Source organism: Emys orbicularis, chromosome 5 (genome assembly GCF_028017835.1).
Source record: "Emys orbicularis isolate rEmyOrb1 chromosome 5, rEmyOrb1.hap1, whole genome shotgun sequence".
In the NCBI taxonomy this organism is placed as follows: Eukaryota; Metazoa; Chordata; order Testudines; family Emydidae; genus Emys; species Emys orbicularis.
In genome coordinates this window covers 11,524,636-11,668,814 of record NC_088687.1, presented here as the reverse complement: position 1 = coordinate 11,668,814, position 144,179 = coordinate 11,524,636, and the positions used below count along the sequence as shown (strand labels likewise).

Here is a 144,179-nt window from a genome sequence, read left to right as displayed (position 1 = left end):
TTGCATAAAGTTACAACAACGTCTATCGTCCTCTTTTTGGAGGGCTCAAAGCACAATCCCGCTTCTAAAGAGCTCATTATGGGATGCAAGCATATCCAGCCGCGGCACCAATTTATTCTGTTTTCATCACGGGAAGAGCTGATGTGACCAAGATTTACTGCTGGTGGAAACAGTATTTCCGGGAAAAAGCGACAAAAAGAGTCCTGTGGCAGCTTATAGACTAACAGACGTATTGGAGCATAAGCTTTCGTGGGTGAATACCCACTTCATCAGACGCATGTATTTCCAGTGACAGTCGTGGCTTGGGCAGTGATGGAACCACGGTGAAATCTTGTTGGAAAGGGACAGCGACCCTCACAGCTAGATGCATGCTTGGTGCTTGTCACCTCAAGTCTACATCCCAGGTCAGCTGGCCACATGGTGTTGAGTTCCATGACCCTGAATTAAGCATTTACACTTGCTTAGCCCTGAGAATGCAGTACACAACCCAATAAAAGCCCTTAACTTCTAGGAAGCACTTGACGGCCACCCATGCTCTTTTTGACTGGCACCTATCAAACGGATTCATCCCTCAGTAACCCACCGGACTGTGTGTGAGAAGTGGGATGCATTCCCTGGCAGGAATGAACTTTGATCAGGGAGCAGTGGGCTGCCTATCAACACTGCACAGAGATTTCTTCCACCCTCACCCACTGAACCTTTCAACCCCTGCATCTTGCTGCTACACTTGCGTTTAGATACACGTGGTATTCACAAGATGACACTGTGCCCCAGTTGGTGATAGTGATTTGGGGAGGCCCTGGCTAGCTGCTTCTTGGAGAGGAGCTGCACATCCCTAGGGTTTGGAGTGCTGCTATGGTCCTTGCTAAGAAGGAAAGAGGAAGCAAAGGTCAGAGCGGCACAAACAAATATTTATTTTATTAAACCTTACTTTTGAGTCAACAAAATCAGATCATAAAGCCAACAAACTATTTTCATAGCCTGGCCTCTGAATCCTCTCTCCCCTCCTGCTGCTTATTCTCACTTTCAATCACATACCCCTCAGTTACCACAATTGTTCAATGAGCAGAGAAGTATGATGTCAGAAACTGAGTATTGCATAATCTCAGGTGGAGAATGAATACAGAAACATTAATTCATCAAAACCAGAGATCCTATTCTCATGCAGATAAATAACAGGGCAGAAAAAACATGCCATATGCCCACAGAATTGGTTCTAAAGGGAATGTTTTCCAAAGTTAACCATGCAATAACAGAGGCTCTGTAATGGGAGATCCTACACAACCCACAAGACAAACAGACACGGGCCAGAGAAGCTCCAAGTCTCTATTTGGATCCAAGCCCACAGCTCAAACTGGTCCCCCTAATACGGTGAAGTCTCTGCAGTGGGAAGTTTTGATTTAGGATTTGCTGGCAATATTACTGGGCCTTGCTTTTCACATACACCTTTCATCCAGAAAGGCATCAAGCCACCCACATGACATCTAAAAACCCATGCCTGCAAAACTACACAAGTGTGTATAAGAATTCACCAACCCAGCCTCATGAAGAAAAACTTTTCAGTGAATAGAGATAGTTGGAAAATGAAAATGTTGCCCAAAAAATGGTTAGTTCCCTTTCCAACCCTGAAAAACAGAATTTTTTTCCCCAAAAATTTCAAGTTTCTTTCCCCCCCTTCCCTTCATGCTATTGAGTGTAATAAGATAACGATCAGGATGTGGGCGGGGGTGGTTTTGTTTGAGGTAAAAAAAAGTGTATTTCTTATCCAACTTTGAAAAGTTACAGAAGCAAAACGTTTGTTTCATTTTTCCTTCTGCCATTGATCTTTTCAAATTTTGAAGAGTTCAAATGGAAATAAGAGAAAAGGAAACAGTGAAAAAAATACTATACCTTCATTGTCACATTCAGAGACAAAGGAAAAAGAAGGAGGGAAATTCTGATAATTTGTTTTCAAAAACCAATGTGGAGAAAAAACATTATTTTGGAACATGAAAGACTTGTTTTGCATTTATCTGCAGAACATTTGGTTTTGATGAGAAAGTTTGGGTCAAAAAATGTTGACCAGGTCTAAGTACCATAGTATGAGAGGAGGTAGCATTATATTGGCACCTAGAGTGCACACTGGAAGAGATGATGTCTTTCAGGATCTTCGAAACCAAGAGCAAAAACCCAATCAGCAACTGTACTGGAGGGAGTGAATAGCCCAGACAAGCCACTTTTTTACAATCATTCTTTTCTGAACGCATCTAATGACCAGACAAACTGAATTATAAGCATCCAATTTCCTAAGCACTCTGACTAGAAACCTGATTTATAGGACAGATTCAGAGGTCTGGTTGTTCTGACAGAGTGGCTTGCATGTAAAAAGGGATGAGTGTCTTGTTCCTATACAGTGCGTCATTTCACGTACATCACAGCACTTAATCTCGCTCCAACAACAATGAAAATATCAAGACACCTCCTCCCACCAATTAACTGGGTTACACTTAACATCAAAGGCTCCAGCCAACTAACACTTTCCTCTAGACAGGAAGTAAAGCTCTGCACACCTCTCTCAAAACTCTATTCTCAACTTCATAGATTTTTATCAAATGAAACACAGATGTGCATCATTCTGGGAATTGGAGCAGTCCAGTGACTGGGGCATGGATTCGATTCCCAGCTCTGCTACTTACCTGGTGTGCGACCTTGGCCATGTTCCTTCACCTTTGTGTGCCCATTTTACCTCCCATTCTCGGTCCTGTCTTTTCTATCATATAAGAATTCTCGCGTTGCACTCATGGCCATAGAATCTGAACATCTTTATTAGTGCAACAAATAAATGGGACCAGCATCTGTCATGTGTCACGGGATCTCGTCATCTCTCCAGGAAGAGAACTGCGTGTGCAATATAGTGTTTTGGTTTGTTTTTCCATAGGTAAATGCTGCTCTCCGCTCACACTAGAGGAGGCCAGGTTTAAGCACACGTACTTCGCCCTTGTAGGGAGTAGGTGGTGAGGAGGTGCGTGGTGATCCTTAGCTCCTGTCTGCAGCAATGCCCAGGGCTGGCCCCTGAGAAAACTGCCCCCCCCCCCCGCCCCCGGACAAGCTTCACCCTTATGTTAAAAAGTTCCAATGTGCCCGAGGAGCAGAGTTGTCTGCTACGTTTTTCATCCAGAGCTTCAGGCGGGTTTAGATATTCTGGGCTCAAGTCACTGAGTGTCGGGAAAATAAAGAGATACCTTTACACAGGCTTCCCATAGAACACCAAATTAAGTTCGGAAGCAAACAGGTTTGAGGCGTTCATATGGCCTGGGTTGCGGAGGAGTGTTCTGTTCTGGTAGGAGTTTTCTAAAGGCAGAAGACTTCATGCCCAGGTATATTCCACGGCTGTTATCCAGACAGGAGGTGATACACCTGTGTAACTGAAGCCAGGTCATCATCCACCAGGCTAGGACAGTTTCCTAACCAAACATATGGTGGAAAGTGTTACTCAAACTCATGGATACTGTTATGTGAGAGTTTAATATCACAAGGAATCCAGGAGTCTCCTAAACTACAGACTGCATTGACCAACTGTGGGTGTGTACCTTCCAACAAAAGAGGTTGCACTGTGGCTGGAAACTCTTCACACGCTTTCCTCTGCCCACCAGCATCACTTCTGTAATATTTGGGTTCTTCATCCACGAGCTGATCTCACCCAAGCACTGAACCTTCTAATGGAATGGCTGTATGTGCCGAAAGATGAGTAGAGCTGGGTCATCTGCATATTACTAGACTTGCATCCATGTGGCCTGACCAGTTCACTAGTGGCTGCATGTTGATACTGACTAGGATGGGAGAGAGAATTGATCCTTGTGGGACTTCCCTAGTGAGGGGTCTAGTGGTGAAGGTGCAGTTTTCTCCATCCACTGATATCAAGAGATATCTCCAAGGTCAGAAGAGACCACTGTGATCATATATGTCTGACCTCCTGTTTAGCACAGGCCATAAAACGTCTACAAAATAATTCCGAGAGCAGTTTTTAGAAAAACATCTACATAAAAACGGCCATATGGGGTCAGACCAATGGTCCAGCTAGCCCAATATCCTGTCTTCCAACAGTGGCCAATGACAGATGCCCCAGAGGGAATGAACAGAACAGGTGATCAACAAGTGATCCGTCCCCTGTCGCCCATTCCCAGCTTCTTGCAAAGAGAGGCTAGGGACACCATCCCTGCCCATCCTGGCTAATAGCCATTGATGGACCTGCTCTCCATGAATTTATCTAGTTATTTTTTGAACCCTGTTACAGTCTTGGCCTTCACAACATCATCCGGCAAAGAGTTCCATCTAATCTGGATTGAAGACTGTTTAGTGATGGAGAATCCACCAAAAGCCTTGATAAATTGTTCCAATGGTCAATTACCCTCACTGATAAAAATGTACACAATAAGTGCAATTTCCATTGAACCTCTTATAACTGTGGTGCCTAAACCACCCCACCTTCCAGCCCCAAAGAACAAAATCCATCTAGGGCACTGACTCAACCTTCACAGCAACAAAGAACAAAATCCATCTAGGGCACTGACTCAACCTTCGCAGCGGGAAGTTGCTGGGAGCCTAATGGTCACGCCTAAATGGCGCACACATCCATGAAATATTTTCACCAGAAAGAAATGCACACCTGGATTGAAAAGCTAAAACAAATAGGACTTGACAGCGGCAGCAAAGGTGCATCAGACTGAATATAGGAGCTTCTGGGAAACCTGCACTTCTTGATGTTCACCTGGACCCAAGGCCTCCATGTGAAGTAGGAAAGGCAGGTTTCAGACTGCAGCAGCTGGCATGTGTATTTGTTCAGATTCACAACAGAAAAGGTCTCTTCAATTTAAGCCATTTCAAGCAGCTGGCACAAATACATCATTGATGGGGACACAGGACACTAACTCAGTGAGTTGCAAGATCAACCTTAACATTTGTCCTCTGAAATGCCACATGTTGATCAAGTCGGAATTGATGCTTCTTGCTCCGTTCAGCATAGAAAGAATTCATCCCCGGTTCTTCTTAGCAAGCAGGAGAGGCCACCTAAGCAGTCAGTGGAAAAACCTCGCATCTGGGAGAAGAGGCCTTTACTCCCTTCTGCCCCCTAGCTGCCGCAAACAAGTATTTGGGAGAGTCAAGAAATGGATTCAGAACTAGCCGCTGGATAAACCTTCCACAAGCTCCTCTGGCTTGCTACAGCTGAAGCACCAGGACCGTCCTCTCCTTGAACGTGGGGCAGCCCGAGGGGCACAAGTTATACACCTCGAGTCTAATCGGCCTCCCTTCTCCACTTAGCATACCTGTTCTAAGCACATGAGATTTTTCCACACACTACCACGGGAAACTTAATTTTAATATTCTAATTGTTAACCTTGGGCTTCAGAGTCCACCCCTATTGTCACTCAACTATTGTTTCAGGCTGCTACAGACCCAGGAAGACTGCGTGTTCCAAGGGCTTTCTGCACAATCGTAAAAATTAATTATCTGCATTACAATAGCACCTTGAGACCTCACCCAAGATGGTGTCCCCATTGTTCTACGCCCTGTACAGACAGAGAACAAGCCCTCCCCCCAGAGCGTTTGGGATCGAAATAGACAAGACAAACAACAGGAGGGGAACCCGCACAGAAATGTGAAGTGACTTGCCCAGTGTCACACAGCAGATCAGTGGCAGAGCTGGGAACAGAGCCAGGTCTCTCGACTCCAAGTCCGGAGCCCTAGGGACTAGATGAGATAAGGAAAGCTGAACATCTGCTGAAACTGAAGGCTGATGAGTAAGGCCCTGTGCAAATCACCATTGCACAGAAATGAAATTACCCCTATTACTGTGACTTCTCAGCCGTGGGGAGGTGGAAGCTGGCAGCCCCTCTTCTGCCTTTCCACTGCTGGAAAAATCACAGTATTGGCTGTTTGTGGGGCAGTAGTCAGGGAGGGGGGGGGTCAGCAAGCTGGTGGGGAGGAAGGGGATGTCTCACTGCCCATCCTTCAGCCCAGCCCCTGCAGAGGGTTGAGGGCAGGGAAGATGGGAGAGAGGCTCCCTACACACATCTCCTCATGCTCCAACTGACAGATCCCGGTTCCAGCTCCTCGCCACTTGGTGCTGCAGTGTCCCCCCACGGTGGGGCAGGCTGGGCCGGGACACCTAACTGCCGGGCTTTGTCAGCACCCCCACCCCCCACTCCCTGCCAGCCCGCAAGCAACAGCCATGGCCTGGGCCAGAACTGAGCACAGAGCAAGCCAGGGGCCTGCTGCCCCTGCCCCCAAGCCCCAGAATTGAACCAGCCAACAAGCAGCCACGGCCTCAACAGGGAGGCAGAAGCACCAATGCCTGCTTCTGCCTCCCCTCCGTGGGAAAAGTCACCGCTGTTCGGGGAGAAGGGGTCTCGGCGACTGTATATGAAATTCGAACACCCATGACGCTGCTGTGAATTTAAGAAACCCTCGATGTTGGCAGGGCCTTAGCTCCGAGGGACACTTCTGTAAGCTCAGGGAATTCGGATAGCACTTCCTTATGAGCTGTCACACGCACATCCCCTTCATGCACGGTACTGAACCACACTGGGCGTGTTAAAGGAGATTTAATTGATCTGATCTTCTGTTGTCAGTTGTATGGGACACCAACAGCTGAAAGTGAAACCTGCGTGATAGATACCAGCTGTAAAGCAAAGTCTACTGTCCCAGACGTTACTGGAATCTCTGTTCAAAGCAGTCAGTGCTGATCGCTTTATGGAAACATTTAAAATAGCACTAAGCGTTAACCCCTTTAACACCACTTTAAAACCCCTGGTGTCTTCTGCACCGTGGGGAATGTCAAAGGAAGAAACATATGGCCAGTCTGGTGGTGCTGTTAAAGCCACACGCCGCTGGAAGAGTTAAGTATCATTAACAGGATTAGAACTGGAAGACACCTATCACGAGGTCACCCTTTGAGAGCCACTGCAGGATTGGTCCCTAGAGTCTTTTTAGATGTGAGACACTAAATAGGACCAAGTGAAGAAGAAGGATCTGAGAAAAAGGAAGCAAAGACCTGTGGCTCCGAATGACTAACTTGGACAGGTACAATCAATCTGAGCCAGGAAACTGTGGGAGTGTGTTGTAATAAATCGGCAGGACCAAAGTTCAACTGGTGTGAACTGGCGCACCAGTCCTACTGCTCCTCAGACCCTGCTCGTTGATTCGTTTCCTTTGAGACACTCTAGGGAAGGGGTCGGCAACCTTTCAGAAGTGGTGTGCCGAGTCTTCATTTATTCACTCTAATTTAAGGTTGCGAGTGCCAGTAATACATTTTAATGTTTTTAGAAGGTCTCTTTCTATAAGTCTATAATATATAACTAAACTATTATTGTATGTAAAGTAAATAAGGGATTTAAAATGTTTAAGAAGCTTCATTTAAAAATTAAATTAAAATGCAGAGCCCCCCGGACCGGTGGCCAGGACCCAGGCAGTGTGAGTGCCACTGAAAATCAGCTCGCATGCCGCCTTTGGCACCCGTGCCATAGGTTGCCTACCCCTGCTCTAGGGTAACTTACAGGGAACAGGAACACAAAGTAAGGCCCAATTTATCTAAGACTGAGGCCAAGGGGCCACTCCTATCTTTGCACATGCATTTCCACACTTACTTGTGAATTTGACATATATTGGTGACCTAAAGAAAAGCTCTGTGTAGCTCGAAAACTCGTCTCTCTTTCACCAATAGAGGTTGGTCCAATGAAATATATTACCTCACCCACCTTCTCTCTCCAATACGTTAGTATGTAAGTCAGGAGTTTTGTATTCATGATTTGCTAATTTGTGCAATTTTATTACAAGTCTTGCAATACCTGGGTTTTTTAAAAAGCCTCAGCTTCTGGAGTCCTGTGATTACATGAGAATCTCAGTTTTCATTTAAAATGAAAAAAAAAGTTACTAGTCACTATGCTTGCAGAGAAAAGCTTGAAAAAAAATGTTACTTGAGAGACCTAAAGACTCCAAAACCAGAAGACAGACAGACAGACAAACAAAACCCAAAATGTAATTTAAGCCAACCATGATTTTGAGCCCTTGGTGTAGCAACACTGGACACCTGTCCTGGCTTCAGAAATGCCATGTGCCATAGCAAGCACACACACAGCTTCTACTTACTAAAAACAACCAGCCTCATGCATTTTCCAGCCTGGTCAGTGCTGCTTTTATCGAATCAGCTGCCCCTCCTGAGCTGTGTAATACCAAAGAAAACCTCACTCCTGACACGCAGCTCTGCAGGTCTAATTGAACCAGCGCAGCCAATTAAGCAGCAGGGACCCTATGGGAAAGCTCACAGCTGCCCCTGGAAATATTTACATCTCCAGTGGGGAAAAAAATGTCATGGTGGACAGGTGGGAGCCCATTGGTGCACTGAGTAATTAGAAGAATTTGCCCAGCACACAGGCTGCCTCTCACGAACGCCTGGTGGAGTAGGAACTCCAGGAGGGTGGTCAGTGAAAGGGAGGGGAGCAGAGAACACAGAGAGTGTGGGCACATTCCTCCCTGATTATTGTGAGGACACGCATGGGGGCATTTCATTCCAATTGCAGACTGCGCTCGTCAAACCTGCATACCTACCACAGTCACTTCTCCATGCACGAGTATGGGAAACGGAAGATTCTGGTTCAGACAAGCACCTCGACCTGGGTAGGCTTATCTGCACTATGCTAACCTCCAGGCGATGCAAAGCTGGGTTAGAAATATCGCAAAAGCAAGCAGTGCTGGTCAGTAGCGGCACCAAGAAGCGCCAGCTAAGCCAAGACGGCAGCTTCTCCAACGTGCTTCAACCCTTCTCTGTCAGCCTTAGGGGAGTCCCGAGTGCACGACAGTGAAAAGGGTTAATTAAACTTTTCCAAAGACAACTCAGCCCAGATCCCACTGGAATCTGAGGCGAAACACGCTGGGTCTGATTTTCTCACCATCCTTCCAGAATGGGATTTAAACAGTTGTGCTGCAGGCTAGATTGAGAACAACTGTAGCTTGTGGATTAACATGGGAACCCAAAACGGCTTGTGTGGTGTGGGCAGGCAAACCAGATGTTGAGATGGGAAAAAGCCTGGCTCCCCTATTCCCAGAAACATTATACCCTATATTTTTCCTCAAAAGTTGCAGGACCCTTCAGAGCAGAGACCAATCTGCTTCATTCTGTCTTAATCCATCATGTAGGGGATATTTTATTACAACGTACCAGAGCTGCATCCATCCAGATGTGACATAACTCTCAGCAAGTCAATACCCATGAGACCTATAGTACCATGCAGGGGAATTGCTCTGCTATGCAATGCTGCTCGGCAGTACAGTTGCTATGTGGGGCTCGTTTAGTTAGCACACTAACCACCACAGGCGCCAACTTTCCCCGGTACCAGTGGGTGCTCGCGCTCCCCCCCCCCCACCCTGGCCCCACCTCGACTCTACCCTTTCCCTGCCCCTGCCCTTCCCCCATTCCAACCCCTTCCCCAAAGTCCCCACCGCAACTCCGCCCCCTCCGTGCCCCTATTGGACCCCTTCTCCAAATCCCCGCCCCGGCCCCGCCTCTTCCCCAAGCGCGCTGCGTTCTCCCTGGCTCCCAGCACTTGCCACGCGAATCAGCTGTTTTGCGGTGCAAGCGCTGGGAGACAGGGGGGGGGAAAAAGAGGGCACACGGTGCGCCCAGGGGAGGAGATGGAGATGAGCTGGGGGGGGGGGCGGGGAGCTGCCAAGCACCCACTAACTTTTCCCCGTGGGTGCTCCAGCCCTGTAGCACTATGCTAACCACATATAATGCAAGATGATGTACAACAGGCAAATGCACCAGGAACACAACCCTGGCTATCTGGGAATATACCTAGTGAATATTGAAGTTGCTCTTCATACATTTTTTCAGGTCCTGATGGGTACCCAGTGTTTTGAAACAAATTATACCTTCATTGGAGTACCCAATTTGTTATCACTATAGCCAGCCACAAAATAGTAGCAGAGCACAAATTATCCCCCTCCGAACTCTTCACCACTAACACAGGTTAGCACGTTGCTAATTAGACAACACTGTCTGCCATTACGAATGTTTCCGGGTTTCACACTCAGAACCACTAATATCATTCTATGCCTTAGTATTTGAATCAAAAGTGATCTTAGGGCTTGTCTACACTTGAAAATTAATTCTGATTCAGGTAGAGTGTGAATTTAAAGTGCAATAGCTATTCTGGAATAACTCCATATGTGGACACTCTTATTAGGCTAGGTCTACACTACCCGCCTGAATCGGCGGGTAGAAATCGATCTCTCGGGGATCGAATTATCGCGTCTCGTCGGGACGCGACAATCGATCTCCGAATCGACGCTCTTACTCCACCAGCAGAGGTGGGAGTAAGCGCCGTCGACGGGGAGCCGCGGAGGTCGATTTTGCCGCCATCCTCACAGCGGGGTAAGTCGGCTCCGATACGTCGAATTCAGCTACGCTATTCGCGTAGCTGAATTTGCGTATCTTAAAACCACTCCCCCCCCCCCTCTAGTGAAGACCTGCCCTTATTCTGGATTGGATTCAAAGTAGATTAAGCTAAACAAGAACAAGGATCTCTTGTTCTTCAATAATACTGTCCACACATGGAGTTACTCTGGCATCGTTACTCCTGAATAATTATTCTGGAATAACTCCAAGTGTACAGGTCTACACTGGGGGGGGGGGAAATCGATCTAAGATACGCAACTTCAGCTACGAGAATAGCGTAGCTGAAGTTGACATATCTAGATCGACTTAGAATCACTTACTTCACATCCTTGTGGTGCGGGATCGACGGCCGCCGCTCCCCCGTCGACTCCGCTTCTGCCTCTCGCCGTGGTGGAGTTCCGGAGTCGACGGCAGAGCGATCGGGGATCGATCACTACCCGCCGATCCAGCGGGTAGTGTAGACGTACCCACGTGTCAGGATCTCAACAAGGGCAGTCAGGGCCAAGGGTCAGAGCTGGAGTGACCCTGAGGAGTTCATAGTCAGGTTCCAGGCTGGGTCGATACCAAAGTTCAGAGTATGAGTCAGGAGGCAAAGTCCAAATCAAGCTGAGGGCAAAGCCAGGAATTCAGGAGCAGAAATGACCATGGCAGCCACAAGAGATCTACACTGTTGCCTGAACACTTCCTGGAATGCCCTTTGGATTTATATCAGGGGTGGCAAGCCAATCAGGAGCCACGAGGCTACAGCCTGTCAAACCCTTGAGGCGGAACTTCCCATGGTCAGTGTCCACAGCAAGTCGTGGGAAGTGGAGCACAAGCTGGTTACAGCTGCTGCTAGGCGGCAGCCTGGAGGTGTCAGCTACCTGTAGGCCTGGGTTCTGAAATTGTGGAGCCATACGAAAAGCCCTGGTGGGGGGGAATCCAACCCCATTGCTATAATTCAGACAGTTTTTCTCCCAATAGATTTATGTTTCAGATCACTCAAGGTTAAGAAGAGCACCGATATTGAGCAACACTCGGTACTTGCTAAGCGTATAAAGAGACTTAAAAAGGAGAATGACTGTTAGGACCTGTGGTAGGTGACTACTGCAAGTGTATTCATTAGTTTTCAGCATTAAGGCAGGTATTTTTAAATCATAAAAATGATTATTTTTAAAAAGTCTCAAACACTCAAGCTTTTGTGCCAGAAGCGTTCATGTCACCAGCTTAGTCTTTGGAAACACAAGTAGGATAACAAGCAGTATCACACCAAGAGTAACCAGGTCGGGGGACAGTATTTACATCTTCCAGCTGAGCACCTCATAATCATTAAAGAAAGTTCTCCTCCACATCTGAAGTACAGATTGGGAAATTGAGGTGTGGCAATTATATGACTTGCCCAAGGCCACACAGAAGACTAAAAGAGCCAGGAGTTGAACCCAGGATGAGATATGGTCACAAATTGCAAATAATGAAAAAGTTGACAAACAGATCTTATGCCTTTGTGCTGAAGCTGGAGAATGAAAGAGGGATACGCTTGTGGAATAAGTTATTTGTTACAAATAGATAGCCCAGTTCTAAATCAGGGCCATCATTTAATTTTAAAGTGCATCTTGGAAACTACTGAGCTATCCCTCCCCCCCCCCAGGCCAATGCTCCCCAGGGTTTGAGCATTGGCCTGCTAAACCCAGTCTTGGAAACTAGTAGAAGGATAAGATCCAAGGCATGATGCAAGTTAGAGGAACCAGGGAAAAACTATTCCAGTCAAGCTATTCTTTCTTGTTGCAATATGGTCTTTTCAAAAACTCAGAGCAGTTTTACAGTAGAATGAATCGTAGGGAGCCAGATCTCCTTTGGTTTTGGGTGTCTGAGGCAGGATGAAAAAGGAGAGACAAAAAACAGGTGCATGATCCAAGACATCCATTGCATGGACACTGGCACGGTTTAGGGCAACTGTACCTATATTCCCCCTCTGCGGTCCAGCCAGGGCACCGCTAGGTTTCAGGCTTCCCCGGCCATCACCTCTCGAGTGGAGACCCACATCTCACTTCCCCCCTGACTATACTGTAATACCCCAGCAAGAGACCCTGCCTAAGCAGGCCTGCTTACTTTGTCCTCAGAGTAACACTGCAATTACCCACTCTTATAAGGTAGTTTAGTCTTAAGGTAAAAGCACTACAAAGAAAACATTAAATACCATAAAAAAAACTATACACATGCTAATCATCTCACCAGGGGTCACCCCAGCCCTAACATGGGCTCTATCAGGAGCAGTCCTTCAACCCGCCCCACCAAGGGGTTTCAAGTTCATCACAGCTTCAGCTCAGAACAAGCACACAGTCTTATGAGGCCTCAGTAGGCCCAGTTCTTCCAACCTTTCCCCAGGGATTGGGACCCTCTGGGGACCAGGGGTCCTGTCCATTCGCTGGATCAGGAAGAAGACCTTGAACTTGTTTAAAACCAAGCTCATTACTCAAAAATCCTCTGTTGGTCCCTGGAGAATCCAGTTTGAACTAGTATATGAGAAACAGTCCAGGGGTGGCTTCACTGGGCTGGTAACCAGATGAATTACCTTAGCTTCCCCCTCCTCCTGGAGGAGTTACATACAATTGCACAGTAACATACACAACTGCATTTTTAACACAATGGACCCCAAAGGTATCAACCCTAATTCAATAAGGTTTGACTTAATTCAGTTAAGTTTACCTTCAACTCCATATATTTTGTCCAGAATATTGTCAGTCTGTCACAGACACAGTTCACCACCCAAAAGGTGGAAGTCAAGAAAGAGATTTGCCTCTGAAAATCGCTTACCCCAAGATACAACTGTGGAAGGCTACAGAGTAACAAAATCATTGGCTTTTCCAGTCATTTTGGAGAACCTGTTTCCTTCAGAACAACCTGTTTCCTTCAGGGACAGACCTCGAATGAAAATACTGGTTTACTCTAAACAGAACGAGAGCTGGAGTGGCAAAGACTGGTGACAATAGCTATTCAGGGGTGGGAAGGGTGACTCTCCCCCTCCTCGCCCCTCTCCACGAGAAACCTTCCTGATGAACTTTTTGTCAAAATGGATACATTGCTGCAAAATATTTCACTTTTGACAAAACTACATTTAACGGGGGAAAGTTTCTTTTTTTTATTATTATTATTATTATTTTTTTTTACAACCAGCTCTACTGACAATGCTCAATGTGATTTAATTGCAGTTTGCTGATAGAGACAAACTGGGCCCAGAATTTAACGGTGACGAGCTGAAAATTCTGAACACAGCTTTTCCTTGTCCGCAGTCAGTCAGCACTGTCATAGAACCCAATCCTGTTTCCACACAATGAAATGTCAAGCCCATAAAGGGAAATAAGCTGAAGCCACTGAGTTTCTACATAGTTTTGCCATCTGACTAGTTAAACAGTGAATTCTGTACGATTTTAACAACAAAGCATAAATCAGCCTAGGCTCACCAGGGTATCCGAACGCCTTCTAGGAGTGGGAAAATAAAAGAAAAAAATGTTCCAGCTCCGTTTGCTGTTTGTGTCTAAATCAGCCTCTGTAAGAAGACATGGAGCTAGCCGAATTTAGAGTGGTTTCTGATCTCAGTGTAAGCATTCCACAGGGTTCTAAAAATAAACTATTAAGTGCATAGGCCAGAAAAAGAATTAAGCCTTCAGAGACATTACTAGTTCAGGAGCTTCTTTTAAAAAGATTTTGAATATTTTACCATTTCTAGACTGAAGAGTCTTGTTTTTATCAGGAACACAGCTGCAGAAGATGAAAAAAATGCATGAATTGATTCATCATAATTCAACATTGAGTATATTGCACATTTTAGATTTCTGGCATGATCAAGATGGCCTATTTATTCTCAAGTGATGCCATTTATTTATAGTACTGTCCCATAGCAGCAGGTTCTCCCCTCCCCTAACCACCACCAGCAGACACAAAGGCTGCTAATACAAAATAAAATGGATACTTCCCCATGTTCCGAAAAAATCTCAGTTAAAAAAAAAATCAAATTATAGAAATACTTCATCTCATTTGTAAGCCCTCAGATACAATAGCAATTACCTGCATTGAGATGGTCTGCCATGAAGGGTTGTCAAGAATTCAGGCAGTATCCTCTTCACCTCATTACATTTTCCAACAGCACAAAACATTCCACGAACAAATTTGTGTTTAGATCCACCATTTTATAATTATGCAAAATAACCTAACAGGGTTTATTAATGATGCATGGCCATGCTGGAAGTTATTTATATCACAGTAGCATCTAGGGTATGTCTACACTACCCGCCGGATCGGTGGGCAGTGATCGATCCAGCGGGGATTGATTTATCGCATCTAGTCTAGACGCGATAAATCGACCCCCAAGCGCTCTCCCGTCGACTCCTGTCCTCCAGCGCCGCGAGAGGTGCAGGCAGAGTCAATGGGGGAGCGGCAGCAGTCGACTCACCATGGTGAAGATACCTCGGTAAATCGATCTAAGTACGTCAACTTCAGCTACGTTATTCACATAGCTGAAGTTGCGTAACTTAGATCGATCCCCCCCCCCCACAGTGTAGACCAAGACTTAGATGCTCCAGCTGAGATTGGGCCCCATCATGCTAGGTTCTATACATACATGCAGTAAGACTGTCTACACATGAAATTGTCTTGCTTTTTAACTATATGGGTGTAGTTAAAGTAGTACATGTCCCTTAATGTTGAGGCAGTTATATTATATAGCTATAGAAGTGCTGATGCTGGCATAGGAAGTCCCACATGGGAAGGGGAATACGCTCTATGGGTATAAGGTACCTTTAGAATAGCAAAACTGTGTCCAAACTAGGGTTCTATCAGTACGACTATATTGGTAAAAATCACAACCCTAACTAAACGAATTACAGTGTGTAGACCAGGCTTTAGAGACCATCCCTGCCCCAAAGGGCTCAAAATCTAAACAGACAAGACAAATGACGTATTAGCCCCATCTTGCAGATAAGGGATAAGGCACAAAATGTGATTTCACCCCCAAGCTCACACAGGAATTCAGTAGAGCTGGAAATTGAATCCAGATCCCAATCCAGCACCTTACGCTCAAAGTCATCCTTAATCGAGGATTGCGCTATTCCAATATGGGGCCTGATGTTACTCCCGTTGAAGTAAATAGCAAAACGCCCCTTAACTAAAACTTTTGCAGATGTGGGCTTTTGGTTTACAAACCTTTCCTGATGCCCCTGACTTCACAACATACTGTGACATTAACGTGGCAATTGGGGCTGGGAGAGATTTTGGTTTTGTGAATGCCATGTTGCATTTAAACCTCCGTTTTGAATGTAGCCTTGAGTATGGCTTTGAGTGATCATTCTGTAGCAGGAGCTTGACATCTAGTGGAGAGACTGTCCAGAAAGCTGCCACTCAGCAACGAAGGTCCCTCAGCAATGAATGGCTAGCGGCACAAATAAGTTTGCAACCAGTAGGGCCATTGCCTGCATGACTGTTTACCTAGAAGCTGAAGGGAGGGGACAACCGTGGAAATTCCCAAGCAGAAATGCAGGGGTAAGACACCAGCCCAAGGGGGAAGAAGCGCTGCCTGGCCTAGTGACTCAGGCCAACCCCAGGACCTCTCAGGGGTGGTGAGGACACTGAGGGGGATTGCATTGTGGAGTTCGTCATTTACCATGCATCTGTGATTCTCTGGTGCGTGGAGGTTAAGAAATTCCTGGGCTAAGTCTGTGTTCATTGCTTTACAGCCATGTTGTCCCTGAAAGCTGTAACTATAAGAACCTGAGGGACTAGAATGTGGGACCATGGTGGTTCGGGCCCACTGACCCATCCACATTGCCTTTGGAAGCTCATGTTGGGTTTCCGCTGGAGGACTCTGTGAAGATAAACACTGCAGGAAGTACCGTCCAACAGGGCCTGAGTGGCAGCCCCCCACAGCTCACTGATTGGCTCTGCTAGTATATAAACCAGGAAAGCTCCAAGGGGGGTTGTCTGAGAAATGATGCAGATGGCCTGTTTGCCGCCTTTCCAGACCTTGCCACTTGGTGTACCCTAGACTCCAGTTTCTGACCTGGTTTGTCCCCAACTCTGCTACTCACCTGCTGTCCGTAGCCTGCTGTCTGACCCTGACTGCCTGTCCCAGCTCAGTCCCAACCCTGCTACTCAACTCCTGACTGAAACTTAGTAACTGAGCTGTGTGCACACAAGCCCCCCACAGCCTGGTCTTGACAGTACCTAGGAAAACAACACTCCCCCCAGCCAGGTGGGCTCTCAGATCTCTAAGCAACTGGGGGCTCAGGAGGGCTGGGTCACTGGTTCTGGGGTCAAAGCTGGCTGGAGTGTAGGGTCCCTCTGCACTAGGACATGGACATTGGGACTGCACTGGGAGTGTGCCTGAGAGACCCAGAGCTAGGAACTAGTCACTGTGCAGGGGGCTTAGAAGCACTTGGGATTCAGAGCTGGATCCACTCCTAACAGAACAGTGTCCATCCAGACAGCAGGTGTGGGCCAGGTTGTGACGACCACCAGTACTAGAAGAGTCAGTGATAAAGGGGAGCTGAGGTCAAAGACATCCCATAATGAGACCTCTTTAAGAAAAGCCAAAAGTGCAGCTGACTTTTTTGAAGGATAAAAAAGAATTTAAAAGCAAGTTCAGAGTCATTGGTGTGCTGAACACAAGCTGGTTAATAAAGGCATTTGGCATTAACTGATTCCGTTTACCTTCACAGTTCCCCTTTAACTGTGCATCTGTTAGGAAGTCACCGGTGAAATGCTTCACTTTGTGTTAACCCTTAGAAAGCCGGCTTGTTCCCAAGCCTATGGCCCCTGGAGACTGGTTGTGCTGGAGGGAAGCACAAGTCAGGACTCCTGCCTTGCGTAAAAATCTTAACTCCCCCCACACCCCACCCCCAACTGCTGGAATCAGTGAGTTGAGGCTCAGTTGTGAAGTGCTCCCACAGAGACCTGCTTCTCTACTCCTGACTCACGCTGATCCTCAATCCATGGATGAGCAAAGAGAAAGTCAGCCAAAAACATGCATCTGGACATTTTGGGGACCCTACTGGGGAGCAGGAGGCAGTCCAAGGAGAAAATTGGGTTCAGGTTAGAGTGGAGGAGGGCTGAGGAAGTGGCTGGAGCCTTGATCTATTAGGGAAGGCCGAAGGAGATGGAGGGACATTAAGAACCTCTTGAGAGGCGTATACTCATCTCACATAGTTAAGCTAAACAACAGGCATTTATTTCCATTATTGTAAAGAATATCACCCTTTTGTTAACGTCTAGGCTTTATTCTGGTGCTTGTCTCCATAGCATCCGAGCACCTCCCAGTGAAGGATTTCTCCTCATCACAATTCTGATGTAGGGAAGTTTAAAAAAAAAAGAAAGCAGCTCCCTAAGCAGAGGAATTAAGCTGCTTCCATGATATACAGGAAGTCTGGCAAGAAAACCCAGATCTCTAGCACCTGGCCAGTGCCTTAATCACAAAGCCATCCTTCCCATAGTCATTAGAGCTGCAGCAGCAGCACGCTAGTTGTTTGCACTGCAAGAGCAGCTAGGGGTACCAGACGAGGATCAGGGTCCTAATCGTGCTAGGTGCTGTACAGACAAGCGGTGACTGAATACACGTACATTTTCACTCCAGATACCACAATAGGCCTTTTGCAGAATTAACTATGAATACTGAAGCCATTTTAATTTCAGAGATACCAAGATGAATTTTATTAGATTACATGATCTTGCATGTACCATATAGTGCGTTCCATCAACAGAGACCCAAAAGTGCCTTACTGTCTATATACATACTGCATGTAGAAACCATTTATCCACTGTTAAAGTGCAAACAGCGAGACAGATACTCTTTAAGAGTGCAAAGCAAGTTTGGGATTGGAATACCACACAAGCATTATCAAATTGACTAGCGTTGCAATGGAGCAGGTCCCATGCATCCACTGTATATGGAATTTTGCCAAGGACAATGGGAACTAATTAGGATGTGTACTGTCTCTACATCTGCAGTAGGAAGTCAAGCAGGACAAGGTTCAAAGCAAAAGCTTACCATTGGAGCAGGAGGAGGGTATCTGCAAGGCTAATACTGACCTCTTTATTCTAAGGGCTAGGTCTACACTACCCGCCCGGAACGGCGGGTAGAAATCGATCTCTCGGGGATCGATTTATCGCGTCTCATCTAGACGGATAAATCGATCCCCGAATCGACGCGCGTACTCCCACCTCGTCAGAAGGAGTAAGCGCCGTCGACGGGGGAGCCGCGGCGGTCGATTTGCCGCCATCCTCACAGTGCGGGAAGTCAAAAAGGATATGCTATTCGCGTAGCTGAGTTTGTGTATCTTAAATCGATCCCCCCGCCCCGTGTAGACCTAGCCTAACAGAGTTCTTTGTTCAGTGTTAAACAACTGATGCTTGACTGTTGTCACATGACAAGGCTCACACTAAAGCAACCTGCAAGGAACTTGGAGGGAAGCGCACAGGTGGCAAGAGGGAAGTGTTTGGAGGAGGCACCTGGAAGACAGTCTGTGTGCACATGGCTGGAATGCTACCTGCTGTTGCAGAATCTCTGTAAATAGTTCTCTTAATAAAAAGAGCCAGGTTAGTTTTACGAGCATGGAGCCTTCTTGTGTTATTACCCAATATGAGGAACATGAAATAGACAGCCCTCCGTTCATGAAAAGTGCCATGGGAATTTTAATTCCCATTGGGGCCAGGATCTCCTTTTCACAGCCTCATCTGAAAGACAGCACCTTCCAGGAGAACGACGCTCCCTTACTGGTCCAGTACCAAGTCAGAGGGAAGAGGAACATCTACTGAAACACCAGTCCCTGCTGTGCCTGGATTGTCACATCAAATTACAGACCTCACCTGCCCTGCTAGACTAGTGTTCTCTTTGGAGATGGCATGACAGCACCTTCCCAACCAGCACAGGAGCGAGTACAAGGCTATAAGTCACTCCAAAGCCAACAAAAGTCACAAACCACAAGAATACAGCCAAGTCCCAGGGGCTGAATGCCTGTTGGTAATTAGGCAAGGGCCATCTACTTTCATTACCAATCAGTTCATCAAAGAATAGAGAGCACGGTGGGGGTTTGGATGAAGTTCATTCTCACTGGACTTTAAAACAAGGACAAATTTCCATCCTCCGGCCATGTTGAAATATTAACACAAATTAGTTTTCACTGGGCCACATTCTGAGCTTTCCATGGGCCATATTCTGAGGTTATGTGGATGATGATTCTACTGAGGGTCAGTGCTAGCCAAATGCCTGCACCCAAGCACAGTATTTGGTCCATTGCTGGCTACTTCTTTTTGTTAGGGTTAGTGACAGCATTTTCCAATGGCGAAGCGCTCGCTTAACTCTGCATTGAACCTAATGGGAGTTTTACCATTGAATTCAATGTAATCAAAGTAAGCCAGTGCTGAGGGCTTTGCAAAATCCCTCCATCTCTTTCTCTGCTGCTGTTCAGAGAAATACAATAAATACCTATGAATAAATATAATAAAATAAGTTATATAAGCTAACATTAACATTTAAGTAGCGAGATATGCCTTTAAACTTGGTAATACACAGCAGCTTCTTGGAGGAAAGCTTTTGATTTCTCATAAGTTTTCCCATTAAGCCCAAGTGAATATCATGGAAAAATTTACATACTTTGCACTCCCTTCACAAGAGCAACAGAGTTATAAGTTATCTGCCTGCACAGCCATTGCTTTGTAACAACGTTAAATTTGTGGCCTTTCAAAAGCATGAATAACTAGATTTTATTCCCTCTAATCACATGTAAAGCCTAGTGCTTACCCCGAGACTCTGCCAAAGGCTCTGCTGGCTCCAATTAACTTTGATTTTGTGTATATTTTACAGGCATTTACAAAGGACTATAAAAAGGAATGAGTCAACGCTGACCGGTTTCATTGGATTTTGCAATGAAGTACACAACAGGCAATTACTGGCTTCATATTATTTCATTGCCTCTTGTTTTATTGAGGCAGTTTTGTACCTGTGGTTAATGCGAATATGGTTCTGCTGGCTCGGATTAATAGCACCTGCTATGCCCTAGTCACAAGCCAACCTTTGTCTGAGCCGGGTGGGGAGCACTTGTATAGGCTGGCTGCCATGACGCACGTCCAGTGCTTCATATCCAACTAGTGAACAGAACCCAAGGGCTCTCCCTCTCCAATCTACACTGTGTTATTGGTACTACAGGACCACTTCGGGTATGTCTACACAGCCCCCGGCAGCAAGCCTTGCAGCCCAGGTTGAAAGACTTGGGCTGGCAGGGCTTGAACTAGCTCTCTAGAAACAGCTGTGTAGACAGCACGTGGAAGCTGTGGCTCAGACTGGCGCTCACTCCCTTCCCTTGGCTTCCCAGCTGGGGCTCCAGCCCAAGCCGCAGCTTCACAGCACTGTGCACCCAGCTGTGTGCACTAGTGCAAGTCTGTCAGTGTGGGCCGGGAGGCTCACTGCTGCGGGCTGTGTAGACGCCCCTCTAGAGGCTCAAACCAGTACCAAAGCACCAGCGTACTAGGCGCTGCACAAAGCCAGAGGCAGTGCCTGCGCTGAGGAGCTTACAATCGAAACAGACCAAAAGGTGGGTGCGATGGGGTATACACACCCTGCACTGGACAGCCAGGGGTTAAGGAACAGCTCTGGGCCTGGGCACACCTGCAAAGCCTGCACAAAACGGGGAGCCGAGCAGTTCCGAGGCAGGCAGTGGAAGGGAGCCGATGCCTGCTCTGAGGGGGAAGTACTGCCCAGGCGCTCATTGCACGAGACCGGACAACACAGACCATGCAAACCCACCAAGGAGAAGCAGGGGGCGGAGTGTGGGGGTCAGAGACTTGATTAGAGTGATTTACTCTGGGAAGCTGAAGGAGGCCGGGGTAGGAAGTGACCTGAGGGGCAGCAGCTTAGCATCCCAAGGTGTTGTGTGTAGCTGCCCTCTATTGGGCCCTGGACCGGAGCCCATTGGAGGAGGTGGGCCCGGGCTCCCCTACCCACTCAGAGGACAATACAACGAAAGCCATCAGGAAAAGACTGACTGTGTAAGGGCCCAGCCCTCAAAGCCCCTTGGGCAGGGGTGTCGAAGAACAGGACTGTACTTCAGTGCAGAGATGTCTGGCCAACCCCTGCCTGACCACTAAGCAGCACTGTCATGGTTGTACACCTTCTACAGTGGGTTACTGAGGCTGAGAGAGGGGTAGGAGCTGAGCCAGGAATGGAATCCAGATTTCCTGATTCCCATTCTAGTGCCCTAGCCACACTACATTCTGGACCCGTTCCACACAAGGGCTTTAATGGGGTTCATCGGTAACCACACTGCAGACTAGGAGACGTATACATTAGGTATCATACACCATACTCTCTCTTGCATCCCTGCTGCCAGTTCTGCTCTCCACTATGTCATCTGACTGCACGGATGGATCAGAGATGAACTTGGCCCAGGATTTCAAAGAGGCTGGATAACTTTAGAAAAAGAACTTTGATCAGGGTGAACAGAACACAGTAGGAACAGCAGCAGCCAACTGCTTAAATTCTATTTCACTCTCTCCGACCCCCTTCCTTCTACTAAATTAGAAGCTGTAGGCCACAATTTAAGGCTACTAAGCCCCTAACTTGCCCTTTAAAGGCCCAATCTAGCCTTGAGCTTTCAGAAGTGCAGGTGCCTGGTCAAGATGCTTTCAGGTTTTTGGCTTTAAAATACACACATCATTTCTGTGATGCTTATAGCAGCTTTCATGAGCAGCAACTCTGCAAAGTGCTGGGACCCTCAATTCTCACTGACATCAAAGGGAGTGGAAAGTGCCCAACGTTTGACACAATTACTCCCTTAATATCCCAGGTGTCAATGGACTGCTTTACCATACGTGATGTTCGATCACCTAGTGGCTCTTAGCGCATCCATACTGGGACATTCTGAAGTTTAAACTTTAATTCTTGAACGCAGTAAGTTTGAAAATGTGTCTATTATAGAATTTTGGGGTTAACAGTAACCCTCCCTCGGCCAAGCGATTTACCACCAGTAAAACAATTTATTCTGGGACTACCGGGGGAAAAAGTGGGAGAAATTAGATTAACTACACCTCTATTAGCAGGCATGTTGTAAGCAAGACACGAGAAGTAATTCTTCCGCTCTACTCAATGCTGATAAGGCTTCAACTGAAGTATTGTGTCCAGTTCTGGACACGACGTTTTAGGAAAAATGTGGACAAATTGGAGAAAGTCCAGAGAAGAGCAACGAAAATGATTAAAGGTCTAGAAAACATGACCTATGAGGGAAGATTGAAAAAACTGGGTTTGTTTAGTCTGGAGAACAGAAGACTGAGGGGGGACATGATAACAGTTTTCAACTACATAAAAGGTTGTTATAAAGAGAAGGAAGAAAAATTGTTCTCCTTAACCTCTGAGGACGGGACAAGAAGCAATGGGTTTAAATTGCAGCAAGGGAGGTTTAGGTTGGAGATTAGGAATAACTTCCTGTCAGGGTAGTTAAGCACTGGAATAAATTGCCTAGGGAGGTTGTCGATTCTCCATCATTGGAGGTTTTTAAGAACAGATTAGACAAACACCGGTCAGGGATGGTCTAGATAATACTTAATCCTGCCTTGAGGAGACTAGACTAAATGACCTCTTGAGGTCCCCTCCAGTCCTATACTTCTATGATTCTATCTAGCAGACAGGTCTCGTCACTCCTTTGCCTTCATTATTCTGTGAATATGGAGGACAAGTAGTACTGGATTTAATCGTCAGCAAGAGGGATTTAGGTTAGATCTTCAGGGGGGGGAAAAAAACTAACTATAAAAAAAAGACAGGTGTTGACAGCCTGTCACAGCTCTCAGGTTACTGATGGGCACCTCCTGGTGTCTGGGTGCTGCACAACCGTAGGGTGCCCCCATCTGTATAAACAGGAGTCCCCATGATACACAATTGAGCCAAACAGTCTGACTGTGCTTGAAGGGGATGGGGGATCCTGGCTTGCACCCCCCAAGTTATTTCAGTAGAGTCCCAGATTCCCTAACCCAGAAAGGGGTAGAGGATAACAGTACTGACTGCTTAACGGCTAGCCTTGGGGCCTGCTGAACCTATTCTGCCTGGCAGGTATACTGAGTCTGCTGCCTCAATGTAGGCATTGGGGGGGGGGGGGGGGCGGGAATTGGTGAGTGACCTTCTTGAGGGCAGTTTCCCTGAAGCTTTCCAGGAAGTTCCTCTAGGGAGCTGTGATGATGAAGCCACTCACCTCACCTGAGTGCCTCCTATTGGGTGTGCACGTGCCTACTCTCTCTCTCTGCTTTTGCAGTACTCTCTGCTGACCGTCTCTCTTTTTCAGGTGGGTTTTCAGTGACTCAGCCCTCCCAGTCCATGTGTGAAACAAAATAGACCCTTGTCGGGGTAAACAGTCCAACGGAACCCTTGTTGGTCTTCGGCAACCCTCCCTGAGCTAGTTCTCAAATAGCCCCTGCTCTGGAATGGAGCAGTGTCCCCAGAGCTTCCTCCCTGGAGACTCTTTGCTCTATAGAGAGCCTCGACTGACCCCAGTTCTCCAGCTCAGCTGCTGTTTCAGTTCAGTTCATCCCCTTTCCAGGGTACTGAAGTTCAATACACACTGACCTATTTGGGGTCTTCAGCCCCTTCCTTCCCTGGGCTACTCCCTTGCTCGGGGAGTAAAGCACTTCCCCAGTGGCTGGTGGGGGAACCAGGCTCCAGCCAGCAACTGAATCTGCTCAGGCCCAACAGCAGATTTTATATGAGCCTGCTGGACTCTGATTGGCTGCTTCCCATTGTCTCTGCTTCCACACCATGCAGCCTCTCTAAGCAGCTTGGAGGACTCACCTCTTCTGCTCTTTTCCGGAGGCAGGGTGTGGTGGGACTATGAGGCCTCCAACAAGGGGCCTTCGGACCTAGTATACCTTGTCACAGAAGCAGTCTCCTTTCTCCCAGAGCTGTCCAGAAACTGTCTGGACTTTCTGGCTTTTAAACCCTTACTCCACCCAACATGATTGACAAGTTGGCGGGTAGGGTTGCCAACCCTCCAGGATTGTCCTGGAGTCTCCAGGAATCAAAGATTAATCTTTTATTAAAGATTATGGCATGTGATGAAACCTCCAGGAATACATCCAACCAAAATTAGCAACCGTACTGGAGGGTTTTTTGGCTCACAAGAAGTTCTAGGCGCATTAGCTGGTTCCGTTAGTTAGCTCAGCATAAGGTTGGTTAAAGTTAAAGGCACCACGCTAGACATTTCAAAGCCACTGCTACACAAGACAGTGAATTCGAGACTCAAGAGCACAAGCTTGGTTTCTCTGTGAAGAAGAAAGACCTGCAGAGCCAGACAGATAATGGTAAGAAACTCAAATGCTAGATCAAAAGAGGAAAAGATTGAGTTCTGAGGACCTTTGGGAGCCCATACTTATAGCTTCAAATGCTTACTTGTTTGCCTGGTCCAAGATACATTACGCTCGCTTTGTATAATAAGCTATTCAATGCCATTCAGGGTCCTAGTGAACAGATTAGATCAGTGGTCCTTGCCTTTAAAATTGATTAGCTTGACCTTCTGCACAGCAGACCCTAGAATTTCACCCAGTGACTCCTGCTTTCAGCCTATTAACTTGTAGCTGAACTAAAGCGAGATAAAACAAAATACATTGCAGGGGGGGGCGGGAAGGAATCACTTCCTGACCTCTGCAGGCGGCTCAGCGCTGTTGAGTATCTCTCTGGCCTTTGGGCCACAGCGCCACACTTGGAGCTCACACTCCCTTGGTTTCCTACAGTGGCTCTCAAGCCCTTTCAGCAGGGCCGGCTCCAGGCACCAGGTGCTTGGGGCGGCCAACGGAAAGGGGCGGCACGTCCGGGTCTTTGGCAGCAAGTCCCTCGGTCCCTCTCGGGGCGAAGGACCCGCCGCCAAATTGCCGCCGAAGAATGAAGCGGCGCGGTACAGCTGCCGCCGATCGCGGCTTTATCTTTCCCCGCCCCCACTTCGCCGCTTGGGGCAGCAAAAAAGCTGGAGCCGGCCCTGCTTTTCAGAGTCAGCTGCCTTCTAAAATCTAGTTGTTTCCCCTTCTACCAGCACCTAAAACCTGGTGAACAGCAATCCTTTCCCGTTCAATGTTGGCTGCAGAAATGAAAAGCACACATGCCAACTCACCCCCACCCTGTACAAATGCCATTCTGTCAGACGGACATCCCTTCTGCAGGAGGAGATTAGGTCTGCCACAGACCTCTAATCTGACCACACCTCGTCAGAGCAGGAAGCCCTGGGATATCACAGCAGTGGCCAACAGTTGCTCTTATGGTGGCTATGAAAGTGGCTAGTTTATCTGCTGATGTAACTCCATTGATTTAAGTGGAGCAGTGAATCAGACCCAGGATCTGAACCCACTTCCATAAGCTATTACACACCAGAAGAGTAACTCGGCTTCACAATAGAATCGTTTAGTCATAAATTTGCTTGTTATTCCCCCCCATCATGTTGGAAGAGGTTTCTGAGATTATTTCAGCTGCCTCCTGCCCCCAGATATACAGCACTGTATGCCTTCCCCAGACTATAGCTGTAGAAAGCAGGTGACACAAAATGGCAAGCAGGGCACGCAGCTGTGTCCAACTGTCTGAGCCAATGTGACATCCTCCTTCTGACATTTCCTTGTTATGTTCCATATACACCTCTGCAAAAACACTAAGCGGCTGATCTAGCATGCAGTGCTTATGTAAGAAAAACCTCTAATGAAGTACAGGAGTTATGCTTGCTTGACCTCATTATTTCTTAGAAAACAATCAGTTCCTCCCCTGCAGACACCAAGAGAACCACATCCAGCGATGCTGCGATCACAGGGCTCTGGTATTTTTTCTAACCCTCCTCCGCCACTGACATTTGCAAAGTTTTATCTTCTCTTGGGTAGTGGAGGAGGGAGATTTTTTTCCCCCAGAAACAGTTTCCTCTGTCAACTGAGATGAAAACAGCACATCTCGGGAAGTAGAGACCTCTTGTCAGACATACATATTGCTCAAAGCTCAGTGTTTCAGTTCTCCGGCAGTGGCTAACAAAGCCTGGAACAGAAAGACAAAATACCTCAAAACTACCTACATCTTTTTAAAGATGTGACCTCTGAATCTAGATCTCATCTATCCAACCGTATAAAACAAGTTTTGAAGTTTGGTTATAGAGACTTCAGCCTGCTTAGTAGCATGGCAAATATACCATTAAAAATCCTTTTAGCCTTTTATTAGAGATACCGAAAAGAAGGAAAAACAGTTAACGCATTTGAAATGTAAAGTATTAGGCTTTCATTTTAACATCCCTGGTTCCCTTTAGCTAGAGAGAGTTGTTAGAAGAAGGAAAAACTCCTTGTTTGACAAGTCTTTGATGGTATCAAAGATAATTGTCCTTTTTGGGGAAAAGAGAAGTCAGTGCAGATGGGCTGGAGCCGTTGTTCCTGCTGCTGTGGTTAAAGTCCAATCCCGTTCCCTAGAAGATGAACACACACAAAAGGGGAAAAGAAAGACCAGCAAAGAGGCAGCTTCTGCCTTTGATGGAGACTTTCACTTGCAACCTCACGGCTGAAAAACACAGGCACAGCACAAGAGTTATCAGCCACCCTGGAGCCAGGCAAACCTGGAGCAGCATCGGGCTATAGAAGGCGTTGCATTTAGCTCACAGTCATGTTGCAGAATACACCGCTACCCCAATATAATGCGACCCGATAGAACATGAATTTGGATACAACACGGTAAAGCAGTGCTCCGGGGGGGGGGGGGCTGTGCACTCCAGCATATCAAAGCAAGTTCAATATAATGCGGTTTCACCTATAATGCAGTAAGATTTTTTGGCTCCCGAGGACAGCGTTATATCGAGGTAGAGGTGTACAGTCCTTGACAGCTAAGCCAGACTCTTATTATCCCTAGAGGGGAAGGGATGGCTCAGTGGTTGGAGCATTGGCCTGCTAAACCCAGGGTTGTGAGTTCAATCCTTGAGGGGGCCACTTAGGGATCTGGGGCAAAAATCAGTACTTGGTCCTGCTAGTGAAGACAGGGGGCTGGACTTGATGACCTTTCAAGGTCCCTTCCAGTTCTAGGAGATAGGATATCTCCATTAATTTAAAATTTAATTTGAACAGAAGGCAAAATGAGAGAAATAGGAAAAAGAAATCAAATAGGGAAGGGAAAGGACTGTTCTATTAATTTAGATAAAATATATGGGCCAAAAGGGGTTAACATAACCCAGTTACTCTCTAACATTAAACAGTATAAAGCAAGTTTCAGGGTTTGATATACAGAGACCGGCGTAGTACCATGGTGTAATTCAAAATCCTTTAAAACTTTTATGAAAGGCATAGAAAAGTAGTAAAAACAGTCCCAGCATTTGAAATGAAAAGTATTAAGTACAACTTTCATTTTAACCACATTTTTGGTTCCCTTTCACTTTATCTAGAGAGAGTTTTCGAAGGAAAAGCCCCCTTGTTTGACTGTCTCTTAGAGGGTAACTGTCCTTTTAGGGAAAAGAGAAGAAGTTAGTTGAGATGAGCTGGAGCTGCCCTTATTGCTGCTGCTCTTTAAGTCCAATCTGTTTTCCTCCCAGGTGGTGTTTGGGATTCAGCTGGAGCTGGGAGGGGTGGTGATGTCATCTGGGTCCCTTTCTCTTGGCCTGGTCAGGATATCGCTCGGGATGAGGATGATGAAGGCCCCAGGAAAGAGTGGGGGTAGCAACCATGATGGTGAAGCTCACTCCATCAGCCTGTGTCTGTTCTTCTCAAAGTCTCTTTCTTTAAGGACCCACAAAAGTAGTGATGGATGGAATAGTCCATCCCCTCGTTGTTTTGTCCACCAATTAGGCCTAATATCCACCACACCAATTTTAGTTCATTAATTTTTAGTTTTACATTTTTTGTTATCAACTATAGTTTGAAACATAATTCTTAAGTTATATTAACTGAGCTGCGGTGTTTCACTAACTGGGCTGCTGTGTTTCGTTCCCTTGTACCGGTTTATAAAACATTTATTATTAAAAACAACTAGATTGACATTTTATTAGAGACACAAGGTGGGTGGACCAACTTCTGTTGGCGAGAGAGAGAGACGAGCTTTCATGCTACACAGAGCTCTTCAGGTCAAGCTTATCTCAATCCAATGAAAGACATTGCCTCCCCCACCTTGTCTCTTTCATATCCTGGGACCGACAACTGCAACTACACTGCATCCTTACGTTTTATTAACAGTTATAAGTTATTGTGACATTTTGTAAACCTTCGTAGACATTTTACAATTAAGCTCACAACTAGAGTAAATTTGTCGGTCCAATTATCACAATAGGACACAAAGGACCGGGGAGGTGACAAAGTCTCACAGCCCAGGCAGGGCCCATCAGAGTGGGGGCCAGGAGGGCTATTTGGCCTGGGCCTCAAACTCAAAGGGGGCCTCAAATGTTGACACTTGTTATTCTGAAGCAATATCTTCCTGTTTCACTGCATGGGATGTCCAAAACTAGATGGTCTGCACGGATTGATGGTGTTCAACCAGTTGCGCAGCATTTGAATTCAGTGAGAAAGGCTTTAAATGGGCTTGAATCTCTCAATCTCACTGCACAGGCTCGAACTGAACTTCAGTCTCTTCAGAAGCAATGTCCAAATTTGAATGCATTCTGATGTCATCTTTGTGGATGAAGCTACTTACAATGATCTACCAAACTCATCTGGTAATTGAAGCCCGCAATGCTACACTGGATGTTGAGAGGGATATCACTGAAAGTCTTATCAATGACATTCAACAGATTCGTGAACAATGGGATGCGATCCTGACTAAGTCCAAATTAGTAGCACAGAATACTGGCATTTCATCAGAGTTCTCCACCAATCGCAACTTACCTACTGAATCCGAGGCCGAGCAGCATTACAGGGTCAATGTCTTCCTTGTCATCATTGATTCTATTCAATCAGGTCTTACACATTGATTTGAGTCACTGCGACTAATCTGTACCCTTTTTGGGATTCTTTGGCAGCTCAACAGACTGAGTAATGAAGATCTATTTTCTATAGCTGAACAATTTCAGCAACGGTACAACAAAGAAATCTCAAAAGATCAGTGACAAGATCATCTTCCTCAAACGAATATATTCCACAAATTTAAATTGGATTACAAGCCAAAGGAATTGCTTCAAGAAATACTTGAACTTGGACCCTCTGCGGTGTTTCCTAATATCACAATTGCATTGCGTATTTTTGTCAGTTTGCCTGCATCAGTGGCTTCTGGTGAACGCACCTTCAATGTGTTGAAGCAGGTAAAGAATTATCACCATTCAACTATGGGACAAGAGCATTTGAATGGGGTCACCATGCTTAATATCAACTGTAACATTGCACGAAAGCTGGATTTTTCCTCAATAATTAGTGCATTTGCACAGAAAAAGTCTAGAAAAGCATTCGTTAAATAAAAAAAATATTCAAATTATGTCTCACTCTTTTTTTGGTGCCTTATTTTGTTTTCACGTGTCATCATTTTTTATTTTTATTATGGCTAAGGGCCTCAAAAGCTGGAAGTGGCCTGGGCCTCTCTGGACCTCTGAGGGGGCCTGAGCCCAGGTGACGTTTTGGATTTAGCCTGAGCCGGTGGCAATGTTGTCAGGTTCCCTCTCTCTGGCCTGAACATGTCTCCGGATCAGGATGGCAAAGTGTCCCAGGAGATGGTGGGGGTGGCAGCCATGATGATGAAGCTCACTTCAGTAGCCAATTTTTGTCCCAAAGTCTTTCTTTAAAGAACCCCAAAAGGGAGTGATGGGAGGAATAGCCCATTCCTCTCATTATTTTGTCCACCAGTTCGGTCTAATCTGTAACACACCAATTTTGGTCCACTGGTTTCCAGTTCCTCACTTTTCCTGTTTACCAAGCATGAACTTAACACACTCCTTGAGTTGTGTCAGTTGGCCTTTTTGTTGTCTGTATTGCTTTCGCACCTTTCTAGAACAACAAATGTTGATGGGGGTTATTGTGATATACAGGGCCGGCTTTAGGCTGATTCAGCCGATTTGGCTGCATCGGGCCCCGCGCCACAGCTCTCCACCCCGCCCCCAGCTCACTTCCCCCTCCTCCCCTCTCCTGAACGCTCTGCCCCCTGCTCCTCCCCCTCCCCTGCTTCCCACGAATCAGAGGTTCGCGGGAAGTCTGAAAAGAAGCAGGGGAGGGCAGGCAGCACCAAGTAAGCTGGGGTGGCGGGGGGCACGAGAAGGGCTCTGGGGAGGCGTGGCCCAGTCCGGCCCCGGTTCCGGCCGAGCGCGCCGGCCCCAGCGGCTCCGGCCCGGCCCCCACGGCACGGCGCGGCTCCGGCCCCCCCGGCCCGGCCCCCACAGCGCGGCTCCAGCCACCGAGCAGCTCCGGGCCGGACCCAAGCCCGGCGACCCTGGCCGGAGCGCGGCTCGATTCCTGGGGGCGGGGCTTGCGGCAAGCCCCGCCCCCAGGAATCAGGCCCCGCTCTTGCTAAAGCCGGCCCTGGTGATATATTATGGACCTTTACTCACTTTTTATCATTATGCGCACAGTTAGGGTAAATGTATAGGCCTATATATTAGAACAGGTCCTGATCCATGAGTGAGGCTCCTAGGTGCTACTACTGCTGGATTGAGGCCTAAATACCTAGGTATAGCTTTAAAATTCTCCTTTATGTCTCATTTCAGAAGATCCTCAGGATTTTATCCAGGTCAAGCTGATCCCAAATTTAAACGATGGGACCTGGGCCACTTACAACACAGCTGTAATAAGGAAGAAACAAAACATAACACACATTAGACCGGGGAGTGACCACCACAAATATCCTCAATTCAAGCCCCAGGAGCAATTCAGGTTGGGGGGAGGGGGGAAAATGATTACCTGCCATGGAGTTTATCCAGGGACATTATTGTTGCAAAACGTGCCAGAGAGCTGAGCAAACTTCAGTTTTCCAGTTCACAAAAAGGAGCTTAGATTTTATGACTGGATGGCTTTGTAAGCGATAGCCCAATAACTTGTGGCTGAACTAAAGCATAAATACAGAAATTATTGGGTGAGGTTCCATTGCCCATGCTCTGCAAGAGGTCAGACTAGAGAACCATAATGATTCCTTCTGGCTTTACTGGGAAGATTTATTCGTCTGTGGTTCTTTACAATTTTTTTGCCGATGGAAATTCCATCCGACGGGCTGCTTTGGGAACGTCTTGTGTAACTTGAGTTTCGTTTTTCATCACTTGTTTCCAATTGCCATGGAACGTCCAATGTGATCAATTGTATTTTGCTACCATTTCTAAACAGGTCTTGAGTTGTTTGAAAATTTCAACCAAATCGAATAACCAAGAACTCTAGGGGACTCAGACACAACTTCCATTAATCTTACAAAGCAAAATATAATGCAACATCGGCACAGGAGGATTCAAGGTTGTCGACGCCTTCAAGAAATTCCCTCCCCCAGCCCATAATTCTATTCCTTACACTAAAAGGCATATCAAATAATCCGTCACTTGATAAAGATTCATAGGAAGAAAAATGTTTATAGGCAATATACCATAGTTAATTATTTCACAATCACAGCCCCACCTCCCTCCCCCCGCCCCGCAGATGAAAATTAATAGCATTAGTATTACAGTAGTGCATAGAAGCTGCAACTGAAATTGGGACCCCATTGTGGTAGGCACTGTACATACACAGTTGAGTCCCTGCTCTGAAAAGCTTACAGCCTAAATAGACAGGACTGGCAAGCGGTAGAGGCACACAGAGATGAAGTGACTTGCCCAAGGCCACCCAGCAGGCCAGTGGGAGAACCAGGAATAGAACCCAGGCCTCTCGAGTTCCAGTCTAGTGTCTTATGCACTAAACCATTGTCTGAGGTGAAGAGGAGAATGGGGAACGTTGGTTCATCTCTGTTTGATTCCAGCTCCCTCTTTAGCTGGAAAAAAGGGATACTTTGGTTGAGTCAGAAAGGTTACAAGTACAGTAGAGCTGTGTGGGGGAAAGGTAACTGTTTCGTGGAGGATTTTGATATTTGGTTTCGTTCTGATGAGGGATGAAAACCGCAATTTTCAACATTCTTTGCCAAAGGTAACGGAGCGGCAGCTCTGGGCAGCCTGCACGGCAAATTCCAGCAGTTTCCTTAGAACACGTCCCACCAGCTCTAGTTACAAACACGCGTCTACAAAGCTTCAGCACAAGACCAAGTTCAGTTCCCCAGAACAAGTGATCACAAGCAGCGCTCGGCTGTAGGTTAATAGCTCAGTGGCTGACTGATGTCTGGCAGGAGGCTGCCTCTCGATTTTAACGAATGCCTTTCTGAGAAATAGACATTAACGTCCTGATGGTAACAGCTCTTCCACCGGTCTCCCACCTGTAATAAGAGTTAGTAATAACTCCCCACGGAACAACTTCTGAGGCAGGCAGGAAGCTGCTCAGACAGCCTGGTTCTGCTGGTGGGAAAAATGCTGCAGAAATTTTACACTGAAGAATCAGCCTCTCTTTGCCGACGAGATCAGTTAGACAGACAGCAAGAAGGTCGGAAGTAGCGGGCTAAAGTGATTACACATGCGAGTACTCTCAGGGCTAAAGGATTTCTGTTTCATTGCCTGCTCCTATTCATACCCATAGCATGTCCAGGCGTGGAATGAATGTGTACTACATCGATCCATGCTGCAGGTCAGGGGCATGAAGGCCATCCTTGAGATTTTTATTGTAGGTTTTAAAGATTTTTCGCACCACACCCTCGAGACACAAGCAGCTCTAAATACTCTGTTAAACACCGCTGGAGAAAGCATTTTAAGTGTAATTACGAATATTTTACACTTACCAAAAACTGTCTTTTATACCAAAGCCCTTCACAAACTGTATACATACACCAATGGAAATGCAGACCTCTCTGACAACCAACCAGCATACAATACATTCAACAGTCAGAGGGGTTAATATTAATTACAAATATTCCCACGGAAAAGGAAGACTTGGCTCGGTTGAGGGCACATACCAATGGTCTGAGTGCATGTTCCGTTTCAAGAATTAGATGGTTTAGACCATAATTATCTGTTGCTTTAAAAGGGTTGGAAGCTGGACAAATCAGACCAGTTAAATCCATCCTCCCTACCCACCATTAGTAACCCCTTGGTCCTCCATCAGCTGAGCCATTGTCCTGGGTGGTGTTTGGCTTTCGACTAAACTCTTCAGGGCAGGGCAAGTGCTAAGTTCTGCTAAGGGGATGTAAGTTTATCAAGCTGTTTGTCATTGTTCCTACTCTTGCAGTCTTCAGTGATCCGTCTGCTTTATCAGTAGTTACACTGCCCCTGTTCATTTCTGTACCCCTAGTGTCTCCTGGGATGTAAAGCAGTTTCCCACCATGTAGCAACACACCCATCTGTTCCTAATTTCACAATACGCTCAAGACCACAGAAGGGGGGGAAAAACGTGTTTTATGATTTCCTGTAATATACAGGATCGCAATTCAGGCTTTGTTTCCTTTTGCGGACGCAGTATTTGGGGTGGTTCTGATGCACGTGAAAGCAGTCTCTCCAGTTTTTCATCACCCTCCCACTGATCCGAGACACAGACGTGACGTGCTATTCAGAAGCTGTCAAAATCCAATCAGCTCACGAACAGATACAGCCTGGTGCTCAGGAAGATGCCATTCATCCTAATGGTTTTAGAGAAGGTTGGCAACTATTTTCTCTGCAAACTACTCATGCAGAGATCCAATGTGAAAGCCAGAGCCTCTCTCCCAACTTGCAGCAGGTCACATTAGGCCAAGCACTGTTGCGTTAAGGTGCGCTGCATCTTATTCCGGTTTATCACGTCCAAATACAGCAACAGCGCACATCTAATCTGAAGTGATTCCTGACAAACTTGCAGGACTCATGTAATACTAGCCTGTGCAGAAAACCAGCTCCCAGAGACTAAAGAACACAAAACGTTACTTGTGTTAAGCGCTCTGTTGGATCAGCCTGAATTAGAGCTAAAAGCTATCGCATCAAAATGGTTCGACAGAGCTATTACCAGCACTCTGCTATCATTTAGGAGCCATAACAAGTCCCTGACAGACAAATTCGCCGTGGTTGGTCTCTGACAAAAGGAGGAGAATCTGAGCTTCGCACAAAAGGATTCTGCCGTCTGAGCGAGGAGAGGGCGGGATTAGATTTTTCTTATTATGAAACAGTTAGTGGCCTAGTGTAATGCATGTGCACCTGGGGTAGGGTTAGGGTCAGATATTCACCTTTAATGATCACCTTTCCTGACTTCATGAGCTTTATCATGCAGCTTTATTGTTGCATTAACATACCTTTTTGCATGAATTAAACACATACGCTGCCTTCACGCAGCATTTACAGCTGCTGACGCTGTGCTTTGTGCCGCACACACCTTAGGATCAGTGGTAGAGCCAGGTTTTGCAACCAGGGGTGACAATAGGTCATTGGTGGCGCCACCTTCACTGATACCTATTGTGACAGCATCAGGGGTGAAAGTAAGGCCGTACGGGCCGGTACGGCGTATCGGTAAAAAGTAGCCGCCTGTACCGGCCCCTACCACGGACTTTAAAGCGCTGCCACAGCAGCCCCTTTTGCACCCCCCGATTGGCAGCCCTGCCGGGTCCCTACCAGCAGGCCGCCAATAGGGGGGGGCGCAAAATGGGCAGCGATGTTAAAGTGGTGCCGGGGGGGGGGGGGAGGGGGAGAGAAGAAGTAGCTGCCCCGGGGCCGCGATTTAAAAGGGCCTGGGGCTCGGGCCGCTGCTGACCCTACCACGGCAGTGCTGGCCAGAGCTCCAGGCCCTTTAATCACCGCTGGAGCCCTGGGCAGCGTGGGCCAGGGAGCTCAGATGGACTGGCTGGGGGACTCTGACCTCCAGCCCCGCCCTTTCCGCCCGAGGCCCCGCCCCCTCCGGGGGGGCCAGAGCGGTTCCGTACCGGAAAGAGCTCCACTTTACTTTCACCCCTGGACAGCATCAGGGTAACTGCACCTGCATTGCCCCTCTGGGTCCACTTTAGGCTTCCATCCATCCAGTCGCAGAGACCCACGTCTTACTCCCCCCTGACCTGGGATTTGAAGGCTGCACTGCTCCCTGACTTACTGCACTATCCCCAGCAAACCACACTGCCTCAGCAAGCCAGCGCCTGCGCTTTGCTCTCCCCCCCGGCCCCAAGGGCTAGGATGACCAGAGTATTGCCCGCAGTTGTAAGGTACCACACAGCTCCTTCTAAGCAAACGCTTCTGTTCTTAAGGTAAAAGCATTACCGAGAAAACCCATTAAAACAATAAAAGAACCTACACGCATGCTAGAAAGCTTACCCGAGGTCACCCCCAATCCAACCGAGGGCTCTGGTAGGTTTTAGTCCTTCAAAACCCACAACTGGGTTTTCCCCGATTGCAGCTTCATCTGTCTTAGATCCAGAACCACCCACTGGGCAGCTCAGCGTTTTTTTTTATTCAGGCCTTAGACCTTGGCCTCCTGTAACAGCTAATCAGCAAACAATGATTCTCTCCTCAGATCATAGCTTCAGAAAGCTGGAGTCAGGGCCGTCCCAAGGGGGGTGTGGGGCCTGGGACAAATCAGCCCCCGCAATAGGCGCAGGAACTAGGGGGACGGGGTGTGTTGCAGCACCCCCAAGGTCCCGCAGTGCTGCCAGCCCCGTGCCCCCCCGGTGCCAGCCACTTGCACCGGCCTGTGGGGCCCCCCCAAAGCAGTCACCTCAATTCACTATACCCAGGGGACGGCTCTGGTTGGAGTTTTGCATAACTGGCGTTGGGTAATTTGCATTTACCTCTTTCTGGGGATTCCCCAGGAAACCCATTTAACACTTAACATCCCCAAAGTCCATACCCGTCTGGTATGTTATGTCTACACTTACTGCAATGAGTTTTTAGCAATGTGGTGTCCCGCTGCCTCCCCCTGCCAGAGCCTTTCACTGCTGCGTGTAGCTACACACTGCCATGTGGATGCAGCCTGCTTTACACTACAGTGTGTAGCTACATGTACCATATACACAGCCACAAATGTAGACAAAAACCTGGGAGTTGAAAAGACTTGAAAGGTTCACATCTGTCATGTCTGCCCCCTAGAAAGGTTATACACAATCCAAGCCCACAAACTCAATACAATAAGTCTTTCAAGGATATTGCAGGAACATGATATCTTCATGTGGATCAACACACCGTTTGAGAAATAACAGTCTCCTCTTCCGGCATCCACCGCTCATATAACAACAGTTCCTAGGAAGGTGGGTTCTGGTGACCTATTAACAGTGACTCTCAGATACAATGCAGCGAAAATCTCAGCAAGACTTAATTCCATCAAGGTTCCTTGCCAGCAGGAGAATATTCTGTGACCTCTCCTGGAACAAGGTCGGACATATTGATGAGACATTTGCAGTTTCCGGAAGATTCAATAACATTCATTTAAGCTGCTGTATTCCGATCACAGCGCGTTAACATAATGGAAACCCCATAGCTCAGCACACTGCAAACTAGACTGGATCAAAAAAAAGTGCTAACAAATACAACGGTAAGACAATGCTGTCCTGGGACTTCACTACAGACCCCACTGCAATGCCAGCTTCCCTCCCACCCTAATCATCAGTGGAGTTCTGGGTGCAATGGCTGGTGGGGAAGCCACACTACCACAGAAACAGGAACGGGTGGAGAACCCAAGGGCAGGGCAGTGCCATAGGCTCTCCACACAGATGGCCCTGAAGTTCTGCAAGTTTATAGACCTGAGTGCCCTGTCTGTTCTGCAGGGGAGCACAGAGGACAAGGCAGTCTTGCTAGTTCCTACAGTTGACAGATGGGGTCTGCATCAACCTATTCCTCTTGTTCCTCATTGTAGCCCCCTTTCCACTCCTGGCACCTATATCATCTTCCTAGAAGCTGCAGACGCAGCCAAGTGCCAGCAACAATTTGCATTTTAAGCCAGGAGAAGGTGCTCAAGCCCGTGTTGTTGGCAGCTGTTGGATTTTGTGCATACTGCAGTCATATTGAGGAATAAATACCAGAGAGGTTCTGGAAGTCATTTTAGGAAGTCACTGGAGAACGATCCCCTTTGTCAATTGAGTTTGCCTCTCTTGGATGCGACTTTCTATCCCACACCTGAAGCTACTTGGCATCACAGATTTTTATAAAACAAGTTATTCACTGTAGGACCCTGTCCTGTAGCCCAGTGTTAGTCCAGACACCCACTGATTTCAACACAAGTTAGGGCTAAGAAAAGGACCTCAACAGGCCAAGCCAACCTGCATGTTGACTGCTGCATGTGCACTGGGGCTAAAAACAGCCCAGCTTGGCCACCCCTTTACCCCAGCAGTGGTCTGATCGATTTAGACTGTAAGCTCTTTGGGACACCATACCTATCACAATGGGGCCCTGATCTTGGTGGATCCCTAGCCACTACTATAGCGAACATACTCAATAGCTTCAGTACAGACCTCAAAAGCAGCACCACGGCCAATGGAGGTGCTCACACAATGATGCTAGAGAGCATGAAGGCCCAGGCTTTGGGAGTGCGCCTCAGAGCAGGGCATCTGCCACCTCCGTGTCCTACCAAGAAGATGTGAGTGACACGTGCCCCAGCCGCGACAGCAAAAGGAGATTTGTTCCTAGAGAGAGATTCACCCTGGGCAACAGCACATAAAAGAATAAGCTGGGTCCTTAACCTCACAAGAGCCCTACAGCTAGCCAGAAGGTTTAGGCCCAAGCCACACAGAAAAATCTCATGTCCCAAGGGATTTTTCCAATGCCACAAGCCGTGTCAGGTAGCACTGGCCGGGGTCAGCTAGGGAGATGGGGAAGTTTTCTGAACTGCTGTTAAAAGCCATTAAGCCCGGTCACTACCCCACAGAGACACAGCACAACCAGGGATGGTCTGAGGACTGATCTTAAACCATCTCAGAACATGGGGGCTGGGTAGCATTGATGGGGTCCATGTCACCCCTCTCTCCTTCATTTCCAACCAACCCCTTTGCCTTCCTACAGGTGGCAAAGACTCGGAGGCATGATTTGCCATCAGTTGTAGCCATGGCGGTAGCCTAGGGTCATCACAGCCTAGCACGGGTGTTTTTAGTGCCATGGAAAACTGGGCAGGAGTAGACAGTAGGGTGGTAAGAATTCCAGCAGCCTGTCTACATCACACTTCTGCCACGAATACCACTGGAGCAGCGCTGGATCACGGGCTTCAATTTTACCAGTCGAGATCCAGCCCTAAGGAGTAGCACACACTGACCACCACTTACTTTGGTTACAGACAGGACTCAATTCCAGGCCCTGCTGCAGCCCCTTATGATGGCTCAAAGGCTGCAAAGAAGCCACAAAGCCTCGGATAGCCCTATGCTGCCCAGTGGTGTCCCTGGTGCACCAGGGTAAGAAGGAAAGTTGCCACAGACATGGAGAGTGTTCAAAGAAATTTTAGAAGTAGCCCATTTCTTTAACATGAACCTTGAAACCCAGAAACAAGACCCTCTATTACAGGAAACAAGTGTTTGGCTCAGCCCCGTCTCTATACAGGATAGAAAATCAATTGAGAGATCTGCTAGCAAGGGACTACAACTCCCATCAGCCCCCTCCCCACCGCCGGATAGTACAGCTGGTTACAGGTGTGTGGGGAACTGTAATAGTCCGGTGAGGGGGTTTGCGCCCTCTTAAGGGCCGTCGGGCGCCAGGCCGCCTCACTACACGGCCGAATCAGCCCTTGGTGCGGGAGGTCTCGGGGTCCCTCCCCTTAGGCAGGGGCTAAACAAAAGGCTCCCTGCGGCTGCAAGGAGCTCCAGCCCTCAGACAGGGCTGGGCAGTATACCAGTCCTAAGCTCCGGTTCAGGCAGCCGGAGCTGAGCACTTGCCCAGTCAAATAAGCCCGTATGCTAGCTCAGGGCGGGGCGATACCCCAGGGTTCAAGGGGCTCCGGTCCTGGTAGCGGGAGCGGAGCACTCACAAAGTCAGTAAGCCCCGGCCCTTAGTCAGGGAGTGAGCAGGCAGGTAACCGCAACCCAGGCCCTGGGTCAGGGCGGGCTGCAAACAATCAGTCTCTCTGGGGCCCAGGCCCTTAACCAGGGACTGGGTCAGTTGGTGGCAGCCCAGGCCCTCAGTCAGGGCGGGGCGGCAAGCAGCAGTTCTAAGCTCAGGCCCTCAGGTAGGGGCTGAGCAGACACACAGTAACAAAGTCAGTAGTTTAAGCCCAGGCCCTCAATCAGGGCGGGGCAGCAAACAGCAGTTCTAGGCTCAGGCCCTCAGGTAGGGGCTGAGCAAACACACAGTAACAAAGTCAGTAGTTTAAGCCCAGGCCCTTAGGCAGGGAGGAGGAGAGACTGCCACCCAGCGTGGCGGTGGCAGGGGGGAACACAGGCCCACCCACTCCACTGTGTTCCAGCCCGGGGCCCTATCCGCAGCAGTCCGTCTGCCGCGGGGTCAGTGGGGATCCCGCCCGCAACACACTGACATAGGCTCGGGGTCTGCTATCCCCGGGCTACTTCCCATCCCCTCCTCCATGGGTACCTGCTCCTCGCTGGGCTCGGCAGCGGGGTCCCACACCATGGGCTCCTCGGGTTGCTGTGGGCTGTCTAGGTCGGGCAGCTCCTCCGGTTTCGGGTCCGGCTCCGGTGGCCCCTTGGGGTACCGTGCTCGGGGCAGGCTCGGCCAGTCCACCTCGGGGTACCTTCCTTGGGGCAATCTCGGCCGGTCCACCTCGGGGTACCGCGCTCGGGGCAGGCTGGGCCAGTCCACCTCGGGGTACCTGCCGAGCGGGAGGTTTGAGCGGCGCTGGGTGTTTGGATGCCTGGTTCTGGGGAGGCTCGGTCCGTCGGCGTCCAAGTACCGGGCTCGGGGTAGGCTCCGTCTCGCAGGAGCCCGAGCAGGAGCGTCTGTCCTCTCCGGCCGCTCGGCTCCAACTGAGTGTTGGGGCCTGGCTTTTATACTTCCTGTCCCGCCCCTTGACTTCCGGGGGGCGGGAACAGGTGGTGGTGGCTCCGCCCACTTGGGTGGCTGTTCTGGCTCCTCTCTCTCTGGGGCCGTCGGGAGCCAGGCCACTTCACTACAGGAACATATGGAGGAGCAGCAGCAGCTGGGCAGAGAGCCAGTGCAGAGGGGCCCTCCAGTGAGAGACTGAGCCTGGCTGGGAAACCCACAAGCCCCTATTTGTTTGAACAAAGATGAGTGGAGAGGGCCCCCCCGGCCTTACCTCTTGGGTGGGCAGCCCGAGGGATCCAAACCCTTATCGCTATTACTCACTTTGAGCTGTCACTGTTAGAGCCTCGGTAGCTAGGGTATTTGCAACCTTTCCCTTTCCTGCCAGCCCTCCTAAAATACTATTTCCCTTCACCATGTGTCTGAGTGGTTACTGGGACCCACCCAGGCTAGCACCCACAAGGCCTCAGTGCTGAAGAGCCGATAATGCTTGCCTTCAAGACACGGCACACAAGACACTACCGGCACCCTAAGGGCTTGGGGTACAGAGTCACCCCAATAATTACACACTAGAGGAACAGGGCAGCATCTGCAGGGCAGTGACAAGGGAAGGCAAACAGGTGGTTGTTTAGATATGACAAAGTCTTGAACTCAACCTGTTAGAGGCTGAGCGCATGGCATAAATCCATCCCCACTCCTTCGGACAGGGCAGTGGTGGGAATCAGAGCCACCATCGCTCACCTCAACAATTAGGTTATAGATTAAACATGACAATGAGTTTCCTGCTTTAGGGAATCCAGACGCTATTTAAATACAACTGGGGCTTTTCTCATGCATTTTCATATGCAGCATTATTTCCTGCAGGCTTTGTAAATCTTCAGCAGCTGGTATGGTAATGAGGGCAGAACAGCGCTTGTTGCGGTTATGTTTTTGCCAGCCCCCCAGTACTTCAGATAGCGCGCTCTGAAATTCTGAGCACTGCTACATGTGAATCTCTAAGAGGTTGAAAAACAAGAATAGGCTGCTCAAAACTACTGATCACTTTTGCCTTCTCCTGCCCACATCATGCATATGTTCACACGTCACCCCCAAACTTAAGCCATCCTAAAACAGACCCAACTGGATGGACTCCCTTGACAAGCCAGGTTACTAGTCAGGACCAGAAGGTCGAACGTGGACAGGCATAAGCCACTAACATTGACACACAGTGTTTAGTTTGGTGAGGGGGAAGGTGCACCGTGCCTTAGCAGGATGTGGGCAGGTTCTCGGTAGCATGGTTTTCATTAAACACCTTGCTAAATCTCCACCTTTGTTCATTCTCCATCAGCGGTGGTGCTGGGCCACGTTCAGCATGGATGGTAGCTTTGCTGCCATCAGTAGTTAGAACAGCAGTGCTCTTGGGGCAATGTTTGTAATGGAGACATCGACCTAGAGAGAGGAGTGAACTGGGGCAGGAAGGCTACTCATGGGCTGATGCCCAGGTTTCAGATTGCTAGCTATCCCTCTGCCAAGGCCCCATGGGTAGATGCGAAGGACACAGAAGGCTTATTGGAAATGAATGAGTTCCGATCTTCTGCCTGAAGCTAACTGAATTCTAAGAGATTATAGCCCCAGTGCATTGCTGGTTCTCACGTGAAACCTGGGTTGGACTGGGTGGGTGACGTATCTCCGACTGAGTTGTTACAAAGTCCGCTTCATGCACAGGGAGGAAGGACAGTCTTGCAGTGAAGACACTGGACTCACAGCTGGGAGGTGTATGGTCCACTCCTGACTTCCACAAAGTCACACGCCGTCAATTACTTAGTCTCCACACCTCAGCTTTCCCATGAGTGACATGTCCCTCCTCCACAGGGGTCTTGTGAAGTTCATTGATCTTAGGGCCTTCCATTTCGCATGGCTGGGCCCAGTGTTGACCTGGAGCCGGTTCGCAAGAACCGGTGGTTAAATTTAGACGCTGGTGTAGAACCGGTTGTAAAGGGGCCGGCGGGTGGGCAAACTCCGGTCCGCAGGCCACATCCAGCCCGCAGGACCATACTGTCCAGCCCGCCTGAGCTCCCAGCTGGGGAGGCTCCCCCGGCCCCTCCCCCTCCTCGCAGAGCCCCAGTGCGCCGAGCCGCTGGTGCCAACGCACTGAGCAGCTCTGCAGGTCCTGCCGCTTTGAGCAGCATGGTAAGGGGGCCGGGCCGGGTCTGGGAGGAGGGGTTGGATAAGGGGCAGGGAGCAGTTGGAGGGGGCGGAGGTTCTGGGGGGGCAGTCAGGGGATGGGGAACGGGGGGCTTGGGTAGGCGTGGGAGTTCCGGGGGTCTGTCGGAGTGGTGGTGGTGGAGGATGGGGTCAGGGCAGTCAGGGGACAGGGAGCAGGGTGAGTTGGTTAGAAGGTGGGGTCTCAGGAAGGGGTGGTCAGGGGACAAGGAGCGGGGGGGTTGATGGGTTGCGGGTTCTGAGGGGGACAGTTGGGGGCAGGAAGTGGGTTGGGGTTGGATGGGGGGGGGGAAGAAGAGACAGGCATGTGGGGCTTGTACTCACCGCACGGTTCCCTATCGGTCTTCGGGGGCGGAGGTCTTCACTCGCTCTGGGTGAAGGATCTGCCGCCAAAATGCCGCCAAAAACCCGGAGCGAGTGAAGACCCCCCCTGCCGCCGAAGTGCCGCCGAGGACCTGGTAGGGAACCGGTTATTAGGATTTTGGGAGCTCATCACTGGCTGGGCCCCCATAAGAGTGTAAACAAACTCAGAGGTTGTTGTTCCAGGACACTATATCTCTTCCGAACAGGGGGAGTTTCGGTAGCATGCAGCAGGCCGGCGATTCTGCCTTCCTCCAAACTGATAGGAACTAGCGTTTTGGTTCTTGTTTTTCATGGAAACATTATACCACCAGTAGGAGGGAGGCTGTAACTTTGGACAGCTAGCTACAGCAATTTCATTTCCCAAACAATCACACATTAATGGAAACAGCATGACGCAGAGTGACTGCCGGGGCAGTTGGTTAATAAACCAGTTTAACACATTTGCAAACTGGAGTTTAGCTCCATCTCTGCCAACATATAAAGTGCGTCTGCTGGGGCATGGATTGTATGAGGTACATGTTACCACTCATTGATTTCAGGGAAACAAGAGCATCACAGCAACTCCAGTGGGGGCAGCAATAGACGTTCACCTGTTTTAGTTTGCAAATGAAATTGGTCTTTTCGAGTGACTTACAAGTGAACGTTCAGCCATGTCACAAAGCCAAGCACCTGGCTGCTTAGAGAAGCCCCAGAGTGGAATAGCAGAAAGCTGATCTCACTGCAAGTTACAAGGAAGAGGCTATGGCAAAGCCATGTGGGAAAGCTTGTTCACACTATTACTACAGCCATCATTGTCTGGGGACTAGCAGCAGGGATGCCAACCCCGCAGACTTTGGAGCCTCTCCCCAAGTGTGGGTTTCGAAGCCCATAGCAACAGCAGCACCCCAAGGCCACCCATCTCAGTAGGAATAAGATACAACAACGGTGGCAAATCATGGGTAACAAGAGGCTGCCACAAAAATCACCATCACCCAGTAAGCTACGAGAAACCCTTTGTATTAGAGCTCAGAGGCCAAGGACAAGAAAGCCAGCAAGACTCCCTCCTTTAAAAAGAGTACGCACAACATACCACTGTTCAGGTTCAACGCCAAACAAGGTGCGTAGACGTGAAGTTCTCCCTTCCCAAAGGCACGGGACCATCTCCCAGGCAGCCAGTTTGCAGTCCTTCCCCCAGCATCTGTATCGAGAGCAAGCAGGGAGCAGAAGTTAACCCCTTGTGACGTTAGCTGATTAAATATGACCATGTAGATCATTGTTGCTACCACTGTTATACAATTGCAACAAATCTTGTACAAATGATGTCAAGTAAGGTGTTGATGGAAAAGTTATGATTTGCTAAATATGATTATGCTATTTGTATGCATGTATCATGTTTGTATTTGAAGTTATGAGCATTGGCTCTATACCTGGATTTCAAATATGTTTGCTCCTGGGTTAACGCCCACAAGGTATTTAGCCTGGACATCTTGAAGGAACTATTCAAATCAAGTGGCTCATCAAGGAACACTTAACTCACAGTGCACCATGGGAGGTGCCCATCTACACTTAATGAATGGACTTTCCTGCGAATGTTCCATCTGGAGTTTAGGTAATGGCTTCTGCTAGGACTATGCAAAATCGTGCATGGACATGTGACTTGCTCACATGACTCCAAACGCCATCTTGTTACCTATAATTTTCCACAGTGAGAACAATGGGATTCCCTTCATTCGGCAGAAGCTGTAAAAGGCCCTGGAAACAGTTCCATTTTGCCTCTTTCCTGATCAAACCTCTGGACTATGAACTTATTCTAATGGGAACGTTCTAACCAATGGACTGAGGACCTTCAAGTGATTTGGAACCAACCAGAGACTTGACTTAAGCCAGCAGTTTATTTCATCACTGCTACAAGCCTGATTCAAGAACTTTGCCATTACTGTATGTATTCGATTCCTTTAACCAATTTTAACTCTCACCTTTCTTTCTTTTTATAAATAAACCTTTAGATTTTAGATACTAAAGAATTGGCTACAGCGTGATTATTGGGTAAGATCTGAGTTGTATAGGGTGACCAGATGTCCTGATTTTATAGGGATAGTCCTGATTTTTGGGTCTTTTTCTTATATAGGCTCCTATTACCCCTCACCCCCTGTCCCCATTTTTCACATTTGCTGTCTGGTCACCCTAGAGTTGTATATTGACCTGGGTGTGTGGCTGGTCCTTTGGGATCAGAAGAACCTTTTATCTGATTAAATTGGTTTTAAAGAACCACTCATCTTTAAGTCTAGTGTTTTTGGTGGTGATACAAGGACTGGGATACCTAAGGAAACAGCTTTTCTGACTTCTTGTTAGCCAGTGCGGTGAGACAGAAGTTGACTTTTGTTGCTAGTTTGGTATATCTCATGGGAGAATAACCACCAGTTTGGGGGGGTGTCTGCCCTATTTTTCAGCAGTTTGTCCTGAATTTGGTATTCTCAGTTGTGACCCACTGAGGCACGGTTACACCCCCCATTCACCAAGGTTCACTAGCACCCTGTCAGTCAGGCAACATTAGCAACATCCAGAGAATGGGCAACTCCACCAGAGAGAGGTATCAGCCCAACCCTCCCTTCAATTAAGTAGCAGAATTTTAAAGAAGTTGCTCCCAGCATCCCTTTCCGGTATGGTTTCTCCTAGAGTACCCATCCCCTTGGTATTGTTATTGGTTGGGTTAAACCTCACACACTCCAGGGTGTGAACACACCCTTCAATGAAGATAGCTGTAAGAGAAACGGAGCTCCACCTAGAACGAGGCATAATGCCCAGAAACTAGCACCACATGGGCAAGTGTTTCCACTGGGTATTTTTTTTACCTGAGTGGGGTGGGCGTGCACTCGAGGGTGAGACAAGCTGAAGCACAAACAGCAACCACAGGGAGGCTGCAGCTATCACCAGGCTGTGAGAACAAAGTGAAACTGCCCAATCTCCACCCTGCCCAAGTGGAGGGAAATGTTAAAAACTAACAGCGTAGCTGGTGGAAAAAGTCAAATTTCAGTTTCATTCTAAGGTGTTAGTAAAAGCGGTGAGGAAGCCGCTCCTTACAAAACAGGCTTTTGAACCTGACAACGTCCTGAAGCTTTCTGCCAAAGGAACCGCTGTTCAGGTGAACCATAATTATCCTTCAGCGCTTCATTTTGTGTATGGAGCCTACAGAGGAATTTCTCTTGTTCGGAAACTACGAAGGCCTAGCTTAAAGCTTGCTTGGTTCTGGACTTTGGTTTTATAATTAGCAGCAAACTCAGTTAAAGGTTACTTGGCTCTCCAGTCTTCTGCAGCTTCCTCACAGCTGCTACGCGTGAGACCGTAATTATATAATTTGCTAGACAAATGAATTAACAGCATTTTTTCCCCAGCAAAAGTGGAAATAATTTTATTAAGAATATTATGGAAATGGTTGCTAGAAGGTGCGTTTTAATTCAGCATTGCCCTTTGTAACACACAGGCGTGGCTTTCTCTCAGCCCACTACAGTTCCCATAAATATATACAGTACATCGTTTAGCACCTCCCTGTAAAGTCCCTTCATTATGTGTAATGACCCTTCTATTTGATTTGCAACTCAGTGTCCTCAAACCGCCAACTGTGTAGTCATGCAAAGATGTTCCCCCCTCCCGTCCAAAGGTGAAATGTGTCTTCATTCCAGACTGAAACAGATACTCATTTCAAATTAAGCGGAAATTAAAAAAGAGTGCATACACAATATCCATATATACACACACACACAACCTACTCAGAGATGCAAACTGGAGATTTCAGATTATTTATATGGTGCTTTTCAAATCAAATAGGTACCATCAGCTTCCGAGATAGCGCTGTTTACACTTATCAGGTGTACCAATACCAATGCCGGAGCGTTTGATGCAAATATCCCAATCCCATTCACACTAGCACCTTTGTCACCACTTCCATTATATCCCCCTTTTCACAGAAATGGGGTACCAGTAGGCATCACCCCATGGTTATGAAGCTTGACACCGGGATGAATTTTGCTCATCAAGGGCTTTGCCTCAAGGCAGAGTAATTGCCTCTTTAGATATGTATTTCATCAGAACGTTAAATAGAAAACAGAGTGATTGTACTGGCTTATGCTCATTGCATTCCTGCAACAGCCAAGTGTCTTTCACACCCAGCCTGCGCGCAGGGGGAACAGCAGCAGCACAGGTGTCGGCTGCAGAAAGGGGGGAGCAGACTGTAGATACCAATGCTGCAATTTCAGACTTTGCTGCCCCTTCCCCCCCACCCCATGTTTCCATGGAAGTGCTGGCCTTGCTCAGAGGAGGGGTTGCTACTACAAAATGTAACTAGGCATTTTAGCATCTGGGGTAAGCAAGCATATTTGCAAATCCTACTGGCGTTTTTCATTACTTTTCCCCCCAATTCCCCCACACCCCCCATGGCTTTGCACCCTGCCCCGCTCGCCCTGCCCTGGTTACGGCCCTGCTGGAGTCAGAGCTCCTCGAATTGTATGCAGTATTTTTAGCGAGCATGTGCTTAAGGGTTAGGCTGGGTTGGCACCCTAGTGCCCAGATACAACACCTGGAGCAAAATGATCACGGCGCTAAAGGAAGCGCAGAACTATCACAAGCCATTTCTTGAGCGCTACATACAAGCCTATTGTAGAGACTGGGAAAACTTACTACATCAAAGAAGGAGGACATCAATAGAGATAGGGTGACCAGATGTCCCGATATTTAACCCTTTGTCCCATGTCCCGATCAATGTACAATCGGGATGCCATTTGTCCCGATATTCAGGTAAGGAGGCGAGCGGGAGGGAGGTGCCGACTCCGTGGGTGCTCCAGGGTTGGAACACCCATGGGGTGACGGGGAAAAATTGCAGCCAAGTTCCCCCCCACCTCGCCTCCTTCTCCTCCCCTCCCCCCAGCGCGCTGCGTCCCCGCTCCCCACCCCCACTTCCAATGCTTCCCGCCACCTAACAGCTGTTTGGCAGCACTTAGCACTTTCCAGGAGGGAAGAGCGGGTACGCAGCGCACTCAGGGGAGGAGGTGGAGAAGAGGCAGGGCAGGGGCAGGGGCAGGGACTTGGGGAAGGGGGTGGAATGGGGGTGGAGCGAGGGCGGATGCTTGGGCGGGAAGAGGCGGGGGGTGGGCGAGGGGAGGGTGAAGCCGTAGGAGTGAGTGGTGGGTGGGGAGAGTGAAGAGGCGAGTGAGCGGCCAGGCCTGCGGGGTGAGGAGGCGAGCGGGGGGTGGGGGACTGAGGAAGGACGCAGCAAGCCAGCAGGGGGCCGGGGGGATGAGGAAGGGAGTGGGGGGGCCCCCCCGAGTGGGGAGGGGGTGGAGCCTGGGAGGAGCAGGGGTGGACTGTGGGCAGGGCTGACGGCACCCCAATGTGTCCCAATATTTTAGTGTTGTGATCTGGTCACCCTAAATAGAGAGGAGGTGATTAAGGCACTAGCTTAGGACTTGGGAAACCTACGTTCAAGGCCCGACTCTGCCACAGACTTCCTATGTGACCTCAGGCAAGTCACTTAGCCTCTGTGCCTCACTTTCCCATCTGGACAATGGGATCAATAGCACTACCCCACTCCACAGAGGTGTTGTGAGGATGAATACATTAAAGAGTGTGAGGCAATCAGATCGTACAGTGATGGGAACCATATCAATACCTAAAATAAGCTAGACAGTCATAGAGAAGTTACACTAAACCTTAAAGTTCACTTCAGAATGTTTAGCTCTCCTCTGGAATTGTCGTAGTGAGAAAGAATCACCTATTCATTCTAAAAGGATGGCTTAAAGGTGATTGGCTAATCAACTCAACAGCACTGACCAATCCTAGAGTTCCTCTGCAGTGCCTGGCAAAGCAGAGCCCTGATTGGGACAGCTACTCCACTATCAGTAGCTTTACCCTTGGGGCGAGCCCAGACTGAACCCCACACCTGAACTGCTCCTACCTAAAGGGAAGTTTGGATCCGAACGTGGCAGCATAATCCCGTCTGCCAGGTCCGCACGCGCCAATGAGAATTCTGCTGCGTTACAGGAGCCATTGCTTTGTTATTTAGCCTTCTTTGCCTCTTCCACTTCCCTGGAACTTGGAAATACTGTGAGAAACTACATTAACCTTCAGCTAGCATTCGATTCACGGTGAGGAACCACCTCATTAAGCATTAGAGAAGTGCTTGGGGCATAGTTAGGATTGGCTAAGTCTGTTAAAGAAACATATAGTCAGTCCTGCAATCAGAGAATCCGAGAAATGCAGGGCTAGAAGGCATCTCAAGAAGTCACCAAGTATAGCCCCCGGCACTGAGGCAGGACCAAATAAACCTAGCCCACATAGGAGCATCCACAGGAACAAAAAAAAAAAATTAGCAGGTGCCTGGGACCCACCGGCAGCCAGCTCCTCCCTTCCCCCCCAGTGCCTCCTGCCCGCTGTGATCAGCTGTTCCGAGATGAGCAGGAGGCCTGGGGGGCGGGGGTGGGGGGCAGGCAGCAGAACTGGGTGGGACAGGGGAGGAGTGGGGGCAGGAAGAGGGGGGGCGGGGGCTTGGGGGAAGGGGTGGAGTGAGGGCAGGGCCTGGAGCTGAGCAGGGGCTGACCACCCTTGGGACAAGGAGGAAGCCGGCACCTGTGCTAGCCCATCTCGGACAGGTATTTCTCCAACCTGCTCTTAAAATCCTCCAGTGATGAGGATTCCCGTCTCTCACAGCGTAACTACCCTTAGGAGTTAGAAAGTTTTTCCTACTACCCAACCTAAATCCCCCTTGCTGCAGATTAAGCCCACTACCTCTAGCCCAGCCTTCAGTGGACATGGAGAGCAATTGATCGCCATCCTCTTTATAACAGCCCTGAACATATTGGAAGACTTACCAGGTGTCCATTCCCTCTTCGAGACTAGCCAAGGTGACGTGAGCAGAGAGATACTGGCACCCACACGCTGCACGTTAGTCAGCGCCAGCGGGGCTCCATACAGGTACAGGCACCAGGCTAGATGGTTTCAGTTGCAGGAGCAAGGCCTCAGTGTAAGCACAGTACTGGCCCAAAGTTGAAGGACACCAGAAAGCTTTGAACCAACATGGTTTTGGAAGAATGGAGAGCAGATTCAAAAGCTTTCAGAACATAGCAAGTGAGTCGCCGCCACCGCCATCTGGATCACAATACCAAGCACGCCGCACCTTTAAACCCAGCCAATGGTCTCATCCCGGGCTGTGATATCTGTACAACCAATGCGTAGTTAAGCAGGGATCTCAGCTAACCAGCTCTGTACTGACAACTGCAAGAATTCACGGTCTGGATGAAAAGTACCTGGACAGCTTGTTTTGAGAAGAGAGACTGGAAGCATTTATTCTGGGGAAAGCACATGGAGAAATTGGTATGGTTTTAACAAGACCGAGACCAGATTTGACCCATATTTATTCTTCTGGGACAGCAGCCTGTCAACTTATCTGATCATGAAAATCAAATAGACACTCAAATCTCTTATGCCTTGTAGAGTTCATCAAAACCTTGAAGAAGGCACATCACTTTAAGATTTCAATGGGACCAAAATGCATCCTTAAGTGTTTTGCTGAATCAGGGCCCAAACCCTTTCCCCCCAGGCAGTCGATTTTTACATTTCAATTCTCGTTTTTGGTCAAAAGCTTTTTGCCATTTTCATTTTAATACACATGAATATTTTAGGGGATTTTTATTTCATTGTGTTTTAGAGGGGGAGGAAAAAACTGTTGGAAAGAATACAAAAGGGATGTAGTCATATCAGTCGCTTTATTTGTTTACACACACACACACACACACCGAGGAGGTTTTTCTCACAATTTTACAGTGATTGATTACAGCGTGGGATGTGTTAGGAGGACTGACAAAGAAGAGATTAACAGAAGGGCATTTCCTCAGTGCCCATTTTCAACCCTGATAAATACAACAATGCTTTTGTATTGGCGTTAGTTAATGTCAGGGGAACAGACCCTCGCCACAGAGCAACGGCTGCCTCAGATAAATGCCAAAGGAAAATAAACTTTAAGCCAAGACGTATTTCCTAGACAGGAAATGTTGATCTTGCAGGTGTCTTATTACAATTGCTTTACTCCGGCTCTGTGGGGTGATTGAGATGGAGCAGTTTTGGCTGGGGAGTAACAGGACCGTGAGTCATGCTGCTGTTATTTAGTATGGGCTTCGAGAACACATTTTCCCTAGCGCTGGGGAAACTGACCCTTTTCAGTGAGCCGCTCTGCTTTGCCAAATCCCAGGGCCAAAATTGGGCATCTTTACACTCCCCTGCCCCCTGCCCCCGGAAGGAAATGCATGCCTTTTGTAGCGCAATCCTGCCTTTCCCCCAGCTGGTGGCGCTGTGCCTGCAAAAGTTCACTTTGGGTTTTTTTGCAAAGCACCTGACTTTGGGGCCAGGGCGATGGAGAGGAGGCAAGGGGCATCTGTGTTAACATCTTCTCTCTGTTGTGGGTCCTGTGGAGAGCCAAAGCTTCAGCGTGTTGATCCTCTAGGTACCCCCACCCCCACATCAATGGAATAAAATATAGGGAACAATCATTCCCCCCCCAGGGGACTTAATTCCTCTGCAGACTGCCCCCCAAACATCCCACCGGTTGGTAGTTACTGCTCAGCTACAATGCAAAGCAACCTCACCCCAGGGGGTTGGAACTCGGCTAAGTTGGGGACCAATCCTTAAGGCTGTGATCCCTCCTGTGCCTTTTAGCCAGTCCCCTTCCGACCCGCCATTGCAATCCAGCTCAGCACGTGGGTACGAGACAGTATCATTGGGATAGAGCAGTACTGAGGCAAGCCACTGCCCCTCCCCATCCCACGGTCCTCTCTGCTGCTGTGACCGGGTCTTCCGCTGCTCCCTGCTTGGATACCTTCACTTCAGCTCCCAGCACATGGGGACAAGACCGGCTGGCAGAGGGAGCTTACAGACTGAGGGAGCTTACAAAGGCCTGAGGCCCCCACAGCTGTGTCTCATGGGTGCATGGCACCACAAGGAGGAGGCAAAGAGCGGACGTGTGTCACAGCTCACAAATCCCCATCGAATTTAGTGCAAGTCCCGGGTAAAAGGACCACACTGCATGGCAGGGGGACAAGATGGACTCATCACATGTCTGTCCTTTAACTCCATTGATTTGCAAAGCCATGCAGCGCCCTGTTGGAAGTGGGCCAGCAGTAGTTTCTGAAAAGGTTTGCGTCCAGTGCAGAATGACCTGGGTCAAGACTTCCCTTGCTTTAGCCACGTATTGACCTCCCAAATACTAAACACAGATAATAACCCTGGCAACGCTTGCATTACGTGAAATGCCTGGTTTCCAAGTAACATGAGCCCATGTTTTGTTACCTGGTTACACAATAGAAGGTGTCCTGTTCTAAACCTGGATCTTTCAGGAGAGATCAACCCTCTCCCAGAATGTGCTAAACGTCATCCTTTGGAAAAGGAGTCTCCTTACTGATAGTCTGAGGGAGAGCAGTTCTGTAACTCCCCCCCCCCCCCCCCCGCCCATCTGCTTCGGAGGCTCCATCCCTGATCTCGGGGGCTTGTTACACAGGCCTTTGAGACACCGAGAGCGACAGTCAAAAATTAGCTTGGCTGTTCTCATTCCCAGAAATGAGCAACTCTCCTTGCTCCCCCACTTCCAACACCATTCAAACCCCAGCCCCCGCAAGAAAAGCCGAAGTGTCACCTCTTTTTACGCAGGGAGAATGCTGAAGGAAGTTGGTTATATTACAGCAGTGGCTAGAATGTCAAACCCACTCACATACACATGTGAGCAGGTCACCTTCTGGTAGCTGCAGCCTACAGAGCCTGCAAGCCCTAATGCCGCGACACTAGCGCGCCTGGTACTGGAGACACAAGGGGAATGCTGTATTCGTATGCAGTGTAAGGTAGATCAGAGCCCCATTGTACGTGCCCAGGGAGAGCCTCTCCACCCTCAAGAGTCTGCAGCCAGACTAGACAAGGCAAAGGGTGAGAGGGGAAACAGGCAGCGCGGTGAAATGACGCACCCAAGGACACGTAGCCAATCAGTGGCAGAGCCAGGAATAGAAGCCAAGTCCTAGTCCAGCGGCCATGCCACCACACCCTGCTTCCTCCCCAGGAACATCACAAACATCGGCCCAGCGCCCCTCTAGTGAGAAGGGAATTGTATCTGGAAGACCTAATTTTGAAGACAGGAGGTGCAGGATCACCATATCACAGCTGGCGTTTCCCTTGGGCATTACGAGACCAGCCCAGGAGAGTATGAGAGACTAATGCAGTACTGGCATTGCCCAGCAGGTGTCCAGAACACACCTGAGCAGAGTTAGGGGTTCGGGCACGGTTTGGCTAGGGCAAGGCAGTGACACGTGGAGGCATTTTCTCCTTCAAAAAGCTCCTGGAGTTCATGGGAAAGAACAGAAGGATGGATATCTATGGCGACCAGAGCCGGGACAGGCTGGGAGAGCAGACAATGCGGTCCTCCCCAGGTCTCTGCAGTAGGAGGGGGGCACCTAGGCGGTGTCATTAGGGTCACGTCCCGCAACATATCTCCACAAGAGCGCACGCGTGGCTCCGTACTGCTGTTCCTTTCTTCATGTCAGGACATGACTCACCCTGTGCCCGGCCCCTGCTGGTGCCTGGCCGTCTCAGGGGAACAAGTCACGACCCACTGTCCCAGCAAGGCCTCCAGGGGAGGACATGCATCAACATGGGTACCCCAGGCCCAGCAGAGCCAAGAGCACGGAGGGGCTAGGCAGAACTGGCAGCCTCTGCGCTTCGAGGCCTCAGATGGCCACCGGGCTCTGCGGGGGCCCAGAGGGAGCCCTGACCTCAAGGACGCTGGGCTAGCTAGACCTGCTGCTACACTCAGAATGAGATGCACGAGCCGGGCATGCTTAGCGCTTCCCCACCGGACAGGGGGATGGAACCCACTCAACGCCAAAACAAGGAGAATCCCCGTTCTAGCTAGGGGCCTCGCAGGGTCTTAGTGAGGCCCCAGGATGGCACTTACAGTGCTCACGGTTAAAACCCCGAGTACTGAGAGGCCCTTGGTGGATTGGCCACCAAGTTCTACACCTTCCACCCCCTCCGATTTCCATCGTATCCTCCAGTCTGGAGGGTTAATGCAGCTGTTTCCATGGCACTGGCTGGGAGTGAGTTACCAGCCCCGGGCCTTTATCTTCTTACTACACATTTCCTTGTGATAGGCAAGGCGCAGCAGGGCCTGATTACCTTATCAGTGGAGTCACAGCCTCCAGCAGAGCTAAGCCCCTGTGGCTTGGCCTCCCTACTCCAGTCTAATGCTTCTCCCAGTAGAGTGGTGCCTCCTGGCTGTGTCAGGCCCGTACCCATCAGGCACTGCTCACCCAGACCAAGGTTAATAAAGAGAGTCTGTCACTTCAGAAGTGGCATCAGGCGACTCCCCGTCCCCACAGGGCTCAAAGGAAGCCAGGCCAGAGCGACACACAGCACTGGGGACCAGAGCAAGGAGGAGATGGCTGAACTAGCATGAACCACTGTCCTGTCTACCTGTAGTATGTTATTCACCCACTAGATTTCACTGTACGCCAGTGGTTCTCAACCTTTCCAGATGACTGAGCCCCTTTCAGGGGTTGGATTTGTCTTGCGTCCCCCCAAGTTTCCCCTCACTTCAAAACTACTTGCTTACAAAAATCAGACATAAAAATAGAAAAGTGCCACAGCGCGCTATTACCGACGCATTGCTTTCTAATTTTTCCCATAGAATTATAAAATCAATCAATTGGAATGTAAATATTGTACTTCCATTTCAGTGTATAGTATATAGAGCAGTATAAACAAGTCAGTGTCTGTATGAAATTTTAGTTTGTACTGACTTCCCTGGTGCTTTTTATCTAGCTTGTTATAAAACTAGGCAAATATCTCGATGAGTTGATGTACCCCTGGAAGATCTCTGCGTACCCCAGGGGTACACGTACCCTGGTTGAGAACCAGTGCTATATGCCATCAGGCATGCTAGACAGGGGTGGGATGGTGGGTAAAAAGACAAAGCTGGGACTCAAGCTGAGTGGAAGCCTGTTTGGGTCTAGTTGTATCTGTTTTGTTTAAATGGAAACAACCCGTTTCAGAAAGATGGAGCCATCCATCGTGACAGCAGCGGTGGGAATTTTTGTTAGAGACATGCCATAGCACAAACAGGCCTCAGTGGCCTGTTCCCCAAGAGAAATGTGGAAGCGGACACAGGAAAAAGGAAGCAGAAAATGCTGCTTTCAAGGAGTATCACCTCCTGCAGGGGAAGGCTGCAAACCCCCTTTGGTGGGGTCAGAGCACAGCCATCTACCCTTCCCTGGGCACCCTAAGCTTCATTTCCAAGCACCAGAGAGAGAGAGAGACAGACAGACAGACAGACACGGTTATCCTTGGACGAACTTGGCCTGTTTACTGTTGGCTCAAGATCTCCCTCACCCTCTACAAGGATGTGTCTGATCCCAAACGACCCCAGCCCGTCTGATTCCAGAGCCCGCCTTGTGGGGAATGGTTCAGAGCATCAGGAATTACCCAGCCCTTCCCTCAGCCCTGGGAAGTGACCGTTGCCTTAGTGCACCCTGTGTCTTACACTGGGGTTTTACAGCCCAGCCAGTCTAGGGTTTGGTACAAACTCACCAACATCAAACGTCCTCCCCATACTTCCCTCCCTACTATCTCAGAGGCAGAGTAATTTCGCATTAGACTTGAATTATTACTAAAGCGGTTTCAAACAGGCCTCAACAGCAGTACAACGAAGGACAGGTCCTGCCTGATCTTCCTCCAGCAAAGCCAAGGGAGACGTCTCCCGATTAAGGGCCATGTTTTGGCCAAGGTCAGAAATATTGTAATGCTCCTAAGTGCATGCTAGACACACGACTCAGCCTTTTCCACACTGGGACACCCAGACCCTCCCATCCAGCCAGGAACCCCCCTCTCATTTAGCATGAGGTAGGGAAGGGGGGGTCATGCCCCTCCGACAGGTATTTGTGACCTCCAGGCCAAAAATCCACATGGCTACAAATGGCCATTCATTTATTGATCTAGAAGAGGAGCATCACAAACTAGCAACAGACCTTTAAGACACCATTAGCTCTTAGTCTATGCTGGCCCTGCTGCAAGAGTAGAGTGAACTGGGTAAGAGGCAGAGTCACACCAGGTAGATTCTCTGCAGGCGCTGCTGCCCCATGTCCCAGAGTTGGAGCGTGAGCACCTCATACGGCCTAGAAGGTAGATTCCTCTTGTGACTTAACCAGTCGGGATGAAGGGGTCAGTAGGGCCTGACAAACGTTACTTGAAAAGAGTGCTGAGTTCGAGTTCCGGGTCCACGAAGCTGGTGCTCACGGACGGCGTTCCCCGCAGATGGAGACCTCCCCTGGAGAGGCTCATTTTACAGTAGCGTTGCAGGGCCAAGTTCAAAGGGAAGAGCGTGTCAGTGCAAACGCCATGTCAGCAGCTCAGCACGAGTCCACCAGGATGGAACGAATATGCTGAGGGCGCAGCGTCAGAGCCAGACCAGGATAGCAATTAACAGGACATAAAAGCCTCTTTAGCTGCCAAAAAGCTACTACTTGCCAAAAGCTAGTACCCGCCACCCTCCTGTTGGCTGCTGCAACTCCACCCCCCTCTGCCTGGGACCTCCACTCCCACTGATTTCAGGGGCAAGAGAATCTGGTCTCACACACAGGAGTTCAGCTTTTGACATCATGGAAGCAGAATTAGACCCCCCAGCACCACCACTTAGATTGCCTTGGATTTTGGGCCACAGACGCCAGGAAATAGGGATTTCCAGTGCCAAGAACGCCCTCCGCACCACTGGCAGCAGTTACTCCACTAGGATACACCTGATGGATGAATTGGAAATGAGACACATAATGCAGTGTAGGGTGACCAGATGTCCCAATTTTATAGGGACAATCCCGATTATTGGGTCTTTTTCTTATCATCAAACACCCCATCACTCCTCTGGTGCACCAGCATCCTCAAAGAAACTGAACAGCAGGGAGGGGGAAGGGGTGCCCCTCACGGGTACTTCAACCTCAAATCTTCTCCAAGCTGAAAAGCAGCCATTTCCTTTGCAGGATTCCCGCACTCCCCGCCCCGCATTGTCCGCCTCCAGAACGCTGCAGACTCACTTGCTACAGGAACGGGGCAGACAGACCTCTCTGCAGCTGGGCCTGGGGCGGGGGGATGCCCCTGCAGGCCCCTGTGGTTAATACTGTAATGGTGCAGGTGACCCGTGACGGGCTGCACCTTTGGCCTGCTCGAAGGATGAGCATGGAAGCCGAGGCCTGTCGGATGCAGGTAGCGTGTGCTGTTCGGAACACTGGTATGCAGAGTAACAATCCAGCTCCCTCCAGGCCAGAGCTTGAGGAAGACGCCAGACTGCTAAGGGCCGGAGCCGGCTATGCCATGGGGACACATTTCATCTCAATGGAAGCATTTGGGTGCCCTCTGCTGGCAGGAATCAATGGTGCTCCCCAGTTTGTATCTGGACTAAGGGCCACGCACTCCCCTGCCCTGTAACCAGCAGGCTCCCCCATTACACAAACGGGGCCATGCAGCACAGGAGAAGCTATACCCTACAACTCCCTCATTGCCTAGTGACCTCCGACCTCTGCTTAGTTCAGCTGCCAGCCAGTAGCCACTGAGGCAGGATGAGCGTGTGGCCAGGGGTCAGCAACCTCCCCACTGGAAATGCCTCCAAGCGTGTAATCCCCAGGGCCAGGTCATGCGGCTCAGGCCATGGCGGTGGGTTGGCGGTGCACAGACCAGGCTGGGGCTCAAGGCAGGGGGACCGAGGCAGCCCAGCTCCCTGGCTGGGGTGAGCTACCCCTCCTGTTCCTGCTTTGCCCACCGGGAGCAGGGCAGCCGGAGGCCTCCAGCCCAGAGTCAGCAGAGGAATGAATCCCTTGTCTAGCCTGCATAGCTCATGGCAAAGTAAGCTCCCCCAGCACCGTGCACTCTGTAGGGTCAGCGTCTCCGCCCCCGGGACGGAGCGCCAGCACCCCGAGAGCCGGCTGAGCGCAGCGCGCTGGGTGGGGGGAATGCCGTGGTTTCTGGGAGACGGCACTGGCCATTGAATGGGGAGCGGCCACAGGCTGGGGGGAGATTCCTGAGCAGCGTGGGTAGAGCCTACAGCACCCGGGGAAGCTGGTAGCTAGGACAGAGGTGGGCCAATGGCCAGCAAGGACCATCCTGGCAGCCACGGGAGAGGGGGACCTGGTCAGAAGCTACATTTACTGGCAGGCTGGGGCGGTAGCATGGGTCATTGGTCAGAAATCGTATGCCGCTCGAGGGCCCGATCCCAGGCTGTGTAGAAGGCCATGGGTTCACAGTGGCCCAGCAACACAGCAAAACCTTGGATGTCAGCGCAGCCCTGATGTGCCAGTAAGGACCCGGGGTCACCCATGTACAACCGAGCCAGTGCTGGCATGCCAGGGGCAGGAGCCGGACACCCAGGGGGCTGGCAGATCCCCAGTCCGAGGGCTCGCCTATGCTCAGGCTTTTAGGAATGTTCTCACACATTTTAATTCACAGGCATCCACTAAAAGGACTGGAGTGTAATAGAGACAGGACAAACTGGTGCTCCAGGACACACACATTGTATGCAACCTAGGGTTAAGCACAGCTAGCAGCAAGCAAGTCTGCCTTGTCTAGGCTAGACATACAGTCCTGGTAATTAAGGGCGTGTCTACACTGCATGCTAGCCCAGGCTCTACTCAGGTTTGAGCCCAAGCCTCCCTTCCATCTACCAACAAATCAGAGTGGCCTGGCTCAGCAAGCACTGAAGTCCCAGGTCCTGTGACTGCTAGGGGGCAGGTCAGAGCCCAAGCCCCGCCGTGACTTGAGTCCAAGCCCTGTCATTCTGCAGTGGGGAGACGGGTCAAGCTGCAGAGGTGAGTCAGGGGGGCTGCGTAGTGCAGCGTGGACACGTTAGTGTGACGGGTTAGATCACAGAAACCCCCTTGGGAACTGCCAAGTGATGTGCCAAGACTACTTCTGCCCCTGCTTTCCCTGCCAGCCTGGGACCCCAGCACCCTGTCTTGTTGAGCCAGACACGCCAGTCTGCTCCAACACAGACCCAGGGTCTGAACCACGTGCCCCAAAGCTGCAGACTTAACAGAAAGCAACTTAAGAAGTGTTCCTGTCTTTAACACTCAGATGCCCAGCTCCCAATGGGGTCCAAACCCCAAATAAATCCATTTTACCCTCTATAAAGCTTATACAGGATAAACTCAAATTGTTCACCCTCTATAACACTGATAGAGAGAGATGCACAGCTGTTTGCCCCCCTCCCCCCAGGTATTAATACATACTCTGGATTAATAAGTAAAAAGTGATTTTATTAAATACAGAAAGTAGGATTTAAGTGGTCCCAAGTAATAACAGACAGAACAAAGTGAATTACCCAGCAAAATAAAATAAAACTTGCAAGTCTATGCCTAATACAGTAAGAAAACTAAATACAGATAAAACCTCGCCCTCAGATGTTTCAATAAGCTTCTATCACAGACTGGACACCTTCCTAGTCTGGGCCCAATCCTTTCCCCTGGTACAGCCCTTGTTCCAGCTAAGGTGGTAACTAGGGCATTTCTCATGACTGCAGCCTCCTTTGTTCTGCTCCACCCCCTTATATAGCTCTGGCACAAGGCAGGAATCTTTTGTCTCTCTGGGTCCCCACCCCCCTTCTCAATGGAAAAGCACCAGGTTTAAGATGGATTCTAGTACCAGGTGACATGGTCACATGTCCTGTGAGACCCCCAAGCCTTCACTCCTCCCAGCCTGACTCACAGGAAGGCCTGCCTGCAAACAGAGCCATCCACAGTCAATTGTCCTGGTTGATGGGAGCCATCAAGATTCCAAACCACCATTAATGGCCCACACTTTGCATAATTACAGTAGGCCCTCAGAGTTATATTTCATATTTCTAGTTTCAGATACAAGAGTGATACATTTATACAAATATGATGATCACACTCAGTAGATTATAAGCTTTGAAACAATACCTTACAAGAGACCTTTTGCATGAAGCATATTCCAGTTACATTATATTCACACTCATTAACATACTTTCATAAAATCATATGGAGTGCAGCGTCACAGTTAGCATGGCTCAGAGACCCGGGTCCAAGACATTGTAAGCCCAGGTTTACAGTGCAGTGTGAATGCTCAAGCGCGGGCTTGGAAACACCAAGCCCACAAGCCCGGGGCCCTCAGACCTGGGTTTACAATGCAATGTAGACAGACCCTAACCGATTAATATGCAATTCACGGCTCAAGGCAACACGCCCCCAACAGAAGCCAAGAAGCGGTTTCCATTTGTCCCTATTCACATGCTAATCGGAACCAAAAAAATTATGGGGGGGGGGGGGGGCGCTGAAATTTTCAAGGCCTGGAATCACATTGAAAGGTTTGGAAAGCGTGAACTAGACCAGTTCTGCTATCAGGGTTATTGGACAGAGTCCACAGACAAACCCTCACACTTCCCTCTGGCACGGTCAGGCTAGACGTTTGGGCTCACACAATCCAAAGCGGCTGAAGCCAGTTCTGGACCCACAACCAAATGGTCTCTCAGCTCCCCCTATGTAAATACATTAAAGCACCAGTGACTGCAGTGGTCTTACCCCGCCTTTAGCCAGGGGTAATGGTACTGAAGTCAGCCTTCAGCTGGCTGGAGCTAGCCCAGAGAAGCTTTAAAAACCAGGTCACATTTGAAGAAAGTGAGTTCAGTCTTTAAGGTCAAAGTCAACAACTCCATACCCAGGCAGAAGTATTTTTCTAGGGGATTATACCTATTCTGAACATGACAAATCCATCAGGTGCAACAGGGGCACTTACAAATACCCCCCCCACGGCCTAAAGAATTTACAAACACTTCTGAAGCGGACAGAGTTTCTAAGCTCAACAGGCTGGACATCGCCAGAGCAAGGAACTCACAAGCCCAGGTGGCAACGCTGGACTGGGATTTGGTGAGTCACAAACCACCGAGCTCGGGGGAGTCAGTTGTAAAATGAGGTCCCGTCCCCCCCGCTTTTCTTTTTTCTTTCTAGTCTTAAAGAAAAAAAAGTGAGAGTGAAAATTCCCTGCAAACCACAGGAGATTTCTTACAGGGCACAAGAATGATGAAAGGGTTAACCCTGAGTTAGCTGATGGGAAGACTTCTTACCACACGCCAGGCTGCAATGTGCATTGGGGCAGAAGTAGAGCTGCCCTGTAATGAGGTAGGAAAACTGTGCCCTGGTTATTAAGATATTTTGTGGTATTGATATAGTTCCCCTATAAAATGAAACCAATATAAGGCAAAAAACTAGCTCAAGATAAGCCACCCCTCAGCAAACACTTGAGGGCTGTTACAAGACAATGGCAGAGCCAGTGGCGCCGAGGAGCCTGGTTTGACAAGCAAGGCTAAAAGCCCGGAAACTGCCAAGAGCAAAGAAACTCCGGCTGGATGAAGTGGGAGTCCCTCTTTCCAGAGCCAAGGGGGTTGCTGGAGAAAGCAGGACACCCAGGGCTGGGGGCTGGCAGAAGAATTTAGGCCTGCCTAGGTCACCATCACAGAATGGGGGGGCGGGACAGAGGGCTGGGTAGACTCTTTGTTGGTTTAAAAGCCTTTGTTTCTCTTACGCTGGGTTGAGGACAAGCAGCCTTTGGTTTCAGAAGGTTGCCTGGTCGCTGCGCTCGCCCCTGCTCACAGACTCCCACAGGGAAGATCCACATGTGGTCTGGACTCAGTGGGACCTGCTGGGTAAATGGGGGGGCGGGGGGGATACACAAGGGCCCAGTCTGAGGGAGGGAGAATTGCAGTATTCCACCCCAGGAGAAATACAGGCCCAGGGCCTCTCGCCTGAGAGAATGTACTCAGAGCCGGGACAGAGGCCATCAGAGACAGGTTACAAACTCGTTGCTCGTCAGGCAGCAGAGCATTGCACTGCTCAGACTCAAGCAGGGAACACGAACAAGAACATACAGTTATTGGCCCTTATTTAAAAAAAAAATCAAGTACTTACCAAACTCCTTTCCAAGCCGCTTCCCCCCTGCTCTGATCTCCCAGCACTGCCTGCAAGGGAAAGGGGAGCAAGTGGCTGCCGGGCTGGGATGACTCTGATTAGGAGATGAGGCTCACCTGCCCTGATTGAGGCCCACTCAGAAAGCCAGCCAGCTGTTTAATCCTTGGTGTCCCACAGGATTGCCAGCTACCAGGTATGGTATGGAGAGGGTATTGTCTCAGAGCCCTGGCTACAGCAGGGATCTCAGGGCTTCCAGGTTCCCTGCTACAGAGACAGAAGCTGAGCCCCCATCAAAGTTGGGGCTTCCAGGGCTCCCTGCCATGGAGCTGGGACCCTCAGCTTAAGCCAGGACTTCCAGAGCCACAGACCCTGGCAGTCTGCAAGGCAGGCCTGTCATAGAGCCAGGAAACCTGGGAGTGTCCCACATGACCGGGCTCTCCCCGTCAGCCCCCAGGAGAGCTGGCAGCCGGGGAGACAGCAACTCTATGTGGAAACCCTGCCTGGGATTCCCTGAAAGTTCATTGAACCGGACTTGTTTTCACGAGAAATTTGGGACGTGACAAACCTGTTTTGTTGGGAAATTGCCAACCAGATCTAGTGGAATACCTTCCCCACCGCCCAGCGGGCCCGCACCGCAGGCAGCAAGCAAGCTGAACGTGGAACCCAAGAAATCCACAGGAGACACCCTCGCTTTTTAATTATATAAACAATAATTCTGGCACATTACCTCCAACTGTACCTAGTATCTATCTTCTACACTACAGCTCACCCGCTGATTGGCCTTGATGCAGAAATCACTGACCGATAATCAGTGATAACAATGGTCCCTTCTAAACACTTGGATTGCACTCAACACGGGTGTATGCTAAAGGATGAGCATTGTTGCTAGTGGATTTATAAACACAGTAAATCTGACAAGGCAAAATCTGGGCCTGTGTCAAACCCCACTGAAGCACATTGACAGCTGCCTATACTGACCAAAGCTGTCGGAGCAGATGAACGAGATGGGTCAGACAGAGCCATGCCTCCGGAACCCCAGCATTAGGGTTGCATAGAGCAGGTGGGAGTTTTGCTTTTTCCACAGCTAAGATCAGCAGAAACACCTGAGCTGAAGCCCTGCTGGTATAAATTGAGAATACCAGAGCATTGGAATTCCCTCCCAACTTGGTGTGAACTCACCTACACCTTTAAGGCACATGGCTTTCTCCCCAGACCTTTGAAGACCTTGAATAGCTGGAGGGGAAGGGTGGATTAGCTTGCCAGGCGTGACTTATCTAGTTGGAGGGATAGTTTTTTGATTCAGATTTTTATTTAACATCAAAATCCTAAACAACAACATATGAATCTAAAGAAATAAAAGACCCCTTTTACAATTTTTATTTATTTAGCACAGCAGAATTTGGCCAAGGAAGAAGGCGTACAGAATGCCTAGCCCTTGATTCAGGTCTAGCTATTTCACTTGGGTGAAATATACAGAAAGGCATAAGCGGACACCTGTCCAGATCCTCACAGATTTGCTTGGAGCAATTCAAAGCCAGGGAACACTCAGAGAGCACCTTGACTCTCAAAAGCATGGAGTTGGTCCAGAACTGTCAAACATCACTTTTTTTTGTTGTTCTTGAAAAATGGCCTTTATCAAAAACAAACTTATCAAAAAAAAAGGGGGGGGGTTTTCTAAGTTTGTTTTTGGACAGAATTTTGTTTGTTCTGTTTGGTTTTTTGCTTTCTTAAAATCTGTAAATAAATATTTTCTATTTTTTTCCTTTTCTCCCTTCTTGCGTCTCCTTTTTTTCTGCGACAAAAGTGGGGGAGGAGAAAGTAGAAATAGGAAGAAACTCCGTCTACAAATGTCTACAAAAGTTGTCAAGTTAACAAAAACTTGTTTCTCTTCTAAACCTGCCAAATGAAAATAATTTTGAATTTTTCCACAAAAATGCATGACCCTCCTGCAGCCAGGAGTACTCTGGAGATACTTGGAGAGGCAGCTGGTGCCAGTTGATGCAGAAGCCTGATATTTCTCTAAGGAAACCAAGCAATGGGGAGAGGGGACCCAGATGCATTTCCTTCTCATTCTGGACAGCACAGAAACAAAATGTCCACCCTGGCCCTGACAGGTCAGAGTCACATACCTCAGCCTGTGCTAAACAGGGAAGTGCTGTATTGAATCAAAGGCAGCTTTTTCCCTCCTCCTCCCTCACTTCAAAGACACATGTTCAGCATTAGGTTCGCCCTGGCAGAGGTGCACAGTAACCCAGCATCAGTCCTAGCTGGCCATGGGCATATGTCAATGTCTGATTGTGCACTCAGAGAGCAGACTTGCCTCCATAACGCTGGCTGTTGCTGCAGACTCAGGAAGACACCATGGTATTGCTTAACCTGCCAGCTGGTAACAGAGGCCACATCTATGCAGCCAGGAGGGCCAGAAACCGACTTTGGTTTAAAGTTCAGATTCTCTAGTCTAAATAGGTTGTGCGGGCCTCAGATACATTAAGCCACGTACCCAGCCCACGGCCTGCACATTTGACACCCGTGATCTAGGATATCGCTAACGGAGTACGGAAAAGCAATTGGAAATAGCTTTATGTAGTTATCCAGCAATTTATTTGTGCGTTGCTTCTGATGACCTATTTTGTAAAATGCTAATCCATCATCACCACCACAGGATTGATTAGTGTACATGAGTTACTGCAAGGTAGATTAATCAGCACAGTGACCGATTCAGGATAAACACCTGGAGTCTCCACATCAGATCACTGAAATCCCTGCTTTCCAGCTGGCTGTCGTTATGCCCATTGGTAAGAGTATTCTCCTGCTGGCCTGAACCGTGGGAACTTGGTTTTCTTTGCTTGTAAAAGTTCACACAGAACGGCACGTGAGAAAATAGCCAGCTGTCCCCTGGGAGCAGGCTGAGGTGAGGGACAGGTAGTGACTCCATAGCACTTAGCAGAGGTGTAAGTGTTCTGTGTAGTTTTCTTATTCCTGGAGCAAGCTGTATCACTCCATGTCCATTCACTTCTTTAACTGCTGCAGCAGCAGGAGTCAGTCCAAGGACTATTTCATCGCATGATTCCTGAAGGTTTGACCTCTTTGCACAGAGGGATGCAAGGACCATGCTGCCCTTAGCTTCTGTATGTAATCATCCACTCACCTCCTATCCATGTCACCACTGCCATTCCATGCCCCATTTCTATAGAAATACAGGCGTGTACACTCTTTATAGACACAAAGGCAAAGCTCCTTTCCCCAGAACTTTGCTTTCCAAGTTGGCAATGTGATTTCTGCTGTCCCTCCTCTGATCTGCAGCCCCCACCATCACCTGTATTTCTTCAGATGCAACTTGTGTTCTTCTAAGGAAAATATAATTCGTGTATCTTTCCTGCATGCACAAAAAAAACCCCTCCTGATCCCTGGATACTATTATTTAACCCCTTGTCATTTTGTTTTTGAATCAAGCATAAATAGGTAAGCTATTCCTAACTCATAGAATATCAGGATTGGAAGGGTCCTTAGAAGGTCATCTAGTCCAACCCCCTGCTTGAAGCAGGACCAATCTCCAGACAGAATTTTGCCCCTGATCCCTAAATGGCCCCCTCAAGGATTGAACTCACAACCCTGGGTTTAGCAGGCCAAAGCTCAAACCACTGAGCTATCCCTCCCCCTAATTCAGCTCATGGATACTGTGATTCAAGAGAGTCTTCTGGAGATACCTCTTTCTATTTGCAAGGTACATCCCTCTACTTCTAAAACAGCTAGAGCATAAAATATTCTCTCTAATGTGAGAGTTTTTAATCCCACATTACTATTCTTTTCAGCCTGCTTCATGCAATGATTACACCCCCAAGCTCCAATGAGCAATAGTGGCCATTGCTAGAACAGGAAGGTACGTACGTAAGGGCTTCTTTTAGGGGGACAAAAATATCAAAGCTCAGCATCCAATTCTACATAGATCATTAGAATGGAAAAGAAATGGGACCAAGGCAAGCCCTGCACGAAAGCAGCTAAGAACATTAACTCAGTGACTCTGCATAAATGGCAGCACACGCTAAGACATCCTACTAATGAACAAGCAGCAACTTGCGCTTCACGTTGCTGTTGAGAAGCTTTCCACACCGATATACTTAATAAAAATCTCACAGCCAAGCTTTCCAGAAGCCAGTGGGAGCTGCTGGGGGGGGGGGGGGGGGGCTTAGCTCTTTTGAAAATCCAGACATTTATTGAGGAGCTTAATTATAGGTATCCCTTTTTTCAAATCTTGGCCCAGGTTAATGGCTCTTAACTCTAAAAAGCCTCTGCCTATTAAAAATAGGAGTTGGCTTGCATTAGTAAACAGGGATATTTCATGCAATACAGAGCATGTCCACACAATTGTATCTAATTTCATGGCTAAGTCTGGATGTTATTAGAGACTGGAGTAGTATTTTTAATTCTTGCTCTACTCAGCACAAGCACCGACAGTTCCAAATGAGGGTGGCAGTCGCTGGGCAGACCCAAACAGTTGCATTTTAACTTGGCTGAGTCTCTCTTGAGCAGTGCAATTACTATCTTTCTGTCAGTAGCTGCAACTTACCCTCATTGAATGACGACAGTACTGGCATTTAGGAGGGCAACACCCCCAGCCCATCTGTTGGCCACCAACATATCTGTCACGTCAGATAAAACATCTACTTCTCCTGCTAGACTAGTCAGTGACGTCCCAAACCTGTGCTTCCATCACTGCAAGAATCTGGCAGGAGCACGATCTGGAGACAAAATGTTTCTCCTTGCCAGTAAATATATCGATTAGCCTCTGCTGGAATGTTAATTTTGCAGGTTTCCAAAGCAACATGGAGCAAATCATAACAGATGTTGCCCCTGTGTCCTATGGAAAAAAGGCCGTTTACCCGTGTGCCCAGCTCACACCACTGGCATAGAGGCTGTGCACATTACGTGTATGACTATTTGGATCTGTCCCGACCAATTTAAAGATCAGACCTTAAGGACAGGGGAAAAAAAGCAGCTTTAATCTGATTGATAAATACACATACACAGAAAAGAGAAACTGATTCGCAGTTTCCCAAGCTAGACACAGCAGGGTAGGTCACTCAATCAACAAGTTTTAATATTGAACTGTATTATTTCATTTGACTGACAAAACCAAGGATTTTTCTTCACTGTTGCTTTTGTAGGCTCCCCTCTGTTGGGGGGAACAGCCCCCCAAATCCTATTCAAATAAAAGGCAAAGCGTCCAGTGGTGTTTGCTTTGTCAGTTGCTGTCCAACCACCACAACACACTTAGCACAGTACCACCGGGAAAGGCTGTTAATTTGCATTTTGGGTTTCGAACGACAGTGGTGGCAATTGTCACTGATAGGGCAGGTCTACACTGCAGCTGAGAGGTGTAATTTCCAGCTCGGGCAGACGTACCCACTCTAGCTCTGATCGGCATGGGCAGCAGCTCAGGCTAGTCACCCGAGTACAATTCCATCAGAGATCTTAGGTACAGACTCATGGCCACGCTGCTATTTTCAGTGCATGTCTGTCTACCCACTTCAGGAATTACACCTCCCCACTGCCGTGCACATGAACTCAATGTCTCGGAAGAGATTTGTTTACCAAAGTTAGGAAGAATGGAGCCATCAGTCCACTTCACCACTGCCTACCACACACCCACAGCAGCCACCTTCTTCACCTGTGCTGCAAAAAAGTACGTCTAGTCCTGCCTACTGTTCTAGAGATCCCGAGAGGACGGCACATGAATACACTTAGTATCCAGCAGCAAGTGGGGTCAGGGAGCTGCAGGTCAAATGTTGGATTTAAGCAAGTTAGAACGGGGTGTCACAAGGGCTACATCTGCACTGCACACCTCTCGTAGCAGCACGCAGGTTACCTGTAGCTATACGCCACAGTGAAAAGCAGGCTGAGTCCACACTGTGGGGTGCCACTACACACGTCAGCGAAAGGCTCTGGTGGGGGTAGGGCAAGCAGGGAAAGACTTGGCAGTGGGGAGCTGATGGAGCCTTTCCCCGCTACGTCCCCCTGCCAGTCTTTCCAGCTACCAAAGCCTTTCCCTGCAACGGGGAAAGACTCCAGCAGCTAGGAGGCAGCGGGACACTATGCTGCTAAAAACAGCAGTGTTGATGGGGCTGGGCAAGCAGAGTCGAGTAGGGTACGTATCCACAGCGTTCAGGTCTGTCTTTGTGTCTCACTGTCTACATTTCTATTTGTATCCATGCTAGGGGTGTGTATCGCTTATGTACTCTAATGCTGCTGAAAGGAGTGTGCAGTCTAGACATACCCCAGAGGTCAAGGTAACTGTCTGTGCTTAATTTGCAACTTACTAACTATGGATGTTGCAACATTCCATAGCACTATTAGAGTCACATTTATTGCACGCTGTGGTAACTGCAGAGAAAACGTCAAATTACCTCGTGAGGGAGGCATGCAGAGTCCAGTGTAGCTGTGGGGACTGCTATGGAGAGATTGAGGAACAACATGAGCTGCTGGAAAACTATTTCCAGCGTAAACAACTGTGCAGGTCAAAAGGCACAGCATAGATTCTAGTATAAAAAACTTTGAGTCAAGTAGTATTCCAGCTGAGTTGCATTCTCCCACGCCAGTGGGTCCAGCATCTAGAGAAGTGAAAAATCCATCACTGCCATTGAAATTAACTGTCAAACTGTATTTTTACACCATCCTATTTTAGTTCAAACTCATTGACACTTCCCAGGAACATCGACCACCAAGATAATGAAGAGTTTACTATAATCTGCTTTATTAAAGATATTACTGTACATCAAAATACATTAATTTATGGCATTGAGAAAAGTGCTTTAGAAAAAGATACCTATGTATATGCACTCAGATTTCAGTAGCAGGATACACTAATACTACCACACACCACTTAAGCGTTGAAGTATTTTTGAGCATAAAGGGACACTGTCAGATGAAAAATAAAATTTTAGTGACACTTTAGATAATTAGAACAAGTTTAAAAAATAAGCTATATAGTGAGAAGCTAGGTTTGTGATTTTCTGCATTGACAATGAAAGAGACAAAGGTCTTTCATATATACCTGGAGCTACTTTCACACACTGGCTCTCACAAAGGAGGGCCATCCCGCAGTATTCAGACCGCCAACGCTCTGGAGGGAACTATTTTCAGTATATTTTAACAACTGTTTTGCAAGATCTAGTTTCATGAAAACATAACCACAAAAGCAAAGACTGGGCCTAAGCCACCTGAGAGTGTCCCTAAATTGGAGAATTTCTGCAAAATTGCAGAATCAATGGAATTAACTATTTTTGGCCTCAATCCTGAAAAGACGAATGCACATGCCTAACTTTATGCACCTGAACAGACTCACTGAAGTGAACAGACCACTGGCATATTTAAAAGCAGCATGTTGGTAAGACTTTTCAGCATCAGGGCCTTCGGGGTGGAGAGAAATCAATAGCTAGTGTAATTGCAGCAGGTGAAAGGAACTAGGATGTGGAGAAACTAGTTCCCCCGAGAAATCAGTAGAGAAGCAGCAGCTTTGAGCCCTGGTTTTAAAGTGTTATATACCCACACTGATTTGACACACAGTAGCCTTGCTTTAAACCTGCCCGTTTTTACTTTGTGCAGGTTGTAGATGGGAGATGTAGATGAAGATCAATGATTTATACCACCACACCTCTTCCATCTATAGTCACCTCCATTTCCCAGACTTCATCCACCTACAAATAAACTTACAAACAAAATCTATTTACCAAAAAGATTGAATACTTAAGCTTTCCTTAAGATAGCACTCCAAGCTACTGACCTTCCCCACGGATTTCTATGCAGAATGGGTATCTGTCTATTCTTGCTGCCCTCTCTTCCTGGAAGTAACAGCCTCCACAGAATCTGGTCAGAGCCCTCAGATGCCACAGAATCAGTTCAGTTATGACAGCTATTGCTTATAAATCATCTTATTAGAAATATGTATCTATACAGTGTGGTAGAAACGACAGCTGAGCTCTCCTCTAAAACTTGCAGTTCTCTAGGACTAACACTGTGTGTGAGATGCGCAGCACCACGGAAGGGGAAGTTCCACCAGACAAGAACACTCTCCACGGAGCATCACCGTAGAAAGCAGAGGGGTGAGATCTCACAGGCGCTCTGACGTGGATTTGCACTTCACAACCACTGCAGTGGGAGAATCGTAGGCTATGCTAACAGCAGAGAGTGACAGTCTCCTAAGGAGCCTGAATTCGGCACCAGGAATTGGGATTTTGTGATAGGACGTGAACAGAGAAACCATTTGTACTATGAGACGTTGCAGTGTGCCTTAGCAGCCATATCAAACAAGGATGGTTTTCTTTCCAGTAACACGTGATGTGTGTGTTAGTCACTGCTGCTCCAGAGCCATCCTGCATCCTCCGTCTTGAGCAGTGTTGTAGGATTCACAGCTTGTACACTTCATGCCTAAGATATGGAACTGAACCGTGGACCGGGTGCTGCAGTCATTGCAAAGGATCTGTAATAAAACAGAGCTGCCATAAGACAAACAGGAGGCTGCATAAAACGTGGCTAGAACAAAACTTGCTTACTACCAGATGTCTTTTTATTTTATTTTTATATTCTTATTTTATTTTTATAGATAGATAGATAGATAGATAGTTGGTTTAGATATTTTATTTTTTGAGTTTTGTTGATTTATTTAATATATTTTGTTTTTAATTTGATTTTTTTTTTTTAAATGAGGGGTTTGTGTGTGCTTATTTATGTTGGGTTAGGTTTTAGCTATATTTTTTGTTTTATATTACTATTTGTAGTATCTGTATTTTTTTTTGGGGAGGGGGTTAAGTTTAATATTTAGCAGCACATTTTTAAGACCACAGTGGTGGTAATTATTTGAATGTCTATTAATATTAGGCTTAAAGTATGAACCAGGGGGCCCAAACTCACCTCCTTTGGTACAGTATTGTTTTCAATTGTTTGTTGCTTGGCTATTAGTTGGACAATGGGCACCAATTGCTCTATTGTCCTTTGTATGAAGTCAGCGGTGTGAATGGGCAAGGGAGGTACAGGTGCAACGAGATTGGCCACCAGTGATTCTCACTGTCTGTCACGACTTCCGTTACATTTTTATTTTTACACATGGCCATAAGGCCATGGGTCCCAATCTCAGTCAGAGAGGTGAGGTTCAGGCTCCCCTGGCATGGTGTTGTCTCCACCGAGAAGTTGTGATATTTCACAGCACATAGTGTGTCCCTAGCAGTACCACCTCCTTCAAATCTCTTTAATGATTAGTTGGGCCCAAACTCCCGCACTGGTAGTCCGGTTTATTTCAGCTGAGCACTTACAGAACCATCTGTGCTTGATTTGTTTACAGCAGGCTGTCTTTGTTTTATTTTCCCCTTATGTTGCCATTTTTACACTGGGATAATGCTGGTTATAGATCTTATTTTCTATTGTACTTATATTGTTACATATACTAATTTTTTATGATTTCCTGTTCATTTTAAACAGCAATTATAATTGGCGCAGTTGAATTATTAGTTTCATGTGGTGCCCTAGGTTTAAGACCTTCTAAGCCTTGCAAACTGCAAATTTTCTTTTTTAATATTATGAATTTTTTTTTACTAATATGGTTTAGATAAGTGTGCTGTTTAACAACTTTGATTACCTTTTTATTTTTTGCATATTAGATGCATAACAAATTTGGCCTTCCGAGACAATCCAGCAGACAAAGACCGGAGAGGACACAAAGCGCTGGTTATGCTAATTCCGTCTGTGGGGGCTCCCTGACGCTGCTCTAGGAGACTTCAGATAACCCATTCTAGGAAATACGTTCTTTTCTACATCAACTAAAAAAAGCAGAACCATCCTCAATCCAAGAAACACTAGGGAAGTGGGGCATCTGGGCTGGCTTTGTGGGTGCGGCTGGAATAAGTTACATAGTCCTGATCCTAATTTAAGTCTCACTAGCAAGCAGAAGCCAGGCCCAATGTGGATGTCAAAGGCTGAGTTACCCTTGGCTAGAATAGCGGCACTCAATTTGCCACTCTACCACTGGCAAACGTCTGAGTGCTTTGCACAAACAGTATGTTGACTCTGAAATGGGACGAGACCATACATTCCTGCTCCTCCAGAGGACAGTGGCTCCCTGATCTGGTGTTGTCTGATGTTTCAGAAGAGTAATTCCCCCGGCTTCCCTTACCCCCCGCCTAGCGCAATGCTATACCAGAGCGCAGGTGGGTAAGGAACAACCTAGTTCTTCACCTAGCTGGTCACCTGATCCCCTGAACATGAGAAACAATTGTTCTGCATCATGCCAAAGGGTAACATTATCTTTTGTTTCAGCGAGAGCTCCGCTTGCTCTCTACTCCGGCTAACAGGAGGGCAGAGAGTGGCCAATAATGGAGGGAGACTGGAAGGGGGCACGGTGAGAAAAGTGTCGCTATTTACCTCCACCATCATGTTCTGATATTCCGTGGGCATGGGGGTTTGCGCCACTTCATCATCCAATTGTCGCCAGTACCTGGACATATCTAAAGCTGAGTGCATGCACAGGGGGCATCGGTAACCTCTGGCAAGGAGACAAAATACAAGTCAGGAAGATGCTGGTGTGACAGAGTCAGTTTAAATACATCAGGACGGGGAGGAAAACCCCAGGGAGGGAGAAGAGCTCTTGAATGTAAAGAACAACGTTGGCACAAGGACCAATGGGGATAGACTGGCCATGAATAAATTTAGGCTGGAAAGGAGCAGAAGGCGTCTGTCCATCAGAGGAGTGAGGGGCTGGCACAGCTCCCCACACGAGCAGTGGGGCAAACAACCCCACTAGCTTGAAGATGTAGTCAATAAGTTTATGAATGGGATTACATGACAGCGTAGTCAATGAGAAAGGTGATGTACAACATGAACACATTGCACAGCATTTGTTGGAAGTAGCTGAGGAGAGACTGCTTTGTTAACAGTTGCCTTTAAATCACTCAGCCCTGGATTGTCAAAGCAATCTTTACTTCTCCAGCTCAGGAGTCTGCATTGCCATGGTACTTAGGAAGAAGTGGGGTCAGAATACTCACTCTTTTAACATGTCTTCATAACAAGTTCTAAAAAGAAAACACAAGGCCACATTAGTAGCTACACGAGGAAGGTGAAGTCACTGTGGTTTAAACCCTCTGGACAGAAAAGTGGGGCTTCAACTGAAGGAAGAGCGAGCTAGCCAAAGAGCTATGGTTAAAAAATAATTCGTATGGCAGTGGAAAGAGGGAGGCAACCAAGCACCAACACGTAGTGTTTAGAGGGACCGAAGGAGACCAGAACGTGTTAGGTCCTATTCTGACATCTTCAGTAGTGAAGTGGAGGAAGGAGTCAATAGCGTGGGAATGAAACTTGCAGATGATTCAAGATCACTCCAAACAACAGGGACGGAGAACTACTTCAGAGAGAGTCAGGGAGATGGGCAGAACAGAGCAAAGCGAGATTCAGTTAGGGAAGATTCATGCTGCTCCATCTGGAGAATGTTAATCTACAACGTACAGTCAGTAGGAGGGGGAGCCCGGCAAACAGCAATGAAGGAGACCTAGGAATAGAAGAAATTCAAAGGTATGTCCAATGAGACATAATAGCGAACAGAAACAAAAAAGGGATAAGGACATTTTGGGTTGAATATACAGTTGCATCGATTCACAGGACATGAAGGAAATACATGACTCTGTTGTGACCACCCTCCGGCAGTGCTGTATTCAGTTCTGAGCACCATGTCAGCATAAAAATTAATGACAAACTGGAAAGATTTCCTAGAGCAATAGAAATGTTCAGTGGACACCAGGACGATGCAGGATGAAAATTAAGAGTTAAATATATAGACTGGTTAAGAGACAACTTGAGTCCTGGACCCTCCAACAAGCTCCACAGGGGGTGCCTTCATAGAGCCAACTGGGCTCCTCAGGAGGCTCCAGACACACCCTGCTCATTATAGGGCCAGAGTGAGGGGACGGCACAACAGACTGCACCAAGGAGGACATTATTTAGGGTGATATGCTGTAGTATAAGTGGTAACAAGAAGAAATTAAGCAAGGGAAAATGTAAGATGAACATCAAGGAAGCCTCTCTGTCAGGAAGTTTTACTGGGTTGGGGAGCAGTCTCCAAGGGAAAGGACGGAAGCCCCATTGCTTGGGGCATTCGAACCACTACTGAAGACAGCAGAGAACAATCAGGCTTGCATTAGTGAGGAGATGGACTGGAAGATACAATAGATTTCCATCTCTAATATTGAGGATTCTATGGAAATGGCTTTACCTATGAAGAAGGTGTCCACATGGCAGAACGTGGGCTCCGACACGTGAGGTGTGAATGTCCTGTTTCAAGACATAAGAATTAGCATGTATTTTCCCAAGTACCAAACACACCCAGAAAGCTAAAGTCAAAGCCAAAAGAGAAAAAGGAAAAAAGAATATTTCAGTAGGTACACAATTAAGCTATAGAATTTATTTTCAAGTAAACTTTTAATAGCGGAAACATTTAAAAAAAACAATCCTTACCTCCAAACATATTGGACAGTCCTGCCTGGAGACATTTTCAATGCACTTTGTAAAGAAAGAAAAAAGACAGCTTAACAGGAAAGAAAAATAAATGTAGATTCTTGCATAATAGTACTTGGATCTACATTTCCTTAGAATATATAAAAGTTTCATGAAACCTTTTACTACCCCAAACATGGGTTCAAATTCCATCAAAGGGGATTCCAGTAAAATCTGTGAAGGCTAAAATTTCCAATTTTAATTTTTTTTTTTAATTGTTATGGGACTTCCAAAAAAGAAACTACTAGATGCCACTAGGAAAGTGGCAAATCAAACTGAGAGAATCTTCAAACATTTCTAGAAGAGTTGATCACAGATACGGTGACCTCCAGATGAACAATGAAATTTCAAAGAGTATATTCCATGGGATTGACATTGCAAGGGAAGCAATACAGAAGTCCAGTGCTGATCAATGTTGCTGTTCAGGACTGTGAGACGTTGGTGGAAGGAGGAAAGTATGCACAGCCCTGGTCTGTATTATACATGGGTCTAGCTAGGACATACCAGCTCTCATTTTCATAAACAGTGCTAGGGGGGAGCTGTGTTCTTTTTAAATGAAACTATAGAGTATTACATTCATACCTTATGTTTTCCTTGAAGACTCAAGGCTAGACATAAGTTACATTTTGAACAATGGAAAAAGTCTTCTTTTGGACCAATCCTAAAGAGACAGGCAGTCAGTTAGGAATAGTTTGCCAATTTCTGTTTTAATTTTAATTTTACATTTTAATACCTGCAAGAAAAGTTTCACACTTACAAAAGATTATTTGTCTCCCAGATCGAGAAAATGTTTTATTTTAAAAGGACTGTGACATTTTATGCAGTTAAGAAGTGAAACTGATTACACAAAGAGCTGTCAAAAGCACAATATTTTTAACTGTTTCCTTCGAGCCTTTAAATTAAATATTTGTAAGTGTCACTTTTAACAGTAACCAGGGCAACTTTAAGATAAAGTATATTTTCAAGATGATGGCCTTTGTTTTATGGTAGCCACCAACTTTTCCCCCTCTTTAGCACTTATTAATTTTCACAATGGCAGACATTTACAATAGCTGCAGTGCAAGGAAACTGCTTCAACAGATACCTGTACTAAAATAATTCCCCACCATTATGTATTCAGTGACATTTTTAAAGATCAAACCTTCATTATTTTTGAGCTACATCAGAAGGAAAAGCTTATCTCCAATATGCAGCCTGCTTCCCTGCGTCTCAAAAAATCCACTCTTAGTCTCAGATTTGCAGATGCTACCCCTGTTATTTCCTAGTAACAATAGATCTAAGTAACTATAATTAGCACAGGTTAAACAGACACTTGTTTTATACATTTTCTATTACGTAAACACAGTTCAAATCTCTCCAAAAGTCATGCATTTAGGAATCTCTGGAACCCAATCTCTGGAAACAAAGACTCTGAACTATCATGTTAATGTTCTCTCTAAAATGGAGAAATTAGCACCAACATGTTTATAACTGTGGAAGTCAAAAATTCTAAGACTGCTTTCCTTAATATTAATCAGTGGTACAGAGGAGTTAGATGAAAATGCATAGCATAGGTCTGCTGCAGAATGCTGCTATAGTTTAAACGCAGAACAATATTAACTTAATTCAGCCATCAAGATTTCAAGATGTTTGTGTAGATCTTTTTAAAGGACAATTTTTTTGCAGCAGTGGGAAATTAAGAAGTCTTTCCCCCCCTACAACAAACATTACAGATCTTTTACCCAAAGTACAGCGCTCTACTGCATATTCTGTTTTTGGCATTCTACACATGAAATGAGTGCAGAATATGCAACAGAGGATCGGGGGGAAATTTTTCCCTTCCCTGACTGCGTTAAACCTGTGCAACATCACTAGAAGATTTATTTTAGTGAACAAAAGGGAATCATGAAGTTTAAGACCTACAATCAGAATTGTTTTAGGAAAATCCATTTTAATTAGGCGTTTAAAAGCAACAGAAAGCTTTTAAACAAGTCATTACTTGACAAAACTGTCCCTTTATTAATGAGAATTCAGTATAAAAGGACACCCCCTAAACTTTCCCATATCTACATTACACACAGAGGCAAAAAACTATATGCAAATAATGGAATGACTTTTTAAAGTGTTCTTTAAGCAAGACCTATTTTTAAACTCATAGCTGCCTTCTAGCATCCTGAATTCTTAAACACAATGCATAATTTCAATTTCAAATACTATATCTTAAAGTTACCAATATTTAAGCCAACCTAAGCAGAATTGCTTTATAAACTTGGAAACATGAATAATAAACATTGAAGAAAAAATATTAATAATTTTAAATACAGTACCTACAAATGCCACACTTCTCACAGTGATACTGCTTCTTGTCTTTGTCAAACAGGTGGCATATACCGCAGTAATATTCTCCAAACATACTGCTGCAATCCTCACAACTCTGTTGAGCCTACGAGTACATACACATTACATAAGCAACTACCAACATTTTGCTGGGTGAGAGGGGTTCTTTTAGTTCTTTAAGCTAGCACTTTAATGGGCCGTTGTCACTAGGGTTAAACTTAAGACTTAGCGAGCACAGCCTGTTGTCCCACATGACAGAGCCTATACTTTCAGGATTTTATATAGCTTTGTGCCCCATTCCATCGCCTGCCCACAAAAAAGATGCATATATGCAAGTTTAGAGTTAAGACATTTTAGGATGGCAATTCTAGTGTCACAGTAAATCCATGTTTACACTTGCCAATCCTGACAGGATTTTTATAAAGTTTCCTTATTCTTTTAATCAAAAACAGTCTTCACTGGGGACATTTTACACGCTGTCTAAGGAATTAGATTTCAAACTTTGTCTCACAGAATAAGCCCGAGAAATAGGACTATAGGATTTGCCATACTTGGTCAAGCCACTTAGTTTGGGTGGACACGAGATAGAGTCCTATGTTCTCCCCCCCTACATTCTTATTACTGTGGCAGTATATTGGAAGGAGGGGATCAAATCTAGACACAAATCCTGTACACAGCATTGGTCCAGAAATAGCAAAACAGCAGAATGAAACAGATACGGTTGTAAGTTTCATTATCTAGATGAATTTTCTATAGCACCTATCTCCGCACTTACTAGTGCTGCTGTGGAAGTGCTACCTGCAGGAACACAAGGAACGATCAGACGCTACAGGAGACACATTAAGGTCCTGTCCACACTACAAATGTAACAAAGCCAAGGGACCTGGTTGTAAGAGTTTCAGTCTATAACCTTAACCATGTTAAGGGGGGAGGGACAGCTCAGTGGTTTGAGCATTGGCCTGCTAAACCTCAGGGTTGTGAATTCAATCCTTGAGGGGGCCATTTAGGGATCTGGGGCAAATTCAGTACTTGGTCCTGCTAGTGAAGGCAGGGGGCTGGACTCGATGACCTTTCAAGGTCCCTTCCAGTTCTAGGAGATGGGATATCTCCATTAATTTATTTATGTTCTGTAGCTAGACTAGAGTGTTTATATTAGTTTTGCTAGGAACTGAAAATGCCTTTCTCCTCCTTTAATGTTAACTGGCTAAGTATGGAAAGAGGATAAATGCAACTTCCCCCTAAAATGTAGAAATTCCCTTTAGTCTTATCTTACCATTTGAAGGAGTGGCGAAATCTACCCCCACGCACACAGAGTAAAATTAAGACCCTCTATTAAGCATCTGTGTTTTATAATCCCATTCAAATGATAACAATTACAGTCACAGCATATTGAAAAGATTAAAGTATACACCCTCACCTGCTGGATCCTTCTGCACTTTGCACACTGCACTTGTTTTACTTTAAAACGATCCATCTGATGATCTTCCTTGCTGTCATGACACAGACGGCAAACATAAAACTTACCGCAGCAAGGAGCCTGGAAAAAAATAAAGAAGAGCCAAACTATGAAGAAACCAAAAGTAAGTTACAGCTCCCGGGGGCGCCTAGATTTCATTTGCCCTTTTAGTGTTTCAAAGCCCTAGACTAGGTCAGTTTGGAGCTAGTGACAGCACAAGCTTGGTCTCTTCTTTGTAAGGTATCAGAGGGAGGGAATGGCCTGATTTTGGCTCCCAAGAGCAGTGTCTGGATAGGATTGGGAACAGAGAGGAAGGAAAAGGGACGGTGACCGAAAATGGAAGCGTACATGGGAGCACGCTTTAAGCCAGGTTAACTCCCCACCAACCAATGCTTCCAGCCCTAAGGGTACATCTCCCCAGCACAGCAAACGAAGGATGGGGGTCACTGCCCTGTGCCTCGACAGCCGCTTGGCCCCACAACACACAAGAGGCCGGTTCTGCTTTGCGGTCTCGGAAGTTAGGATTTCCCCCTAGTTTAGTCCTAGGCGCGCAGGGGGCAGTGCCGACCCCCTGCCTCGCTCGGGCGGGGAGACGATGACCCTACAAAGCGGCTGGCGCCTGGGGCGGAGGCGGACTCCCCGGGCGGCCGCTGGGGCCGGCCCGGGTCGCTCCGCGGGTGATTTAGCGACACGCCCGTGGGAAGCTGGGGACGGACAGAGCCCGCCCCGCCCCGCCAGACCCGAGCCCGGACAGCCGCTCCCCGAGCCGCTGGGGGGGAGCCACCGCTGGGCTCGGCCCCGCTCGAAGCCCGGGGGAGGAGCCACACGAGTTGCCCGCGCCCGGGATGGGCCGGGCCCGCCCGCGAAACCGGCCTGCGCCGCCCCCACCTGGAGCAGGCAGCTGCGGCGATAGTGCTCACAGCCCGCCCCGCCGGCCTCCGCCGCCGCCATCGCTGCGGACAGCCACCGGAACCGCTCTGTCCGCCCGCCCCCTTCTCTATGGTGAAGCGCCGCCGCCGCCTCGAACTACTTCCGCCCCTGACTTCCGGCCTCCGTCGTGAGCGGGACTTCCGGCGGGGCAAGCGGGGCGGAAGCGAAGAGCCCGGAGGAGGAAGCGCCGCTGCCCCCAGGTACCCGGAACCTCCCCCATCCCCCGCCTGGGTTCTGCCGCGCGCGGCGCGGCCCGGCCCGGCCCGGCCCCCGGGGACACGCTGGGCTGGCGGCGGTTCCGAAGCCAGGCCCGGCCGGGCTGTGCCGGTTCCCTGCCCCCCCTCCCCCCGGGGAAAGTCTCCAGCAGCGCGGGAGTTACGTCATTATAGTCACCGAGGTGGCGCCCAGCTGATTTGCATCCTGTTAATTAGCACGTGACTAACGCCGCTCCCCTCCCCTCCCCCCCGCTGTATTAAAAGCACATGAAACCCGAACACGTTGGGCTGCGTTAGTTTGTCTCGGACCGGTCCGTACAGTGTCCCGGTGTCATGCCCCCAGCGTGACCAGATGTCCCGATTTTGGGGCTTTTTCTGATATAGGCTCCTATTACCCCCCCATAGGGTGACCAGATGTCCCGATTTTATAGGGACCGTCCTGATTTTTGGGTCTCTTTCTTATATAGGCTCCTATTACCCCCCACCCCCATCCTGATTTTTCACACTTGCTGTCTAGTCACCCTACCCCCCCAGCCCCTGTCCCGATTTTTCATACTTGGGCTCTGGTCACCCTACGTGCCCTCATGCATGCGCTGGAGTCAACGCACCAGGCTAAATGGTGCTGTCACTTACTTACCTCATTTCCTTCCCAGCTCAGCCTCAGTTTCCCCCCCAGTTCTGTGATGAGCCACCAGTGCCATGGTGAAGAGCTGCTCGGCGATTGGATGTGCATCGAGATGTTTGCCGAATTCCAAGTTACGAGGACTAACGTTTCACGTGTAAGGTTCAGACTTGTGTAACTACACTGCTTTACACCTTCTCTGCCTATTTTTTTAAAGTAGGATTCCTGTCTACATTTGAACCTAGGGGCAGATGTGAGCCAGTTCCATGCTCCCAGAGCTAGAGTTACAAAATCCAGGTTCTAATCCCAGTGCTGCTACTGAGTTGGACGCTGCTCATTGGAACTGGTCCGTGGTGGGATAGGACCTCCCATTGCAGGGAGATGCGAGCAGGACCTTGCTTTGTAGCTTTGGTCTCTTACCGCCTCTCTGCCCATTCATTACCTCATCTGGAAAATAATAAAACTTTGTAAATATCTTTGAAGATAGAAATGAAGTAATTAGCACACAGAAAGTATCATCTTTCCACTGTTTTTGTTCCTTGGCATATTTTAATCTTGTACATTTCAAGATTTTTCTGTGCTCAAGCTGCTTGCCTTCACCTGTGGTTCAAAGAGGGTGAAATGTTTACATTGCATAGTACAGTCATTTGAAAATATTTGGCTTCTAGAGTGTTAAAGTAACACAACCTTCATAAGGGGGAAGCTACTGGAAATACAGAGCACACTCCAAAAAGAGAGAACTTGGTACAATTCAGCAACAGATACTTTATTAGCCATTAAAATAGCTCATGCCCAGACCTCTGATACTTTGACTTTCACCATGTCTTGTTTATGGAGTCAGTTATAAAGTCAAGATATTTATAATCAAATTGATTAAAAGTGAACAAAGAAGGTTATTTTCTCTCTCCTGGTTATCTAACATAGAAGATTGGGGTTAAGGTGGGCATGGATAAACTGGGCATTTAGGTGGAAACCCAAAGACAGAGAAAGTGTTAATAACAAAAGATAGTTCCATAGGATCCAAAAAACGATATAAACTGCCTTCATCACTAAACATGGCCCTTTACCCCATCTGAGCTCTTTGATTAAGGAACTTATAGAAAGTACCTTCTGTTCAGAGTGGGCAGTGTGAATAACTCCCCTCCATTCTGGACAGTAGTCAGAGATTGCACAACACCTGATAGGGTTGTCTTCATTTGCTAGTGGAGCGTATGGGGAATGATCTCTCTCTTTCTCTCTCTGGTCTGCTATTCCACCAGTGTGATGGTCTCAGACAAAGTGAGGTGAGCAGGCTGGAGAAATCCTCTGATATTAAAGCTTCTAACTAATTCCTGCCCTACACTTGGGGAACCTGAAAGAAGAATCAGCCAAAGAATCTCTAGTTATTGCATTACATTCTGCCAACCTTAACACAATCACCAGAATACAATTATCTTAAATTTTGTCCAAATGTGGATTAAAATAGACCCTAGAGCAGGGGTGGCCAACCTGAGCCTGAGAAGGAGCCAGAATTTACCAATGTACATTGCCAAAGAACCACAGTAATACGTCAGCAGCTCCCACCACCCACACCCAGCGTCGCCCAGCCAATCAGTGCCTCCCCCTCCCTTCCAATCAGCTGCTTGATAGTGTGCAGGAGGCTCTGGGGGAGAGGGGGGGAGGAGCGAGGGCACAGCAGGCTCGGGGGGGGGGAAGGGGTGGAGAGGGGGCAGGGCCTGTGGCAGAGCCAGGGGTTGAGCAGTGAGCACCCCCCAGCACATTGGAAAGATGGCGCCTGTAGCTCCAGCCCCGGAGTCGGTGTCTATACAGGAGCTGCATGTGGCTCCGGAGCCACAGGTTGGCCACCCCTGCCCTAGAGGGTCTATTTCTGCCCATGCTATTAGCCGTCTCTGCCAATAGCCACAGTAGTCTATATTTGTTCCATTAAAGATAATCTCTCAGCCAAAACAAAAAAGTGAACAGAATGTTGGGAATCATTAGGAAAGGGATAGATAATCAGACAAAATATCATATTGCCTCTATATAAATCTTTGGTACACCCATATCTTGAATACTGCATGCAGATGTGGTCACCCCATCTCAAAAAAGATATATTGGAATTGGAAAAGGTTCAGAAAAGGGCAACAGAAATGATATGGGGTATGGAACAGCTTCTGTATGAGGAAAGATTAATAAGAGTGGGACTGTTCAGCTTGGAAAAGAAACGACTAAGGGGGGATATGATACAGGTCTATAAAATCATGACTGGTGTGGAGAAAGTAAATAAGGAAGTGTATTTAGTTCTCCTTCTAACACAAGAACTAGAGGTCACCAAATAAAATTAATAGGCAGCTGGTTTAAAACAAAAGGAAGTATTTCTTCACACAATGCACAGTCAACTTGTGGAATTCTTTGCCAGAGGGTGTTGTGAAGGCCAATACCATAACAGGGTTCAAAAAAGTATATACTCATTCATAAGCCAAATATTTTTGGTAAAAAAGTGACGCATCAAAGAGCGGGGGTCAGCTTATAAACGGCTCTACACCAAAATTTGATGATTTTAAACTCTATGGAATCATTGAATTGAATATCTAATACATTGTTGTTTTGTTTACCTGGAGTGTCTGCAGGCATGGAGCCTCTCAGCTCCCTGTGGTTGCAGTTCACCATTCCCAGCCAATGGGAGCTGTGGAGCTCCATGCCTGCAGACACTCCAAGTAAACAAAACATCCCAACCCGCCAGCAGCTTACCCTGATGGCCGGGAGCCAAAGTTTTCCAACCCCTGAAATATAGGGTCGGCTTATGAAAGGGTCATACAGTTTTTGCTATTTTTACCTATCCATTTTGGGGGGTCGACTTATTAACGAATGGGCTAATGAATGAGTATATACAGTAGGTAAATTCATGGAGGATAGGTCCATCAATGGCTATTAGCCATGATGGGCCGGGATGGTGTCCCTAGCCTCTGTTTGCCAGAAGCTGGGAATGGGCGACAGGGGATGGATCACTTGATGATTACCTGTTCTGTTCATTCCCTCTGAAGCGTCTGGCATTGGCCACTGTCAGAAGACAGGATACGGAGCTAGATGGACCTTTGGTCTGACACAGTATGGCCGTTCTTATGTAACTCATTCACTTGGCATTTCTTCTCCTTACTCGTACATGCTGCCTTGTTTGTAAACCCAGTCATTTAGAGTGGCTGCTTCTTGCCATCAAAATAGTATTTTGTATTTTTCTTTCCAAAATACACATGAACTCAAATGCCTGTCCCCTTGAGTAATAATATCTTAGAAATAAAGTTTAGCACAATGAAAGGGTGCAGAAAACTTAGTCATATCACAGGATGTGTATCCCATGATTATCCAAAGAAACATTTTCAGGCTTTCCTCTGTCTCATCCCAGACTCAACCAAAAGAAATCATCTTCTAAACATTGTAGCCACAAAGTAGCATAATTCTCGTAATGCTGGTTATAAGAGTCAAAATAATCCAGACTCAGGTGTGGGTCTGGGGCTGTGGAAATTTTTAAAACTTCATTTAATGTGTTTTTTTTCCACTCACAGAACTAGATACCTCAAAAGATTCACTAGGTATGTGTCATCCTTCAAAATAGAGCAGTCATTTTCATATCATCTGAGTGAGGAATATTTATGTCTAAACTAATCACTTCTACCCTACCCAAAATTGATGTTGGGGAAATCAGTTCATAGTCTTATGAAATGTGAAGTGTCTGGAATCTCTGAAATGAAAGGCCATACAGAAATAGTCAGTGGAAACAGTCACGATGTTGGCTACAGAACTGAACCCACCTCTGTCAGTTTGTATTTACCAGGTCAGTTCCTTGAGGATTTATGAATTATTACTGTAAACAGGCTTCAAGTGAATTAATTTGACTCAAAAGCTTGTGGGGGAGGACACAGCCCCTTTCTTCCTGCACAGGTCATAACATGGTTGGCTCTGTAACCAGAGCACAAGGAGGGGTCTGCTAGGCGGTGCTGGGAGTGCTCTATACCTCAGCGGGGCATGGCTGGGTAGAGTAGGGTGTGGGCGTCAACCTGCATACAATCACACACAGGCTATACATTGCCTGAAGGAGTGATCACAAAGCTACCTGTAAGTTTGCCCTTTTACAATCACGAGTTACAGATACTTATGTAAAGCTAGAGACTCTATAGCTATCTATTCAACGTGCTTTCCTGTCTGCACACTTGTCCTAGATTCCCCACCGATGAGGAGGCCAAAAGAAGGTGGGTGTTGGCCACGAAAAGGCTCGATGTGAACTCTGCAGGTATGTGGGAGCCTAAGAAAGCAGATGTGTTATGTTCGCGCCACTTTAAGAAGTCAGACTTCGACACAAGAGGTCCCAACATCAGGCTCAAACCTGGAGTCATCCCTTCTATTTTTGAATTTCCTTCTCATTTCCAGGTTGGTCTTTATAATCTGCAGGTGATTGTTCCTATATTTAACTGTATTGGCAAACACGGGCAGGCTTTTCCCTGCACTTTACATAGAACGCAGATGATGTTTTCTTCTTTTGGATTATCACTAGGTAACAGGAGAAGAGGTGGAAAAATATTGTGCCCAAAGATTAGCATTTTTCTGGGCCTGTTCGGTCTCTCAGTACTCAGGCAGAATTGCCTGAGTAAACAGTGGAGGATCAGGCCCTTGAAGGCTTTTTTTTAAATAACCATTGTGAGTCCAAACACGAAATGGTCAAGTACATAAAATGAGAAGTGAAACGGATTACCTCAAGTCTAGCCAAATGCTTATTCTGTGAGCTCTTCAGGGCAGGGATTTGCTTTAGACCTGACATAATAAGGTCCTGATCCTTTACTGGGCTTCCTAATACAAATCAATAATATAATTAAATAAATTCCCAACATACCAAAAAGACTGGGCTGGAAAGCGCCCATTAGATGGGACCCAGGAGAGCTCCTCACCTTTAGTTCTTGCAATGACAGATCTCTATTTAACGAATAGCTTTTAGCATCCCAATTCAGCGTGGGACTCATTCCTCACTTCACCTTTCCCCCTGCTTCCAGCACACTGCAGCCACACATTAGCCTGCACAATCCCATCTCTTTCTGATGTCTCTAACTCAATAACTGAAGTGTGAAATATGTATTTATAACAGCGGAGACGAGGAAAAGTTCATGGCAGACGAAACACCCCGCTGAAAACACTGCCAGTAACAGTTCATAACCACCAGCTTGTGGATTCGCCTTCCAGTACAGGAGAATTTCATTCCCAATTCATCTTGGTAAGTAAAGTGACTTGTTTGAACCCACCTAAATAAAGCAGACTTTCAAAACAGTGGGGCATACTCACTGCCAGTGTAACCGCAGGGAACGGCATCCTCTTAGGTCACCAGTGCATTTGGCTCAGTGTCCCTGTTTTCATTTGTGTTAGAGCATCAGTTCAAGCATCTCCCTCAAATTTATTGTTCACCAGAGAGCAGTAAGGGCAGCTCCATTTCTTATACATTGTTCCACCATTAAGCCATAGTGGATTAACTAGCTAGGAGGATTGGTTTTGCACACTCCACATGGTTTTGCACACTCCACATGGTTTTGCAAAAAGTGATTGCTAATGGGAGTTGGGATTGGCTTTTTAAACAGTCTCTTAACCCCTTCTTGGTGAATGGGGAGAACATGTGGAAGTCTGAGATCTTTGGGAAAGTTGAGAATGTCTAATGTATTGAATTTTGTTTCCAGGAGCACAGTTACAGCATAATGGACAGTCCAAAGAAACTGAAGTGTAAATTAGATCAGGTAATCAGTGAGCTTGAAGAGGCCAAGGAACATCTGAGGAACACTTTTGACAGAGAACGACAACGCAGAGAATCACTGAGGACGGTGATCCAGGAGCTGGAGAACAAATATCTAATCAGCCCCGAAACGGCTTGTAAACTGGATGTTTATTGCTGGGAGTGGTGTGAGGCGGGCACACAGGAGAAGACTATCAACTGAAGTAACTGCAGCAGGAATAGCTGCAAAGTCTCCCTAAACTCAACATTCAGAAGTGGGATGTTTTAAGCTGGTCATCAGCACTCAGTGAACAGGACCAACCAGATCTTTGGAGAAGCTGTTTCTCTAAAGATACCATCTGGGCAAGATCCTTGCTCCTGGGACACAACTCCCTCATGTAACAGGGTATCTTGGTCTCTGAGGGCTGTGGTAGTGGTCAGGAGTGTGAGCTACAAAAGACAAAATATAAATGTAAACAATTGTCAGATTAGCAGGGTGAGGCACCTCTAGCTTAGATTTCATAATGCAGAACCTTAGTGAGGCCCTAAGAGTACAAATCAGGACTAAAGCAGTGCACAGGAGACTTGGAGAGGGTGGGGGAGTCTCATGAGCAGGCTCTGGAGAGAAGTTCAACATCCCCTATTTGTATAGATAGGAGAAAGTGCTGGAAGATGACAAGTGATCGTGGCAGTAGCTATGAGTTGAGCTGTTCACCAGGAGAAGGCAAAGGAGCTTCTCCGGAATAATGACCCATCGTGGACTGGATTTAAATGAAATTTTCTAATATCTGGACTAGGGCAGTCAAGCAGTTACAAAAATTAGTCGCACGATTAATAATAGAGTACCATTTATTTAAATATTTTGGATGTTTTCTACATTTTCAAATATACTGATTTTAATTACAACACAGAATACAAAGTGCACAGTGCTTACTTTATATGTATTTTGGATTACAAATATTTGCCCTGTAAAAAAACAAAAGAAATAGTTTTTCACTTCATCCAATACACGTACTGTAGTGCAATCTCTTTATCATGAAAGTTGAACTGATAAATGTAGAATTATGTAAAAAACCAAAAAAAAACAAACCCAAACCCTGCATTCAAAAATAAGAATGTAAAATTTTAGAGCCTACAAGTCCACTCAGTCCTACTTCTTGTTCAGCCAATCGCTCAGACAAACAAGCTTGCTTACATTTGCAGGAGATAATGCTGCCCGCTTCATGCGCTAAAGATTCATATGTCCCTTCATGCTTCAACCACCATTCCAGAGGACATGCGTCCATGCTGATGACGGGTTCTGCTCGATAACGATCTAAAGCAGTGCGGACCGACGCATGTTCTTTTCATCATCCGAGTCAGATGCCACCAGCAGCAGGTTGATTTTCTTTGTTGCTGGTTTGGGCTCTGTAGTTTCTGCATTGGAGCGTTGCTCTTTTAAGACTTCTGAAAGCAAGTGCCACACCTCATCCCACACCAGATTTTGGAAGGTACTTTAGATTCTTAAACCTTGGGTCGAGTGCTGTAACTATATTTAGACATCTCACGTCTCTGCATTTTGTCAAATGTGGAGCGAAAGTGTTCTTAAAATGAACATGTGTTGAGTCATCATCCGAGACTGCTATAACATGGCAGAATTCGGGTAAAATAAAGCCAGAGACATACAATTCTCCCCCAAGGAGTTCAGTCGCAAATTTAATTAACCATATTATTTTAACGAGCATCATTAGCATGTCCTCTAGAATGGTGGCCGAAGCATGAAGGGGCATACGAATGTTTAGCATATCTGGCATGTAAATACCTTGCAATGCTGACTACAAAAGTCCCATGAGAACCCCTGTTCTCACTTTCTGGTGACACTATAAATAAGAAAAGGGCAGCATTATCTCCCATAAATGTAAACAAACATGTTTGTCTTAGCGATTGGCTGAACAAGAAGTAGGATTGAGTGGACTTGTAGGCGCTAAAGTTTTGCATTGTTTTGTTTTTGAGTGTAGTTATGTACCAAAGAAAATCTACATTTGTAAGTTGCACTTTCACGATTAAAGAGATTGCACTACAGTACTTGTCTGAGGTGAATTGAAATATACTATTTCTTTTATCATTTGTGCAGTGCAAATATTTGTAATCAAAATATATAAAGTGAGCACTGTACACTTTGTATTCTGTGTTGTAACTGAAATTAATATATTTGAAAATGTAGAAGAACATCCAAAAATGTTTAATAAATTTCAATTGGTATTCTATTGTTTAACAATGTGATTAAAACGGCAACTAATCGCAATTAATTTTTTTTAAATTGCAATTTTTTATTTTTTTTTGAGTTAATCGTGTGAGTTAATTGCGATTAATCGACAGCCCTAATCTGGATCTTTACTACCCTGGAGTGCATGTGCAGAGCTCCCAAAATGGAGCTTGATAAATTTATGAATGGGATTATACGAGGTGGTTGCCTGCAATAGCAGGGCACTGGACTCTATGCCCTCCATCCCACTCCTATGTTCGTATGATTTCACATTCAGCTGTTCTCTCAAGGGTCCAGGTGAAGTTTGCCCCAAGATGTTTTAAGATCATGGATTGATCATTTGTTCTTCTCTGTATCGTGAGTGTATTAGATGTAAGGCATCAGTCACTAATTCTGCAGTCAGCACGTGGCATTTTCCTGGTCTAAGCTTTGCATCAATTTGGAATGAATTCAGGTGCATTATAAACAGGAAACGTAAGCCCTTTGCAAAGAGTGTTGGTGGGAAAGAGGTAGCTATTCTGGGCACTGTTTTCTTAGAGTGGGAGACTGAAGTACAGCATTTGCTAAACAACAACGTATGAACTCAGTGCTCAAGGGCTGGGTGTAGTGTGCTCAACGGGGAAGCTGCTAACAACACTTTCAGTTCAGCATCCATACTTCTTATAAAACCAGTGTAAATTTATTTACAGGAGCCCACAGTGTTCTGCAGAGTAAGAATGCACCTAAGGCAGCTTTTATTGCTGTATATAGTTTCTGAACTATGCAGTAGCATTGATAATTCACACACAGCGTCCACATTTGCTTGATGGCTTCTAGGTTCAGGATCTAGGCTAAGAATCCTTTGCTCTTAGGGGAAGAGACACAAAAAACGCCCTTATGCGGATAGCAGGAAGGGGGGCAAAGATGCATTGTGGCTTTCCCCAAATATTTTCAAACAGGTGTTTTATTCAATCCAGAAGATACTTTCTATGTTTTTAATACAATGATCTATTTATGATGATCAGGGACAGTAAAAAATGGAAAGACATTACATGGGGTTATTTGGACTTTTTTCTTATTGCCTCCGTAACATGCCCTAGAGTATTATAACTATCCCCCAGGCACAGACAGCTGGACTTGGCTCCTTCACACAACTAAAAAGCTGCATTAGTCTAAGCTTCCGCCCCAGGTATGGCTAGGAGACCACCCACGCCGGGTAGAACATTCAGGGCATCAGGCAGATATCCCTCCCCCAGAATGCCTTGACGTGGGAGGCTGCGCCGTCTGGGCAGGTCAGGGATGCTTGTCAGCACTGATGAGTTCAGAGGGTTATTAACCCAAGCTGAAGGGACAGGGATGAGGGGAGTTAAAATACAGCTGGAGTATTGCAACTGACCCATGTCTGCATTGCGCCTGGGAGAGGGGACACTTACACAGTGGGGACTGCCAGTCTCTTGGGAAGCTTTCTATCAGCCTGTGCTGAATCTGCTCCCCCGGCTCCATGCGAAGCCACGTTTCCCTACACCGCCAGCTCAGTTTGCTCCCACACACTGGCACTACTGGCACTCCTTCCTGAGCACTGCCAAGGCACAAGCCGGGGTGAGCAGCACGACTCCAGCCCCTAGCAATGCTAAAGGGCGGCTTTCAGCGCCTCTCCACATTGACGCTAATCAGAGCGGCTGTTAAAGGCCTGAGATCGCAAAATCTCAGCAACGCTCTCCCAGGCTCAGGGCCGGCACCAGGCAACCAAGCACATGCTTGGGGCGGCACCTGGTAAGGGGCGGCCAATCTTGGGGTGGCGGGGGGCAGTGCGGCGCGGCATTCCGCGGGGGGGGGGGAGGGGCGCTCCGGCGGCGCTCGGCGGGCTCTGGCGGGGCGGCGCTCGGCGGGGGGGGGGGGGCGCTCGGGCGGCGTGGCGCTCAGCGGGGGGGGGCGGGCTCTGGCGGCGCTCGGCGGCGGCCTCCGGCAGCGCGGCGCTCAGCGGCGGGCTCCGGCGGCGCGGCCCTCGGACAGTGACTATAAAGACAGTGACTATTCCACCTCCTCAAAAAGGGAAAGTGATATCAGAGTCCAAGAATTATGATAAAAAACAAGGAAGTGAACTATAAGGTGCACAATACAAAACTGGTAACATTGCATTAAAGCAACAGAATATCTCTAAAACATACTGATAAATATTTGCATTAAAGTATTGATAATGAAATACACAGCACATTTTAATATACACTGGGGGAGTTATTTTCCATCGCTTCACTCGCAGGCTCTTGGGTCAGAGATCTCATTCTCAGGTACAGGAAGAATGAACAAAAGCAAAATGTAAAAGACAAACCAACCTGATGTATGTGATGTAGCAGTAAGGGCAGCAGCCCAGACCACTGGGGCATGGGAGTAGGAGCAGAGAACCTGGGTTCTGTTCCCAGCTCAGCCACTGAACTGGCTGTGTCACCTCGCACATGTCATTTACTCAATACATAGCCACCTTTGGACAGCGTTTTGAGACCTACAGACAGAAAGGACTCAATGTTCTTATTGTAAACTTAGTGTACACTGGTACCCACACCCTGTGTGTCTGCCTGAAGATCTCCGGTACCAAATAGCAGCTATCAAAAGCCCCAGGGCTGTTTGTAAGAGCAGCAGCTAATATGCAAGAAATGTCAGTTCCATGATTACCTGCATCATAGCCCAAACCAACTCCCAGTGATAAATGAGCCACAGAAAGATCTCTAGGACCGCTCTGGAAAATGAGCTGCCACATCTGAAGGGGGGTGTCCTCATACATTTACTAATGCAGTCCCCAATCCTGCATCGCAATCTGCTAATGTAGAGCCCTCTGTCCTTGGGCAGGGCTGGGTGCTAGAAGAGCCCGATGGTAGATCAAGGCCAATCATAACGCCTGCTTCCTTTATCATAAACGTTATCCACGTCCCACTAGAGAACTGCTAGTCTCGGTTGTGTACTGTTGTGCCAAGACCAAATGCCATCCTCCAAATATGAATAAACCTCATCCACTCTGGGTTGAGAACACATATTACATTTAAAGCACTAATACTGGCACAAGCTCTACCTGTCTTTCACCACATCTGCCCACCCCCACTACCTCCAAGATGGCCCAGTGCCTGGAGACGATCAGCTCCCGGATGAAGGACAGCTGGTTGAAGCTGAACCCTGGCAAGAAGGAGGTGATGCTGGTGGGCAGAAGGAAGCACTTTGAAGAGTTTGTAGCCGTGGTGCGGTCTCCTTGGGTTGAAGGCACACACCCACAACTGGTCAATGCAGTCTAGTTTCGGAGGGTCCTGGATTTCTCGCTAACGCAAAGTTCTCATATAGCAGCAACTGTGATTAACACTTACCACCACCTCCAATTGGCTAGGAGACGGCATCCCATCTCAGAGAACGATGACCGGGCTTCAGTTATTCACGCCTTTGTCACCTCCCATCTGGACTACAGCAATGCCATATACCTGGGCATGACGCCTTCAGCATTTAGGAAACTCCAACTAGTACAGAAAGCTGAAGCGCATCTCCTCAGCAACACGGGCCACCACAAACCCCTCAGACCCGGCCTCCACGCCCTACACTGGCTTCCCAGAGAATATCCAATCGAGTTCAAGGTCTCAGTCCCCATCTTCAAGGCACTCCATGGCCTGGGCCCAGGATATGGGAAGATCACCTAAAGCCGTGGGAGGTTGATAACTCCGCTCCTTTGGCACAACGGAACTTTCTACCGTAAGAATAAAGCTTGTTTGCACAGGAGACAGAGTTTTGCCTGAAGAAGCTGGTCTGAGACGAAGGAACAAACTCCGCCCAGGAACTAAGGGACCTTCCCAAACCTCACTACCTTCTGCTCCAAGTACAAGGCACACTGCTGTGACTTGCCCGCTCTGACACAAATACAGAAAAGTGTGCACCTAAGGAAAACACCCTACCAAAACGAACCAGTACACCGTGCACACAATTCTCCACCTGGGGAGAGGCTGAAAGAGAACAAACCACACATGACAGATGTAAGTTACATACTTCAGTGCACGATCAGAAGGTGCTCAGAACTATGGTGACAAGTACGGTATAATAATCTGTATAGACGAGAACAAGCTTTCTTTTTCTCAAAATAGGAAATACATTTTCCTTTTGGACAGAAACCTGCACACATCCTTTACATTGAGAGGCTATTTCAAAAATGCACCTAGGACTTCAGAGTTTAAAACAAACAAACCAAGAATGGCAGGAAATTGTGCCATCATGCAAAGTAAAAAAACAAGCCCCGCCCCGGAAAAAAAGACAGACACCTATTTAAAAGTCATGCTTCTGTCTTAATAGTTTGTATCCATGACTATGGGGAGGACTTTATAAAGACACCAGCTTAAGAAGTTAGGCTAATTCCTTACTTAGGCTCCTAAACAAGTAACAGGCTTTTCAAGAGTGCCAAGCCCCCAGCAGTTCCCACTGTAGCCCAGTTAGAAAAGTAACCTATAAAAAAGTTGTTATAACTGAAAGAAGTCAGCAAACACGATTTCTTCCTTTTTGCAGTTTATTTACTTTGTGCATTTGATAGCACTGTGTGTATAATCAGTGTTACCATTCGCTCTGCAAAGTCAGTCAGTTCCCCCTGTTTGTGTAAGTCTTTACTTTGGCAAGAGGGAAGATATGGAAAAAAAAAACCCACAAAAATAACCTACACACACAACCCACAAACAGGAAAATGTGACTGTAAAACAACAACTGGTAGAGTTGAAACACCAGAAACCAGTTTTAATGCACTTCCTTTAACTGACGAGATTTCAACTTGACGGTGTTTCTTTAAGCAGCTATCAGATCCATTTCAACAATTGATAGTCACTAATGCTACAGAATCCTAGACCATTCAAAAATTCTCAATATAAATGCTAGAGACATCTCTTGATTTAATTGATTTCGGATGGTAACAATCCCTGAAGTGGATTTTATATACAGTAATCCCTTAGCCCTTCCCAACAACTGAATCCGGTTCAGGAGCAGGGTGAGTATTTGCAGGAGGATGCTGCCAGGGGTGAGGTACACAGATGAGGATATGCAGGCAATGCACAAATATTTATCTTCAAACGGTTCTGATATTTTAGTGATGTTGTCCGTAGTTTAGGACCAAAATTAGTATTTCATATTAAACAGGGTGTTACAAAAAACCACAACACGAGTACGTCTGTACTGATGATTTGTAAAGATTTCACAAAAACATGATTTATTAAAATTTAAACAGTCCCCTGTAGTGTTGGAAATCAAAATACATCAGCTCTAGGCCAGAGCCTGGGAACCAGTCATGAAAAGTGAGCAGTTTAAGTTTCACTACCCAAAATTAGTGAAATGACAATAGTAAACACATGGCAAAAAGTATATTAGATTTTTAAAATTCATTCAGTTTTAACTTTTAAATGTAAGCGTTATTGATAGCATATTGATACATTTTCCATTGACAATTTTTATGGTGACAGTGTGTCTTTAACATGTAGTCTCAGTGAATTTTTTCTTCCGTTATCTAAGTTTCCCGTACGTCACTCTCTTTTGGGTCTGTTAAATTTGCCAGCTCTCTTTTTTCTTTAAAAAGATTAAAGTGTAGGAGTTACCATCTTTTCTTGGCTCATAAGTGTTGGTAACTCTGCGCTCTCTCACTGAGACCTGGGGCTCTCAACTGGCTCTCAACAAAAAATATGTTTTTTGTTGTTGTTTTTTTTTTAAGAAAAATAGTTTACTACAAGATAACTGTATTGGATGCCGTTGGTACCGCCAGTGGTGGATTAGCCACTGGGCCAACAGGGCCCATGCCCAGGGGCCCCCGGAAAAATGGGCATGCACCCTGACCACGCTCTGCCCGCCAGGTGCTCCTGCCAGGGAGCGGGGGAGGCCCCACGCCCCGACCCCACCCCCCAGCAGGAGCCCCACGCGCTCTAACCCCATTTCCCTGGCAGGAGCACCAGGGGAAGAAGGGGACTGCATGCAGAAGTGGAGGGGAGAGGCCCACACTTACTCTGGCCCAGGGCCCCACAAAACCTCATCCATCTCTGGGTACAGCTCTTCTCCCCACGACAGGAGTTGATCAGTATCCTAACACACTGACTTAGTTTCACTGTTGGGTAACCATCTTTTCAGAAGACACACACAATTCCATAATGCATTCCATCCCCCTCTCTAATGCCGAACACCTCAGGTCAGTTTCACAAAAAAAATAAAAATAAAATCCACTTAGGATCAAGATACATATGCATGGAACTCCACAGCACGATACAGGAAAAGGGACCCATTCACAAAGTCATGCACTGGTCTTCCCTGCTCGGCAGCAGCACAAATACGTTCTAAACACGAGTATGCTGCAAACGGCGATATCGAACATCAGAAGGCTCTCTCTTCAGTAAACCCACAAAAGGTATCCGCCCTTGTCAAGTGTTCTTTTTGAAAGGCAACAAGAGGCTAAGCTGCAGAAAGTAATACATACGCTTCAGAGGCAAAAAGTACCCAATCCCTCAGTTCCTCTCCGGGCTAGCGTTCTACTCGAGGGAAGCTGGCTTCTGAAGCATCTGGCAGTGATGTTCCCGATATCTGCCAGTCAGAAAACAAATATTAATGTAATTCCTAACATACCAGCCTAAAAGCAGTATGACCTAGTAAAACTGATCATCAATAACCTTCAGCCTGTCCCAAGTGCAATATCAACAGAACATGGGCAGATTCTTCATTGATCATATTGCAAATCAGCATACATGGTTTTTTCTCCATCCTTCACCTTTTTTTTTTTTTCCCTTTTTGCCTAGAATGGCCAAACCATTTCTGCTCCAACGTTTGGGTTCTATTTCCCACTCTGCACTGACTCACTGTGTCACCATGGGCATTGTTCTGTAGCCTCTGCATCTCAGTTCACCCATTTGTAAGCCATGTGCTGTGCGTAACAAACCCTGAAAACAGGTGAAATACACAGGAATTGTGGTGGTACTGTGAACCTCGAACACGGTCCAGGTTTGCCCCCAGGATAATCCCAGGGTCATAAATTTGGGCCAAAAGTTTTTCCAAAATGGTTCTTTTCCCCCCCATCAGGCTCCAAAACTCCTGCATTGTCCTAAAACAAATTACTCCAGTGACTATGCTGCTACTCATCAGACACCCTGGAATGCAATGTGTTGCACAGAGAGACTGCCTCAAACCTTTTTGCTCTTGCTGCTTGCAACGTGCTTTGAAAACCTTGGCAGAAAAGCCAAGTAGAACAGTGCAAAGCATTTCATTGGATCGTCACCTGTTGCAAAGCCAGGCTCGGGTTGTGAAGATCGATGGTGGCAAGGGATGGAATGCGAGACTCTGAGACTGTTTTGTTCTCCTTTTTGACAAATCTGGAATTTCGAGCTGCAGAAGACAAATAAATGCATTGCCTGCTATGGATTTTTGTTGTTGTTTTAAGCATATAGTGTCAATATTTCCTTCTCAGAAAACCTGTCACATGCTAATATGATTAAAAAAATAAATGTCTTGATGCAACTTATACTGCTCTTTGTAACTTATTTATCATCCAGTTTTAATTAACAGCAAATTAAAGCTCGTACCGTCCACTCCTTTGAGTTCAGGGAGATGGTTATAGTTTAGCTCAGGCAAACGCACATCTGTCTTGGAGAATTCCCATCTTTTCTTGTCTGCCTGAAGAACGTTCTTTTCATTTGAGACCTGAGAGCAAGGGATTGAGTTACAGGAGCAATGTATAGCAAAGCGAGGGGTACTAAAAGTAAAACCACTGTAGTAAGAGGAGGCCCTGAGATATAAACCTTGGTATCAGAGGCCTGGTATGAGGCCTAAAGCCTGAACTAAAGTAATGGTCAAGACTTTGCTAACATAAAGCAAAGTTAAGCTGTGAGCCAGAGGCAGGCCCTGCTCACAGAAGCTGGCAAGGAAAGGGCTGATGCTGCAAAAAGAGACATACCTAAAAGGTACTGGACACCAGATATCAGAACATTCGCATACTTGTGCATTCCACACACAACAAGGAACAGGCTGACCCATCCCAATGACAGGGCCAAAAGGGGAATATGATGGATAGTGTTGTTTTGTTCAAACCAACATGTACAAGGTGAGAGACGGCACCTTACTACGTAGAAGGGTTGTACCTTGCTGCGTAGAGGGGTTGCACCTCAATACGTCAGGAGTGATGTGTAACTTGTTTGTACCTGTGTATAAAAATGTATCCCTGGGGTGGTGTCTTTGTCCGGCCGAGGGGGCAGTGGAAAGTCCCGCCACTGACTGAGCCGGGTCCATTGCCAAGAGGCATCTATTAGTAGTATGCCCGGTAGACTAAGTAATCTATGGGGAACTGCAATTGTGTCCGAGGTCGCAATAAACCTACTCGACGTGACTTTGCATCTTACTAGACTCTGTGGTTATTGGGGGTTCTCGTCGGGTTTGCTGTGTCAGCTATCTGCAGAGCTGGGACAGCACACAGAGGGAACACACGCACGCAGCCGAGTGATATCAACATAGGAGAAAGCAGAGCACCACACCGGTAGCATCTGACAACAACCATTATTCAGGTTTAAAAGAAGCGAGATTCTCTACTATGAGACTTACTCAAGCGTCAGAGTACCAAAACAGCCTGTATTCTTTCCTAGAAACATTCTGTTGAATAATCCTCAAGACAAGCTTTAGGAAATCAGTAATTTAAGGAAACTACCTACACTTACGCAGAACATCAAAAACTGGAAAGTGGTCTGAACTGTGCAGTCCTTACTCAGACAAAACTCTTACTGATCTTGAGAGGAGTTTTGCCTGAATAATGACTATAGCATCAGGCTTTAAATCGGCATGGCCTTTCAAAGAGAATTCCGTGGGAGCCGCTAGCCACTCATTTATGTGAGTGATTCATTCATTTTTACAATCTGTCCACAGAAAATTCTAAATGTAAATCCTGAACTACTTGGTCACCATAGCCAACACCTGTCTCTCCTCCCAGCCTGGCCAGAAACTGTAATTGCACTTGTCTAGAAGAATACATGTCTATCATTTAGATCTCTTGGAGAGCGCCTCTAACTTAAATAATATTCCAGTACCATACATTCACATAACATGACTGTGAGTAAACTATTATATATGATGTCCCCAAACCAAAGAAGGGAAATATATCTTGAGAAGGCCGAAATGAAAGGTATTAATGACATGAAAGTAAATACTGAAGTTTAAAATACATTGTTTTCACTACAGGAGAAGGACGATGCTTACCGATGTGCCGAAGCTGACATTGTAATGCCCTGCTGGTGAATGTTTCCCTTGCTTTATAAAAGGGGTTAAGTATTTTTTAGTCTTCTCATCAACTCTATAAACAAAAACAAAAAAATCCAAGACTCCAGTCAGAATTAGCAATAATCTCTTGGCAACATCATCATATAAAGATAACGCTGCAACGTGAGACATCCAGCCCTGACAATCAGTTGTTGAGCTATTGGTCTCTAACATATACACTGCACTGCCAGTGGATTACAACCCTGATCAGAAGTGTACCCTTGCTATTAGTCTTGGGCCTGTCGAGCAATGAAAATCAAGGTCAATCTCTCCCAGAAGAGTGTGGCATTGTGATACGGACAAACAGCTCCAATGGACTCACCTCAAGAATCCATTCATAAGGCTGGTATCTAGGACTGTTATTGGCAAACTAGCCTGCCAGCGTCCTGTGAGGGTTTGTATTAGTTACTCCGACCAGAGAGGAGAATCCCACATCCTTCTTCGCTGGCAGAACGTAGCATGACATCAAAGCTGGGTCACACTGAAGTGGTGGGGGAGGGCTGGTGAGCGGGCAGATACATTTTCACCACTTTTGATACACACTCTAGATTCCGAACTAAGTTGTTTCACACACACACAGTGGGGAAGATTACAATCCATCCCACATATAAGCAAAATCCTGGAATCCCATTGACTTCAAGTGAGAATACTGCCTGTCTAATTTTTTAATCACAGACAGCGCTCTCCTACTCCTGCTTTCTGATGCAAAACTCTTTGCAGTCACTCTTCTCTCCCTGCTATAGTTGTACTTAGGGCTCACTATTGTGCCTTCTATGCACAGACCTGTGTTTGGGGATGGTGTGGGGCCCTTTAACTGCACCAGCAGGAGCCCCAAGAAACAATCTTCAGAGCCACAATACTTCCTGCAGCTACCCAGAGGACAAACGGAGCACAGGTGCTACTGCACCCCTAAAGAGGGTGCAGGGTGATCTCCCTTCTACAGCTGACTAGCTACAGCGGGGACTGAGGTCACAGCCTTGCTTGCCCCCTTTGAGACAGTTACAGTTAGTCCCGCAAATCAGAGCTCAAGTGAGTATGTGTGTCCCAGATCCTGTGCAGAAGGGACAAGAAGGATGATCTTTGCACCCTTCCCTCTTTCATGCCCCTACACCCTGGGCTCTATCTGGCCCATAATTATTAAACATCTGTTACAGCAAGGAATACACCAGACTGCAACACTGATCCATGTCTGTATGTTTCCAGAATAGCTGATAAACCATTATTTGCTAACACAGAACTTACTCCTCAGGGAATTCTGCACCAAAAAATTAAAAATTCTGCACCAAATATATAAAAATTCTGCACAAAATATTTTAAAATTCTGCATATTTTATTTGTCAAAATAACAATGTAATCATGTCAGTTTCAATTATTTTGATAATTTATTTCAAAATACCTGCCAACAAGTATGTCTGTAACAATACAGACAATGAAAGATTCAGGATTTTTTTTTTTTTTTTTTACATATAGATTCCTTACTAGGCATATTAATACAGAACTTTGAGTAATCATTCATTTAAACTACAATACAGAAACGTCCACACCCCTCAGAAGCAGTGCAAAGGCTTGGGGGAGTCAGGGGTAACGGAGGAGCCGAGAGAGAGGGAAGGAGCCTGGGAATGAACCTGGAGGGTTGTTGGATGTGGCTCGGAGAAGTATGGAATGTGTGTGGTGGTGGTGGTGGTGGTGGGGGGAGTTGGAAGGTGGGGGAGGGATTGTTATGGGGTTGGGGAGCCTCCCCCCATGCAGACCCTGGCTGACCCCTAGCCTCTCTCATTCTTTAGGCACATCTGCCCCTGTCCCCATGTATCCCTGCACCTCCTCCCCCATCCCCATGTGTCCCTGCACCCCTTCCCCCATCCCCATGTGTCCCTGCACCACCTGCCCCTCCCCCATCCCCATGTGTCCCTGCACCCCCACTCAGCCAACCCTTGCCCCCCAAATCCCATGTGGCCCTGCACCCCCACCCCATTTCAGTCCCCACCCCAGTCTGTCCCCCACACTAGCCCTTTTGAACCCCAGTCTACTTGACCTCCCAGCAACCCCGTGTGCCCTGCTCTATCTTCCCACTCCCCCAATATGTGCCTCCTCACCTGGCCCCGTTGGCAGGGCGCTGTGAGAAATGCAGCTTCTGCTCTCTCCCTATCAGCTGTTATGGCTGGTGAGCAGCTGCTCTCTGTTCTTGCACCACAGCAGCCCCTGGTGGGCGAAAGGCGTAAACTGAATGTATTTTCTGCGGAGAAAAAAAAACTGCAGGGGGACATGAATTCTGCATGTGCGCAGTGGCACAGAATTCCCCCAGGAGTAAGTATTACAGACAAGAACTCGTGTTCACCAGCTGTAGATTCTGGGATCTCCAAATACAAAAAAAAAACCAATCAATTTGCTTAGGATAACTGCCTTCTAACTGATAACTTCCTTTGTGGTTACACTCCTAGAGGCAGTCCTCTGTCTGCTCTGCTTTGTGCTGCTCATGTGGTGCAAATAAAGCAGAAAATGACATGGCAGTGTCCCCAGAGCTGTCATAGCCAGTCCTGATGCCACCCTATGGTGGAAGGAGTGCGTAAGGGCGAGCGTGAGTGGTCAGAGCATGCTGTGCTCTGGGAATCTCTAAATGGTGTTTGGTCCCATGAGGACTGTTGCCTACTGGCATATATTACAGCAGCCATGAAGTTGCATCAGGGCCATGGAGAGAATCAGGAAGCCATAACCAGCTCCCCCTTTATGCTCCATGAAGCTGGGAGAATGGCATAAACTCAGGAAAGCAGAGATTCTAACTCTTAAATTCCATAATCTCAAAATACAATTACAGCTCCTCCCCCGTACTGCTGAAAATCTTTTACCACCCACCCAGCCCTGCCCAAAACCCATTTAACCCCCTTCTTTGTAACAATGTCATTCCATGACTCTCTCCTTAAGGAGCATTTGCTAAACTCCTCTACTGTTCTATTTAGCTTCCATACCTGTAATTATGGGTTCCAGGAATAGTTCCCATCCCAGAGTTAACACTTATATTGGGCGTGATGGTGGCAAGGTTCGGGATAATGGGAGGAATAACCATGCCTGGGTTCTTTATGTAATCCAAGCTGCTGCTGGAGTCTTTCATGCTTGTCGGAGGGACTGTTTTGAACTGACTGGTTCCACTGTCATACAGGGAGCTCATATTGGAAGATCTGTCAGCTTTCTCCACCTCAGCTTTGGATAATTTCACCTTGAACAGTTTAGAATCTTTGATTTTTGGATCAATGTTGAAGTCCTGTTTAGAAAGAGAAGTGTCACTCCGCCTATTGGGGGTTAGAACGGACGTCAACATTAATTTACGGCAGCATGTGTGGAAAAAGAACAGAAGACAGACACTCATAAGAAGCGGTGAGATTCAGGTAGAAGTGTAGTGATGTTATGAAGAAAACACCTGTTCATCAGCAGAAGGTAGAGTTCATAATTCACAAAAGACTTAAAGTCTCACTGTCCTATGTAAATAATTTATCTTACCACATCCCATCAACGCGGGAGGTTTGGTTTGGTTTTAACATGTTTAGGAAAATTAAAGGGCATGCTCTCTCTCATCACCTAGGTGCTTAGTAAAATAGCACTAACAGGGCCTAATCGTGTTGCAGGACAGGTCTACGCTACAGTGGCACAGCTGTGGCCCTGTAACTCTCCCGCTATAGTGTAGATGCTTCCTACGTTGATGGAAAGGGTTTTTCCATCAGTGTAGTTAATCTGTCTCTCCGAGAGATGGTAACTAGATCAACAGAATAATGCTTCCATCAACCTAGTTGTGTCTGCACAAGGGGTTAGGCCAGGGGTCGGCAACCTTTCAGAAGTGGTGTGCCGAGTCTTCATTTATTCACTCTAATTTAAGGTTTCGCGTGCCGGTAATACATTTTAACCTTTTTAGAAGGTCTCTTTCTATAAGTCTATATTATATAACTAAACTATTGTATGTAAAGTAAACAAGATTTTCAAAATGTTTAAGAAGCGTCATTTAAAATTAAATTAAAATGCTGATCTTACGCCACCAGCCTGCTCAGCTCGCTGCCAGCCTGGGGTTCTGTTCACCTAGGCCGGAAGCGGGCTGATCAGGGCCTGTGGCCGGGACCCCAGACCTGGGGGGGGGGTTTCAGGGGTCAGGGCAGAAGGCTGGGGGAGGGGGTTCAGGGCAGAAGGCTGGGGTGTGTGTGTGGGGGGGTTCAGAGATCAGGGCAGAGGGCTGGGGGGGTGCAGGGCAGAAGGCTGGATGTGTGGGGGGTTCAAGGGTCAGGTCAGAGGGCTGGAGGATGCAGGGCAGAAGGCTGGGGTATGGGGGGTGCAGGGCAGAAGGCTGAGTGTGTGTGGGGGGGTTCAGGACAGAGGGCTGGGGCTGTGGGGGTGCTGGGCAGAGGGCTGGGTGTGTGTTGGGGTGGGGGGGTTCAGGGCAGAGGGCTGGGGGCTGTGGGGGGTGCAGGGCAGAAGGCTGGGTGTGTGTTGGGGTGGGGGGTTCAGGGCAGAGGGCTGAGCGGTCAGGGAGTGCAGGGCAGAAGGCTGGGTGTGTGTTGGGGTATGGGGGGTGCAGGGCAGAAGGCTGGGAATATGGGGGTGCAGGGCAGAGGGCTGAGTGGGGGGTTCAGGGCAGAGGGATGGGGCTGTGGGGGTGCAGGGCAGAAGGCTGGGTGTGTGTTGGGGTGGGGGGGTTCAGGGCAGAGGGGTGGGGGGTGCAGGGCAGAAGGCTGGGGTGCTCGGCTCATGGGGGTGCTCCCAGCCCCCTGCCCTGAGCGGCTCATGGCAGGGGGCTGGAAGGGATATGCCCTGTTCCACCCCCTTCCCCCAGGCTCCATCCCTACCTCTCTCTGCGTCCTCTACGGAGCTGTGTGCACGCTGCCGCTCTTCCTCCTCCCCCTCGCTAGGGCCATCAGCTGATTGGCGCAGGGACGGAGAGGAGATGGGGCCGGAAAGCACCACGCTGGGGGAAGAAGCGGGGGAGGGGGGAAGCTTGGCTGCTGCAGAACCAAGCTTCTGTGTCCTGCCCCCGAAGTGGTGAGCGGTGGGCGGGGGGGCTGAGTGGGGCTGGGGGCCGGGACCGTGGCAGGGAGCTGCGTGCCATTCAAAATCGGCTCGCATGCCGTGTTTGGCACGCGTGCCGTAGGTTGCCGACCCCTGGGTTAGGCCAACCTAACTATGGCGCTTTGGGGGTGGCATTTTTCGCAGCCCTGAGTGACGCAGCTGGGTTGATCAAATTTTTAAGTCTAGACCAGGCCAGTGTCTATTCCTCACTCAACTGAGCATCCCTTCCCAGCAGGCCAAGGTATATGGAACACACCAGTAACTAGGCGATGTTAAGTTATGGAGCATAATATTTCTGAAATTAACATGTGCCGAAAGTGCAGTGACATGCACCATGAAGACGGCATACAAAGCTGATGGACTAAATCATGGAGGATGAGACCCCACATCAGTCGGGGCTTCGGCAACACACATTTCTAGGCTCTGGTATGAAAGCACCATCAGCCTACTCAGCCGCAACATTGTCACGCCTGTTTTGACATAACCTAAGAGACAGGTAAGCAAATGTTTACTGTGATTTCCCTTAAGGGACGGCACGTGACTACAGCTAGGTTAGCTGGCTGGTGGCAACAAGAGGGTTTTTTGTTGGTGGTGGGTTTTTTTTTTTTTTTTTTTAAACACAAGCTGCAACCCATTATTCTGATCCTAGCCTGACACCTACAGCTTTTCATTGCCAGAGGCTCTGAGACAAAAGGAATCCTGGATACCATGCATGAGGGCTAATCATGTTATTCAACTCATGGGCATAACAGGACACCTCCCATGCTCTTGGAAGGCACAGCTCACTAGAGCTGCCCAATGGAGAAACCCATCTGAGAGCAGGAGAGGGCTGAAAGGAGGATGGGCAAAGGGCTTTTGGAGTCACCGGTGCTTTGAAGAGGCAGATAGGCCAGAGAAGTCTAAGGAAAAATAGAGATATCCTGACCTACTGCCAAAGAAATGGAACAAGAGCAGAGATAAGTGTCACTGAGGCAGATCCCAGTCCCTAGCGTGGGATTTACAGCAAAAGTCTCTACATCTGGAGCAGGGATCTGCAACAATTCAACATAATGCTGTGCACGGTCAGTTGATTTACACACTTTAATGAACCCTCATCACAGCTCTGCGTAGTTGGTAGGTAACCATGTACCATCCTTATTTTACCCACTGGGAAATGAGGAAAATGGTTTAAGTGACTTGCTCACAACCACAGATGGAGTCTGCATCAGAGGCAGGATTAATGCTCAGGGCTTGCCGATTCCAAGTCCCTAGCACTCACCTCTCTCAATACCGACAGAACTACACTGAATACTCTCTGGTGCAAAGGCGAGGGAGGGAAATGTACAACATTATACACACAATATAGGAGGGTGTATGTGATGGGTTAGACCTACAATAAGACCCTGGTATCTGGAGATGCTGCTTCCAGACAGTCATTTTGCTATATAGAGTTTAGCACTCCATCCACCTCTGAAAAGGAGGAGGAAAGATTCCTCTGGGGCTTAGCAAGGAAGCCAAAAGGAAATCCAACATTTCTGCACATAAAGAAATAATGCACAGGAGGCTTTACATGAGCTCTGGAATTCCTTATCCAAATGTACTTTAAAAGCATGCTTCACCCAGCACAGCCCCTTCCTGTTCTCTGGATGGATGCTATTTCCAGTAAGTGAAAGCCAGTCCATTAGTCCAGTAAGTTTGCTGGACATTCGCTGGCTGACTAAGAGCAATGATTGGGCTACATAAAGTCTTTCCTGAGATGTCTGTTGCACCAGTTATATTTTTAAAAGCTTGAGCACTACATAGCTTTTTCTCATCTGACCTTGAAAGAGTCAGCTGCCATCTAATCTGTTCCCTTTTGAAGTCGCTTAACATGGAATAATACATAACAGAAGTGTTGCACTGCATGTTAATGAATCCAGAAAAATTCCTTTCCTAAACCAACTCTGCACTTGTCTCAAATAAAACGGGATTAATGTGTGTGCAGCTTTCAGTTATGAGACCTTTAAAGTTTAAAGTACCAAAAAGGCAAAACATAAACTTAACCATTAACTGAAATAAAACGCAGCTCAGAAATGAAAGTCACTTCTCTTTTTTTAGCACATTCATTTTAAATACTTTGGAATAAACACCAACTGAATTAAAACACATGTACTTTTATTTTATCAGCAATCCACAGATGTGTTTCTCAACTAAAATAACCTAAATCAGACTTTATCCTAGCCACATTTTTTCCTCGTGAATAAAATGTTAATTTACAGGCCTTGGGATTGCCTCAGAGTACAAAGCTTATGAGCAATGGTATTTATAGACACCAAACTGCAGACTATAAAACATATAAAAGAGTTGGATAATGTACAATTATCAAATGGCATGAATTTTCTATAGCATTTGCACTTGGGATAATTTTGAAATTATACACAAGGATCTTTTTTCAAAATAAGTGGCAGATGCTCACCCAGACCACAATTTGGAGAGAATAATATAATGGGGGGAAAAGAATGATGTACAAACATTGATGCAGGGCCAAATGATGCAGACCTTATAGAGAACCCATGCTCTGAAAATCACGTCCCTTAAAGGTGTCTCAGGTAGGACACCCAAGAACCGAGGCACCCAAAATCACCAGTCACTTGAAAATCTTGACTAAGGTCCTCCCCTGAGGCTGTCTTGTCACCAGTCTCCAGAGAATTACCCCTGCGAAATGATACAGCACCAACCGGCACAGCTGATCTCAACAGCCACAGCAGATAGCCCAGAATGAAGCTGAGGGTTTTTCATATCACAGCCTGTATGCTATATGTGACCCAGCAACAGAATTGACAGGGAGCAGGTTTAATATACTGCCTAAGACTAACACTGCCCAGCTGGTGCACAACATTTTCTGCATCAACTATAGATTCAGACTGACCTACAAGGGTAGCCTTGTCTTGCATTCGGCTGTGATTAAATCAAGATATAAGAAATACAGCTGGGGTAAGGGAAAATAACTGAAAATTTCAAAGGCTCTTTCATTTCACTGGTTTATTAAACTGGCCAGTTTTTCACCATTCAAAATTATTTTTTAAAACAAATTTTTCACAGATTTTAAAAGCGTAATTTTTTGTTCTATTTTATAACTGAAATTTTCAAATGCACCTTAGTTGACCAATCAAATGTAGCGATGGAGAAAAATAAAACCAAACCTGGTAAGTGAATGCTAAAAACCGATAAATGAAAAAAGTTGGTCAAAAACTTGCAAAAGATTAACATTTTCAAGAAAAGCTGTAGTTTCACAAAACATTGTTTCTGATAATCGACCAGATTTATTGGAAAAAAATTTCAACAGCTCTAGGTCACAAAAGCGTATTTCCAAGAATTATGCTTGCCTTATCAGAAAGTGATGAAAGAAGGTGCTTTTTTAATAATGGAAAGTAAAAATACACCTCTACCCCGATATAACGCTGTCCTCGGGAGCCAAACAAATCTTACCGCATTATAGGTGAAACTGTGTTATAGTGAACTTGCTTTGATCCGCCTGAGTGCGCAGCCCCGCCCCCCCAGAGCACTGCTTTACCGCATTATATTCGAATTCGTGTTATATCGGGTCGCGTTATATCGGGGTAGAGGTGTAGCTATACATTTCTCTATGTAATTACAGAAGTGGGGCGTATGCACACACACAGGTGGATTTTTTAAAAGATTACATGAATACTATTATGGAAAACAAAAACAAGATCTACTAACCTGGATATCAAGCATTTTTCTTTCTTCTCCTAAAGAATCGTCTTTGTCCTTTTTGCTAATTTTTGATTTTTTTGGCAAAGGATGGTCCCTGGCATCTTTCTGAATCTTTAACCTAAGTTCCTGAGCAAATCTATATTCCATATTAAAAACAAATAAAGCAACTTCCATTAGTACAAAATCTACACAACTTGGTGTTCACCCCAAGCCCAGTCAGATTACGTCTCTTTTGAATAAGAAGTCAAACAAACAATTATATTTTTTTAAAATGAGAAATTGGCCAAACTGGATTACCCATTAAAAAGCCTCACAAGTGGCCTGAATATATACATCTAACAAAACATACACGGCAATTACGTCTGTGTTCCAGTTCAGTGACTCTCTCTGCTGCACGCAACGATTAATGATGTAATGTAAAATGTTGTCTGTGTCATTTATGGATATTAGTGAAACATTATTAAAGAGGACACTTGCTCTTGTGCTCTGGGACAACAGATGGAATTACTTGGGATTCCGCTTATTCGCAATCTCTCCATTCCCAGCAAAAAGTTGCTGATATATCTGAAGGCTGCCAATAAGTGAACGGCAGGTTTGTGGGATGCGCCTTTCCTGGTCGCAGCCCCACACACTTGCCTGCAGCCAGGGCCTTTCTTCCAAAAATAGCTGTCAATAAGCAGCATGCCTAGTGCCAAGTCTCTGAATCCTACTAACTTACAGTCAATGGGAAAGGTTTGGTTCCCAGAAAAATGTTGTTATGAACCGAAAGTTGTTAACATCAAGATTGCTATTAAGTAGCATCCACTGTACAATCAATGGGCCCGCTCTTGCTCTCACTGGAGCCAAGGGTGTTTTGCCATTGACTTTATGAAGAGTTAAAATCCATGTGCATGTTATATGACAACCTGGTATATGGATTTGCCAGCTCTTTCTCAGACCCGAAGTCCAGAGTTTGGTTAAGAGACCAGAGGCCTAGCTAATAGTGATTAGCTAAGAGAAAGCAAAATAAACAAGATGACATTGCCTTTGCTAAGATATGCTTGGTCAGTAGAAATGCCAGATGTTGAAGCAATAACTGAATAATTATGTTTCATCCAATGTTTCAAATTGAACAAAGGATCCCTGTCCTATTGTGTTTCTCCTGAAGGGAAAACAGTCTTCCCACAAATCCAACCTTGAGTTTATGAAATATTGGCACATGTCACTATAATGATATGGCATCCTTCCACCTCCCTTCCAAGGGACCAATGCCCTGCCTTAAGACATAAAGGAGACAATCTCTATTTCCATATGCTTTTACTGTTTCTTTGCTTTAACCCCTAGGAATGTATCTGTTGAACAATCAAAGGAGTTGCTCCGTTCCCATGGACCCCAAATCAGAATTCAACATATATATTTTATACTAATAACATTTTATCAAAGTATTAATTAAATGTTAACTTGCTAACTTAAGACCATGGGCGGAGACATTATGTAACCTTTTAACCATTGGCTACTGTGCTATCTTGTCTTGCTGCAAAACCTATCCCGGGGTGTGGAACTGCCTACCCCGTCACTTTCCCCCGCCCATGGAAAATCTATATATTCCATTGTAATCAATTGATTGACAGTGTCTCTGAGCCTAATAAGCAAGGTGACACTCCGCCAGCGCTGTGTGTAATAAACCCCTATGCTTTGACCTCTACACGGTGTGGATTTATGTCCTTCACTTTAATAGGAGCGGGATTAAATGCTTCTGTGAAACTGGTCGTACTCTCTCCTGGTATTTTAGAGAAGAGGTCACTTGGAAAAAAGAATGCACATAATTTCTGCATCAGAAATTAGGGAATATCCTTTGTGTCCCCCATTTTAGCACCTGCCTGCACAAGACTTCAAGCATATAAACTGGTGTCGATCCTTATCAGCGATCCTTATTCACATTAGTTTGCTACTTAGCAAGTAACACAAGACTCAATGTAACAAGCGTATATGGGCCTGAACCAAAACCCACTAAAAACAATGGGAGCATTCCATTGATTTTAATGGACTGTGGAATACGCTGTATATGCAACCACATGGTGTTGATACTGTACTACTTAAATAAGCCACTCAGGATCTGACTTACTAGGATTACAGTATTTTGCCAGACTTAGATAAAGTTAAGTATAATTGTGTTTTATGATTTAATCATCTAGAACAGTGGTTTTCAAACTGTGGGTTGGGACCCCAAAGTGGGTCACGACCCTGCTTTAATGGGGTCGCCAGGGCTGGCATTAGACTTGCTGGGGCCTGGGGCCCAAGCCCAAGCACCATTGCGTGGGGCCGATGCCCGAGCCCCACCGCCCTGGGCTGAAGCCGAAGATCAAGGTCAGGTTACAGGCCCCCCCACGTGGAGCTGAAGCCCTTGGGTTTCGGCGTTGCCCCCTCCCCCTGCCTAGGGCAGAGGGGCTCAGACTTTGGCCCCCCCACCCAGGGTGGCCGGGCTCCAGTAGGCTCAGGCTTCAGTGCCCCCTCCTAGGGACATGTAGTAATTTTTGTTGTCAGAAGGGGGTCGCAGGGCAGTGAAGTTTGAGACCCCCTGATCGAGAATTACTCAAATTTTGTTGAGAAAAACGGAACAAACCTGGCCAAATAATTCACACCCCTATTTTGAATACGTTTTCTGTGCATTTTATGGCAATAACTCGATGAATATTTTTATAGGCAATTCTCTAACTTTCCCTGGGCACACTAATTTTCTTTTTTCTGCTAAACATGCAGCAAGTACTACACTCATGTAATGCTAACCACACTGAAGGCTGCTCTTTATCCGAAAGTGCAGTTCTACTCTGCAAAAGGACTAGGTAAAAATGGCACTGTTCAGGGCTCCATGTTTACTGTTTGGCATTTTCCATATCAAATGTGCTCAGTGTACAAGTAAAGTCTTGTGCTTTTTTCTAACTGCCAGCCCTGCAAACTCAGCACGGAACCTCACACAGCTCAGTGGCATTATTTCCTTCTCTCACACGGCCATTTTGACCAAGAAGCCAACAGACAACGTACCTTTCCGCAAATCCATCTTTGTTAAAGAAATCGCACTGCAGTAGCTCAGCACAGGATGGCCTTTTGTCCGGATCGACCTGCAAGCATTTCTAAAAGACCCAGGTAAATTTTGGTAGGCAACTGCAGTAGCATCAAATGCAAAATCTTTGCTATGTCTAAATAAAAGTCACTAAAGAGACAGTAAGAAAACAAATAAACAAGGTCCAAAGTTATAGAAGAAAACACTGCTACAGTGTGATTAAGGGATGAAACCAGGGAGGACAAACTGGAGGAATTTAACAATGTTTGCTTGCTGCATCTATTTTAGTCAATGACACCTGGAAACTCCATCCATATGGAATTGCTGCCTTTCACTGACAGACATCAATCTGCTTTCTCCTCAATTGTAACCATCTCTCTCATTTTGATTATTTTAATGTTTTGGTTGGGATTTTACAGCATGGACAATGTTAAGCATTAGAAACCAAATAAGTTGTGTTCAAAGTGTTATTTTATTTGGCCAACAAAATTATAGTATTACACACACACACACACACACACACACACACACACACAGTAGCAGCAGCAATGTTCAATACATATTTTCCCAAAACTAAAAATCTAAAGCAGCTAAGGCAAAATTGAGGGTTTTCTAGAGGCTAATTGCCATTGTAACAGAGGCAGAAAATTCTGGGGAGGAAGATGAAGGGCAGACTCCTGTCTACTCCTTCCCACCATCAAATGAGAGACCTACTTGCTCGCGTTCTTTACAAGGAAAGCTACCGACTTCAGAGTTACTGGGAAGTGGCTCTCTGGCTCGTAGACTATGCATGCTGAATGCAGCTAGCTATAGGGAGAGAAAGTTGCTCTCCACGTGGCCACACAATATAAAATCACATACCACAGAGAAGGGGTGTTTTAACTGCTCCTTGCTAGGATTTTGCATCTGTAACACACTGGTCAGCATGTGTTACCTGTCCCGCTCTGTGCCCAACCCACCGCTTAAGAGTCTGGCAGACAGGGCCGCCCCTAGCCATTTTGGTGCCTATGGGGTCTCCAGATCACTAGCCAGACTAGACCCTACTTCCCACCACCACCACCCTCGCAGCTGCTCGACGTGAGAGGGGAACAAAGCATGCGGAGCGGGGACCACAGCTCCTGCTCCCTGTGCTCAGTGGCCATGGATCCAGGCAGGAAGGAGAGCAGCTCAGAGCCTCCTTCCCCACCCATCACCAACCCCACAAGTTGGGGGGGCCTCAGCTCCATCCCCATTCAGCCAATGAGGTAGCAGGCAACAAGAGAGAGCCTATCCTCCCTCTGCCAGTGGCACAGCTCACAGAGCCTATCCGAAGTGCAGGGGACACAGGGCAGTGGAGAAAATAGATCTATGAAAAGTCTCCGGGGGGCAACTGTCCCCCTGGCAAATGATGCCCCTGAGTGGGGTGACACAAAGGGGGTCAGGACCCAGTTGACCCAGGGTAAGGACAACAGCCAAAGGTGGAAGCAGAAAGCACAGACAAGGGGATGAGGACACACTAAATACTAGAAGCAGCAGCAGCAGCGTTTTGTTTAAAGGAAGAGGGCTGCGCACCATGTTTTTTTCTACTGCCAACCCAGCTAATGGTTAATTAGACTGGGAACTGACAGAAAGCCAGAAACGCAGCCTCTCCCTTGCATTTTTGATCCCTCTTCCCCACAATCTAAATCACAGAACCTTAAGAGCAAAGGGAAGACGGACAGAAGGAGAAAACAGAAGACCAAGGCATTTCCAAACGAATTAATTACCTTGGCTAAATCCAACACTGCCGCAGAGAGCTTGGGATACCGTCTTTCAAAAGGTTCGGCCTCCTTGACCTCTGGCAACCTCACTCCAGCAAAGAGTGGATTTTTATAGAACAGCTCTTGATGGCGTGGAGTTAAGTTGCCTGGAATGGATAGGTTATATAGTTATGGTATCACCAATGCATACAGAAAGCTTAGCACAGACTGTAGCCCTCTGCTTGATTGTAGATGTCAGTGCCAGTAAACATTACCACTGTCCTTACGCTAGCTAAAGCTCTCAGCGGTCTCACTGTGGTTCATTATCCTATCAGACATTTTGGATCTAGAACCTCAAAGGCAGCCAATATGAAAAGGCTTTTCTTGGCTGAGAAAATTCTATCGCTCAACCTGGCCCAGACTAACCTTAGAGACTGAGACCCTTCAGTGATGCCTTTGCGGGGTCTCTCTTCCCTTTTACAAGCAAAATTAACTGTGGCTCCATTTTCAAGCTAAAAGAGACCCCCTCCCTTTTACAGCCTATAAAGAAATTAATGTTCTTAAAATGCTGCTGCGCCAGCACCCCAGTCATCACTTCTCACAAGTCATGATTCATTTAGCTCTAGCCACTGCCTGTGATGCCGGGAGTTCCGCTATGGACCTTGGCAGGAATGGGCAGTTTAACTGGAGTGACCGTTACTGCTTCTAAGAACATAAGAACAGCCATGGTGTGTCAGACCAATGGTCATCTCGCCTTGCATCCTGTCTTCTGACAGTGGCTGGTGCCAGATGCTTCAGAAGAAATGAAGAGAACAGGGCAATCATCAAGTGATTCATCTCCACCATCCAGTTCTGACTTCTGGCCGTTGGAGGCCTGGCTTAGGGACACCCAGAGCATGGGGTTGTGCCCCTGGCCACTTTGGCTAATAACCATTGATAGGCCTATCCTCCATGAACTCATCGAGTTGTTTTTGTTTTGTTTTTTACTCACCCAGTTATACTTTTGGCCTTCCAAACATCCCCTGGCAAGGAGTTCCACAGGTTGACTGTGCGTTGTGTGAAGAAGTACTTCCTTTTGTTTGTTTTAAACATGTTGCCTATTAATCTCATTGGATGACCCCTGGTTCATGTGTTATGTGAAGGGGTAAAGAACACTTCCCTATTCACTTTCTTGACACCACTCCTGATTTTACCATATCCCCTCTTAGTCATCTCTTTTCTAAGGTGAACAGTCCCAGTCTTTTTAATCTCTCCTCATATGGAATCTGTGCCATGCCCTAATCATTTTTGTTGTCCATCTCTCTACCTTTCCCAGTTCGAATACATATGTTTTTGAGATGGGGTGACCAGAACTCCATGCAGTACTCAAGGTGCAGGCGTGCCATGGGTTTCTCTGAAAGAACCCAGCCAGCAGCATCAGGGGCGTGCTCCTCTGCTGAAAACTCTCTTGCAGGGGGCACGTCAGGGTTCCACTCTCACCCTTCCTGTTCAGGGGGTACCGTACGTAAGGCCACTAGGGAGACCCCCTGGGGTGCCTGCAGCATTCTGACCGAGTTCTTCCTTTCGCCAGCTCCAACTTGTGGTCTTTTGGCTTCCGCAGTGTCTGGCCAAGGTCTGTGGCTTAGATGAGTGCACGCTAGCTGAGGCTCAGTCCGGATACAATAGAGGTGAGGACAGTGGGATGGGGGGGAAAACTCAAGGAGACAGCAGATGCACTATCTGTCCCTTTAACTGAGGGCACTTTGGCTACTGAAGTCTGCAGTCTAGGGGTGCCGTTAGGAACCTGGCAGCTTCTGGCTAGCCAGATGGCTGTGGTAGCCTAGAGAATTATTTTAAATATTCCCTTGGCAACGAAGCTGCTTCCTTTCCTATCAGATGCGGACATGGCCACATCTACGTGGCATAACCTTTGGCTGCTAATAACCTAAGACCAGCTTGCTTCTAACCAGTCACAGTCAGACACAGCAGAGGACAGATTGTGGTATTTTCAAATCTTACAGTGCTGTAATCATTAACAAAAAATATTCACGTTCCAGCCTAGGAGGCAAGAGGTGAAATGACATACATCTGGGGGTCTTCACCAAAGCCCGAAAGGATATTTGTCCACTTGACAAAAAACACCCTGTTTTGGCCCAATCATCCGTCTTTACCAACTCTCTTCCTCCCCCTCCCCCCGACTGAAACAGCATGAGGGCATTAAGGCAAGAATCAGGGGCTTTGGCAAGACTGTTTGCACAGCGTTTGCTTACACTACTCCCAGTGCCGCCCTTTTTTCATTGCGATGACGTACCATAAGTCTTTGCCAATTAAACACAGAAAAAAGCTGACATGTTCTTACCCAGACATTTCATGATATGGTACAGCTGGTCAATGTCCGAGTCCCCAGGAAACAGGGGCTCTCCTGTAAGCATTTCTGTGACCAGACAGCCAATGGCCCACACATCCACAGCCCTGAAAGAAAAGCACCGAGACTGAAACCAGCTCCGGCAAAACCATCTCAGGGTAGTTTCCTTCTTACATCTGAGCCCAAAGTTGCCGGTGTTCATTGCCCAGAAGGTCACTGCAGGCTGCATGGCCTGACGCAGCACTGCTCAGGACAGCGCATGGTTTTGGCATGTGGCAAGATGACTGTTTTCAGTTTTAACCACGCATAAAAAAAGTGAAGATCTGTTTAATCAAAACCTTAGTTCACAAATGATACCACCCACCCTCATGTAACACAACACACTGTAGTATTTTTCCCCTTATTAATGAGGCAGAAGCTGAGAAGCTCTTTCCTAAGGAGGGATTTGTTTTTAAGATTTATTTGCTGAAGGTGGATTTAAGGTTCTATAAAGAGATAATATGTACATTCATTTTTGTAAAGGGACCAAACCAGGATTTCGCCCACTGAAGTCCATGGGAGTATTGACCAAGTCTACAGGATTGATCCTCAATGCAAAGAAATCCCATTAATTCCACACACCTCCCGTCAGGGCCCCACACATATCTGTCCAAGTTCTGAGGAGCCTGCCACCCATCTAATTAGCATTCTCCTCCACTATACAACCTGCAGCCTTCAGAATCCACAATGCTGTTAGCCTCTTTCTGTCTGAAGAGGATAGGAAGGATCTATCCATCCATCTCAGGAGTTTCCACTGCCTTCGCCCATCACCACAGTACCCAAGCAGCTTCCATGTAAAACAGATTGGCAATAGGGAGGCCCCTAGGGGACTTTAATGAGTCTCTGGCTCTTCTATCTTTGTGTGTTATAGAAACTGTACTGGGGGGTGGAGGTTGTTTCGGAAGGGGAGTTGTTGTGTTATTATAGTTATGGTGGAAAAGCCTTCTTATAATTTGTCTGCAAAGCAGGGAAAACCCTCGGCAATCTCTTCTGCCCATTTTCTTACTTGCCATACTTGGTATCGCCAACCAACAGTTCTGGAGCTCTGTACCATCGCGTTGCCACATAGTCAGTGTAAGCTTCACCAGGGGCTGCCAGAGAACGAGCGAATCCAAAATCACAGAGTTTTACAACTCCTGATTGGGAGACCAATATATTTTCCGGTTTAATGTCTCTGTGTATTATCTAACAAGAGAAGCAAAAAGTATAATTGAAGCATTTCCTGTTTCTCTATCACGAGAATTTACATTCTGTAGACCGACCCACCAAAAAATCTAGTGCCATTGTATGTATGTAAAAACTAAGCTTTCACTTGCACAGTGGATACCAAAGCTGAGTCTTCAAAAGACGTTCATGCATACACAATCCGTGCACAAAGCACGTGCCAAAACATGCATGTGGGTGCACAAACACCCATTTTGCATACAAATTATCATTTTGTGCATGGGAGTGTGTCCTTTGCACATGAAGTTACCTAGCACAGATACTTTGCAGGCACAATTTATGTGCCTGATTTTGAAAATCTGCCCTTACAACTTTTATTCTTTAAATAAATGGTCAAGTGTTGTGCTGAGACATCTCAATGCTTTGGGTTTATCATGCAGCTGAAAGTAAAGAATTTCTATGCACTAAAACAATATTGATTTCCCAAATATACAAGAAAATGCTTCTTCACACAATGTGAGATTAAACGGAGGAACTTATTGTCACAGGAAGTTGAATCCAACAATTTAACAAAATTTTTAAAAAATGAATATTTAAAGAAACATCATGAATATCCAGAATCAAAATTAACAACAACAACAAAAATTTAAGAGCTATTAAACCTCATACTTCAGGGCTTAAATAAATCTCTAACCATTGGAGACCAGGATGAGACCTATGTGAAGGACAGATTATCCCACATCTGCCTACTACAGAGTTCTTACATCTTCCTCTGAAACAGTTGGTGCTGGCCACCATCAGAGACAGGCTAGAGGACTGGATGGACCTTGGGTCAGAGTCACTCTGGGACTATGAAATACTGTCACTATTAACATTTGCATACTTAACATATTTCTTTCTAGTTGAAGCTTTACTTAAAATAGGTACCTTAGCAGCTACTCATCCATTCAAGTTGTTGTTTTCTTAAATGCAAAGTTAACCTCATCAATCTACTTACATTGTGACTGTGACAAAATCCTATTCCTTTTATAATCTGAAATAAATATTTCCGAACTCTATTGTAATCTAGTCCATGTGGAAACAGCTCAAGGTCGTCGAGGAGTGTGTGATCCACAAATTCGAACACCAGATACCATCGTTTCTTCTTCTTACACACTTCCAGCAGGTTCACCAGATTTTCATGTCGAAGTTGCTGTTATATAACAATAAATACTTTAGGAGAACATATCAGCATTTACCAGCATAAGAGATCTAGAGCCCGAAAATTTAACTGCAATACACCTGGTATCCCAAACACCCTCTCGTCTTTGACATGACACTCATGCTGATTTATATTTAAAATTGGGTCCCGAGGGTCTCCTGAGAACGGCCACACTGGGTCAATCCAATGGTCCATTTAGGCCAATATCCTGTCTCTGACAGTGGCCAGTGCCAGATGCTTCTCCAGAGAAAATAACTTTAATTTCATAAGTCGAAGAGGCACATGTACACATTTTACCATAGTCAGAAAAAGCAACTGAGTAAATACACATCCATATTTAGTTTACAATAGAAAAACTGACACTGGCAATCTCATGATTGTATTCATAAAGGGAATTTTCAAAGCCCACCTCCGCTCTTTGGTAGATAGTTCACAGCAACTGGATTTAGATCTCTACAGTTCATGAGTCCTTGCCCTGTGAAGGTGACCAGTATTAAGTTGGGCCCCAATCCTGCAAAGACTTCAGTGAGTGCATAAACAGAAGCATGCACTTAAATTAAAGGGGTTATTCGCAGTGTGTAAAGTTAAGTATGGGCTTAAGTGTTTGGGTCAGGATATAACCCTAACAATAAAATCCTGCACAGACCTGTCCATGGGAAGGATTTCTGCCCCTGTAGGGGCAAACCAGAACCCCAAGAAGTCCTCTAGCATAGATGACAAGGGGGCTAGTTTTTACTAGAAAATTCAGTCACGTTAGATCACATCCTCAAGGCATTACAGTAAATAACATGCTGCCAAGCACAACTTTCCGCTCAGGGTAGACAGGGGCAGTCATATTTAACCTTAACTCAGCTGGCCAGGAACAAACCTTACCAGACCCACAGTATTACCCACGAACAGTTAACACAATGTTAAACACAGCTTGTTCCTGTCATGTCCAACATTGTCTTGGTTAGCCCGGCTCCTCAAAGTCATGTTCTAACACAATCTAGCAAATACAAGCCCCAGCTGTTCACAATCACCCATCCCTGCCAGTTCTACAGGAACAGAGTCTTCCAGGGATGCTTCTGGTGTATTGCAGCAGCTCCGTTAGAGGAACCGCTGAAGGCAAGTACTTGTATCTGAGGGAAGGGCCTACACGGTTAAAATTCTTCACCTTTATCTTCTCCACCTGTTGCAGGAAAGAGTAATGTGCTGCCAAAAACCATACAATTCTTCTCTTCCATTCCTTTTCCTATTCCCCTCTCCACTCGCAATTACAAAAATCTTGTCTATAATAATGCAACTTACAGAGCTGTGCCAATTCACCACCATACTCATGTGCTTGTAAGTGTTAACTCCATACCTTACCCTTTGGCTGCACGTGTTTTTAGACTGTAAACCCTCTGCAGCCAGGATACTTTCTTCTCTGTGACTTTACGTGGCCTGGAACAATGGGGCTCCAATCCTGACTGGGGTCATTGGGCATTCCCATAATGTAAATATTTACAACAAATAATAATAGTGCTGCAATACCTTTAAACTAAACATACAAATGGAGAGTTCAAACTTCAGCATTCTTCTCTAAAATTCTGTTAAGACATAGTTTAATGAAACCTGTTTATCTGGCACAGTCAGGTTAAACAGTAACATACCAAAGAGAGGGAGGCACCTTTGAGATTTTTTTTAAAAATGATGGTTTAGAAAAAGGGTAAGTCAAAACTGCAAATGAAGCCATGGAGGTGTGTTTTCTACTCATTTTACCGCCATAGTCTAACAAGAGAAAAGTCCAACTCAAGAGCGTTTTACATTTGTATTATTAGCTTATCTGTAGAGGCAACAAAACAAAACCCACACTGCTAAAAAGAGAGTTGTAATCCATGTTGCAGTTGGTAATATTTCTGAAAAGTACTCAAGAAATCATACAAGACATTTTCAAAGTGTTGTATTTGGAAGCTACCGTATGAACACCAACCCCAAAACTCACAGTATCTAAGGCCTTGTCTACACACAAGTCATACCGCTTCAATTATACCAGCATACTTAAAGTGGTACAATCCCTCTAATGTGGATGCTGTTACACTAGTATAAACGGGCTTAGGGCTTGTCTGCACTACAGTCTTGGCTGAAATAGCTACGCGGGCAGAGCCCCCTAGCATAGACTCAGCGTAAACTGGCATATCTACAGCACCTGTCCTAACGACATTAGCTAAGCTGATACAAGCACTCTTCTGTTGGCATAGTTGTGTCTACACTGAGGGGTTTGCCAGCATAGCTGTGTCTGCTGGAGGGAGGGAGATCCCCTCCCCCCCCCCCCCCACCCCACTCCTAGCCAGCATAGCTACGCCGACAAGACTTTATAGTGCAGACGAGGCCTTAGGCTGGCACAGTTTATTCCTGTTGGGGAAGGGGAATACCCTAGACCAGTATAATGCACCTTCATACCATCTTAACTGTGCCAACACTAGGGGCTGTACCGTATATACTGTATCAATAAAAAACCACCATAGTGACACTAGTACAAAAACCGTGTGCAGGCTGAGCCTAACAGTCCATCTGAACAGCACCACCCTGCAATCATGCAGAAAGTGACCTCTGAAGTATAATGCTTGACATTGTCACTTACCAAAACAACAGTGGAAGTTGTATATGCAAATGCAAGAATGCAGGAACATAAGCAAAATATCCTGTAATACTCCAGTCCTATTAGCTATTTTGCTGGGAAACAACTCCTTCTGGCTCTTTATGGATTAAAGGGGAATGTACCGGATGGGCCCAGAAGGGGAAATCTCATTCGAGAACAGCTGAGGTTGTACTGAAGTGAGGCTGGGCTGAACGGATGGAATGAGATTTAGGACCAGCTCATGACTATAGCCCACCCCAGAAGGTGCAGAAGGACCACACAGCAGGGGGAATTCTCTCCGACTTTGGAACTGTGCACTTGGTACTTAGATGACACGGTGACAAACCCTGCATTAGACAGACACAACAGGCTGACTGGAACAACGCTTCCTCAGCTCTTGTCCACTCACGCCCCTTCTCTACCTACGCTACATTGATGACATCTTCATCATCTGGACCCATGGGAAGGAGACGCTGGAAGAATTCCACCATGATTTCAACAGCTTCCACCCCACCATCAACCTCAGCCTGGACCAATCTACACGGGAGGTCCACTTCCTAGACACCACCGTACAAATAAGCAATGGCCACGTTACCACCACCCTATACCGAAAACCCACCGACCACTACGCCTACCTTCATGCCTCCAGCTTCCACCCCGGACACACCACACGATCCATCGTCTACAGCCAAGCACTGAGGTTGTCATAACTATAAAGGGAAGGGTAACAGCTCTCCTGTGTACAGTACTATAAAATCCCTCCTGGCCAGAGACTCCAAAATCCTTTTACCTGTAAAGGGTTAAGAAGCTCGGGTAACCTGGCTGACACCTGACCCAAAGGACCAATAAGGGGACAAGATACTTTCAAATCTTGGGGGGGGGAAAGGCTTTTGTGTGTGCTCTTTGTTTAAGGGGTCGTTCGCTCTTGGGACTGAGAGGGACCAGACATCAATCCAGGTTCTCCCCATCTTTCTAAACAAGTCTCTCATATTTCAAACTTGTAAGTAAAAAGCCAGGCAAGGCGTCTTAGTATTACTTTGTTTTCTCAACTTGTAAATGTACCTTTTACTAGAGTGTTTATCTTTGTTTGCTGTACTTTGAACCTGAGACTAGAGGGGGGTCCTCTGAGCTCTTTAAGTTCGATTACCCTGTAAAGTTATTTTCCATACTGAATTTTACAGAGATGATTTTTACCTTTTTCTTTAATTAAAAGCCTTCTTTTTAAGAACCTGATTGATTTTTCCTTGTTTTTAGATCCAAGGGGGTTGGATCTGTATTCACCAGGAGTTGGTGAAAGGAAGGAGGGGGGATGGTTAATTTCTCCTTGTTTTAAGATCCCAGGGGGGTTGGAACTGTATTCACCAGGAGTTGGTGAAAGGAAGGAGGGGGGATGGTTAATTTCTCCTTGTTTTAAGATCCCAGGGGGGTTGGAACTGTATTCACCAGGGAATTGGTGAATGTCTCTCAAAGCTACCCAGGGAAGGGAATTAGCTTTGGGATGGTGGCAGCGGACCAGATCTAAGCTGGTAGTTAAGCTTAGAAGTCTTCATGCAGGCCCCCACACTTGTACCCTAAAGTTCAAAGTGGGGATACAGCCTTGACAGAGGTACAATCGCATCTGCTCCAACCCCTCAGACAGAGACCAACACCTACAAGATCTTCACCAAGCATTCTCAAAACTACGATACCCACACAAGGAAATAAAGAAACAAATCAACAGAGCCAGACGTGTACCCAGAAGCCTCCTGCTACAAGACAGGCCCCAAAAAGAAACCAATAGAACTCCACTGGCCATCACCTACAGTCCTCAGCTTAAACCTCTCCAACGCATCATCAGTGATCTACAACCCATCCTGGACAATGATCCCTCACTTTCACAGACCTTGGGAGGCAGGCCAGTCCTCGCCCACAGACAACCCGCCAACCTTAAGCATATTCTCACCAGCAACCACGCACCGCACCATAACAACTCTAACTCAGGAACCAACCCATGCAACAAACCTCGATGCCAACTCTGCCCACATATCTACACCAGCAACACCATCACAGGACCTAACCAGATCAGCTACAACATCACCGGCTCATTCACCTGCACGTCCACCAATGTTATATATGCCATCATGTGCCAGCAATGCCCCTCTGCTATGTACATTGGCCAAACTGGACAGTCACTACGCAAGAGGATAAATGGACACAAGTCAGATATCAGGAATGGCAATATACAAAAACCTGTAGGAGAACACTTCAACCTCCCTGGACACACAATAGCAGATGTAAAGGTAGCCATCTTACAGCAAAAAAACTTCAGGACCAGACTCCAAAGAGAAACTGCTGAGCTCCAGTTCATTTGCAAATTTGACACCATCAGATCAGGATTAAACAAAGACTGTGAATGGCTATCCAACTACAGAAGCAGTTTCTCCTCCCTTGGTGTTCACACCTCAACTGCTAGCAGAGCACCTCACCCTCCCTGACTGAACTAACCTCGTTATCTCCATACTGATTTATACCTGCCTCTGGAGATTTCCATTACTTGCATCTGAAGAAGTGAGGTTCTTACCCACGAAAGCTTATGCTCCCAATACTTCTGTTAGTCTTAAAGGTGCCACAGGACCCTCTGTTGCTTTTTACAGATTCAGACTAACACGGCTACCCCTCTGATACTAGACAACAGGCATGGAATTCTAAAGCCCAGTCAACTAATAAAGAACTTGAACAACAAATTTCAGAGTAGCAGCCATGTTAGTCTGTATCCGCAAAAAGAACAGGAGTACTTGTGGCACCTTAGAGACTAACAAATTTATTAGAGCATAAGCTTTCGTGGGCTACAGCCCACTTCTGCATCCGAAGAAGTGGGCTGTAGCCCACGAAAGCTTATGCTCTAATAAATTTGTTAGTCTCTAAGGTGCCACAAGTACTCCTGTTCTTTTTTTGAACAACAAAGTAAAAGAACCCGATCAAATAAAGATGAAATGCTGGGAATAGCACTGTTCACTCTTTATTCAGTATTTCACGTCACTTTAAATCTACTCATCAGTCTTGTAACTGGGTGAGCTGCTTTATTGAGTCAATAGGCTGTTAAACAGGACAGATTTGTTGTAACTTATGGAGAGGAATTTATTTTTACTAGGTCTGCCATACACAGCAAAAATCAATCAATTCAGTTAAGCAGCATTTTACAGAAGAAGGAGTGGAATTAAGTCTATTTTGCCTAGCCAAGTGCTGGGTTACTTTTAATAACAAACTGAACACACGTTCCCTAAGATCAGATGCCTGCTAATTGACTGCTGGATAAGTCCTATGGACTCTGGAAAACTGGGCCTAAAATTCCACATCATGGATATACAGGCTTCTGTCCTACTCAGCTGTGCCAATATTCCTGGCATTTTCAAACACCGAGGCTTTTATAAAATTCACTCTGAAAGTGACTCATTCAATCAGCATAGTATTCCCAGCATAGTATTCATAATAAGATATTGTATGTATGGTATCCCATCACCAGGTTTTCGTGGTACCAAAGAACAGTACATCAACAACAGCTAAACGCACAGTGGGAGCTGTCAGGAGAAAGCGGGAGTTCAGGGTATCTGAGAGGAGGGCAGCTGAAAAGTTGTGGGAGGTGGTTAGAGTTTCTGGTCCCCAGGAGGTGCAGAATGTAGGTATTGGGGAGGAGAGGCACCTCAGGGGTCTCACCTCCTTGCAGGGAAGGGGGAAAGTGACTTCGTATCTGTGGAAAAGGAAGCATGAGCTGCCTTGCCACCCCAGACACCCATGACAGCAGCCAGGGATCCTAAAGTGCCACACCCCCGACAAAGAGAGGTAAGCACATTAGCTGAGTGTTCCTGCGAAAATGATCAGCAGTAAAATAGTTCATGTTCATATTTAATTTGTCATTATTAGGTTTCAGAATCAACACCACTTGAAACGAAGAGGCACAATTCACACCTATCCTACTGTAAGGTCTGAGGCCTTTTTCTGCAGTAATCAGCAGCAGCCGCAGTTGGACAGCAGCAGCCATGAGCTAAGAAGCAAAGAATCACAGCCTCACATTCCATCTAAATTGTCCTATCAGGCTGTTAAGAAGGCACTCCTATCCTAATAGTTCCCACCAGCACCAGATAAAGAAACAGATCGTAAGATGTTTAAAGAAAACTTTGTTTGACAGCATTCTGTCTGGCAAGGAGTCACTTAACATTTGTGATTGTGAAATCTATACTTCTTTATTGTTTTGCCTTTAGGGTCCCTACTTCTCTATTGTTTATCTGTATGGTTTCTGTCTGATTCTTGCATAACTAATTTTGCAAGATTTAAATCAACTAAGGTGCTGGGGTCTGATTGGTTAAAGAATTGTTTCATAGTAGGCTAGGATTGGTGAAAAATACTGTCTTGTAGTACTTCAGTTTAAAATGATTGGTTAAGATATAGCTAAGCAGGACCCAAGTTTTAACTATATGGGGTCCAAAAGGAAGTTCTTTGGAAGCTAAGTCCAGGACACAGCCCAAGATCAGAGCTGCCAGACCTCAATACCCTGGCAACCATACCAGGCAGAAGCCAGAGCCCCAGACAATCTAATCTTGACTAGCCATCAAGAAAAGTATGTCTGCCTTATTGGGAGTGGGGAGCATTGCATTCTTAGCATGTGCATTCTGTTATGGTGATTGTTAATAGAGGTTAAGGATATTATTGTGTAAGGCTCTTTCACTGGTAAAAGGCCCCGCAAACCCACAGAAGATTACACCCTGAGCCCTAGGAACTGGGTAAGGGTGGCGGTGCCTAAATTAACGAGGTTACGCCTTGAGCCCAGGGAAGGATAAAGGTGGGGGGCCCTAGAGTGTGCGGGTAACACTGCAGCTACAGTTTCAGGCTATTTACAGATTCAAGCATGGGTTTACTCATTGCTTAGGACAGGAATATTTGCTTCACAGCCGTAAGAGCTAAAGAGGGTTTTGGCTTTTTTGTTTTGTTTTTTAATTAAAGCTTAGATTCTGGAGAAAATTCCACAGCTGTTAAAGACACCGGACTCCACCCATGTGGAGCAAACGTAACAAGATTAATTCTCCTGACATGTATTTTCACTGACTGTCTACATATACTGGACCATGGCATATTAATAGTAAAAAGCTGTTTGCCAAGCTGTCTTTCATCCAGGAACAAAAGTTAATTTCTAAGATACCTGGGAGCGGGGTATGCCCGGGACTTGATACCACACAGCATGACTGCTAATGGACTGGATAAAACCCAGGGTCAAACTGGCTTGCCTCACAGTAGATTGGGGAACCAGAACTTTTCCCTAGTGGTTGTAACTTATGCTCAGCATCTAAGCTTTCATTTGAACTTTTTTAAAGGATAGTTGTGTCTTACGGATGTGAAGATTACATTCATTTCACATTTTCAGGGTTAGGTGATGAAGCCATATCTGCCTGAATCTGCTGACAGCCTGAAACAAAAACTCTGCAGTATGTGTAAATTGTACCCCTTCATTTAATAAGGGGAGATGACACTGAAGCCTAATGACAACACTGTTTCACTGCTGATCAAAATTGTACAAGACAGAGGGAAGGGCCCATTGTGGAAATCTGCACAACATAGTGTGAAGAGCATTTTAGTCTGGTGTTATGAGTGGGTAGAGGACAAGGGAATACCAGGACTTAGTTTGTTCCCATCTGACCCAGGATAATACTTTATCCTTTGCAATGCCCTGTACACCTCTACCCCGATATAACGCTGTCCTCGGGAACCAAAAAATCTTACCACATTATAGGTGAAACCGCGTTATATCGAACTTGCTTTGATCCGCCGGAGCACGCAGCCCTGCCCCCCCGGAGCACTGCTTTACTGCGTTATATCCGAATTCGTGTTATATCGGGTCATGTTATATTGGGGTAGATGTGTACCGAGGTCTATCCTTGTAGAGTGCAAGGAAACTGTGGCTAGTACACAAAGCGATGGCCCACATTCTGAACTGGGCAGACTCTGTATTCTGTACTGGCTGCCAATCCCAAGTAACTAAGGGATTACATCATCTCTTTTAATCCACACCACTGGGGCTAATCACATTTTTAGAGGCAAGGAAATACTTCCATATCAGGAGAGATGGAAAAGACTGGGAATCTTTGTTCGGAAAGGAAATGAGTGGAAGGGGATGTGAAAAAAGTATATAAATTACTGAATGACACAGAAAAGGTAAATCAGATGGTCCTGTTTACCCTCTTATAGTACAGAAGACAGTAAATTAAACTGGAAAGTGACAAAATCTAAAACGGATAAAAAATGGTTTTAATAAACCACAACGTATAATAAGTCTATGGAACTCATGGCCACAAGCTATCACTGAGTCCAAGAGCACAGCAGGATTCAAAAAGGATTAGAAAGGTGTATGGAGAACAGAGAATATCCAGTTGCATTAAACAGAACAAACAAATCTAAGGATTATAAAACTGCTCAGTGCATGGCATAAGTCAACCACTAACTGATGGGGCTTGGAAAGAAATTTACCCCTCTGGGTAGATTATTCCACAATTATCTATGATGCAGGTTTTCTTGCACCTTCCAACGAAGCATCACATACTGGCAGTTATTGGAGATAGGATCCAGATATCACTGCTCTGAACTGGTCTGCCAATTCCTGTGGTTTTAGGTACAGTGTCACACACTTCTGTTGGGCTCCTGTACACCTCTTGCTGTCAGAAGTCCCTTTTTTAATTTGTCACATGCAATGCTCCACTTCCAGTCATCTAACAATACTAATATGTTTCCAATTGACAGATGAAGAGAATATCTGCCAGCAGCACACCTTTAATGGCAGACAAGGGGGAATCAAGTTTGCAGCTTCATTTGCGTCTCATTTCCCTTCCTCCTTCCCTCATGAATAGAGAGCACACAAACACATTCCTAACAAAGTCAGTGTCAGCCAACTAACTGAGAACAGCACCTAACCAAACAGAAAAGTAACTCCCAATTGATCTGGGCTAACTGCCAAATCAATCTACCATTGGTATTTTTAAAAACAACAGTAGCTGACCATACCTAGATTGTTTCATCTAGATTGTTGCTATATTCTAAATGTAAACATAAAATGACTTACCACTAGAAATTTAATTTTTTTCAAAAGTAATTCAAATTCTAAAATCACAAACATCCTGTAATTTCAATGCAGAGACAAGACACTACTCATTAAAGATCTCTCAATACATAGTTTAGCAAGGTTTAAAAAAAATATTCCCTAATACACATTTATAAAGCCGTCCAAGATTATAGTGATATATAGTTATGAATACTCTACACATAAACATAAACAGATGATAATGGATCATTACTAGCTTTACTGTAGTTTTTGCATTTTTGAATTGTCTAGGGCTGCGAAATGTGACAATCTAAGACCCTGATTTAGGAAAGCAACCCCATTCAAGAAAATATTTAAGAGAACGTAGTTAACTGCTTTCCTGAATCAGGATCTAAGACCAGAATATACTTTTCTTCTTAACCCTAGCAGCTGAGGCTACCATATTACTGTAATACCTTCCCAAAAAATCTTCTGTACTGAAGTTTTCAGTAACACAACTTATCTAAATAGATGGTGTGCCTCTTATATAAAGCTATCTTTCTTAGAAGAATGACAATCAAAATATGCATCAAAAACCACCATTTACTTCAAACTGTTTCAGCGTCTGTAAAACTTAAATTCCTAGACTAATCCTGGGACTTTCATATAGAAGTGTATTTCCTGTAAGTGACTGCTGCGCACACCGGGTAAAATGGACCCGGTGTCTGCATGTTACTTTGAACTCACCTTGAGTAGCTTGATTTCTCGCATGGCAATTTTTTTAACCATTTTATCATCCTCACTTTCCAAAAACTTCTTGATGGCGACTATCCTTCCATTGTCTTTATTTCTACACTTCATTACCATTCCGTAGCTTCCTTCTCCAACTAGCCCAAGGGTCTCATACTTTTCCATTTTAACTCCGAAACAGCTGTGTCTTTGTGCTGAAAGCCATAAACCAGGATAAGCATACACAACCACAAGGTCTACATTTCTGACAAATTCTCCACAGCTTTTACTACTATGAGTCTCCCCCGGCCCCCACCATCACACATACTTAATCATAACCTTCCCAAGTTGTGCTCTGTGACCTCCCAGGAGTCCTTATGAGAGACAGTAGATAAAAAACAACATAGCAGGATGAGTGTTTGTATTGTTTGAGATGTCTCAGCACATTTTTTTAATGGAAACAAAAGGACAAGGTCAGTAGCCTGGACTGAAGTTAACAAAGTAGTAGCGAGACTTTTGGCAAAATATTATATTTATGCAAAGCACAAATATTTTTGTTTGTGTATCTTTATGACAAAGTAACAGCTCTGAAGTTTACACACCTGTTTTAATAAAAAACGTACATATGACTGATCAGAAAAGTAAATACAAAACTGCAGAGATAATAGAATACTTTGCATGTAATAGCTTATTTTGACTGGCTGATTGAAGCCTGTACAGAAGAGGGTTGGAACTGACATTGTTCTAGGAAGATAAGCAATCACCCATGTTGTCTCAACCACAGAGAGGAGGAAACTCAGCTCATTTTTCACCTGATAATTTCATTTTGATCATTTCTAACTGGCACTACTTAACCCATGATCGAGCCGTCTCTTGAACATCAATAGGAATAATTCCATTTAGAACTTCTTTGCTGTTTCCACACATTTTCTTCTGTTTAAATGAAGCCTTAAATAGGATGCTTTATGCAGTTATAACTCTCTTTGCACTTGGTTTCTCATAGACTTGTTAATGGGTCCAAGTGGAGATGTAAATATTTCAAAAATACCAATAAAAAATAAGAATCAATATATGGCCAAGAATGTATTACACAATCAAAAGTGGCCAATCCCAAACTCCGAAAGCGTAGATCATTTCTTATTGCTAGGTATGAGCCTGCTCTTACAGAGATCCATGAGACTTTGGCCCTTGACATTAATAAGACTAAGGATGGGCCCTACATCCCAATGCTATTGTAACTGGTGAATGTTGCGTGCTATGCTTTGGAAATGCAAAACACTCACTGAATCCTCAATTACCCAAGGCAGGCAGGTCTTGTGTTCGAGATACGCGTGAGCCAGTCTCAAAGCAAGAGTGCCACAACACTTATGCCTCCCTCGCCCTCACACTACAGCCCCCTGACCAGGAAATACATAAAACCACCAACCTGCAGAAAGACTGAGAAGAACTAACACTGGCGAGGGGGAGCTGTGATACAGACAAGCGCATTCCATCCACCGATGGGGCACCTGCCCATCACCGCAGCATCCAAGCCCTTCACAAGTAGCTCTGGGGGTGATTTGCTTTCACCTCTAGCTGGGGAAGGGTTTGCAGCAATATTGAGGGGTTAATATCACGGTGACTGAATCCCCCCCCCAACAGAGGATGTATGTGTGTGTTCACTCCTTATCCAGGCACAAACCTCCCAAAGCCTTAAATATAGAACCTCCACTAACACCTCTGTATCCCCTTCCCCCATCCCTCTGTAGGGGGCATCCCATATCACACCCCCTAACCTCCCCATCCACCTCCCCGCCGCCCCTCTGTGGGGGGGGGGGCACCACATCAAACATAACACCCCTCCTGCATAACATACAACTCTCCCCCATCTCTCTGCAGGGGGAGCCCCGGCCACATCCTGCAACCCCCTCCCCCAGTGCAACACCTGCCCCCCCATGCAGGGGGCGCCCCCATTACACCCAGCCCCCTGCCACACATCTGCCCCTCGCCCCCATTACACCCAGCCCCCGCCCCACACCTGCCCCCCGCCCCAATGCAGGGGGCGCCCCCATTACACCCAGCCCCCTGCCACACACCTGCCCCCACCCCCATGCAGGGGGCACCCCATTACACCCAGCCCCCACCACACACCTGCCCCCCGCCCCAATGCAGGGGGCGCCCCCATTACACCCAGCCCCCGCCCCACACCTGCCCCCCGCCCCAATGCAGGGGGCGCCCCCATTACACCCAGCCCCCGCCACACACCTGCCCCCCGCCCCAATGCAGGGGGAGCCCCGCGCTGCCCACCCGCTGGCTGCAGCGCGGGCAAGGAGTGGCTCGTGCTCCCCAAGGCAGGATTGCCCGGACCCCGCGCGGAGCAGCCTCCCCCATTGTCACCCACCTGGCCCGAGCGCTTCTTCGCCAGCCGCGCGCGCGCTCCCCCGGCGGAGCGGAGCGGCCGCGCGCCAGGCGCAAGGGCCGCGCGGGGACACCAGCCGCTACGGGGGCGGGCGGGCGCGCGCGCGGCCGCTGCGCGCGAGCAGACAGCCAGCGGGGCAGGCGAAGGCCCGAGCAGGCAGCGAGCGCGAGCGGCGGTAGCCAGGGGCAACGGCTCAGCTATACACACACCGCCGCCAGGGCCGGGCAGAGGGCGGGGCCGCCCGGGGCCAGCCCCAGCAGCAGCGCGTGCGGGAGCCGGAGGGAGGCCCCGGAGCCGTGTGCGCGAGGCGCTGAGCGCGCGGGGCAGGGGCACGGGCCGGGAAAGGCCCTGCACACACGCAGCGTTAGCCCGAGCCCCGGGCAATGCAACCAGCGCGTGCCCCTGGCAGAGCCAAACGCACGCGCCGGAGGAGACAGCGCAGCGCGCCCAGGGCAGCATCGGCCCCCGCTGAGCCCCCAGAGGACCAGTCACAGGAGACGCCTCCGCCAGCCAGCGCTTCCACCCTAGTCCAGCACCGCCTAGGGCCGAGTAGAGCTGGCTTAACACTGAGCCTTTGCAAGGGAAATCGAGGCGAGCCCCTCCCCTGAAAACGAGTCCCAGGCCCCCGCTCGGAGCTTCGCTCTGCACGGTCTGGGGGAAAACGAGCATTGAGCTCCTCCCCATTGCCATCACGGGTACCATTCACTCCCTATCTCAAATTACTGGCACCTTCTACAGCTGCACCCTGGAACAGTAGGGGGTTTGCCAGCTGATCCTTTCATGTTTTAATAACGTTGCAACGGTTTTCTCTCTACCAGCGTTATAAGAAAGTCTCTTCACACTTAGGCTAGGTCTACACTGCAGCGGGGTTCCGACCTAAGATACGCAAGTTCAGCTACGTGAATACCGTAGCTGAAGTTGCGTATTTTAGGTCGGCTTACCTAGCGGTGAGGACGCGGGAAAGTCGACTGCTGCCGCGCTGCCGCCGACTCCGCTGCCGCCTCCTGCCGAGGTGGATTTCCGGAGTCGACGGCAGAGCGATCAGGGATCGATTTTACCACGTCTTGACTAGACGCGGTAAGTCGATCCCCGAAAAACCGATTGCTACCCGCCGGATCGGCGGGTAGTGAAGACAAAGCCTTAGGTAGAGGCAATCGCTTATGCAAACGCATGCCGATGTAAGCAGAGTCAGGATGAGCTCGACCCTGACATCTGGTGGTGAATTATGGCGAGTGTGGAAAAGAACTCCAGGGGCTGATTTTGTTTGCATAGGCACACCCACTCGCCTGGCATGAGACAACAGCAACTGAAAGTGGTTACTTTGGCTGGCGTGGGATCCCCAGTTTCTCTATTATTGGGGCAGGAAGAATAAAGTTTTGTTACCCTGATTCTGTGAATCAAGGCCAGTGGAACTGTTGTATGACAGAAGGACTGAGTGAGTCCTTCACCATTACCTAAGTAGCACTTGCTTGACAAGGGGCATGGGTTACAAAACCCAGTGAATGGAGAGAGGATGGGGATAGGTATTTGTACCTGATGGTATGGGCCCCCTCTGAGAGTTTGAAACACCAATTGCACCACCTCCTCTCTCCACTGTTGAATGTCAGAGCTAACTTTGATTCCATTAGGAGTCTAGTTACAGGCTGCTGAGCTGAATTCACTTTGGGCCAATGGTGCACCTGATGAGCTGAAATCACAAAAGAGCTAAAGTTACTAAGAGCTGAGATCACTGAGTGCTGTGTTAACTAGGGGGGGAGCCTGAAGCTATATTGCTCAGCAGCTGGTGGAGCAATTTGTGGGGACGACTGGAGGAGCAGCGAGCGGCGCGGAGCCTTGTGGGGCCCGTTGGAGTGGCCCAAGGAACGGCGGGCGGAGCTGTTTGCGGGGACGGCTGGAACGGCTCACAGGTCGGTGAGCGGAGCGGAGCAGCTTGTAGAGCGGAGCAGTTCGTGGGATGGCAGGAAAGTGGAGTGGCTCGTGGTGAAGGCTGTGGCAGAACCCCCACGGAGAAACAGACGGCTGGCCAGCCTCGGCTCACGTAAGGTGCCCCTTAACACCCTGTTTGCCCCCCCCCTTTTACTCTGGGGCTGCACTGACCAGGGACAGAGACTTTGGGGGTTGTTGGACTTTTGGTGGTTGCTGGACCCAAGAGACTTTGGGGGTGTTGGACTTTGGGGACTCTGGGTGATTTTTGGGTTGTTGGATTCAAGAGCCAAAGGGAAAGGACACAGCCCAATTTGCTGGGGTGGGTTTTGCTCATGGTTTGTGTTAGGAATCCTGTTTGTGGTGTTTTTCCAATTTTATGCTGATGTCGTTTACCTCATGTTATTAAACATTTTCTGCTACACTCAGACTCCGTGCTTGCGAGAGGGGAAGTATTGCCTCTTAGAGGTACCCAGGGGGGTGGTATGTAATTGTCCCAGGTCACTGGGTGGGGGCTCGAGCTGGTTTTGCATTGAGTTATTGAAACAGAACCCCTAGATACAGAACCCGGCCCTTGTTGCTGCCAACTTAGATGGGCAGAAGGGTTACACCAGTAACATCATCCCCGAAAAAAAGAACAGGAGGACTTGTGGCACCTTAGAGCCTAACAAATTTATTTGAGCATAAGCTTTCATGGATGCATAGAATGGAACATATAGTGAGGAGCTATATATACACATATACAGAGAGCATGAAAAGGTGGGAGTTGTCTTACCAATTCTGAGAGGCCAATTAAGTAAGAGGGAAAAAAACTTTTGAAGTGATAATGTCAAGCATTATACTTCAGACGTCACTTTCTGCATGATTGCAGGGTGGTGCTGTTCAGATGGACTATAATCAAGATAGCCCAGTACAGACAGTTTGATAAGTGTGAGAATATTTACATGGGGAGATAGATTCAATGTTTGTAATGGCTCAGCCATTCCCAGTCTCGATTCAAGCCTAAATTGATTATTAGGGCATAGCCCTGTTAGTCTGAATCTTTAAAAAGCAACAGAGGGTCCGGTGGCACCTTTAAGACTAACAGAAGTATTGGAGCATAGCATAGATGCAAGACTTGCATCTAATGAAGTGGGCATGCACCCACGAAAGCTTATGCTTCAATACTTCTGTTAGTCTTAAAGGTGCCACCGGACCCTCTGTAGCCTAAATTGATTGTATCTAGTTTACATATCAATTCAAGCTCAGCAGTTTCTCGTTAACATGTAATGGTGATAATAGCTAAACCGATTAGGGCAGTGAGACTGGTGCGCCTTCCATAGCCTTTGTTATACCCTCAACCACACCAAACCTGCTAGTCTGTCTTCCTAGCTCCTTAAACCATGTGCCTCACCCCTGGACAGACCCCTCACCCCTTCTGCCTAATTGCATGTAGACAGATTTAAACCATCTAATTCAGCATGGTTAGAAACAGGCTGGAAACGCAGCACCTGAACAGCAGGTGTGGAAGGAACATGCTTTTTTGGATCACTTCAAGTCCAGTCCATGCCCTAGAGAACAGGCTCTCAAATTGTGACCCTTGAGGGGGTTGCAAGGTTTTTACAGGGGGGTGGGGTGTGAGTTATCAGCCTCCACCCACAAACCCCGCTTTGCCTTCGGCATTTATAATAGTGTTAAATATTTTTTAAAAAGGTTTTCAATGTATAAGGAGGAGGGGTTACCCTCATAGGTTTGCTGTGTGAAAGGAGTCACCAGTACAAAAGTTTGAGAACTATTGCCCTAGGGCCTGAAAGCACCTGCAGCCTTGATGCTGTTGTCAGCATCTACTTCACACCTTTTACATAAGCCTCATTTCTGAGGGGGCAAATGCCCAATTAGCTGAGGACACGAGGCTCAGGGCCATGCTATTTAATCTCACTGCACTTGTTGAAGAAAAGCTAGAAGGTAGACCAATGCTGCCTTGTGGGAATTATGAGAAGTATGAATTGCTATATGGAATTGTTAGCATCCTTTCATCGACCAGAAATGATGGGAATTGCAGCCTATGTTGCAATGTCTCATATGACTGAATAGGCCAAGCTGAGATTTGCATCATCTTTGGAAGTTATTGCAAATGGATGTAGCTTGGTCGGGGAGTGTCCATTTTATCATTCATTAGACTTACTTCAGTGATATAAATCATTAATTTAATCTCCACCCCTGCCTATGTAAAAGTGCCCAGGTCACCAACTGTTATCAGTGGAAAAACAGTTGCCTTAGCCTATCGACATAAGCCTGAAAGAGACTTGAGGCCTAGCCAACCAGAGCGAGGGAGCAAAGACTGAAACTAGAGCAACTAGCAGCTAAGTAAACCCTACCACAAGATAGTGTGCAGCATTTTATTCTCAGGACACAAGGCTTGGGAAAGGTGTGTCACGTGAAATAGAATCACCGGCCTTGAGCAAGGGACCCTGTTTTTGCACATAGAACTTACACGAGTGCCGTAAGATACAGCAGCGTCAGTCAAAACAGTTACTATGACATGGAAAACTTTAAAAGTATGAAGCCGTGGAGAAGAAACTCTCTGGTTATTAACAGATTTTGCTGATAGCCTCAAATGACCAAAACACAAGCTTTACATCAGGGCATCTGCGCCTCAATTGCTAGGCTACAACAGGGTGAAGGAAGGTTGACTGCAGAAGTTAGGTCAAGTTTGCAACAGGGTACCTGGGGCTTTGGTTATGCATTACAGCCTTTTTAGGACAGTGAAACATTAACCTCAGTCTAGGCACACACTCAAATTCCTTGGTTGTTTTATTGCTTGCCTACAGCATGGGGGCTGTAATCACTGCACTCAGCTACAGCAGGTGGCTATCCGCCAAGCCACGGTTAGAATTACAGTATTTAGTCCTTCCATCCTTTCCCTATTATTTCCTCAGCATTGCTCTCCCGCAATACTACACAGAGAACTTTTCCCTTCCTTATTTTATTGCATACAAATGCTGAAGCGATTTCCAGCCATAGGGATAGCCTTTGATAACCTAGTTACCGCAAGGTCTTGGAACCACCCTGGTACCAACAGAGCAATATTAGCTTTTCAGTTGGAAAAGATTGTAAGAGTGCTTCAAAAAAGTTACAGTAGATCACTATGCATCTGGCCTCCAAGCACGCTTGCTCACACAGGCAACAGTATTACTGTCCACCTCACCGACAAAATGGAACATAGGGAGATAGCTGAAGTTACATAAAGGGGCATCACCTACTACTCATAGATTTCAAGGGAAACCAGCAACCAGCCTCGTATCCCACTACAGATCAACATGGGAATAAAAAAAGTTACATGATAAATTCCATTTCAGCAGGAAGTGAAGCCAGAGGTCCTGGAGATGCAGAAGCTGTAGGTTTTGAAAGTGTGGCCTGCTGGATGGAAATACAGGTCATTTGCCAGAGGAAAAGGTGAACGAGAGATTGGCATGATAGAGGATGGCAAAGGGCAAGGAAGAGCCAAGCTAAGAAGAGGCCAGTTGATATGTGGAGGCAACAGCAGCAAGAGGCATGATGTTCTGGACTGTGACCAAAACTTCGTATCAATCAGCACGTACAGACCGTTGCATGTTCTAACATATATCCAAACAAGTAGGCTAACTGGGCAATCAGGGCTTACCCCAGTCTAGAGGCAGTTGGACAAAGCAGGGAGAAGTGTGATATAAGTGCCTCCAGTGCTGCTGCAGGCAAATGTAATGGTCAATCCTGCTCTCACCTGGATACTTCCCTTAGCTCTGGGCCATCCTTACCATAGTGACATTTTGCAAGACCTTCCTTGTTCTCTGAAGCAGTGTTTCAGTGAGCAGCACTGGCTCATGGAGATGAATCCAGGCCTGCCCCTCCACCACCTCTGTCCTTGAGCAACATGAACCTCTCTGTATCAGAATAGCAAATAGAAGAAAAAGCTCCCCCATCCAAGCATCTGTGCTGGACTTGGTTGAGGCACCAAGAGAATACTGACATTGCTAAACAGACACTCAGAACCACTTACATAGTTTGGGGCAGCAATGCTGGATTTCCCCCGAGGTTGTTAGCTGCAGCAGACATGATAGCATGAAAGAAGCACTCACCTATCAAGAGAAGGCACACAAACAAAACGTGGTTGTCAAGAAGGATGGATACAGAAAGTCTGTGGGAAAACAGCTCTGCTGTGTGAATGAGTGGAACAATGTTAGTGAAACACTTACTTGTCAGTTCAATACAATCAAATGTGTTTGCAACAAACATACAGGGAGTCTGAGTACCCCAAAGGCCGATATTAGAAACATGGCATAAAGAAACCTGTATGGAGGGAAAACTGGCAACTGGCTCAGGCAGGAGAGGCAATCAGGACTCACTTCAGAGCGCAGACCATTAAACCAGTCTACAAAACAACAACCCAATGCAAAAAAAAAGAGAGCCAACCAGCACACACATATGGACTTGGGCACAGGCCACATCTGGAAGGGGTCAGAAAAATCAAGACGCCGTAGATGAAATAAGGTGGGTCAATTTGAAGTCACATTAGCCAAATTCCTTCCCAGTACTGCCGATTGGTTTTAGATGTGTTCACACACTGAAATAGTAGATAAAGGAGACTGACTACTCACAGCCAAGTCTACATTGATGCAAAAATGCAGAATTTGTAATCATAGTAGAGGAAGAGAAACACTCCAGATTCTTGCAGTTTGCCTGTAGAGCAAAGACATTAACACTTGAAAAAACATTTTCCTCTAGCAAATAGTTCAAAGGCTTGTAAGTAAATGTGTGCAATGAAGTAGCTGGAGTGTTTTGCTGAAAGCCTCAGCACATACTGTAATTTAATCTTTAGTCTCCTTGATCCAACTTCATTTTTTTAAATTATCCCCCCCTCAGGATGATCACTCATTGTAACCACTCAATAAAAACAGTTAACCACAGAAATGTAGAGCTGCAACACGGATCACAAGAGGTCACTAGTCCAATCCCCTGCACAGAGGCAGGACCAAGTAAACCAAGTCCATCTCTGAAAGTTGTTTGTCTAACCTGTTCTGAAAAAACAGCCACAACCTTCCTTGGAAGCCTATTCCACTGCTTAACTATCCTTATAGTTGGGAAGTTTTTCCTAGTATCTAACGAATCTCTCCTCCTGCAAGTTAATTATATTACTTCTTGTCCTAACTTCAGTGGCCCTGGAGCATAATTGATCACCATCCTCTTTATAACAGCCCTTACCATATTTGAAGACTGCTACCAAGTCCCCTCCCACTCCCTCTTTCCTCAAGACTAAACATGCCCAGTCTTTTTAACCCTTCCCTCAGGGCAGGTTTTCTAAACCTTTGATCATTCCTTTCTCTCCTCTGGACTCTCTCCAGTTTATGGGTAGCACCAAACTGGACACAGTATTTCAGCCGAGGCCTCACTAGTGCCAAGTAGAGCAGAATTCCCTCCTGTGTCTTACATGACACTCCTGTTAATACACCCTCGCAGGATGTTAGCCTTTTTTTATTTTGCACAGCAGCACCACATTGTTGGCTCATGTTCAGTTCAGATCCTTTTCTGCAGTACTACCGCCACTCCAGTCAGTCCCCATTTTGCAGTTGTGCCTTTGATTTTTCCTTAGTACTTTGTGTCTTGATTGAATTTCATCTTCTCCAATTTGTCAAGGTAATTTTTAATTCTAATCCTGTCCTCCAAAGTGCTTGCAATCCTTCCCAGCTTGGTGTTATCCACATCTTTTATAACCATGCTCTCCACTCCATTATCCAATTAATTAAAACGTTGACTAGTACTGGACCCAAGGCTGACCCATACAGGACCCTATCAGATATATTCCCCCATTTTAAACAGTAAACCAATGATAACTAGATTTTCAATCAGTTATTCACCCACCTTATAACAACTTCATCTAGACCACATTCCCTAGTTTGCTTATGAGACTATCATGTGATTGATTGGCGATCCCTCGATTCGAGGATGATCTCTACCACAGATTTACATATGGGTCCTGAGATGACTCAGGAGTCTGATCCTGGAACCGCAAATCCGCCCGCAGTAGGTACAGACATTTTGTGGCAGGCCAGTGGCCTGCTGGGAGAAAGTTATTTCTTTTTCCTTCCTCCTCTCTCTTTTCAGCTTCGAGGCCAAGGCGCTTCTCCTCGAAGCGGGCCACTGTCTGATGGAGGATATGGCGCCACTGGGGTCGGTTGGTGGCTTGCTCTAACCAGCTTGTGACATCCAGTTTTCTTAAGATATGCTTTCAGTGTGTCTTTGTAGCATTTCCTCTGACCACCACGGGATCTCTGACCACGGGTGAGCTAGAGCAGAGGACTTGAGCTGAGACTGTGTCAACATGGGACTGTGTCAACAGCCTCTCTCATGCATTAGGCCAGTAATCCAGTCAAAGGTGGAAATTAGATTAATTGTATCTACCCTGAAGTCAATGAAAAAAATTGAAAAAATTAATTTAGTATCCATTGAATTATTTGATTTAAATAATGTTTTATTTTTAAAAGGAAACCTGCTTAAATTAATAAAAAGAGGGGGTAGATAAGATCTACTAGTTTAAAAGTTTGAAGGACAGCCTAAATAACCCGGAGAATGTCCAAGAGATTTAGGCAAGTAGGAACGTAAGATCCAATACCTTTCACTTAAGACATATTTGAAAATTCTCCCAGGTGAACCTGAAATAATCAGTTTAGTTCACTGACAACAGTTAATCCCTCTGTTTTGATAGGTCATTTAGTTGTAAACGTGAAATATTTTGATAAGTTTATGTATCCAAAACTCTTAAGGTTGTTTTAATAAAAATAAATCTTATATGCTGTATTGTATGTTTAATTCCAGTTATCCTAAGGCAGCTTGACAAATCATGAGCAGAAAGTTAGCAAATAAGCAATATATCATTCACTACTTTCTAATATACTAATAGTGTACAATTAGAATCTGAAAATATTAAATTATGTAGTTGCTTAAATAAGTGAATAGAATTATAATTTACCTTCCCAGGTCTCAAAAAGGTGTACCAAATCTAGTGTAAAGGCTCTAATTGTATATCAACATGTTTTAATGGTTACATCAACCAATGAGACTGCATCTTTCTTTACAAGGCAAGTAGTACAAACAGGAAAAAAGTTGATTTAAATCAACCCAGCCTGGCTGATTTGGCATGATTTGCTCTTGACAATCCATGTTGGTTATTACTTATTACCCTTTAGGTGCTTATAAACAGATTAAACAGGATTATTAAACAATTATGATATTAACATCTGGAACCCTCTCTGACCTGCACAACATATGTCGAGTTCAAGAAGGGGCCGCACAAAGACGACAGCACTTTCAATATTGCCAAGTTTACTAAACATTTACTCTACATAACAGAAAGAATGCATGGCTTACTCTGAAAGTCTTCCTGCATTTGGTCTTTGTCACCAACTCACATTTTGAGAAACCGAGCAAAACCCTGCTCTGATAGTTAACGGGATTTAATTTTGAGATGCAGCCATTGTCAACAACTTTTTAAAAATGCACAATAATTTGAACCTACGTATTTGAATGCAGTGTGATGGCTCATGTATACGACTCAGCACCTGAAGTCCTCTGGACACAAAGCTAATTGAATTGACACGTGTTTTGTACCAGGAAATTAATATTCAAGATTAGAATGTTAGAGCATTAAAAAAAAGCAAAGTTTAAATCTTATTTTCAGTACTGATCAGCCCCCAAGCACCATCTTCCAAAACTAAATTAATCACACCAGTACTATATTATATTATATGTTCTGGCATATAATACTATGAAGATACTTACAAGAGAGTTGATGCATCTGCTCCATAGCCACTTTTAACAATCACTCCAATTTAGTTTCAAAGACAGATATAGAATCCCTGCATGAAGCAAGAAGTGACTAGACTAAGTTTACAAAATGTCCCCACTTTGTCAGTTAAAAATGACATCCTACACAATCTTTGTACACAGTAGATATTTAAAAAACTTGTCATGCTACAAAGTGACCACCTTATGAGATGTTTCAGCCCATAATAAACATTGAAATGGTTAAAGAGCAATTTAGAATCAAAAAGGCCCTTTGAACTTTTAATCCCTCACTTTATTATTATTATTTTTTGGTTGCATCCTTTGAACATGCAGAATAGCCAATTTACCAGTTTGAGATCACAACAGTTTATATTCAGGCAAGGTATCTGCAGACAACCCGAGTGAAGTATCTAACTACAGGCACTTACATTTGGGGAAGCTGGATTGTAAAACTACACACAAGTTAAAGGATTGGAAGTACTCAGAAGATTGCAGACATGCCAGCATAAACAGGTTTACACATCTTAAGAGGTAAAATATCTCGTCTTCGCCATTAAGTCGGTGAAGGGGTAATGTGATACTCAAACCATGTCTACTGTGGCCTTTGAGCATTAAAAGTAATGAATAGGAGAGCCATAAATAACCAGCCATGGGTTTATCCTGTTCCTGAGGGCTGATGATCCTGGAATGCGTTTTAATAAGAATAGTTTACTACCAGGCAGGTGAAATGTGAAGTATTCCAGGACTAATATAAGAACCATTGTTGCATAAATATGGCACAGTTTAACTAAAGGCTGTATTTTTATCCACTAACAGTGGAACTCCAAATATGGCAGACAAGCATGCTGGAGCTGTAACTAACTTTTTCTTCTGCCTATTATGGCTGCCAAGAATAAAATACCCACAATCACAGATAACACAAACAGCAGTTGTGCTGCTGGTAAGCCAAGTACCAGCTCTGGCCAAGGCTGCAGGTGTCAGCTAAGAACTGAAACTCACAGCTGGAAGACAGACCAGCTCACTTTGTGTTACTATCATACAAAGTATATGTTAAAATGTGTAAGAATGTGTTTAGTGTTTAAACTTCATTAAAAACTGGTGGGATGTTGCATGCATAGTTTTCAGTTATCTGCAGCCTGTTATAATGTAATAGCAAACGTTTGCATTGCATCTCTGTAACTAAGTAACCCATCAAACCAGCAGCCTTGTATAATGCAAATGAACTTTCCTATTAAAGTGCTAGTTCATGTGAATGGTCATTGTGTGGGGGAACCAAAGAGCAAAGTCTAAGTGCATTCCTCTCTTTCCCATCATGAAGGAAAGCTCCCATGTGGGGGATGTCCTGTCTGCTTGGTTTCTGTCCGAAGCAGCTATAAATAGGGACACAAGGAAAAAATAATCTCTGGACTCTTTGGATTCTAACAGGGCAGAATAACCAAATGAGAAGACAGATCTCAGAGTACTCTGGATAGCCCTGAGAGACTTAAGAAATTGGCAGCTTAATTTCAAAAGGTGGCAGAGATGTAGTATAAACTGTGACTCACTTGTACATATATTTTTACCTGCTTTAACCTCTCAACTTTCATTCCTTTTTCTTGGCTCATAAACCTATATATAGTATGAACTGCCAGCATTGTCTTTGGTGTGAGATCTAGTATGCAACTCAACCTGGGTGAGTGATTAGTCTCTTGAGACTGAGTGTAAGCTGGGTATTTTGTGATTTTTAGTGTAAGTGACCGTTTATCACGTAGTCCATCTTGCCACCCAGGCAAGATGGAGTGGAGTGTCTAAGGGGTCTGTCTGTGACTCTATTATAAGACTGTGGTACTTTGGGAGTTCACATCTGTGACTGGGTTGGTGAAATCTAATTCTAGAACACACCAGCAATTGGGGTATCTGCCCTGAGGTCGGCAATCTCGGTCGTGAGCCACCCCAGACAGTGCAACAGAAATGTCAGGTAATCTGCCATCATTATGAAACGACCAGTGATTCAAAACATATCCGAATAGAATTTTAACATTACATTGCTCTACCAGGGCAAGTCTCTGGCAAGACATTCTGGGTTTTTTCCTTTTGAAACTTACTGTATGTCATGTCAGCTTGGAAACTGGGCCCTGCACATCATGGTAGCTATTCTCTGTCCTTCACGTTTAGCAAATATCTGCTTCTTCTGCCTCTCACCATCTCTAATTAATCAGAAGCCTGCATACAAAAGCCTCCAGAATTTTAACATCCAGCAAGAAATTTAAAGTTGCTTTTTTGTTTTAAGACTTTAGTTGGCAGGACTGTCCTTAAAAAAAAAAAAAAAAAAAAGCTTCCCACATCTTTTTTTTTTTTTTTTTTTTTTAAATGGAGGAGATATCTCCTAGAACTGGAAGGGACCTTGAAAGGTCATCGAGTCCAGCCCCCTGCCTTCACTAGCAGGACCAAGTACTGATTTTGCCCTAGGTCCCCAAGTGGCCTCCTCAAGGACTGAACTCACAACCCTGGGTTTAGCAGGCCAATGCTCAAACCACTGAGCTATCCCTCCCCCTGAGGTAAAGGTTTACCTATCTGAATAGTGTTTAAGATTGGTCACAGATTTTGAGCTTGTGAGGATCCCTTTAAATAATTTTACCGTAGCCAATAACTGAATTAAGAATAGAAGAACGGCCATACTGGGTCAGACCAAAGGTCCATCTAGCCCAGTATCCTGTCTTCCAACAGTGGTCAATGCCAGGTGCCCCAGAGGGGATGAACAGAACAGGTAAATCCCATAGACCATTCCCAGCTTCTGGCAAACAGAGGCTAGGGACACCATCCCTGCCCATCCTGGCTAATAGCCATTGATGGACCGATCCTCCATGAACGTATCTAGCAACTAAATGTAAAAGGGCTTTTCTGATTGATCTCAGATATTCCTGCTATGAAAAAAGTTATAGTCAAGACATTACACTCTGAACATTTAACCCCAGCATACATCACAGTTGTTACCAGTAGCATAATCAAAGTGGGAATTTTATATATGCAATTCCCATGATAAATACGTTGCTTGACTATTAGCATTAAGAGCGCTTTTTTTTTTTCTCCTTCCCCTCTAATACTTTATATGGACAATTATTCCCCAAAAAGAAAAGTTGACATTAACACAGGCATGGCCAGTATCTTGCAATCTGAGCGAGGCCAGAAGAGGAAGGATCGTGCAATGTAAAAGTGAAGTGCCCAACCTCACTATAAAATAAGTGGTAGTGCAGCCAATACCAAGCAAGTCTAGTCCACTTGAAAGTTTTATTTTTAAGTGTTTTTTAAACATCTGCCTTCTCCATACCCCAGGTAAGGACATAATTATACTCAAAAGAACATTTTTGCTGTCGTCACTTAGTACGGTTTAGTGACTACAATCCTCATCCTGATTTGAGCTACATTTACCAGTTGGGAAGAACTCTAAAATTACTCAAATACCGAAGTGTTGACTTATCATACAGGGACATAGAGAGACTGAACTGTGTAATACCTGGAGAGAGATTTTAGTTCAGATGTCAGGAGTTAAACAAATCCCAGGTAATACTCCACCATCCACCCTTTAATCACCTTTGGCAGCAAGAAATAGCTGAACACATTTAACAATGGTTTAAAAATATTGTTAAACAGAATAAATATTGCAAGCTTAAAGTAGCAATAGCATCAGATGGACAAACTTGTAAATAATGAACAATTTTTGCTACACCTGTGCAACAAAGGAAGCCTAGTAAATTTGTTCTTGACATTTAATTATGTGACAAAGAAAAAATGGGTAAATGCTAGAATTATTCAAGCTCAGGGCTGATTTTTTTGTCAGAGGACAAGCAGGTGTTCACAGACCAAACATAACCCCAACAGTTGCTTGGTGTTGCTCCAAAAATACACACACACTCACCCCCCTCTACCTCGATATAACGCTGTCCTTGGGAGCCAAAAAAATCTTACTGCGTTATAGGTGAAACCGTGTTATATCGAACTTGCTTTGATCCACTGGAGTGCGCAGCCCCCCCCCCGAACACTGCTTTACCGCGTTATATCAGAATTAGTGTTCTATCGGGTAGCGTTATATCGAGGTAGAGGTGTGTGTGTGTGTGTACACACACACACAGAGCGAGAGAGAGCGCGCGCTTTATATAAAAATTGCTTTACTTGGGTGAGTAGTTTCTACTGAAGCATATGACATGCAAGTAAAAGGGAGTAGCTTTTGATCCTATATCACTTTGAGGAACGCATTTTTTTAAAAATTGACTTTTACATAGTAAGGTCTGAAATAATGCTACACCAGAACAGACCTACATTCAAGAGAGAATTAGGGACATTGATAAATGCTGCAGACATCAGTAGTTTATTGGTATGTTTAGTCAAAACACATTCAAGAATGGAAACTTAAAAGTAAAAATACTTTCCACCTGCAACAATTAACTAGATTCTACTAGCATATAATGCTTAACACATTACAGCAATAAAGATGGTAATCCACTGTCTTTTATACCTACTAAAGCCAAGATGGCAAGCCAAGTTTGTTGAAATAGGATTGTAATGATAGAATACTACCACCATCCACAAATCAGCAACTAACAGTAATGGTCAATGAATCCGTTACTTTGCTTTAAGAGGTACATTTACTGAAAAAGGGACAAGAACATTAAGAGTCCACAGTACAGTAGGTGAACAATCACCATGTAAACTTCTGGGTATGACATTCCATTATCTTTATTTCATGGCATTTAAACAAGAAGCAAGCCAGAAATTGAATGGCTCAGTAGCTCTTCTAATTGTCAGTTACACTTTTCCCAGTGCCATTTGCCATAACAATTTAGAAGATGGCAGGGCGATATCATAGCACTAAAATTTTAAAAAGCTACACGAACACTGGTGGTAAACTGTTTGCTGAAGACAGCAGTTTGACTAAAAGCTTCAAACTTAAGTCAAGTTATGTTTTGTGGTGAGGAGTTCAAGTACTATGTTTCCAGGTAACATCTGAAAATGCAAGAGTAACAAACTAAAATATAAAAATGGAAACTGAGCAATGTGTCCCAGAAAACGTATGGAAATAGTGCAAGACTTACCCTCAAACATGGAAGACCTCAAGTTTTGGGAAAAAACAGTCAGATGCAATCTTGCTTTGCCTAATACATCAGAAACAAACATGTGCAACATCTTCCAGCTTACTTGAAAACCACAAACGGTTGCACGATCCAGAAACAAATCGTTACTATGCCATATTTGCTACTAGTTGCAATGTGATGAGGTCTTCCATGCTTAGAAGCAGCTTTTAAGTGGTCACACTCTCACCCCCTCCCCTCCTGAAGCATCAGAGCTTGGTGCTTGCTGAACTCTCCAGCACGGAGTTAGACAGTATCGTTTGCTACATTTGCAGTTTACTGGAACGTGCATCTAGGCAGACAGTAATCCAGAAATAGCAAACCTCTCACAGATTTAAAGAATCTATAAGTAAAAATACATAAAAGGATGTCTCCCCCTACCCTTAAGTTCAGAGCCTGATGGGTGTCGACATCAGTTCAAAGATTTGTGCAAAATGAGTAAGTTCAAAAAAACTGGAAAATGCAAATACTTAGAGCTGCTGATCTGTTCTCTGAAAATTGCAGTATCGTCATTGAACAAGCTTACCCTCAATCTATAGATGAGCATACATTAGAAGTTGGCAAAGCATACCAAGTTCTTAGCTGACTTTTGAAGCGTAACTGAAATTTCACCTTCATATCCATAAAAATTCTACATTTGATAGAGAAAAGACAATCTGGAGACTACTCAGTTACCTTCTCCCTCCCTTCCCCTCCTCCATAAAAAGCCAAAGTTGTTAATTGAAGAGCGAGGTGAGTGATATTCTAGTAACTTACTGATTTAAAGATACTGCAATTTTTTATACAACTTTTCAATGATTTCTTTTAAACATTTTGCAGCTGTTTGGCTTTGCAGCACTGCAATTCATACACTATACTGTACAAAATCACCAGCAAGACTGGAATGATGTATTAATAGAAGGCACCATCATGCTTATTACATTACTAGAGAACTCAAATACAGTAAAGACAATTCACTGTACAACGCTTAAAGAAGGGGAAAGGGGAGGAGGAGTGTGTTGAGCAGCCAGCCATCCCTGTATTGAAGAGGGGCAGGTAGAAAAATCTTAGATATGAGCTATCAAACTTGTTTTGTACTCAGGACCATAACTTTGAAGTTCTGGATTGTGTTTAGTTTACCACTAAATGGTTTCCTTCTGGAATATACTTGTAGTCTTGTTAAGGTTTGTGTGTATACATGTTGGTCACAGCAAGCAGATCAGATGCCCGCATCATTTCAAAAGCTATTCTGTCTGAAAAAAGATGAAGGATTTTTT

General features: G+C 46.4%; 3 protein-coding genes across 3 annotated transcripts; 1 reads left to right on the top strand and 2 right to left on the bottom strand.

Annotated features, from left to right (window-relative positions):
• Positions 1-68,511: 68,511 nt before the first annotated feature.
• On the bottom strand, positions 68,512-79,057 carry RCHY1 (ring finger and CHY zinc finger domain containing 1). The gene is made up of 9 exons (XM_065404763.1): positions 78,976-79,057; positions 78,049-78,168; positions 76,622-76,737; positions 74,898-74,976; positions 74,277-74,321; positions 74,035-74,093; positions 72,815-72,841; positions 72,195-72,315; positions 68,512-70,260 (listed from the first exon to the last, which is right to left on the bottom strand). The coding sequence occupies exons 1-9, from the start codon at positions 79,036-79,038 to the stop codon at positions 70,132-70,134; spliced, it is 759 nt and encodes a 252-aa protein (XP_065260835.1). The 5' UTR covers positions 79,039-79,057; the 3' UTR covers positions 68,512-70,131.
• A 114-nt stretch (positions 79,058-79,171) lies between these two features.
• THAP6 (THAP domain containing 6) lies at positions 79,172-86,641 on the top strand. Its single transcript, XM_065405396.1, has 5 exons — positions 79,172-79,217; positions 79,886-80,011; positions 84,051-84,258; positions 84,968-85,093; positions 85,548-86,641. The coding sequence occupies exons 2-5, from the start codon at positions 79,932-79,934 to the stop codon at positions 85,800-85,802; spliced, it is 669 nt and encodes a 222-aa protein (XP_065261468.1). The 5' UTR covers positions 79,172-79,217; positions 79,886-79,931; the 3' UTR covers positions 85,803-86,641.
• Positions 86,642-94,310: 7,669 nt separating this feature from the next.
• CDKL2 (cyclin dependent kinase like 2) lies at positions 94,311-125,901 on the bottom strand. The gene is made up of 12 exons (XM_065405266.1): positions 125,719-125,901; positions 115,124-115,318; positions 113,969-114,147; positions 112,918-113,030; positions 110,607-110,746; positions 108,843-108,931; positions 105,828-105,957; positions 100,046-100,338; positions 97,023-97,116; positions 95,363-95,480; positions 95,059-95,165; positions 94,311-94,370 (listed from the first exon to the last, which is right to left on the bottom strand). Exons 1-12 carry the CDS (start codon positions 125,884-125,886, stop codon positions 94,311-94,313), a joined length of 1,686 nt encoding a protein of 561 aa, XP_065261338.1. The 5' UTR covers positions 125,887-125,901.
• Between the last annotated feature and the right edge of the window lie 18,278 nt (positions 125,902-144,179).

Coding starts and splice junctions, on each gene's coding strand:
- RCHY1 (XM_065404763.1), bottom strand. CDS start 79,038: ATGGCGGCGGCGGAGGCCGGCGGGGCGGGCTGTGAGCACTATCGCCGC. Junction 72,842..74,034: donor TGTGGACACCTTCTTCATAG/GTAAAGCCATTT, acceptor TTTTCTTTTTAG/AACTTGTTATGAAGACATGT. Junction 72,316..72,814: donor TATGAAGACATGTTAAAAGA/GTGAGTATTCTG, acceptor TCTCCTTGCCAG/AGGTTACCGATGCCCCCTGT.
- THAP6 (XM_065405396.1), top strand. CDS start 79,932: ATGGTGAAGAGCTGCTCGGCGATTGGATGTGCATCGAGATGTTTGCCG. Junction 80,012..84,050: donor CGAGGACTAACGTTTCACGT/GTAAGGTTCAGA, acceptor CACTTGTCCTAG/ATTCCCCACCGATGAGGAGG. Junction 84,259..84,967: donor AATTTCCTTCTCATTTCCAG/GTTGGTCTTTAT, acceptor TATTTATAACAG/CGGAGACGAGGAAAAGTTCA.
- CDKL2 (XM_065405266.1), bottom strand. CDS start 125,886: ATGGAAAAGTATGAGACCCTTGGGCTAGTTGGAGAAGGAAGCTACGGA. Junction 100,339..105,827: donor GAAAAATGCTTGATATCCAG/GTTAGTAGATCT, acceptor CTTTCTAAACAG/GACTTCAACATTGATCCAAA. Junction 94,371..95,058: donor CGAGCCTGGCTTTGCAACAG/GTGACGATCCAA, acceptor TCTGACTGGCAG/ATATCGGGAACATCACTGCC.